General features: G+C 41.1%; 5 protein-coding genes and 1 long non-coding RNA gene across 10 annotated transcripts in view; 3 read left to right on the top strand and 3 right to left on the bottom strand.

Annotated features, from left to right (window-relative positions):
• Positions 1 to 3202: 3202 nt before the first annotated feature.
• On the top strand, positions 3203 to 18548 carry atl2 (atlastin GTPase 2). The gene is made up of 14 exons (XM_071480201.1): positions 3203 to 3361; positions 8561 to 8727; positions 9698 to 9910; positions 12379 to 12513; positions 12728 to 12832; positions 12934 to 12984; positions 13064 to 13120; positions 13491 to 13583; positions 13880 to 14018; positions 14116 to 14243; positions 14593 to 14649; positions 14784 to 14855; positions 15176 to 15607; positions 17997 to 18548. Exons 1-14 carry the CDS (start codon positions 3289 to 3291, stop codon positions 18114 to 18116), a joined length of 1842 nt encoding a protein of 613 aa, XP_071336302.1. The 5' UTR covers positions 3203 to 3288; the 3' UTR covers positions 18117 to 18548.
• Positions 18549 to 18842: 294 nt separating this feature from the next.
• On the top strand, positions 18843 to 24028 carry LOC139622696 (uncharacterized). Its single transcript, XR_011691363.1, has 2 exons — positions 18843 to 21207; positions 21717 to 24028. It is a non-coding gene; the product is annotated as an uncharacterized lncRNA (long non-coding RNA).
• On the bottom strand, positions 22817 to 60581 carry LOC139622695 (equilibrative nucleoside transporter 1-like). 3 transcript variants are annotated; one of them, XM_071480204.1, is made up of 13 exons: positions 60477 to 60581; positions 35511 to 35601; positions 35224 to 35305; positions 33985 to 34166; positions 32852 to 32991; positions 31527 to 31661; positions 30407 to 30504; positions 30042 to 30123; positions 29292 to 29377; positions 28911 to 29019; positions 27982 to 28067; positions 25388 to 25587; positions 22817 to 24701 (listed from the first exon to the last, which is right to left on the bottom strand). In XM_071480204.1, exons 2-13 carry the CDS (start codon positions 35537 to 35539, stop codon positions 24590 to 24592), a joined length of 1341 nt encoding a protein of 446 aa, XP_071336305.1. In that variant the 5' UTR covers positions 35540 to 35601; positions 60477 to 60581; the 3' UTR covers positions 22817 to 24589. The 3 variants fall into 3 exon arrangements, with proteins under 3 accessions (XP_071336305.1, XP_071336303.1, XP_071336304.1); XM_071480202.1 differs by lacking the exon at positions 60477 to 60581 and adding an exon at positions 45676 to 45817; XM_071480203.1 differs by lacking the exon at positions 60477 to 60581 and adding an exon at positions 36161 to 36260.
• A 6947-nt stretch (positions 60582 to 67528) lies between these two features.
• LOC139622692 (zinc finger protein 3 homolog) lies at positions 67529 to 71204 on the bottom strand. Its single transcript, XM_071480199.1, has 2 exons — positions 70635 to 71204; positions 67529 to 69413 (listed from the first exon to the last, which is right to left on the bottom strand). Exons 1-2 carry the CDS (start codon positions 70813 to 70815, stop codon positions 68398 to 68400), a joined length of 1197 nt encoding a protein of 398 aa, XP_071336300.1. The 5' UTR covers positions 70816 to 71204; the 3' UTR covers positions 67529 to 68397.
• A 3091-nt stretch (positions 71205 to 74295) lies between these two features.
• adss2 (adenylosuccinate synthase 2) lies at positions 74296 to 99074 on the top strand. Its single transcript, XM_071480198.1, has 13 exons — positions 74296 to 74614; positions 84397 to 84499; positions 86652 to 86720; positions 86821 to 86871; positions 87042 to 87108; positions 90025 to 90132; positions 91563 to 91644; positions 91722 to 91848; positions 93461 to 93615; positions 94396 to 94520; positions 94960 to 95057; positions 95450 to 95599; positions 96434 to 99074. The coding sequence occupies exons 1-13, from the start codon at positions 74426 to 74428 to the stop codon at positions 96484 to 96486; spliced, it is 1377 nt and encodes a 458-aa protein (XP_071336299.1). The 5' UTR covers positions 74296 to 74425; the 3' UTR covers positions 96487 to 99074.
• An 18352-nt stretch (positions 99075 to 117426) lies between these two features.
• Positions 117427 to 121896, bottom strand: part of zbtb18 (zinc finger and BTB domain containing 18) — an 11101-nt gene continuing 6631 nt past the window's right edge. For all 3 annotated transcript variants that reach the window (XM_071480196.1, XM_071480197.1, XM_071480195.1), the window contains one exon: positions 117427 to 121896. This exon is cut by the window's right edge and continues 782 nt beyond it. In XM_071480196.1, the coding sequence (XP_071336297.1) occupies positions 120964 to 121896 (933 nt within the window). In that variant the 3' untranslated portion in view covers positions 117427 to 120963.

Below are 121896 nucleotides of genomic sequence, written 5' to 3'. Positions count from 1 at the left end.
CTGGATGAGTATTTACATTAGCTGAATGCCAATGCAAACACACCTTACTGCCGCAGCTAACGCCAACAGACAAAACCAAGGCTACAAGCTAAAACACACAAGCTGAAGATAAATAATTTAATCAACTACCTGCCACAAGTATCTGTATCACATGATCATCCTCGGCAGATGGAGTTTGCTCAGCTGTCACTGAAGTGTAGATGTTCAAGTTTACTGTACATTTTTCTGAGCACTTTCAGGACTTCAGCAGGGTTGTTTCCTCTGTTTATTATTGCATTTACCACTACACTTTAATGAGAAATACGTTACATAAGGGTACCCATAGACATGAAAAACAGAAACATACCAAAACCACCACATCATATTTTGCCACCATTCATATTGTAAAGCATTTTTTAAAATATATTTTAGCATATTTTTTGTTGTTGTGACCAACAGATAAAGGAGCTATTGTGATAGGAGACACGAGATATGGATTTGTTAGTATATATCTGAGAGTATTCCCGCCTGTTCCTCAGTCTTGTACTCTGCAGACACAAACTCAGGTCTTTTATCTTTTATGATCTATAAACTTGGACTCTCTTCTCCAGGTGTTTTTCACCTCAATTGATTTCAGACCCACATCCTCCAAACCAATAAAGGCCTCCCCAGCCAGGTGGAATTTCACATAGGATTACACGGCCTGAAGAGAAGCTGCCTTCCTATTTATGCATCTGTGTCAGCAGATAGTCTCTCCGCAATGTCCCTACATAATGCCGGGCGTGAACAGCTGGGTAAACACAGGACACTAGTGTGTCCATTGAAGTGAAGAGGTTTCATGACTTTTTGTTTAGCAGTCATCACCAAGAGCAGTTAAAACACCATAAAGTTGGTAAGTGGGGAACAACATATCTCTACTGCATCACAGATATCTGGCTAAACACAGGAGATAGGTCTTATCTTTATTGTGGGCAGGCAGCCTGTGAAAGCAAAATTAACCTTCATCAAGGTGGTAAGTACACAGAGGAATGAAGTGTGGTTCAGTGTACAGACACTACACTATGGCTGCCAGTGGGGTTGGATTAACAGTGAATACATCAATGACATCACACATTTAAAGAAACCTACAGTCTATGGCCACACCAGCAGCCCTGTGAGCAGGGTTTTGAGCTAAATGCTAACTCAGCATATTTGATGATTAGCAGATATAATGCTTATCTTGTTAACCATTGTAGTTTAATGTGGTAGCATTAGCTGTGCATGATGAAAATGTCATTAGTTCTGCAGGTATTTGATATTATACCAAAGTATTGGACCAATTAAAAATTTGGATCCGGTGTTCATCCTAAGGGTTCACCAATGTCTGAACCACATTTCATGACAGTCCCTCCAATAGTTGTTGCGACAGCTCAGTCTGGACCAAGTCACAGTGCTAGCATGGCTAAAAAAAAAGATAAGACGTGTTTTTGTTTTTAAACACTTCAGATTTTATCTTACCTGACATCTCAGAAAGCCAAAGCAATTCAGTGGAGCCCAAACATGAAAGCATGCCATATTTTAAGTATTTATTACCCCTTCTTCAAGGAGTATTTATATAAAAATTCCTTGTTTTCTTTGATCATCACTGCATCTCTGCATGTTGCAAGAGAAGAGAAGAGAAGGGAAATATCCAATTTCCTCCAAGATTTCTATCTCACATTCTTGGGATGGAAAATGATCTTGTTGTTGAGGATAATATTTGTTTGATGGGGAGGACAGAATAAACATGACCACAAGGCCCAGTAGTATTAAAAGCAGGGAAAAATGGTGACGGTGATGCTGTGGTAATAAAAGTGAAGTTGCAGCCTCAAATGTGTCACCCTCTCTGTGAATGAATATGTGGTGGCCAGTTATCTTTTAACACTGGGATAATGTATTAGCGTTATCATTTACCGAAACCAAAATTACTGATCTAAACAAAAAATAATGAAATACTCACTATTCTACAAATGAGATTTCTGTATTTTACTGTTTTCTTTGTATTTGTCTCGAATCAGTTGTTTGAAGGGGATGGGCTCTGGTTGGAAAAGGTGATATAAGTTATTTCCATGCAACAAACAGGATTACACAATTAAATAAATAATCAATAAACAAACATCAGAATACAATAACAGTCACACCGTTTGCTTATGTTGTTTGTGTTGCCAGGGAGATGAAAGTGTCACTGAAATCAGAATAAAACACACCCAGACTGCTCAGACGGTGACACAGGTTAGCCGAGTTTTTCACCACACGATTAAACAAAAAACATGCTTACATATTGTCTTTGTCCGCATTTCATTGAAGATTAAGTTTATGTTGAGAAAGGTTTACACTGTGAAAAATCAAGTACGCCAAATTATCTGTTAACCACACCACTAAATGTACTGGCAACTATCACTGAATTACTGTTAGTGTGGAAATCTTAAGGACCTAATCATTCTGGCTGCACAGTGTCGATACTTTTAAAAGCAAACTTAAGACTTACCTTTTTAATTTGGCTTTTAACTAGATCTTAGTCTATTTTTGTGAATATTATTTATTTATATATTTATTTATAATTTATTTTTATCTTCAATTACTTTTATTACTCATTTTGTCTTATTGCAATGTATTTAATCTAACTTTCTGCCTGTGTTTTATTTATTTTATTTATCTTAAGCTGAATTTAACATTTTTCATTATGATGTCTTGATGGTGTTTCCTCTATTTGTCTGCTTCCAGTCTTTATTAACCCATTGTGTAAGGCTGGGAGGGGGGGGGTTCTTTTGCTTCTGTTTATTATTCAACATCTATGTAAAGCACTTTGTGCTACAGTTTATTGTATGAAAAGTGCTATACAAATAAAGTTTGATTGATTGATTGATTGATTGATTCTCAGGAAAGTTCTGAATTCCTGCCTCAGTAGTCTCTATTATCTTGTGATTATGACAGTAAGACGTTAAAAGAAACATCTGCAATACATTTCCCTTTACTAAAACTCCCACATTTCCAAAAACAATGCACATGACCTTGGTTCCCCGTCCAGGGCAATATTCTTGCAGGGGTGCAGAATTCTTTGTTACGCCCCTGAAATCAGGCCTCAAAAAGTAATTTTACAGTTATGTCATGGTTGCATTTTTAAAATAATATGTGCGTTTGAAAACATGGAAACAGATGTTGTGAAATAAAATAAATAAATAAAAATAGCTGACATGCTTGTGCTGCGGCAGCCTCGGGGCAGCATGAACTCCAGCGTCAGAAGAAAGAATCTACTCTGACGTCAGCCGCGTTAGATTTCAGTTGTCCAAGATGGCGGAGGTGAGCGGGCTGAGGAGCAGAAATCACTTCGAGCCCAGCCGCAAAAGCCGTGTCGTTGACGAAGGTAAACCAGCTGTTGATTTTTTATCGAGTAGTGTGTGTGAGAGAGAGCCGATAAGGAGTGCGGAGCTGAGGGGAGCGGGGTTAAAATGTCAAGTGTTTTTTTGTTTCTGCCGTCTTTGTCTTCGGCAAACTCTCGCTTTTCCGTTAGCCAGTGTTGTGTTGTCAGTTGGGGAGCCGCGGTGTCCTGCCGAACGTGGTACCCCTGCTACAACATGCCTGCTCTAAATCCGTGATAAAAGCCACAACACACAGCCCAAAGTGGATAAGAAACAGCTAGACGGGGATACGTTTTGTCAGCCTGCGCTTTCCCTGCTTGGAAACCTGTTTTTACCTTCGGGAACTCGGGCTGAAAGCTGATTCTGACCAGGATACAGAATTCAAACGCGACACCTGTCGGCTCATTTGTCCGGGCCGTCACTTTCACCTGGCCCGCAGAGGACCGGCGGCTTGTCGGTGGTTTCTTGTCTCTGGATCTGTGTTGCCTGTAGTTGCACAGTCACCGTGAATTGGCTTCAACGGCACCGTTTCTGAACTAAAAGAGTCAGCTTTGCACCAGTTTCCTGTAACGGGTTTTTCACATACGTTAATCTTCTCATCCCACTAATGACTCGGATATTTTTAAATGTCCTATTATTAGTCTGTTCAGTTTGCCAGAAGACTTATCCACATAATTGCAAGGCTAATTTTGTCCCCTGAATATAATTAGATATGTTAGTGTGTAGTATTTTAATGTGAAAAGACATGTAGTTGTTCAAAGAGAAGTTCACAGTTTTATAAGTCTGTCTTAAAAATACTAGTCAGGTGCCCATATGCTCACTGAAACAGGTTTTATTTGCTCCTGTCCTGCTGAAAGATTCCCCTCTATTTCACTTTCAATGTCAGTGGGGGACAACCTCCTACCTAAAACCAATGTAAGGAATTATCAGTCTGGGTATACCTGATTTCTGGTGCAACAAGTAGTCAAGTAATAGATTAGGCCATTAACATAAAATTTATTGGATTATCATTTTAGTCTTTTTTTTTTTAAAGCAACAAATGTCAGATATTTGCTTCTCAACTATGAGGAAGTGTTCTTTTCTTTATTGCATATGATAATGAAACTGAATTATGGGGATATTTTTTCGCTGTTGGTCACATAAAAAGACATTTGAAGATGTTACCTCAATCAGGGAGAAATTATTATAAGCACAGCTTGACTAGCTCAAACTTGAGTATACATTTGTGCTCAGATTGAGGACTGTTGATTTTGCCCCCATTATTTGTTCACAAATGGGAAACTGACTTGAATAACCCTTTAATGACTACAAATGAACATGCCACTACTGATGCTGGCTTTTCTTGCATTGGGGTATGTGCACTTCGGTGTGGTGTCTAACTCAGTATAATACTGAATATCATGATGGATCTAACTTAGTTACAAATGTGGATATGATTAATTTTTGTTTTCCCAAGCTTTCCAAAGTAAATGTAATAACTATCTCTTTGACAAGTGTTCTTAAGCTTAAATTTAAGGTTGTTTTTTAATATAAGGATCAAGGTTTTAATTTGGAAACCACCAAATAAACACTATATGTTTGGATCCATTTCTCCTTGAATAGGATTTAAACATTGCAAAGCACATTGTAGAACCAAACGATTTGATTAATCAATTAGTCAACTGACAAAATTAATTGGCAAGTACTTTGATAATTTATAACTTCTTTGTTATATTCATGCAAAAATGCTTAAAAATAAGCTACTTCCTGGTGGTTTGGGATATTGGGAAGGGCAAATCTGAAGATGTCACCTTGGCCATTTTTTGGGGGTTTTTACAGTTCTCTGACATTTGATTGGCCAAAAAATTAAAATTAATCACCAGAATAATTTGCAGATTAAGCAATAAAGTAAATAATTGTCAGTTGTAGCCCAGATTGTGTTTTATTATGTTTTGAGAGGAAAAAATCCTCTTTCCCTGCCTTTATGTCAGAGGTATAGAAATGGTGAAAAGAAATACACTCCTGCACACTCTCTGCTTTAGTCTGTTATTGTCACCATTATCTGAGCCTTGTCAAGTCTGGTAAGCAAATAGTAAATAATTTCTCTCCAAGGCTCATCACTGACATATGGAGTCCCTTATCATGATAACCCTTATGTCTACTTTCATACCGGTCAGCTGACTCTGTGGCAACAGCATTCACTAACTGCTGCTGCTCTTAATCTTGACTTTGTCCTCAGACTCCTGATTGGCCTGCTTGCTGCAACTGAACATTTGCCCTCCTTGACTCGTATCCAGAGAGGCCGAGTCAGGTTCTCTTTTGGTGCTGGTGTGCAGGGATGTTAGTGTACCTGCATCTCAATAAGCTACAGTCGATCTCTCGCTCTCTTTCATAAACTCAGTCTCTGCACTCTTGTTTTCTTGACATTGAATAAACAAATGAAGTCTCGTCACTGAAATGCTTTTTTCCAAATTATTTAAGATGCGTAGCCAGGGTGTCACAAGGCTAGAGGAGCATGTTGAAACCCTGCTTGAGAAGCTCTGGCAGTAATGATCAGTGTTGCAACAGTAGAGAGGAGATTTTTGCATAAATTGTGCCTGCTTTCCAAACACTTAAAGTACCAGAGTTCTCTCTTACAATCCAAATGACAATGTGAAATGTCGTAACTAACAGGGAATCAGCAAATATTTTACTTAATCTTGCTTGCTGAAAATTTCTGATTTACTTGCTGTAACATTTCTTCGTTTGATGCCACTTTACTCCCAAAGGATTATTAATTTCCTAAATGTTACACTAAATCACTTGAAAAGCCAGGGAAATCTTTTTTTTAAGTGTGAAACCTCCCATATTTAGACAGCTGCTGAAGATAAGTGGACCAAGGCCTTATCAAAGTCTGCCTCAGGTATAGTGCAGGAGTCCAGGGAAGGGAGAACTGATTTGGGACGCAGTGCTGAGATGTAGGGTAGCTTGCATTGACACACTAATCTTGCCATGCATAGTTAAAGATAGATGCCCATCAGAACTGGAAGGGGTGTGTGAGTGCACAAACTTATCCCATCCTTTGGTAACTTTATGTGTGGAGTGTATGGACAGGAAAACATGTAGGCCAGTTAACATCTGCTCAGTGCCCCCATAAGATAAAAAATAAGGTGGCTAATTTTAGTTCTGCCCCCATTTTCTGCAAGCTGAGGAGTAGGACAGTGCATCAGCCACTTTATGATGAAGTGTGAGTGTAATAGTGAGTGCACATATCAGCAAAGCTAATGGTTTTTCACGGGCTGTTATGCTTCCTTGCAAGCTTATTGTGTTTTTTTCCTCTCACACACATTCTGCTGCAATACAGACTCCTCGCAGTCCAGGCAGAATAGTGTCTTTGTGTGGGTCTCCTTTATGGCTGCAGTCTGTGCCACTTCATCCTGCTGAGTGCTGCTCTTGGTTTGATGGGAACCTGCACTGCCACAGATTGAGGAAACATGCAGGGCTAATTTGTGTGCTGAGCAGATTACTGTAACTGCCCAGTGCTTACAGCAGCTCTTCAAACAGCAGCACAGCATTGCTGCTGCCCTTTGGGAATTTGCAGCACCTCAATGTTGTTCTTTTAATGTCCATTTTTAAAATTGTCCCCTGGAGCAAAAATATCAGTTATTTTACTTTTTTTTCTGAAAGATTAAGATTAGATGATGACCACACATTCTTTAGTCCCACCTGTATGAATTTTCTGCTTTTCTTTTTCTCTGGTAGGAGTAAAATGAACATCTTTGGAGTTTAAGCTGCAGGTTGGACAAACAAGCTATTTGAAGGTGCTTTAGAGAATTGCGGAATAATCAGCCGGTCATCACTAATGACGGTTATCATCGGTGTTTGCTCACACATGACCTTTTTAGTACTATCTGAAAGTGTCAGTGGCAGGTGGTGCATACTGTACGTTGTCTTGATGTGCCATCAGAATTTGTTTATACAGGTGTTTGTTCAAGTTTTTTTACTGTACTCCGTTTCATTTTACATACTGTTGGCACTGTATCCAAGGTATCCAAGGTATGACACAGTAACAGGAGCTCTGGTTTCTTCAGATGGGTAATTTTACCAAATATTTGGTCTTTCTGTGGACTTTGTTTCCTTTGTTTATCAAGGATGGCAACTAAATAGGAAGACATGATTCCTGCTGATTTGCTGAAACCTAATTTGAATGTGGTGGTGCCACAACTTTGTACAGATGAATAAGTAATCACTTAAGTATTTAAATAAGCAATGTGTAATACATGTTGTCCTACCTGTTCAGTAGACTCTGTGGCAGTAAATGGCCCAGTGATTGCCACTTCAGAGAGTGCCATCTTTATCTGCACCACTGGGTTCTTTAGTTGTGAAGGAAGTGAAAAAATGATTTCCTTGTGTACAGAAAGCAGGGAACAAGGGCAAAAAGTGATCATCTTAAATGACAAAACAGCATTTTTTCCAGTGACTTAGTGTGTGAATAATGAAAGATGTAGAATGATGTAGACCTGCATCACTAGTCAAGCAACAGAAAATTAAGCAACAGAAGCAACAGAAAATTAAGTTGCAAATTGAGGGAAATTGAGACTGACAGTTAGGGTCTTTTACAGACCAAACGATTAATCAATAAAATAATCAGCACATTGATCAAAAATAATCGTTAGTTGCAGCCCTAAACCTAATGCTACCAAGACAAGCACCTCATCTGTATCTATTTTAGGTTGTGTATCAGCACACTCGCTTATGTTGCTGCTGTGGCACGGTGACAGTTTGTGCCTTAGATGTACGGGAAAGACCTTCAAAGAAACATCAGAATGACAGAAGAAAAATATGAAAACGCTGCTTCCTTTACTTGTGTCCTTTTTGCTGGCCCTTTGTGATTTTCAGTGCAAGGCTATTTTCAAGCTTGACCTAGATGGATAGACCAGAGTGGATAACAGTATTTAGCACAGCACAGTATGCTGGAAAAATTCCTGTCCACAATTTGACCCATATAGGGCATTACCCTTTCTCTTTAACCCAAAACAATAGTCTGTCTCTCACGTAACCAAACTTATTACAATGAAACTCGGTCCTTAGAAGAATGGTTTTGGGTCTTACCACATAACCCTGGCTCCACATTCTTCTCCTCCCTCTCACTTTACACTGATCATGTGTACACTAACACGCAGCATGGAGTTGTCTAACCAGTGTAATTTTATCTTTCTTCCTCCACTTTGTCTTTTTATCCAAAGGCTTGAGTGGCGTGGAAGATGTTCCCATTTTTCGGCATAAACAGAAGCCTCCTTTAGCCAAGTCTGAAGACCTGGATGATGACTTTCTTCCCAGCACCATGGCCTCCAACTCTGGCAAAAATACCAGCCTCACTCCCTCACCAGATGAAGGGATTCATGAAGAGGAGGTGAAGTGTTAATGTGTTTCCTGCCACATTCTTATCTACTGACAAGCATGTATATCATATTTAATTGAGATCTTATGTAAATGTAACTTAGAGTCCCTGTTTTTCTTTCTCTATATTTAATATAGAAGAACAATATTTTTACACATAGATTAGGATCTGAAATGTTGTTTAAAGACCAAAGCTATGTGGAGCAAGAAAGAAGAATTATCAGTTTTTTCATTTGTGAGTACTAACTATACATTTTAAGCAAAGAGGAGATGGTCCAAATAAATGTTCTCCATTTACAATCTGTTAAAGGCAATTGGTGTTGCAACTAATGGTTAATTCAAGCTTGACCTAGTAATTATTTTTTGGATTGCTCATGTAGGTGTTTGATCTGTAAAACACCAGAAAAGAGCATTATTTCTCAGCCTAGTGATTTCTTCAAATAGCTTTTTTTTTTTTTTTTTTTTTTTTTGACCCATGGTCCAAAACTCAAAGATACTCGGCTTACTGTAGTAAAGACATCGAGGAGAGGCTGAAACTATCAAACCTTGACAATTTTGCTTGGAAAAATAGCAGTTCAGCTCTAAATAAATCCTGAAGACAGACTGGAAAAAGAAATGAGAACAAAAATGATGAAATCTGTACAAACAAACATCTGTTGGAAATATTGCATTTATGCAATAAATTTGCTGGTGTTCCCAGCAGAGAAAAGAAAGTTCCTATGGGCATTTATATTCTCGGGGGAAAAATGCAATTATTCTGCAATTCTACCTGTGAAAATCCTGGAATTCTAGCTGTGTCATTGCTCTATGTCAGACTGTTCTTTTTGACTCATTTTCTCTGTTGCTTTGTCAACTGATCTCAGTGCTGTAATTTTCAGTTCCCTGTCTCCTCCATGAAACTTGCTTTGTCAGCACAGTGTTATCACATGAAACACTCTGAGTGCATTGGAAAGCTCTGATTCAGTGCAAACTACTGTCTTCAGGCAGTGATAGAGGAAGAAAAGGCCAGACCCATCCAGATTGTCCTGGCCAACGAAGATGAGCACAGCTTTGAGCTGGACGCCTCAGCACTGGAGAAGATTCTGCTTCAAGATCACGTGAAGGACCTGAATGTGGTGGTTGTGTCTGTGGCCGGGGCCTTCCGCAAGGGCAAATCCTTCCTGCTGGACTTCATGCTGCGATACATGCACAATCAGGTGAGATGATGTGTGATTTTCATACAGTTTCTGGACATACAAAGATGCATATTCCTACTTGGGACACATTCAGTTAAGTACAAAACATAATGTCAATTGTTCCAGTACAGTCAGGGCAAAATAATATCCATTAAGAATTTCACACTGTGGTGGCACTGATACTGCTGTCAGATTTATTTATTTACATACTTACTTACTTACTTACTTACTGGGATGGTGATGTGATTGGATATTAGTTTGTTAAAGAGGTTGCAATGTTGATATTTATCATGTAAAACTGGGTCACAAAATAGTGAAACTTTACCTAATATCAGGTGACTGATAATTACATGGTTATTTTTAAAGACATATGAAACTGCCTTGCAACTGGAACTAATAATTTTTTCATTGATGATTAATCTGATAGTTTTCTTGAGTAAATAATCCACCACAATTTTCACAATAAATTGTTAAAACTCCAAAAAATATATTTAATTTATAATTGTAGAAGACAAACGAAACCAGAAAGTGTTCACATTAGAGAAGCTGCAACACCAATTGATTATTAAAATAGCTGCTTTATTAATTTTCTGTCAATGAACTAATCAATTAATTGACTGATCCTGATAATATAGATGTGACATTTACTTTGGAGCAGCTTTTTCAAAATGTTTTAAAATTGATATAAAAAAAAGAGCTAATCTGATCTGTTTAAGAACACAGAAGTTTTTATGAAGGTACAGACATTTAGATATTGGCTATCAATGCTAAATAGGCCAATGATGGTCTAACTTATTGTGGCAGTGAGAGCCCAATGTACTGCAATTTAAGAAAACGCATGCAAATAGACAAAAAACAAACAAATTCAGAAAACATCTTCATCAGTTTGAAAACACATGTGCTGCAAGTACTCACAACACAACCAAATACACAAACGTGCTGCAAATATTCACAACGCATCAGTTAACTTGATGTCAGGGTAGTTGTGTTATATTGCATTGGATTTAACAGCTTCAGAGCATTTACTCCCATTTGTACCAATTGTGAAAATCTCCTCCTGGAGGTGTGTTTATGTGCTTGTCCCTCCTATGGGGCTTAATATTTTGTAACATTCGCAGTCCCTTGAGATTGTGAAAACAGGTGGGCTAGATGTGCAGCAGATGAGATTACAGCTAGTACTAGCATGTGTACCAGACAAGTGACAAGCAAAGACAAGTGCCTCCTGTTGGGTCGCATACTGAGATACTTACTCAGCCAGGTGAGTAAGATGTGCAGCAACGTATTTGAATAAAACAGGGCGGTTTAACTGGTCTCCACCTCTTGGGTAGGTCAGTCTTGACTATTCTTTATTGTTTAGAGTAATGATGTTGTCAAATAACTTTTAAGAGTTTCAGTTTATTTCAAGCACACGTTTATACATGCACACATTCTTGTGCAGGTCCATCTAACAATGTGTGCGACACAAATATGAACAACTAGTCCCTTCAGCCTTTCTAGCAACAGCCTTCCACACAGAGGCAGCCAGGATCACCTTACACTCACTCACTTACATACACACACACACAGCAAAGACTGAAGAATGTAATGATCCTTTCTCACAGCTGTTGGGCAGCATGAACATGGGCATTCATGCAAGTCTGACCAGATCTGCACGTGTTCACATTTTTCCAAACACTGAGGCTATTTATTCAGCCTGTGTGTCTTTACATGCAGTTATATACAGCAGTTGGTGTTACAAATCGTGTTTACAGACATATATTTATATGGAGTATTTGGACTGCAGGTATTTGTTTTCATCAGATGACAAACTATCGTCTTGCTCGGTCATAAGTTTGTGGTCAGTTATGTAAGAGACATACTTAATGACTATAATGTTGCTGTAACCAGGAATCAGTGTTCATGCTTTGACTTGCAAATCAGGTATTTGCTTTTGAGGCTTGTTTATGTATTTCCTGTCTGTGGTCAGTGGTGCTCCACTTGTCAGCCAGAAATACAGACAAGGTCACAATGTGTTCCTTTTGGTTTAAGCTTTTTTTGTCTGTTTTTTAGGAGGAGTGACATAAAATGGTCACCAAGTTGACAATATGACAAAAAAAACAAAAAAACATTTAAATAATTTTCTGGATCAGTCTCTTGTTACTGTGTAGAGGACAGGGTAGTTATATAAGGGTTGTTGAAGTATGGTCTGATGGTGATGTTTGTTTAAAGATTTCAGTGTCACCAAAATCAATATTTTTTTCTGTTATGTGGTATGTGCAGATAAAATTTCACACTGGGTTTGGAAACACTGTGGTCTCTTTTTTTCACTCCTCCTTCTCCTTATCTCTCCACCACCTCTCCACAATCTGTCTCTTCTGCCTGTTGCCCCTCATCTGTCCTCTCAATCCCTGTGCATTTTCATTCTTTTGCTCCTTCACCCAATCCTATCTCTTCCTCTTTTTTTCTCTCATCTTATACCCTCCCTGTCTCCTCCTTCTTTCCCTCTGTAGGAGAGTGGGTCATGGATTGGAGGCGATGATGAGCCCCTGACAGGGTTCACCTGGAGAGGAGGCTGTGAGAGGGAGACCACAGGAATTCAGATCTGGAGTGAAGTGTTCGTGGTCGACAAGCCGGATGGCAGCAAGGTAAGACAGTTCACAAACAAACAACATAGTCCTGAAATAAACTTCATGTGAAAATGCTGTAAATGCTTTGAAGCATGTTTAAAATGTGTATTTGGGAGAACCTGGTAAATATAATATATATATGTATATAGATTTGTATTCTCATTGTGATGTTGACATGTATAAAAATTTAACATAGACAGCATATTACATTTGTTGTACCTTGTCCCAACAGGTAGCTGTACTCCTCGTTGACACTCAGGGAGCGTTTGACAGCCAGTCCACCATAAAGGACTGTGCTACTGTGTTTGCCCTCAGCACAATGACCAGCTCTGTACAGGTGGGTCTTAAAGCATGTTTTGTTTGGAAAATATGCTGTTCCTTTTTTCTCATAAATATCTACATTTATTTCTCATGTTGTGTTTATATCTTTGTTTTCAGGTGTACAATCTCTCCCAGAACATACAGGAGGATGACCTACAGCATTTGCAGGTTGGTTTAATTTAAGCACCAAAGTGTATTACAATGTCCTCTGTTTTCTGATTGTAATTTGTTTTTCTCTCATGTGTAGCTCTTCACAGAATATGGTCGGCTGGCAATGGAAGAGATCTACCTGAAACCTTTCCAGGTTCGGGCTGCTTCTGTTGACTATGTGTACATGCAAGTTGTGGGGACGTTTGTATAGTCCTAATTAATGAATGCCACTTACCACTGAACAGGCAGCCAGTCCAAGAAATTTAACTGTTCATTTAAATAAGTGGCTGCACAGAAAATCATTTATGTTTAATGAATATTGAGGGATTAATAAATATCAGTAGAATGAGAAATGTAATTTCAATTAGAATGGACCCTATAACTGAAAAGGTGTGGACAAGTACATTTAAAAAAAAAAAAACTTTTGTTCCTTTAAAACAGAAATCACATAATTTGATCAGATCTTAGCTGTAATTTTTCCTTAAATAATGTGTCTGGTGTCTGCGCTGTTACTTGTGTTTCAGTCTTTGATGTTCCTGATTCGGGATTGGAGTTATCCTTATGAACATAACTATGGCCTGGAAGGAGGCAACAGCTTCCTGGAGAGAAGACTACAGGTGAGATTTTTTTTTTTTGGGGGGGGGAATGTACAGTTTTTTTTTATATACAAGCTGTTCTATTCTGGTACTTCTACACATTACTGAAGATATTTATGCAGCAGGTCACATCCTCACTGTTCCTGTCAGACACACCACACCTCTTTATGAAAAGTACAAACAGACTTAATGATATTGTCTGTCTGGGTGTGCTCAAATTTGCTCAGAGCAACACGTGTGTACACATTCACATCAGTCAATGACACAGACAAGCATACACTTTCACTGTGAGAGTATATTGTTGTCTGCTGACACAGGTGAAACAGAATCAACATGAAGAGTTGCAAAATGTGAGGAAGCACATCCACTCCTGCTTCTCCAACATCGGCTGCTTCCTGCTGCCACATCCTGGCCTCAAGGTGGCCACCAACCCTTACTTTGATGGCAGGCTGAAAGGTGAGAAAACAGGAACATACACGTGTACTAATGAATAAATACTGAAGAATGGTGGCTAAAGCCTGCTTGACTGAAATGTCATACTTGTGTGTTTCAGACATTGATGGTGATTTTAAGAGGGAGCTGGCCAAGCTGGTGCCTCTCCTCCTGGCCCCAGAGCGACTGGTAGAGAAGGAGATCGGAGGCAATAAAGTCACCTGCAGAGATCTTCTCGAGTACTTCAAGGTTCTGCAGGATCCTACTAAAGTCTAGTGCTTTCCACACTAATAGAATTAGTACAAATTAATTAATAATTTCAAATTATGCACTCTGCTGCCTAGTCTGCTAAAACAGGATTACTCATTTACAGAAAAAAACAAAAAACAAAAGCTTCAGGGTTAATAAATGATAGAAAGATTATACATTGATAGTGGCTTAAAAAACCTGGTTTTAAAATTTTTTGTTTCAGTGTTTGTCACTATTACAAAAGCCTTGTGCCTTAAGTACTTACCCGGTTGTTACTGTGTTATCTGCCAGACTATAAAATTGTACAGGCAACACTGGTGTGATAATCTATTATTGTATATTCCTGCAGGCTTACATAAAGATCTACCAAGGGGAGGAGCTGCCTCACCCAAAGTCCATGCTGCAGGTTAGTTTCAGTCTCAAAACTGAGGGATCTTATAAAGTATGGAGTATGAAGTATCACATTTTTTAGGTCTTAAATCTCATCATCTGTGTTCGTTAAAGATATCTTGTATCTCACTATCTTTTCCTGTTTCCTAGGCAACAGCAGAAGCCAACAACTTGACTGCTGTGGCAGGAGCCAAAGACATGTATGGCAAGAACATGGAGCTGGTAGGGACATGTCTGTCTTACACAATCCTCAAGAGTAACAGTATCAGTTCAATAACCCAAACGTAGCTGAAGTCCAGGGACCAGCAGGTGTTATTTGGAGGACAGCAGGGTGTAGTCATGGTCTACTTTTAAGTATTGTTTACAGGAAGCTTGCAGTACACTATCAGAATAGTTCAAATCAAACTGCAAAATGAGCCCTGGTGAATTTCTTATTTGCATGCTACTGCAAAGTTTGAAACCATCTTTGTCTTTGTCTTTAGTCTTCATCTCTTCTGCCAGTCACACTCTCTTCCTCTTACTGACATGTCTGTCCCTCTCAGGTCTGTGGTGGGGACAAGCCATACATCGCCCCAGCTGACCTGGAGCGTTGCCATGAGGAGTTTCGCGAGCACTCAGTGCGTTACTTCCGCTCCGTGAAGAAAATGGGTGGCGAGGAGTTCTGCCAGCGCTACCAGAACCAGCTGGAGTCCGAGCTGGACCTGGCCTACACCAACTTCTCCAAACACAACGACGGCAAAAACATCTTCTATGCAGCACGCACACCCGCCACGCTGTTTGCAGTCATGTTTGTCACCTACGTGGTGTCTGGGGTGACAGGCTTCATCGGTCTCAGCACCTTAGCGGCGCTAGCTAATCTGGTCATGGGAGTGGCGCTGCTGTCACTCTGCGCCTGGGCGTATGTGAAGTATTCTGGAGAGTTTCGGGAGGTGGGAACGATGATAGATCTGGTGGCTGAGACGCTCTGGGAACAGGTGGGTAGTCGATGTGAGAGTGTTTGTATTGTTGTTCTCCCGCCGCTAAGTTTGTATTATTTAGTTAACTCTGTGGGCTCCAGGCTGTTAGCATACAAAACACATCTGGTGCAAGGCGGATGAACTACAAACTCGGCGGATGAACTACAAACTCAGCAGCTGGAAACTGAAAAATTCTCCGTCTGTGTGTGACGGACTTTTACTAGACGTTTTTGAGAGATCACTCGTGTTTCAGCCCTTTAGTTCTCTCTGCTAAAGCCACTAAGAGCAGACAACTTTTATGTAGCAAAAACAAAAAGGAAATCTATTTTCTTAATTTCTGAAGTACCGAAAGCAGACCCAGTAACGTCTGAGCTACTACGGTCTTTAATAATTTAGCCGGGGGGACTGTTTAATAGCGGGTTTCGATACCCATCTCTATGTTGATGATGTTGTCATTGGTTTCTACTGTACATTTCTGTAAGTTTGATTTTACTTGAAAACCCCTCCCATCAGTTTTCCCTTCGGCTGCATCCCATCATCCATCTCACTCTCAAGTCCAAAGAACCATTGTTTCATTTCAGCGCTCCCTCCACACTGACACTCTGTCAGCACCTACTGTCATTTTTCTCTCACTCTCTTCATTCCTGGTTCAGTTTTGGACCACAAAGTGTGTGAATAGTGTTTGTGTTTCTTATCTTTCTGGAGTTTTATCAGTGTCTGGGACCACAAATTCAGCCCTCATGTCTCCTCTGACTTTTCCCTCCTTCCTCTGCTTTTGTCTCTCTTCCCACCTCCCCTGCTTTACAGAAGACAGTTAGAAAGGTGAGAGGTGCTGGTTCCCGTTTCTCTGCTGTTTTCAACATCCTGCCTGATTTCCTGCATTTCCTTTCTCTTTACTCTCTCTTCCCCTCCACCTCCTGCAGTCAGCAGTCTTGCTTGTACAGTTCGAGATCAGACCCCCTGTCCTCACTCTGTGTCAACATTAAGGCGTTTAAATTTTAAAACACCATTTTTGTGCAGAAAAATATTCCATATTAGCATTTCCAGCTCATTTTTGTTAAGACCTCTGTCCACAGAGAAATACCTGAACAACATGAAAATAGCAAAAATCTCTTACCTAAAAAACCTCTTACCTACTTAATCTCTTACATACGTGACCATTTATGTACTCTGAGCATGCATGAGTCAGTGTAAACAGGAATCAGATTGTGTACTCGTTGCAGAAAACACTATGAACAAGGAACAGCAAAGGCCGTTGAAGCGTTATAATGCAGAATTTAACATCACAACAGCTGCTTGCAAAAACAACAAGGTTGTAATACAATTCTTGTATTTTGTTATCCATGTTGCTTTCACCACTGGTATTCAAGGCAGATGAGACCTGATCAGGGAGCAACTGTGCCTGTTTACGTCATCATTTCAAACTAAAACGGGGCCAGCAGTGTTTCCACAGTCTCCATTTTAGGCACTCGAAATCTCGTGTGGTATGGATGGCAGGAGAAAATGTAGCAAAAGTGATAACGCTTTAAAACTAAAATGTAGTAGTGCGGACGTAGCCTGAGAAAATCATTATTTCATGGGCAGGACATGGTCTGATGAAACCAGCATAAATATAGGTTAATGACAACAGCTGCACTGCGTTGTACTCTTTACTCCTTTCTTTCTGTATTTTTGCATCCTTTTTCCTCTCCCTGAACTTGTGCATCTGTCTCATCTTTTTGTCCTCTCTCTGCTCCAGTGTCTGTCTGTCAGTCTTGTTCCTTATTTAACTCGCCCGTTCCTTCCTGCTGTCCTCTCAGGTGCTTTCCAAACTTTTGGAGCCTGTCGCGAGCCGCCTGGCGTGGCCCGCCTCTCTCCTCCCTTCATTCCCTTCAGGAGTGACACTGGGACTCAGAGCGCTGACTCCTCTCAACAACAACTACAAGAAGACTAACTAGCTGCTGGCGGATTTATAGACGAAACTTGCTTCTCATATTGAAACTTCTGCAGTTTGCTGGCTTCCTTATTGTTAATTTTCAGTCCAATGGTGCTGGATTCTTACTCTTTAACCTCTGGGTGTGGACACAGATATCCTCTGAACACTGACGGGCCAGGATCTCGAGGACATGGAATCTGCCCAAACGGTTTTTTATTATCTTATTCTGAATGAATGTGGAAAGGATAGTGGCGTTCCTTTTTTAATGGTCTTTTCAGTTAAGGAGGTTTTGTTCAGTTGTGTTAGCTTGTGTGTTTATGGTCAGCATGTTGGTCTACATCCTGTTTTCGTTACATTTATTTTACCTTAAACGTTTTTCTTCCCTAACCTACTTTCTTTCAGTTTCTGTGTCCCCTTTTTAGCCAAGTTAACTTAATTTGTTCTCACACAAAATCCTCTTTGTCTCCTTTTGTCCTCTTTCCTCTGCTGCAGGTTTTGAAGCCCCTAAGTGAACATTATATGGAAGACAACGTCAGACAGACGGTGGTTAACTCTATCAGAGCCAGCTTGACAGAACAGGGCTCGCAGCACACCAAGTTAAAGACTCACTGACAATCTTTCTCTTCCTCCTCCTCCTGATCTCCCCCGTCACGTTCATCACCCTGCCCTCGCCCACTCGCTCAATGTGTTCAGTCCTAGAACTGTGGAACTAGTTCAACACCAAAGCTGACCCTCCTTTTCCCCCCCACAAACAAACACTCATTATGACATCACTGACCCGTTTTTACATGAGCTGTATGGACCTGTACGCCCGCTGTCTGTCCTGCTCTTCATCGCCCCCCAGTGCCTCAGAGCAGAAACTGCACATTCATGAGAGGACCGAGCAGAGAAGCTGGCAGTGTTGTCTCTTGCCAAAACAGGACCCGAAGGAAGGTCATCTTCTCCTGTGTGCCACGCTGTGATAGATGCTGTAATGCACACTGTAGGCACACACACACACACACACACACACACACACACACACACACACACACACACACACACACACACACACACACACACACACACACACACACACACACACACACACACACACACACACAGGTTTGCTGGTAGCGGACTGCACTCGCTTCAGGATTGTTTGCTGTAATTCAGGGAAAACTGACACCGCTGTGGGCAGCTGTTATCAACAATGGATGCAAACTGAAACACTTTTGTGTGCATTTAATCGTTTTGTCTTGCAGGCTGGACAGTTCGGAGCTCAGCTCATATTCTCTTCAGCCTGTTAAGTAACGATTCCTACAAGCACAAATGATGAATCAACTGAGAAAACTAAGAATGAGGTGATTTTTTTTTTTTCTTGTTAAGTGAAATCAGGTAGTGGATTTCATTGATTCTACTGAATTAAAAGTAAATTAACAGTTCTTGTCATGGACAAGCTGGAGAGGCTATTTTAACTGTTAAATTTCTGACCTGTCTCGATCTGGTAAATTGATCTGTCTCCTTCAAATCTGAAATGAACAGATGAGTGCAAGAACTTAAGTCAAAGTCTATTGTTTTTCTTCTGACAAACCAATAGTTCATTTGCCTGCCTCCATTTTATTCAGTTTTCTCACACTAAACTTTGAAGGTGTGTCAACCAGGTAACATTTGTATAATCAAACTGGGCTCAGGTTGCTTCTAGACAGAACATCTGTGCACATCTGTCTGTCCCTTTACATATACTTTGTGATTGTAACACTGAAGAGAACTGTAGGAAGCCACGGGCCTCTCAGCTGAATTTTTTGGTCTGTCTTTATTTTAGAACTGACGTGTTTTATCAGGCCTTTAGTGTCTCATAGCAGACCTGCCAGTGTTTGGCCCTCTGCATGGTGTTAAGAGCTGCTGTGCTGTAGCATTAAGCTAGCTAAGAGCTTTTAGAGCCCAGCTATAGTTAGGTAACCAGAGGGTTGTCATTTTGAACCATTTTCTCTTCCACTGCCTTTCATTAAATCCACACTAGCTCTGGCTGCTTCCCTTTGCATTTTTAGGACCTGTAGGCTGTAAGTTTAATTTTAGTTTTTGGGGGATATAGATGGTTTTCTTTTGCTGAATCTCCTTAAATTAAGGAATAATTTGACACTTTGGAAAATTTTTATTTGCTTTCCTTGTGAGAGTGAAAAAAAATAAGATTGATACCACTCATGTCTGTGGATGAATACGAGCTACATCCATGCTAAGCTAAGATAAGCTAAGCTAACCGGCTGCAGCTTTGTATTTAATTGACAGACATGAGTCATATTAGTCTCATCTCACTCTAAACAAGAAAGAGAATAAGCATATTTCTCAAAACATTGAACTGTTCCTTTAACTGACAACAGATCACCTGACTCTTGAAACTGAATTATACAGTCAGCCAGTTCTCCGTCAGAGCTGCGGCTCCCAAAAGCAGCTTGATTAAAAAGTGATTTCCACAACAGGAATCTGACTTCATGAAGAAACCTCCCTCTTTTTTAATTTAGTGAACACTAACAGCTGCATCACATCTGTCTGAGCTCTGTTGCATCGATTCCATCCACAGTATTTCTCACCTCAAGCGCCAGTCTTGTACTGTACAGTCTCTCTTTTTCTGTGTTCACATATTACAGACAGGACATGTATGTTGGATTAAATATTTAAATAAACTTTGTATACATTTTTATAGTGAATCAGTTGACAGTGGCTTTTTTTTTTCCCTCTCTTGATCGACTTAACAGTCTGTGGTTTGTTAGAGAATGATAAGTTGCTGCTGTAGGGTTTACATTAGTTTTCTCCTTTTCATGAGGATGGACGTTAATAGAAACACGTGTGAATATTTGGATTCTGGTAGGACACAGTTTTGATTGTGGCGAGTGGGTTGGAGACAATGTCTGTCTGCCTTTTAAAGATATCTCTGGTAATTTATTTTTGAATAAAATGTTTACCTTGTGAATAAATCAATACTATTCTTTTGGCTCCTTTTTGTTTGTTCTTTTAGGAGATCATTCCTTTGAAGAGACACAAGAAGCAGTTTATCAGGACAATTCTCAAAAGTCATTCCTCTTGTTCTCTAAAACTAATTTGAACAACGCTGAACATGTTTCATGCATCACACTTTGACTGCAAGAATCAAAAGCGCAGCACATTATGTTTCTCAGCATAGTTATTTACATGTCTTCTGCAGGAAAACAATAATTGAACTGCTTATCGTGCTTTCCATAATAACGGGAATATAACAGTATTTATTTTGGTCTAATGACCATCTTTTTAGGAGAATATTGACTGTAAATAAAATTAATGCCTGAAAATGGGTGTTGGCAGAATCATATTTCACCCTTGAGTAATGTCTGCAGGTAAGTTCACAAGTAGCTTAGAATTGTGTGCAAATGTTTGGGCACCCTTTGGCAAATTACATATTTTGTTGGGTAAATGAAACTGCTGGGTTTTTTTTTTTTTAAAGTTCAGGAAATAAAACTCTTGAGGGGTTCATTTTTAATGTCAGTTCACTGTGGAGGCTGATTTCACTTCTTTTTCAGTATGAAGGCAGCACAACATGGTAACATACCAGATTTTCTGCAGCCTGGACAACTGGTGTGCTGCCATGACCACAGCCACCATGAACGCCAGGAGATACAGGAGCCCAGTGTTGTACTAGAAGAAGGGCCACTGGAGCAGACTGAGCGATCTGAGCTCAGCCTAGCACCAGGTAAGCACGGCGTGTCGTGTGTCATGTGACAGTAATTGACCCTGGCTGATGGTAGCAGATCATTCTAAGTGTGTGTTAAGGTTGTGGTATTTTTGTTGCAGTTGGTATCTTGTGGTTTAATTAGTATATTTTTGTAAGTTTAAGCAATGGAGAAAAACTGTAATGGGAAATTTTATGTTTGTCTTGGCAACACTTTATATATGTGATGTAGTATTTACAAACAGTATAATAACATGTAATAAATGGTTTGTAACACACTATAATGCAGTTATAAATAGATGTTTTTTTAAATGTACTAAACAACTGTAAGTCTTTCTGTGGAAACCCATGAATGGAGGCTGTGGTATAAACCGTTCATGGATGATAACTTTCATTAACTCATTTAAAAATGTCCTCATAGCTGCTCATAATTACATGAGTCTGTTATAAACCATTTATTACATGTTTGTAAATTGTTAGCCTTGTTTGGTTTGAGTGCCTGTTTCAGTGTTAAACTCTTACATTGACAGTGCTGACAGTGAGAAGTCGACCTCTCTCTGAGCAGAGCTGGCCTTGTGTCATAAAGGTCAGTGTGAGGTCACTGAGGAAGAGGAGGGAAGGCTGCGTTGTTCTGTCTCTAACACAGAAGCATTTCCATGTTAACAGTTGATTTCATTACTCAGTCACATGCAGAGGCAGCACAAGGAAAGAATCAGCGGAGGATCGCAGCTGAAATAAGCAGCGCTGGAATGTAACTTAAGTGTTGTGTTGAAGTACAAATCTGAGATACTTGTACTTTTCTAGCCACTGTATACATCAACTCTCACTACATTTCAGAGGGAAATATTGTACTTTTTACTACAACCTGGTACTGGTTACTTACAAATTAAGATGTTACGTATAAAACATATGAGGAGTTTATAAAATCTAATGCTTTATTATAGATTAAAATACCCAGCAGTTTATACAAGTAGAGCTGGAACAATGTCTTAATTCATTTAACAACAGATAATTAATTGGAAACTATTGTTTAAATCATTTCTGATGCAGACAATATCAAACATTTCCTGGTTCCAGCTTCTCAGATGTGAGAATTTGCTGCATTTTCCTTGTAACTGTTTTAATAATTTTGTTACTATTTTAAAAAGTGAGATTAAACAAAATAAGACATTAGAAGGCGTCACTTTGTGTAACCATCATGTGCATTTCTCACTATTTCAAATTTAAGAAACCAATTAAGAAAATAATCAAATGAATCCATAATGAATAGACAGTAGCTGCAGCTTTATATAAAATAGTTAAAAACTAAATAGAAGAGTAAAATGTTGATGCGTGAATAATAATTTAATGTTGATACAAGTCTCCTGCTGGGGCATTTTCCTGCTTTGATATTTTTAATGCTTTTTCCAATGATTCTGATTTTATGGGGAAGTAAACATACTGGTGTGAGTGACTTTTACTTCTCCACCACTGGACTTAAGTGAAGAGCTGTTTGTAACAGCAGAGTGACCCGTTCACCTGATAAAACCACCGTGTCCAGATTTTTCATGTCACATACGCAAAGGTCTTCATTACCAGATCATCTTCATCAGCTGTGTGTTTCCAGAAATGACCAACAGGAGGAGCCAGATTCTTAAAAATACACAGTTTTATTTTATCATAGAAGTGTTTTAAACTGCAATGTCAGTAACATTTTAATGGCAATTGCCCCACCCACCATACAAACCTAAACATGGAGCGTGTATGAACAGACCAATTGTGTCGTTTTAAAAAAAAAAACAAAAAAAACAACAACAAACTGTTAGGATGTAAGCAGGTTGTGTTATGAATAATATTGTGTACAACTAAAGCAGACTTTACAAAAAAAAAAGCATCAAAATGTCACAAAAATGCAGAGAGACAAAAAACCCTGACAGACAGATGGCCTTTTATCCCGTCTCATTCATAAAAACAAAACTAACTCAGCAAGAGTTTGAAAATCTAAATACTAAAATCTACTTCTGGTATAAAACTAATCTTCCACGAGAACATGTTTGATGGGAAATGGCACAGACTTACAAAAAAAAAAAAAACAGTGAAATTACACTCAAAGTGGCACATTTTGTGTCAGGTAAAATCTCCTGTGTATTTTATCAGGAAAACACAGCAACAGTAGAAACTTCACATGTAGGCTAAAAATCTAGACAAACAATGTAACCTCTGTTTCCATTTGGTGAATGAAGTCAAACTGAAGCTACAGAGGATGTTTTCAGTTAAAAACACGCAGAGCGTAAAACTTCATCTAAAACTACAGCTGAGACGAATTTCACAAACGCTCGCTAAGACTGAATGAATGCTCAGCGGTAAGGTTTCCACACGGTCGGTGGCCCAGATTAAAACCTCGAGTTCAGGATTTAGTCCATCCTTACATTCATTGAGAATTTACTGGTTTGTTATGAGTGCACTTACAAACACAACTGACCCGAGTTAACACTGAAGTAGACGGAGGGAGCGAAGCGGTTTATGGGTCATGAGCTCCCTTCAAAGTTCATCATTTTCCCACGTTGTCTTTGTATATTTGGCTTGATCAGAGTTCAAAGCTGCAACAGTCCAGAGTGACGAACTGCTCGTATTTCGCTGATGTGCAAAAAGTCACACTGAGGATCACAGTTTACAAACTGATGAGATAAATTTACAGTCAGACGAGCTGAAACACCAGGATCTCAGAGCCTCATGTATAAAAATGTGTTAAGACTTTATTTACACACCATCATATCTTCATGTGAATTCTAAGAATGTGATTGTTACAACAAAAAATTTGAACTTCATTAATGCTATCTAAAATTTCATGTTTTTTTTTAAATTTTTTTATTTTGTGCAAAAGAACGTTTTATAACTGAGGCTCTGGGATTGAACGTGTACAAGCCGTCATTGCTTCACTGCCTGAGATCTGCCTGTTTTCTGATATCTGGGAAAATTTAAAACACCCTGAAGAATTTCTGCTCTCTTCTACATGATGAGTTTACTACAACTGATTTTTTTTCTCTTACACTTTTGGTTTTGATTGGCTTGTTGAGCTGGACTCTGAACTCTAACTTGTCAGAGAAACAGCCTCTTTTGATCAGTGGCATCGATTGGAAAATATCACCCAGAAACAGGAGGAGCTGGAAGAAATAAAAATAATATTCGGTAACATATTTCAGCTCATATTGTCGCCACGATGGCTGGATGAAACAAATCTCTGCTGTAAACTTCAGAAGACCGAGGCTCTCTGGTCTTCTGAGCTGTCTCCACTCAGGAGATTGGTGTAGAGGCAGCGAGTCCAGTTAAAAGGCTCTTTTAACCCATTAAGGGTCATGACAGGGACAGCTGTTGGAGGGCGGGGTGGTCTACTCTACGTCTACTGAAGGTTCTAGTCAAGGTTTTAGATCATGGCCCTGAAAGCAAACGAAACTGCAGCGCCCAGTGCCAAGCCGAGGGACAAGAAGAAGGCCATGATGGCCCCCGCCGTCTCTGCCTCATGCTGCGGCACCTTCCTGTACAGAGACAACAGATGGACAAAATTCATCAGAATGAGTGGTTTACAATTAAACACAATGGTGTTTATGTTAAAGCATAGCTATAACTCTGTATCACTTAAAGGAATGGTTCAACATTATGGGAAATACACACTTTTCTTTCCAAGAGTTAGATGTGAAGAGGCTGTTTATGTGAGCCCGTGTGTGTGTACTACATATTTCATTTTATTATGTTTTATGTTGAAGCTTCTGTGGGATCTGAGTATTACCAGCTGTGTTCTTCCACAGGAGAGGTTGAAGTTAAAACTTGACCACTCTCATACCGGTATGTTAAGTTTACCACTGCAGCCTGGAGCCAGTTAGCCTAGCTTAAAGGGAAAAAAACCTTCCTACCAACACCTCTGCAGCTCAGTATTTACATGTTTTATCCCTTTTGTTTAATTCAGAAATAACTCCCTCGCAACCACAAACTCTTAACATTTCTGTTGGTGCACGGAGTATTTCTGAGCTTTTATGTTCCCCCCTGCTTCCAGTCTTTATGCTAAGCTAGGCTAAACTACTCCAGGCTCCAGCCCAATACTTCAAAGAGTACTTCCAACTCCTTGTCAAAACCTGGCTCCTATATTACCCACAATCCAACACGGTTTCCAACAGTTTGGTCAGAGATTTGTATGTGTGAGTGTGCATATGTGTGTAGCCCTTACTTGGGTCCAAAGCACATGCAGAGACTGGCCAAGTATCCGTTGGAGAAGGAGAAGAGGATCATGAAGATGATGTACCAGGCGTCGTGTGCAAACAGCACAGGGAGGTAGTAACGAGGCTGAACGTTACACAGCATGAAGAGAGGGATGAAGACGACCCGCAGAACCACCAGGACAGGAAGCCAGATGCTGTCTTTACCCGGCTGAAGAGAGAAACACAGCTACATCACCACAGGGACGGACAACAACTCATAACATCTCTTCATAACAACACCTTAACATGTTTTTGGGTCTTTTTATTTTCTCTGTGTGCGTGTACACGGATTACTATGGATGCTTTGATGTATGTAAATATATATATATATATATATATATAAACAGTCAAGTAATTTGAAGGCATCACCTTGGTTTCTGGAAATCTGTGATGCATATCTGATCTGTTGTAGACTAAATTAATTTGCCAAAAAATAATGCTAGATTAATCAATAATGAAAATAATCATTGGTGGCTGCATTTAATACAACATGGTTATATGGTAGGTTCAACTGTGGATATACTCCTGCTAACAAATATAAATAAATATATAGAAATGTATTCGTTGGAAACTTCTCGTATCTCATATGTTACTTAGGAGTAAGACAGTGAAAGATGTGACTGACCAAAGGACCTGGAGTCACAAAGCACCTCATCAGGATCATGATCAGTGTTGTCCGGTAAATAAACTCACATGGTCCTGGAGCAGCTGACTGTTATGTGCACTAATACCAAGAGGCTGCATTTTAGTGCAGGTCAGACCATGTCAGCTAACTCTACTCAGTTTGTACAGAATGACTTGATTCAATTTGATTATTTCCTCTGGATTGCAGGAAATTAGACCTGTTTGTTAATTTGTTGATTTATGGACAAAGTTTGACAAGAGTTGAACTTATGCTGAGCCCAGAAAGACAAAAGGAGAGAACATTAGATTGCTGTGTTAGTACAAGGAAAACTGCCTGACACACTCAGTTCTGTGACTATACAATAATTTGAAGGTTTAGATAATTAAATCTGAAGGAGGTAAATGCAAGGATCTGATAGAGGCATCTGACTGAGAAGATCCTCAGTATCCTAACCTTGGAGGAGTCACAGCGAGGCCAAATGGGACATGGGTAACGGTTAAGATAAAGCTGAAAATATTCAACATATAACGAACACTTCGACTGATACTGGCTTTTTTCAGCGGGCATATCTTTAAAAGTGGCTAAAACATGTTTTTGTGTCCACAGCAGCACATCACTCAGCTTCTCCAAACTGGTAGAGCACTGATCTGAATCTCCTGCAGGTCATACACTGGCTACAGAGAAGTACCTCATGCAATGCTACATCAAATAACCCGAACTATCCCTTTAAAGTTTGCAGAAGAATTGAAAAAAAAAAACAGAAATGTGTTCAGATGTGTAGCAGGGCTGAGACTCAATAACCTCTGAGCTGCCATCACTCATCCACATGTGAATCTATGAAAAGAAAGAAAAAAACCTAAAACATCACCACTGTCATTCAACTGTGCAAAACCACTTCCTTTACCCAGCCAGCCAGCCAGCCAGCCAGCCAGCCAGCCACACACACACACACTTGTACTTCTATCTTTGTGAAGACACTCATTGACATAATGCATTCCCTAGCCCCTTACCCTAACCTTAACCATCACAACTGAGTGCTTAACCCTAACCCTGACCCTAACCTTAACCTAAACCTAATTCTAACCATAACTCTAAAACCAAGTCTTAACCCTCAAAATGTGATTTGAAGGTGTCTCAAAAAGTGAGGACGGGCCAAAATGTCCTCACTTTCCCAAAATGTCCTCACTCTGTTAGTAAAATACTTTTTTTGGTCCTTACTATGTAGCAAGTACAAGTACACACACACACACACACACACACACACACACACACACACACACACACACACACACACACACACACACACACAAGCTTCTCTCCTAAACAAACCTCCGATCTAGGCAACAGAACCCATCTCCTTTATTTTCAGCCTAAACTCTGACGTCGTTCCACTAATGACTCAGTGATCTATTCATGTCTAAACATTTTAAGCAGCCAAAAGTCTGTGTCAACAGTGGGTCTGTTGTCCGTAGTGCCATACGCCAGCCAGACAACAGCAGATCGCACTAAATATTTTGATGTGGTGATTTTAAATGGACTCTATGAGGCAAAAGTGTTTATCAACAAGAGCTGTCACGAGACGGATTTGTTTATCAGGCTGCAGGCGGTTGTGAAGTTGAAGCACTGGTTACTGTCATTGCTACATATTCTGAAAGATGCTCCACTAGTATCGTAGGGCTCTCGCCAGTCAAGCTTGCCAGCATCCACAAAGAGTTGAGAGCCTGTGAAACTAAAAGCTCGCTCTGAATAAAAAACAGAGGAAGCCCGAACCTTCAGTCTGTTTCATGAAGCCTGATCAGTGAGCCAACTGGCTGACTCTGGCTTCCATCCAGGCTTTTTGGTCATGATGTCAGCTCACCTGTGCTGCACTGCTAATCTCCAGAGCTGCTGAGGAAGAAAGAGCGTGTTGGTAAAACCTCTAGCTTGTGTTTGACTGACCCACATACAGACGGCCGTCAGACTCCTGCCAGCCCAGTCCATCACATTGAAGAGGAGGAAACATGACACAGGGATGAAGTAAGTGTCTGAAAAACAAGCAAAACAAACAAGTGTCTGTAGCAACAATAACAAAACCAAGAGTGCGGATGCTGGAAGGAAAACTACACTTAAATACCCAACCTCTGTGGGCATAACAGGTGGAGCTCAAAGTTTGCAGCTTTGTCCTTGGTGGAGGATGGCAGCTGCTGTCAGTTTGGATTCACAGCTGTTACTGAGGACTCCAGTTGTGAGAGTCACAGCACTAAAAGTATCAAAACATCCTGAGGAACTACACAAACTACTCTGTCGTTTTGATACTTTTTGTTGCTGTGACTCCAGGTCGTGTGAATCCAAGCTGACAACAGCTTCTTTGTGAGCCAACAGAGAGAGGATGGTTTCGTAAATAAATTTCAGTTTTCCTCTAAGGAGATCCTGTATGTGCTTAAAGGATTAAAACTAATTCAGTATCTTAATTGGCTTCCTTCATACTCATAAATTAAGCCTTGTCGATGGCATTTGTGCGAAAAGGTCAAATAAGCAGCCAACAAAGAACAAAGTACAGTCCATACAACTGTAGAGATGAAACTTTCCAACACCTTTGTGCCTCATACATTCATCACTGCCCGCTGGAGACAGTTTTCAGTCTTTAATGATAAATAGTAGTAGAAGCAGAAGCTGAAACTTTTTGATTTTCTCGCAACTCGTTTTCCTTTCTTTCCTTAAACCTTTTCCCAGCCTACAATCTTCTCACTGGGAAACAAAAACAAGGTTTATTCGTTCATGAGTTTGGGAATAAATGTTTGAAAAGGGGCCAAAAACGTGGCAATCGTCCTTCTCAAATGCCAGCTTATCAAAGTTACTGGCTCACTAGGGAAGAAATGGAGACTCACTCCAGGCGCCTCCATCTGCTACTGTGGACTTGACCTCGACGGTCACGGCTGGGAAGGTTCCGATGGTGACGGTGAAGATGAAGCACACTGACAGAGCCATCACCCAGATCTGATGAGAGAACAGGAGGAACATTATCAATATATGCAGGTAGAAGGTGGAGGATGCATTTGAAGGAATGAGAGGAGCCGGTTATGGGATGTTTTACATGACAGGATGGGAGGTTGTGCATCTACGGTTAGAACTGGTTGATTGAATAGCAAAAGGTGAAGTTTGGCTGCTTTAACATCTGTCTATATTTATAAAATATCCCAAACGGTTTGGACAGTAACAAAACCAGAACTTGATAGCCACGAATGTGTGTGAGGAAGTCGTCATTTCACCTGTTTGAAGATGCTGAACACAGACACGCTGGGCTTGGCCTCGTCCTCCACCAGACTCATCACCGGCCGCTTCTCTGCTGAACTTTCTGAGAAACAAACAAACAGCTCTCTGTCATTTAATTGGTCAAGGCACACACTGAGTTAAGACCATCACAACCAGGTTTCAGTGGGGGTTTGCAACAAGATTTTAATTGTTATATAACGCAGGGTTCCTCACACACTAGAAAAGAACGCCTGACTGGTCGCACCCAACTGTTGAACTGTCACAAAAACACAAGCTGAACCAGAAACACTTTGAGGCGGTTTGGCTTCCACAGGGGATTAAAAATAATCCAGATGGCACACCTAACACAAACTGACTGGTTTGTGAATGTATAATATTATTTATTACATATTACACTGCATTATATTTCCATGTAGTTTTTCTACACATCCCATTTATTTCCTGCAAAGACAATGTCAGCTGAGAAATTATTAAACTGATGGCCATAACATATAAACCTAAAGTATTAAAAAAAAAGACCTGCGGCACCAGGGCGACAATGATTTTACAACTTCTCATACTTCAAATATAATTCAAAAGCTCAGAGATTTTTTTTAAGACATGATTTTTTTTTTTTTTTTTGGGATGTCAAAACCACAGCTTGGATGTCTGCTGTCCACAGCTTCAACTTCCATAATTACTGATTTTGTGGAAACTGGAACCGGAACTGGAATATCTGAGCAGACCTGTCAGCATACTGAATGTACCTTTTTTGAGTAAGTCCATCTTGTTCTCCTCATCAGCAGAGGGTCTGGACCCAGTACTCTCCATGTGGTACTGGAAAAACTCCTGTTGACAAAGACAACAACGATATCTGAGCCAAGCCCACAGAGTCAGTAGAGCAAAGATAAAGAAAGCTTGTGTTTTTTTGAAATGCTGCTAATTCCCACTATCAGATGTGTTTTCTATCTGTAGAGGCACACAGCACTTATCTCAAGTTTACAAAGTGCTGTCCAACAAGTTAATGAGAGCAAGATGGGAACACATTTCAAAATGGTTCTTTTAACAAATACTGATAATCCTGATAAAAACACCAGAAACAAGTCAACTCATTCAGAGAATATGGTCTCACCATCCGGGGGAGAGCAATGTAGGACATTATGGCCAAGAGAATAACAACACAGGCTGTGATGAAGTAACCAAAAGCACTGTCCTGCAGGGCCGATCCAGCTGCAGACAAAGACAAGACACATAGAACCATTAGCAGTTTTTCTTAAGGGCCACAGATTCAGGCAAACATCCGATCAAGTTCCTTTCAGCAAGTATTCCTCTTCTAAAAATACATTTTTAAATTCCAGTTGTTGGGTTATATAATTTTAGTAGTGCTGACACTAAACACTAATTTCATTATCAATTAATCTACCAATTACATTCTTGATTCATTGTGTTCAAATTCCTTGTTTTCCCCAAACAACATGTCAAAACTAATTATACGTTGTTTACTATTGAATAAGTCAAAGAAAAAAGACAAATATGCAAAAATGCTCTAAATTTTGCTGTCTGAGACTCAACCACCAGCAACTCAGGCACCAACATGGACTCAAAGACCTCAAGGTATATATTGCTCATCAATACTCAAGCTACAGCCGCAAAAATACCAGCAGTATGCTGAAGAGCTTTGTGATTACATTTGTGTGTATACATTTATTCATACTCTAGAGTAAACAACTCACATTGCTTTAAAAGTATAAGACTGAAGATTATCCTAATTCACACTCAGAACCTCATCAGCTAATGTTAGCAGTCCCATGGACTGAGAAGCGGTGATGTGTCATATCCAGTGTAGCCTGCTCAGTGTAATAGCTCACAGAGAAAGCCAAATCTGACAGAAAAAAATCTCAAGTGCCAAACCACTTCTGTTTTCTTCATGATTCTGACTCAGAGGCCAAATTCAAAAAGCAGCCAGCAAATTTTATTGTCAATCCCTTAACGTTTGGCTGGCAGTTCACCAAAATAGACTCTATCACTCAACACATTGAGCAATGTTTGTGGGAGTACGTGTTTTAAACTTTCATTTAACAGTGGAAATAAACACATTAGCTACAAAGTTAAACTCCCCGTCACTTTGCATTCTATTAGTAGTTGAAATTACAAATTGTGAAAGAATTCTAGAAATAGCAGTACAGTAGACAGTTGAACATGCAATACTGACGATAGAGGAGGTGTACTGGTGTGTTGTGTGTGTGACATACTGGCCAGCGCGCAGATCATGGCGAAAGCGGCGAAGGTGCCGGCCAGCCCTTGTCCACTCATGATGGGAGCGGTGTAGGAGGCGGGAAGCATCCCTGCCAGCCCAAACAGGCTGCTCTGAAGAATTGCCCCGAATGCTGGGCAGGGACAAAGAAAACAAGACAAGGATGTTTAAGAATTAGCACATTTTAAACAGTAACTGTGAAACAGAAAAAACAAACACTTAGTCCCACAGCATCAGAAAGAGAGGCCCATAAAAAATAACTGGTGTCACAAACAGGGGGAGGTGACACACTTTCTAAGAGCAACATGGAGCACAGTAAATGTTTTACATAACTGTTACATAATCAATATTTTCCATATCTCACTTTACACAAAGCCAACAAACTTGCATAACAGTGGATTACAGCATTTTATAAAGCAAGTTTGGAACTTAATTAGATGCAGAAATCTTGTAACACTGGAAGGAATGTGCCAATGTCGATATCAAAGCTTCAAGGTCACGACGTCCTCCCCTCTGAATCAAACAACATCCTTCTGAGGATCTGGGGGTCAGGACCCTCCCAACAGGGATGAGGAGGGGGGTGAGCTTATCCCTGCTGCTCACAGAGTCATTATAAATAAACAAACACAGTGACATTAAAGACTGTGTTCTGAAGCTCAGTGTGGTACAGCAGCATGTGTGTGCATCCATATGACAGAGATTTTCCCAAACACAGTGGATGCAGATGATTTTGATCAAAGAGGGAGAAGACACATGGAAATAATCAATTGCACGAGTTCAACATGGTTATTAGGTAAAAGCAAATTCCTGATGCACTGCAATGCAAGAGTCCTGGAACAGATGCTATCTTCATGAAGGTTGCAATGTTTCATTTTGTGTGTTTTTTTAAAGGTTTTGTAACAACTTTATGGTTGCTGTGAACTTCACTGCATTAAACAGAGTGAAAACAAGAGAGGCATCTAATTCTACCTATTCACCCTGGTTAGAGAAACAACACTGACTAATCAGAGCAGCCACTACCACAACTTCTGTGTCAACTGAAAAAGACATCTGTGGGATGGATATTCAATTGCTATTGATTAGACAGAACAAAACTAAAGAAAATAATCAGCTAAAAAGTGAAACAAATGGGAATTTACTCTGATCATTCAGCTCGATATTTCCTTGTACGTGTTTGTGGTGTTAAGTAGACTAGTACAGATTATTATGTCTCTGCTCTGTTTGCTAAATATGTTGGAGCTTTCTTTTCAGTAGGCAGCGACTTTCCCTGCAGTGACTACTGAAGGATCATACAATCATTTACTCATGTATTTAGAAACTCACAGTTGATGCAGACAATCTTGATCATAGTGAGGGTGAAGAAGGGCAGTGGAGCCATGTCCACCTTGACGAGCACAGCTGTCAGCAGGAAAACCACCAGGATGACTGTCAGGCTGCCAGAGATCCGCAGCTTCTGAGGAATCCTGAGACAGACAGACAGACAGACAGACAGGGTGAAAACAAGAGAGAGAAATGAAACTTAAATATCGACAACTACACAACCAACCTAAATCACTAAGGAAGAACATTAGCGTACCAATTTTAGGATGCTGTAGGAGATCATTCTTAAAATTCAGGTTGGGAAAAGTCCCCTCATAAAAGATGTAAAATGTTGAAATTAAATTTTAACATAAATTTGAGGTAAACAAATAACCGACTACTTGTATTCATTATATAATAAAGATGTATTCAAAGAAAGAACAAAATAAGGATATGTTTTAAAATGAGACAGGAGAAATCAGAGAGGAATGTGGAAAAGAGGGCTATGATTCACAGTTAAACAGAGGTCAAAGATTCAGAAATAGTTTCTGAGAAGTTAAAGTCATTCTGTCAGAAAGTGCAAGAAAATGAAAAATAGAGAAGTTGTGTCAGTTCCAAAGATGAGTTCTCTGTTCGTGACAAAAAGAAGTCAGGAAAAAGGAGAGTAAACTGCGGAAGGGAGGGACAGCACAAGAAAAAGAACAGAGACTTAAGTTTGCAAGAGAAGCAGGGAGGGGGTGAAGAAGAAGTTGGGGTGTAGTAGAGAACATTCCTGGGTATGTTTGTGGAGGAGAAGAGTCCGCCGTGGTCGGGGTCTACCCCAGATCTCGCAAAATCCGATTCTAATTAAAGCAAACATACTGGAGGCGTACAGACATACATTCACATAACAGGATCATGTTGCTTATAGAAGCATGGGGTGACCAACAGATAAGCCGGACGGTAGCAGAAAGAGCGAGAAAATAAAGGTGTAGAACAGTGGCCAGTCATCTTGCAGTAAAGCATATTCTGGCCTTTAGGTTTTAGCTCATTGCTCCCTGTAGGTGGAGAAGTGCAAATGCTACACACAAGAATTCAAGTTACATAAATCTAGGTGGTCTTTTTTTTTTTTTTTTCTTCCTTGGTGTGGACATGTCAGTATGCAGCAGGGTGGATACCTCTGGTGTAAGAAGGAGTTGAGGCAGGTGAAAATGAGCAGAGGCACCATGGCGCACAGCGTCATCACGTTGTTGAACTTTGACTCCAGCACACTGCGAGTATCTACCCCCTCCATAGTCTCATTAGCCGTCTGATTAGAGGAGAGGTCAGTGGGTGGGTCCTTCAGCCGACTGGTGAAGTACTGGGGAGAAATGACGGGGGAATGTACATATGGTTATCAGCTCCTGCAACTTAACAGCAACAGTTGCGGTGAACGATAATTCAATGAAAACGGAGTAACAAGTTTGTGTCATGTGAATGTAATATGCAGACGTGTAAGAGGCCTGTAGTTTGTTTCACAACCTTGAACTATAGTTTTTTGTAACGTTTTAGGAAGATAAGCCATCTAACAACTTTAGTTTCCCAAGAGACCAATACTGAGTTTCTAATATTTGTTCAGACCATTCAATATTACAAACATCTCTAGACGTAACGCAATTCAAGTACACCACAAATTTTCCCTAAAACTGTTTTAATGACAATTTAGCTTTCATGAAGGACTGCTGCATTAGTTTAAACTAGGTGTTCCTAATAAACTGCCAACTGAGTATATTTTTTAAAAAATCATGGGTTACATGGATGAAGCATCTCAAAAACTTCAATGATGCACAGATAAAACACACTTTTAAATTAGAGAACACAAAAACAGCTGAAATCCCATCTTACAAATGTAAATGTGATGAATTTCAAGCTGGCATCCAAGTCTTACTTGGAGACATACAGCCATGGTATAGCTGCTGTGTATTTATTGAAGTGGCTTGCCAACTTTCCTTTTTCAAAACAAATAAATGCTCTGAGCTATTTGAGCTTCCACAAAAATCCCCCCTCAGGGTGGGTTCAAATTAACTCCCCCAGGAAAATTAAACAGAAATTCCACGTTGTAAGAAGTTAACCCTTTAAGGATCCAAAAGAATGGTTGGGGATTATAGAGGCTTTACCACTACCATTAAAATCCACCTGGTTGGAGGTCAACCATCCTGAGTGAAACCAGGTGGCTTTGGAAGGGAAATAAATAAACAAGTAAAGTCACCTTCCTGTATGTGGACCCCAACCTTTTAATTAACTAGTCAATAACCACAAGACCACCAACAGGGCTCTTCCTTTCACTTCCATCTGTCGTTCCATGATTAGCTGCATTTACCTGAAAATATTCTCACTTTCAGAAGATTACAACTGTCCTAAAATACTGCAGAACTTACCATTGTTGCCGTCATGAAGAAATTCCATGGTAAGAGGGTTCCCAGACCTAGGATGAAGAAGATGATCCATACTGCATTGTATCTGGGAAAGACACAAAAGAAAGTTCACATGAAAGTGCATCAGTGAAGTCATTCAACTTATTATCAACAAACAATTAAGAACAACTTGTTCCCTGGGTCTTGTCCAAATCTTATTTTGCTGAAACAGAAAATGATAACAACATATTGAGGTCCTTAGTCCAGTCCACGAGACCACTAGACTAGAACTTTTAAAGAGTTTCTCTTACTTGTCCCGAGGTGCGTTGATGGCCGTCATGATTGTTGTTAGTGAGGTGGAGGCACGGGTTCAGTCAGAGTTGTATCAGGGTCGCACCACGTCTGAAATGCACAGATAACAGACATGTTTTCAGAGCTCAAAGTATCTAGACTCTGCCTGCCAACATTCATCCTCGGCAGCCGTCTGTCTCTCCTTTCTATCATTTTGATTGGATCTTAAAATGCCACTTAATGTATGGACCAACACAGCTATTTGATAATGGACTGCATAACAAACAGTAAACTAATTCAGTTCAAACTGTCATCCGCTCCAGATTCGCTGGCTGCATGCAAGCAGCAGTGGTAGAAAACTGCAAACTTTACAACACAGACTCAGCAACAACCCAGTTTCTTCATTTTTGTGCTGTGTCTTAGTCATTACAGAAAAACTAGCCACAAGCGGTTGAACGCTCCAAACATACAATGTGATTCAAGGAAATCTTGCTTGTTGCTGTAAAGTTGCACAACAGTTCTGAAACTCACAAGAAAAATTTCACAAAGTATAAATCAAATGGGGAAAGCAGTTTTTTTTTGCTCCCATTAACCCCAAGTAAAACACTTTAAGTAAAATCCCATTGAGTAAAATCACACTCACACACACGCTTTCTCTAAACTTACTTACGAGAGATTCGATCAATGAAAGAAGATTCCTCTTTCCTCTGGTCAGATGCCCAACTAACGCACAGACCAAACAACTCTGCATACTTCATTTTATACCATACAGAGGTTGAGTAGGTGGACACCCCACTGTCTGCTGCACATTGGACCTGCCCCCTCTTTGCATTTCAGTGTTCACCCCTCCTTCTTCCCTTTACCTCAAAACACCCTGTTCTCCTCCACCCAATCCTCCCTACATATTTTCACATTTACATTCCAACGTCAACGGGTTTCTGTCATTTCAAGCAAATGGTAAGTAGTGTAGGGGTCAGACCCTTCCTTGAAAAGATTCCTATGAGAGTAGAACAATCATGTGAGAAGCTTGAAAAAGAAGCAGCTAAGCAGACAATGTGAAGGGTTGTTTTTCAAATTATATTAGTCCACGACGTTCTTGAGCTCTTGGCTTTACATCGTCATCTGTTCTGCTCTCTGCGTGATCTCATTTATCAATCTGTATACCCAGCTCTTCTTAATTTCACCCTCCATTTCCCCCTATGTTTCCTACTGTCTACTAATTTCTCACCTCATTTCATCCAGTTTCTCCTCAGCACTTTTTTTTTTTAAAATTACTTTCATGCTTGTGCCTTTCTCATATGATCTCATATCATCTATCACCTCCCATCCCACATTTTTTTGTATTTTATTCTGTTCTCTTCTCCACCTTTAATTTATACAACACTATTTATGCTCTCACTCCTCACTTCTCTAAACAGAATTACTTTCCTTCAAGACACTTCTTCCCTCAAAAACACAGACCCCTTTGACACCAAATCACATTAAACAACACAAGTGTAAGTCGAGGCTGCCTCAGAAATACATGGATCACGAGAGCCTAAATGCAGCAGCTCGAAATAATGTTTTTAATCATGTTATTCATTATGGATTACGCTATTGATCTAGGTTTTTATGAGTGGGTCTTTGTATTGTTTGCTCTCATGCATGAGTACACGCACTGGCGGCTTGATACACTTTCCTGCCAGTGGCTTCACACAGGGAGGGAAGAAGACTGCTAGTAAGTAAACATGGACAAATGCAAGTTTCAGACATTTAAGAAAAATCTGCTTTACAAATATTTTATGTGCAAGGAAATGCATTCAATGCGTTTGTTATTGAGTTCAAGTATACAAAGTATACAATGCATTTTGGTGGGTTACGTAGAAAATAAACATGATTTATTTGTTTACACGAAAACCCTACAGGACCGCTTTCAACAAAAAAATCAAGACACTGGACAGCTACAAATTTCCACATCTGCAAGGCAGTTTTTTCTTCTAAACGCATCGTTCTAACATCCAATCACACTGTAAAGCTATGGATATTGACAACAGAAAACTTGATGCATCCATTAATTGTATTATTAGACTGGTATGTGTGATTTTATTTAATTTATTCTCAGATGAATAGACTGTGGTTGGCAGCAATTCCGAAGCACGTTGTCTAGTTTCTTTTTGCTGATAGACCTGATGAATCCAGTGGTTGATCTGGCTGGTCATGAGTATACCCTCAGCAAGGACAGAGACTGCTCTATATGAAGGGACACGGACACACACACACACACACACACTATAGCCCATTAAGTATCATGCATCTAAACTACACCGGACTGACCGAGCAGAGTCTAACTCTGAGAAACCACTGTCTATGAGAAAGGTCTGTATGGCATGTGAGATGGGACAAAAGTCCAACAGACAGGAGACTGTAGGTCACACAACAACAACAACAACTCCATATGTTCGTGCTTCCACAGAAATTTACCACGAGACCAAGCATATGCTGTGTGAAAGAAAACTAGAACCCGAAAGATGCAGTACATCGTTTATCCACCAGAGAGCCCTGATAAGTCTATTTCTCAACTGTCAAGAGTCACGCTTAGTGCATGTGTTGGCCACAATTCTTAAAAAAAATACCTCTCACACACACACACATGCACAATTTATGTTAAAAAATAAGTCTCTGCCAATATAAATCGTTATCAGATTTTTTCAAATGTCAGTCTGAATATTTGTCTGATATAGGAAAAACCCAAATGATGGACAGATGTTCGTTACACAACTATTTCCGTCACTTTTTGTGCAATCATGTTAAATCCTTCCAGGAGAGACTGTCTGAAAGCGGGCCCCATTATCACCACGTCTAACAATTACTGTGTCCCCAGCCCCCTTTAGGGCGGATGGCTTTTCACTCCACACTTCGAGTGAAGCTGTGCAGAAAAACTATAAGCACCTTCCACAGTATACAGACAACACATCGTATGAAGCTTAAACCAGCCCTGAACCCCAAAGTAGCTGTCAGTATTCAACTCGCCCTGTGTGCCTCCTGTATACTTTTGCCTTGTTTTGAATGGCCTTCTAAGAAACCCATGTGCAGATTAGTATTTTACACTCTTCTTTTTCCCTCTCTTCCATTGGACCAGTCAGGCAAAACTTTAAAATGGTATTACAGACACTGCTACGACTCACAGTTTAAAGCACACTGGCTTAGTCATGTCCCAGATTCCTGTAGAGTATCCCTCTCTCAACCTAATATGTCACTGAACGAGCCAGCTGGCATGAGTTACCTGGCGTTGACATGGTGCCCACCACACACACACACACACACACACACACACACACACACGGGCACTTTGTAGTCTGTAGAGTGGTACAAAACTCCAGTTTGGCATTGGTCTGACACTTTAACTGACTGACCTCTTGGCGACGTCCAACTCCAACAATCAGCACTCCACAGTAATTTATTGTTTCCTCCTATAATGTCAAGGTAAAAAAAAAATATGGCGCAAATCCTGCCAAATGGGGGCAGTTCAGACTAGTGTGCTCACAATTGTGCCCGAAATTTTAACTATGCAACTTGAAAAACCTGGACTAGTCACAGCACACTGATTTCTGTTCTTTTATTTTTCTAAATTTCATAGTGTTATGATTAGCTAAGTTTAAATTTCCGATTTTTTTTGTATTCATTTTTTGAAAGCTCCATCCTGGGGAGGAGTTAGGGGAGGAGGAGTGTTTTGTCTCTTTAAAAAGAAAAGTGTGACCTGGATGCACAGGGTGGCACTAAGCTAAAACTCCCACTCTTGCTCTTTCTACTACACGACCGACTGGCTGGTCAGAGTGTCTGTACAGTGTGGGGTCGGACTGGGGGGCAGGTGGTGTGAGCCTCCAGCACCTCACACTCTCCCAGTGAAGCTCATTGCTGGCAGATGAAAAAAGGTGGCTGGTAACACCATGTGTCATGTCCGTCTGCCGACCTGCCCCGGCCAACAGTCGGGACGGCAGTGACAGGGGAAATCAGGGCATAGGGAAGTGGACGAAGAAAAAACTGGGATAAGTGTGACCTATATCCTGGAGATGGGGAAAATCTTAATAGAAAAGGACAGGAGTACATTTTCCTTGTTTCAGTAGCATACCTCTCTCACAGGCTCGCCTTTATTCCCGGGCTGACACACGCAATAGTTTGATGCTGGTCATATGATGAAGGTAAGGAAACGAACCTCCTTTCCTCGAGGTCATTTCCCAGTGCTTAAGGAAGGCAAGCTCTCAAAGTCATAATATTTTCAGTGTTAGACTGAAATGCCATTCTAGGAAATAAACAGAGTAAAAGAATAACAGGGCGTTATTTCTTTTTACACCATTAGTGGTGACATATCTGATATTAATCTGGAAATTTGCTACAAGCATGCCAAGGTCACACCAAGAGTTTCTGTGTAATCTGGCAAACCATGCAAATTTAGACAAATATTCACAAGTTCTAAATGAACCCAGCACCACCCAAACTATCACCAAAGCCAGAGTTTCTCAACCTCGGTGTTTAAGATTCAAAGACCTGCTGGTCTCCATTCCAGAAACTGAATTATTTCACAAATGGGATACAACCTAAACACAATTAACTAGCTTTTACCCCAGAAAACCAGCTGTTAACTGAGATCAAGGAACAGTAAATCCAAGTGCTCACATTAGTAGTTAGCAGGTACTATCTGCATTTTCTAAGGCCCTTCTGCAAGTAAATCTTGTTTCCACTGTTTAAAGAAAGAAAAAAAAAAAAGATACTAAAGGGTCTCATAAAAATATACTTAGCCATCTCTTTAGTGTCTGTGTTATACAAAAGGAACAGCACAAACAACATAACGCAATAATGGAATTAGGGTCAGGAACCGAAACTTCAAATTAGAACGGAATCAAAAAAATAATAATAATTTCAGTTCTGCTTATCAATTCCTTAACTCTTTATTATTTCAAACAAAGGCTAAATATATGCAGAGACGTATCCACCAGTAATTTCATTCCTGCCCTTCAATACCCCTACCCCTGCTAACTGATTAAGTCTGGGGGCTTTTCCTGCCCCCCAGCTAAGTTGATCCCTGTGGATCTCACTTTAATGTCAGTGAATGCAAACACCCTTTTCTTACTTTATTTTAATCCCAACTGTAATTGCATCCTGTCCCATCAGTCACAATGCCTGTATCCACTCATCACAACTGTATTTACACACAGGTGATCACCACCCCTTTTGCTCAACTGTATAACTGTCCCCCTGCCCTTCAATCCGGGTCAGTCTATTGCCTCAGATCCACTCTGTGTGAGTGGGCTCAGTGTATTCAGGAATACTAATAATAATAATAATAATAATAATAATAATAATAATAATAATAATAATCAGTCTGTGGATACTGGACTTGAATGACAAACAAGCTATCAGGGACCTAGATGAGAATTTTCCCGACTCTACTCCGTATCTTCTAAATGCCATCAGACATCAAATCTTCAAAAGCATTGTGTCAACGTCACACTATTTTAAAAAGTCTCTTATGCACATCTCGTAAAAGTGTACAGTGATGGTTCATATGCCATTCACATCTGTGCCTGACAATCAAGTTTCCAATTTTACATCCTTCCTAGAATGACCAACACACACACACACAGAGGGTTCAAATGCAGCTTGCTCAATAGCCCAGTCCGGGGACACCCAGTACACTGCAGGTACGTTGCAGTACATTGACTTTTACAGCCTTGATTTCTATTTCACACTGTGCTTCATCCTGGTCCTCTTTCAAGGACAGTATTACTGACTAATTATGTCCTCAGCCTGCCTGAAGAGAAAAGGAAAAAAATGGAGGAGCATGTGGATGACTGTTGCCTCGTCTTTCTTGTCTGTGAAACTATCTTCTCTCAAGATCTCTGGTCTTTGTTTGAATAATGAAAAAGAATAATGAACAACATGATTGAAAACCTCAATAATATAATAATTTATATTTCAAAGAATTTAACCTGCTGGGTTTCCGTCTGTGTATTCCAAGCCTGGTGCCCCACCGGGCGTAAGCTCTTCAGGTACTTTGGGGCGGCTCGATTGGAAACCTAGATATTATGGTTAGAAAGCTCATCAGAGACATCTGCATTGACCTCCCCCCAGCCTTCAGCTAACGAAGCACAGCTGGCTGGCCACCCATCCTCAGTAACACTGTTAGAACAAGATCAGCCACAGTTGGAATAGCTATCGGACATAACAGGACAAATCCCAGTGGGCCAACGTATTGGTCAAAAAAACAAAACAAACAAAATCCATAAAGGTTTTACCCTTTGTGCCCGGTGGATGGGAGCATTGTTATTCTTTTCCTCCACTCATTTGTCAGGTTCTTCCTTTAATTTGTGACCCGTCTTTAAGTAGGCCATGAATTGTTGATCTAACTTTTGCTGGTATCCAATCACCCTGACAGCAAATGCAACGCTGCTGAAACATTTCACAACTTTCCACACAGTGTGAAGCTGATCTCGCATCAGTCTGTCCCTTCAAACAGTTTGTCCACACAAGCCTTTCATGTCAGCTGCTGGCTTTATACTAGTGGCCAGATGATATCCAAGTGACAGAAAAAAATAAATAAATAAAACAGATTAAATGACTGTTCAGTCTCAACCAAAGCTTATTTCAGGGAAAGAAGGGTATGAAAAGGAGGACCCTGACAGGTGGCCAAATACACAGTGACCTCATCACTTCCACATGGACATAAAGGCCACGTGGGTATTCAGTGTCAAGCAAGCAGACCCAGCAGGCCTAGGCAACACTGTGTGGCTCCTAATGATCTAACAGACAAAAAGACATAGAATCCGTTAAATTTAACTCAAACAAACCTCTAACAACACTGACTGCACCTCTATTTTCTATAAAGTTTGTGTCAGAAATCCAGTCAAAACACAAAATTTAGCTTGGCACATGTTGCGTGTCTCAAGCAGGACTTTACAAGATCACAAAGAGATGAGGCTGCACTGATATTTCACCAGTTTCCAACCCCTCATTTTTCAGAAAATTGAAACACTAAAGCTTTTTCTCTTAGGGGAAAAGTGGAAATTACACGACCTGCGTACATCAGGGTGGCGAGCTAGAGTGTTATCTAATGAATTATCTTCTTTACTGTCCACACAATTTCATCAACAGAGAGTAATCAAATGAAATCTGTACCTAGAGTTTGTGCTATCTGTGAGTTACCCGGTGCTATAAGTGAGTGTATTAGACAGGATTTCTGCAGGGTTCACCAACCTAAACTTTCTGAGACCTTTTGAAAAGCAACACAGAATGCAATTTAATACCTGTTTCACAATCATACTGTTCAAAGTATAAAGAAAAACCAGTAGAGACAATATAGCCAAGAATTGTTTATTATTGCTTTATCACATTTTTTCTGTACTTTCCAGCAGTATAATTCCTGATGATATAGTTAATTACATCAATGCAACCTGGACCCAGATAAGCGGCAGAAAATGGATGGGTGGACTAACCAATTAAAATTATGAATTAATTTATGCTCATTTTAGTGTTTCTTGCTCAGTACGAGACAATGAGTTTCCTCGCTTCTGTAGCTTGCAGTAGTGACAGAGTTTGGATGGTGCTGACTAAAACTCCACCAAAAAAAAACAAATAAAATAAATAAAATAAAATCGTCTGAACAGCCTCCTGTAGCCCAATCCTAGTTTAGAGAAACAAACACAAACATTTTATTACCTATGACAGACAAGAGAACGTTTTTAAGACATTTAAACTGAGGACTTTTTGATATTTTCTGAGGCCTTCTTTGAGGATATTTTGAGGACTTTTCAAGCCCTGCAGATTTATGTGATTTGCGCAACTTCCATCCAGACACAGGTCTGTGCCACAGAGATTGCGATGCTTTGTGAAACAGGAATGTAATCAGGGTAATACCAATAAGAGCAGGAAACAATGGCACAGAAACAGGAAAAGACACTTTCATGAAATACTAATGGGAGAGGGATGAAGATAAATCCTGGGAGAAAACTCCAGAAAGAAAGAAAACAAACCAAAGAAAAGAGGAAGGGAGCATACAAAACCATTGTCTTCACCCTGACCTGCTCCCTTTATGCCCTAAATAATTTCCCGCCACTCAGAGACAGCAGGAACAAAGCCTGTCTCCAGCTGCCTGTCTTTTCAGTTTGTTCAAGTGGTCTGGATGAACGGCTGACTGATGAACTGGCGGGAGCAACTCCACTTATAGACATGACTACACTACTCAGCACTGATGGGTTTAAATGAGTAAGACAGGGGGCAGGCATGGTTTGCATATGCCCTTTGATGAGTCAGTTTATCCTGATCTTCACACGAGGAGTTGCCACCAGACAAAAATAATAAATGCTTCATTCAGCCAGCATGGACACTAATGAATGAAATCTGTTTGCCTGCTTTGAGCATAGCACCGGTCAGCTCAGCAACTCAACAGGTGGGAAAACTTAACTCCCACTCCTATAAAACAGATGTTCATGTGCACCCAGTGGTGGGCTGAGGTTGCCGTCCCATCAGCTGTTTTGTGGAAAACAAAGCCACCATTCTTGTATGCTCATCTCCTTGCTTTGGGGTTAGGAGAGTCGCAAATAGCACCAACAACGTGTGACTTGGAGGCGAGCCAGGAAACACTCGCTCACAGCACGAAAGATCCCTTGTCATTCAGAGGAGTAACATTAATCCTTGCGATACATTTTAGAGGAACACTACAAAAGTATCCCCAATACTACTCATAGAAGACTGTGCCACAGCAAATCCTACATAAAATTAAGTAACATAACGCATCGAAATTCAGGGACAAAAAGAATATTAGTGACTTATGTTAGTGGTCTACATGAGAACAGATTTGATGCACAATGCAGCAGAAAAGGCTGTGCTTGCTATTATAACCACACTTCCTCTTAAGTCATCACTCGAATGTTTATAAAGCTTTTCAACTGACTCTTAATGTTTTTTCTACTGTCAGGTCCCGTGATACAGTATCTAACCATGTGCTACCACTGAAAATTTCATTAAAGCTGCCAGTCACGCATGTGCTTCCCCCGCAGGCACCAAAAGTCATGTGCCTCATGATTTACCACCAAGGTCTGTTGAGGCTGAAGAGCTTGCTGTTAAAATTCAAGATCATCTCCATCACATTTATGCCGGCAACCATTCGTGAAGAGCCTCATTCGACAGGCAGATTCTCCTCCCAAAATTAAGCGAGAAGGACAACATCTGAGACTCCACTTTTCCACAGACTCGGCGTGACTGAATCACGGTTTGAACCATCAGCTGCAAGCCTCTGTGAAACAAGTTACAGAACATCACAACCGAAGCAGTCGATTAAATGAATCGTCAGCTATTTATGGTTATTTTTCAAGCAAATATACCAAACACTACCCAGTTTAAGCTTGTCCAAGAGAAGATTTGTTGCTGCTCTCCAATTGTTGATGAATGTAAAGTGAAAGGTTTCTAGTTTTGGACTGTTTGGACTTGCAAAACATGCCATCTGAATGCCTCACATTTGACTTCAGGAAGCTTCAACATGCATTTTCCCTACCTACTTCCTTACAACTCACAGACCAAATGATTAACCATTAGTCGATGAAATAATCAGCAGATAGCAATCACAAAGGATATCATTTGTTGTTTTCTGCAGGTAGAAAACGTTAAAAAAATCAAACAAATGAAACAATACATTCAAGGCATTTGTTTGCTAGTGGCAATAAAGCTTACAAACAGTATTTTGTGTTTCTATTAGGCAGCTTTCTTGCCCACGGCGGTGTAACTAAACCCCCCCAGCCCCAGCAGAGTAGCCGGCCGGGCTAATGTTAGGCTACACATCCCGGCCGGACAGACCACGCTTGTTGGCGCTAAATTTAATTCCCCGGCAGCAGTCAACAAAGAAGACACGCTGCAACCCGGCATCAAAACACCAGTGCCCTTGTCTTCATTTTTGTCTCTCAGGAACAGTGAAATACACCAAGACGGAAACGTAAAATGAACAAAACCCCCTCACAACAGTCGAGAGAAATAGGAGGGGGGCGGTTTGCCAACTGAAACAAGTAACCGTTAACGTTGTTTTAGACGTAAATTCGCCAAATTCGGGGTCGGTTTTGAATTGAAAACAGGTTAAAGCAGAGATAATGGTCTCGGTCACCTTTGTTTCAACAAGGCTGTTTTGATTTTTTTTAATTAGCACACAATGAGGTGTCCTACCTTATCATCCCAGTGAGTGAAGCCTGGCCGCCTCTGATCCAGTGAGAGTCTTCTGAGCGCCGGGGAGCCGCTCAACGCCGCGATCCTGTGACACGTTCACGTACCCCTCGGAAATTTGTCGCTCCAGCGTTACGCTATACAAAGTCATTCAAATTAGTCCCACCTTAACATGCTGCAAGATTAAAGTAATGAATTACACATTGGTTTATCAATAATCCTAATTCAGTTGTATAATATACATTAGTTTGAGCCATTCTGCATACATTTTGCACTTTAAGTATGTTTTCATGCTAATACTTTTATACTTTCTCCTCCACTGTATACACAGCTAAAACTAATGCGGTCACATAGACCATTCCTGCGACCACCTTCATTAAGATAATACTGTTCAGTTTTGATTGAAATTGTTTTTGAGATGTGATACAGCCGTATGGTAATTTTGGAGGATGAAGTCTACGCTGTTGATTTGTCTTGCACTGTACAAAGAGGTGTTGCTGTTATTAAGCCTATGCTCATGGATATAAATATGATGAAAAAAATAACAGGAATACCAGTGTCTGTACAATGCAAGACATTTCAACAGCACCACAAACTACAGCTTCTAAAATGACCATAAAGCTGGATCAGCACCTCTCACGAACAGTTTCAACACAAACTGAACATTATAACCATCATGAACATATGACTTTTTGCAGGACTGCTGCATTAGACTGCATTGGTTTCAGCTAGATGTACTTAGTAAACTACCAACTGAGTGTATATGCAATAACTGTTCGATTTTGACTGCACTGAATTGTAATTGTATAATTTCAGATTTTCTCTGAAGGCATCATTTAATTTAAGGGGGCGCCCTCTTAGTATTTTTGATGTGGGATGACATTAAAATGGCATCTGTTACCCATTACTTTCTGAATGTGTTGCAATCTGCAAACTGTTCCACAGTTTCTGATCCTGATCTGAAGTTTGGTTAATGAATAATCTCTGTGTTGACAAATAAACAGAAATTCCCATTCATGATGTGGTAACACAAGAGGTGCATCTTACTGGAAACCCGATAGCCACTGACAGAATGATAACAAATCAGGATACTCCATCACATTAATGGAAAAGTAATATAAAAATTCAATATTGTCACAAAGCATTCCTGCTCCTTGATTTGCCTTTAATGCCCATATATATTCAATGATATTAAAGAGATAGATATCACAGTGTAATGATAAGGCAAAATATCTGATGGTAGACAACTTTGTGTTATTTCATGGTATATAACATATTGTCAAATCCACTGCAGTGATAATTATCCTCACTGATTGTTTTGAGTTTCAGTTGGCCTTCAGTCGGCCTTCCATTTAAAAATTCCTTTCAGCCTGACCCCTTGTACTTGACCCTTTGTACAGCCTGTTTGGATTTTCGGCCAGTTGTTCCCGCATACATGTTCTAATTCTGCTGTCATTTCAGGCTGTGACACCCCCCACCTGCCTGTCTTCCCTGTCAGTATAATCACCTGATCTGCTCCCCGTCCCCATGCACTCACCAGCTCACCTGTTCCGCATTCCCAGCTCCTTAGTATATATACCAGCTCACTGCATGATTGTTTTTGTGCCGTGTGTCTTCGCTTTCCAGCGTTCTCGCCTCTTGGCATACTGCCTGTTTTTGTCCTGATTGTTGTTTTGTTTGTTTTTTTTTACCTTGCCTGTTTTTTTTTTTTTGTTTTGTTTTGTTTTTTTGCCTCAGCTTGACTGCACCACAGTAGTATGACACAGTATGTGACGTTTAAACATGCAGGCATGGAGGGGAGTTGTTTTCAAACTGCACCATGAATCCTATAATTTCTGCATTATCCACGTTTATTCACTGTGTTTTTGCAAATGCAGCACCTGAATTCCTGCTTAAGGTCAATGCTGACTGTGCTTAACAGTCGCAGGCATAAAGTCAAGGACAAAACAACACAAGTAAAGGATAAGAAAGACATAGTTTGCCGGAGGGGCCCTGTGCTCATGTAACTGTGGTAAAACTGATGAGAGAGTGGGGGTTTTCCACATGCCAAAAGCTATTGCAATAGCTTTATCAAATTCTTGAGTTGTAAATGAGATGGAACGAATGGTTTCCTTAAGGAAAATGTCAATCAGTTCATGCTATTTTGCAACACAGTGTCCTGCTGTAAATCTGGCTGAAAATAATTATATTGCAATCACATTGCAATCCTCTGGTTTTAGAGCACAGCCTGTTTTCTTAAGTGTCTGTGAGAACTGACACCAATGTATAATTTCATCATAACACGTGGGCCTGTCTGAACCACCGCGCTGAGGCGTTGTTTATAGCGAGTTTTCGTGCTGCGTACGAGTCTGGAAACACTAAGTGTTGGTCTCCAGTGTTTGCTCATATAGTCGTGGTAGGTACACAGTCATCCACACCCTGTCTCCCCCGTCTAAAAAAAGCTTGCTGTGGTTTGGGAAACAAATCATCTTTGAAGGAGCACTAGTCTGTTTGCTTCCTCGCTAACCCAAACCCCACGAGGAGCAGCTGGAGCCACACAGGACTGAGGGACTACTGTGTCTCTCTGCTGGTGTAAAGACACAAAACTACACTTCATTTCCATCTTTATTTCCGTCTTTATTTTCTGAGGTTAAACATGTCTCTCTGCTACTGCTCTCCTCCTGCTCTCTGTGTTTCTCTGAGCCACAGGCTTGTTTACTGTCCTGTGTAGCCAAAGCCAGCCTAGTGGGTCAAGACACAGCCTTGACTTGGTTTTTCCATGGGGAGAGACAGAGAGGAAGGAAAGGAAACATGAGAAAAGGAGGGAAACGGCGAAGCAGAAACAAGAAAAAAGTGAGAGGATGGTTTCTACGAAATATCTCCTTCTTCAGAACATCTGAGTAGAAATGTGAAATTTGTGACAGCCAACTGCAGATGAAAGAAGAAAGCAGAAAACCAACTGCCGACACTGAACTGTAGCTCAACAGGTGCTTGTGTGAGTGAAGTCTTTGCCAACTGATTTGGCACCTGTGTGGGTGCATCTGCGGTTTCAGTGGGGCCGTTTGTCTAGTCTGCAAAAGCTGAACATGCACTCAAACCAACCTGTGCCAAATCCATATTTCCCTCCATAGTAGCATGTAACAACACTGTGAAGAGGAACCTGGGGGAACGTTCAGTTGCCTCCTTTTTGTTGCACAGCTGTATAGGCTTTCCTATTGTCAGCGCAAAATCTCATGTCATCAAGTCCTTCACTTCCCGCTGACTCTAAACAGTTCCCTCTTATGCCATTTTTAGAACACAGGTTTTTATGAGCAAATAAACATCATACATGTCTAATTCGAGCATATCCTGTGAAGTCTGTGGCATAAGAGGGGATCTCAGGGAAAGGTGGAGGGCATGACATGAATGGGCTGGAAGTGGCTTTCTGACCACATACTGAGATTTAAGAGGACAGCAGGAGGAAAAGGAATTCCAATGGATGGCCTCTTCAACCCCTAAATGGCTCAGGAGACACAGAATGAGCGAACTAAATCCCATTTGGGATTTGGAATATCGGGACCTGGCTCTGTTTTGGAGGCTTAAGGGTTGGGCTGAAGCAAAGAAGACAGGCAAACAAAGAAAAAACTCCTCAGGGAGGCGTGTGAGAGTGAAAGGCCTCCTCATCTTTACCTTTGGAGCCCCTTAACATTGCCAGCAGAGTGTGAGTGGTCTGCAGGGGTCACACACTAGTACGAAATCCCCGTCACGTTGGTCGATCCACAAATCTCCTGCTGCACAGACAATGAATTCCTCTCAATCCATTTAGCCACATTTGAAGCGGTCCATTATGGGATTCACCTCTTTAGTCCAGCACCTTCACAACTGGCATTAGTCCTGAAATTCTGAACTTGCAGTGGGTTGTTGCTCACACTCTTCTCTGTGCCCATGGAAAATCCTCAAAAACATCAAACTTTTATTTGTTTGATTCATTCCATTCCTTTTATCTCTAGTCCTCATTTATCAGTAATTTGATATGTGGTATATGTTGACAGAGGCTTACATTTTGGATGCAAACTAATCTAAAAAATGAAGCAACCTTGCCAAATATATAAATATATTGCAGGTTTAGTAACCTGTAGCTGAAAGGTTTATGGCTCCATGACTTTCAGATGCATTCCTCGCTGTACTGTATTTCAGGTCCTTGCTTGGTTAAAAAAAAAAAAAAAAAAAGAGGTCAGTAACATCTATTGTGTTTTATCAGTAACCTCAAGGACCAAGAAGTGTGATCATTCATGTGAGGAACTGAAAACATGCCAGGGAGCCAAGTGGGGGTTCACGTCAATAATTTTGTCCAACAGTGAGTTCTTCATCTTTTTCCAATGAATGCTCATAAAATTGAGGAATTATACAACACTGACAGTCCAAAATCTGTTCTGCATATGAGGAGGAGGATTGTGTGAGCGTACATTCCTCTCATTTCTACATTCCCATGCTGTTAAGCCTGAATTTAATGTGTAGTAACAGTGCTGTCCTGATGACAGGGTCAAAGCCACAGAGAGTTGGTGCCGAATCCACATTTAACTTGCACAGGTAGGAAACCGCTGCAGTCTAAAGGGGCTGAATCTGCGCCACACCCCTGTCAGTGATGTCACAAAATGTATTTCATCATTAATTAAGATGTTCTGTTAATTTCACTTCTGTTCATGCATACCCTAGTGGCGATCATCCATCTCCCTATTCATTTGGTTATGCACGTGTGACTACCGATAAATTGCTAATGATTTTGCTGGATCCTGTATTTAAATGTTTAGTGAACCAAAGTTTTTTCACTTATCATCCCAGAAATGTATTTGGAAGACTTAACAATACCTCTTTATCGCAGCAGGTATGAAGCGGATCTACTGACACATCCTCAGTCTGTATTATCATTATTCATATGAGACATCACTAACCTTATCTTGTCACTGTTAGCAGAGATAGCGCTCTGCACCATAGCCATATAAGCTCAAGGATTTCACAGGATTACAGTTAAAAATGTCCAAATAAAGTTAAGTCTCACTTCTCCCTGTCTGTCCACACGAACACTTTATCCCTGGCTTAAGCACGAGTGATTGCTGTCTATCTCTCTCTCTCTCTCTCTCTCTCTCTCTCTCTTTTCACAGAGTTGGTTAAATGAAATATTATTACATAAATTGTTTCCTAACAGAGATGCTTGGTCACCAACATAAGGCGGCATCCAGCTCTGGTCAGGAGGAGGGTTGTGATCATCAGCGTACATGATGCTGTTGGTTGATGTGTTTCAAATGTTTGCTGTGAATTTCATACATCTTCAAGTTGAAAGTTTATTTATTTAGGTTCAGGCTTTTGTTACAGACTCAAATGAGCAGCTATTTGAACAGAGTATGATACACTGATTAAATATGGGTTTTGAAAGTGAACCTCTACTTTCAACTAAACCAAGACAGAGCCTTTATTGCATAGTGTTGTGGTTAACTACAAAGAAAAGCAGCTGCACTTTGTGATTGTATGGTTATTTCTACAGTTTTCGCAATAACATGTTATACAAACGGGCCATAAATTACATCACAGATTTTCAGACACGGTGCTGTCAAATATTTTCATGCAGACCGTGGAATGCAATTTTCAGCCCTTTTTCAAAGCTTGTATAATCCTTGCAGCCTTAACTTGTGAGCAAAATGGTTTAGAAGAATCGTATTTCATTTATTTCTTTGGTGGTTAAACATTCAGTAGCAATTTTTAGTGGTTGCTATGCTGTTGTTAGTGCAGTCTGTACCAGCGTATATGCATGTGAGGTGTGCAGGGGTTTCATGTGTGTCGGCTCATTGCTCTTTGCTGCACACAGAATGTGCACACAACATGTCAGATTTAGCATACAGCTGAAATGTGTGTGAGTGCGCACATGTGTTAATGTGTTTACTTGAATGTACGTTGTGTACTATGTGTGTTTGCATGCAATCAGATATGTTTTCTCCGAGCAGGCATGTCCCCACATACATAACACCACCTGTTGAATCAATTCAGGAAATCTGAATTCCCCGCTGACAGTCTCAGCTGTTAAAATACTTTTGCTCCTGTGTAAATTTTGCTGTCATCTCATGGCCATCTACAGATCTACTCTTCTTCTCATTGATTTTTTGGTCTTTTTGTCATTCTTTTTAAAAGATCATCTTGACCAGTCCCCATCCTGGCCCATCTCTTTATCTTATCAAAGGCTCTCAGCCATCCTGTTTTCCTGTCTTCATATGGAAAATAATTAAACAGAAGCAACTGAGGGCAAGGCCATTTGGAGTGCTGCCGTTACCATGTTTTCTTTGGCATGGTTATATCCATTTAACATCGTGTTTGCCCATTTCAAACCCATTACTCAATTGTTCTCTCTATGGCTGCGTGCTACGGCACCAGTTGTATTTTCCAGTTCTACTGATACCAGCCCATTGCATCACGCTCCACCTGTTTACTTGACTCTCTCAAGCCCAGAGGCCATCTGTTCAAGCCATTATTGTTATTATTGTTTTTGACACAGTTGGAAACTGCCAGAGTTGAGACTAATTTTCTAGTTTAAAATATGACATCAAGTCTTCAGTAAGTCTCCAGAAAAGAGTTTTTGGCCTTCAACTCTCTGCAGCCTTGTTAGGGGTCAATTAGTCTGTGGGAGGCAGCCGTGATGAATAACTGGTGACTATCAGCAACTTTTATATGGTCTACACTTTGCTAGCGCCAATTAAAACTGTTGACAATGTGCCCTGTGGATTTTCCAGAGGGGGGGACGCTGTTTGTGGAAGAACTGTGGAAGAAATTCTATTCATTTCCATTGTATAGGGGTGGAAGTAGACATCTCAAGAAACATTTCAACACCTAGGCAAAATACCTAGATATCACTAGAGGTAGGACACTAGAGGTTTTTGTAGTTTGGGTGAACCAGAGTAACTCAAGAGCAATGCAGCAAGGTGAGAAGTTAAGCAAAAAAAAAAAACCAAAAAGACTCTCAGCAGCTGTTGCTAAACAGAGCTTTATAGTCAGTTTCATCTCATTGTTTGGCTGCCCGGCTTGTGGCTTTAAAGTTTAACTCTCACAACTCAATCACTCAACACTGTCTGTCCTGCACTAAATAGCAGACAGTCACAATAAGCCACTAGCTGATGAACAAAAAAGGGGATTTAGCAGCTAAAAATCCAGATATTCCCCTCAGCAATTAGTTAAGATCAATTACAAGGCAAAAGGAGCATCCATATTGGACTAAGATTTGCTGGTGGTTAGAAACACAACACCATAAGAATGATAAAGTTGCTCTGTAACTTAAAAGGTGTGTCAGTGTTCTTGAATCAGCCTGATGAGCTACACCTAGACCGGTGTGCTCAGCTATTTAAAGACCTTCCCCATCCTGCAGCCTAGGTGTGTTGCTGTCTGTCAGACCTTCCCCATCCTGCAGCCTAGGTGTGTTGCTGTCTGTCAGCATCTTCATCGCTCTCTCGCTCCTGGGAGGCCAGATGGCGGCTCTGGCCTTTCTTTTGCTTATTGTTACATTTGTTATTGGTCGACCTAAACCTTATTTGCTTGTGTTGTTTCCCCTAATCTTATCAGGCTGTGACAGTGGGTTTAAAGGCACAATTTGTAGAAACTGAATATTTCCAATTTTCCAATTTCCAAATTTCCGTCCTCTGTCCCCAAGGATCCAACATGGCTGAAGAATGAATGGGCTGAAAGAAACACATCAACTGCATTCATTTTCACTGGGACTGCGTATTTGTGGTGAAAACATGGTCACCAGCTCTGAGAGCATCTCTGAGTTGATGCATTTCAGCTTGAAATCTTTCCGTCCTTACATGACACTGGTGTTGCAGCCTAAGAGGTGCAACAAAACTCAAAGGAAAGTGACAGAGATGTCAGTCAAGTTCAGCCTGTGCACACACACACAGCCCTGAGAAGAGCTCCAATCAGCCAATATAAAGCATCTGCATGGTTGTAGCAAGGCTGTTCAGGGCTTTTAAACTTGTTCTCTTTCGTGCTGCAAAACAGCTCTGAATGAAAAGAGCACATTTATTGTCTGTGTGGCCTCATTCTGTTCCTAGGATTTGCTGGGTTTTTTTTTTTTTTTGTTTTGTTTTTTTGTTTTTTTTTTCAGACCGTGGTAAAATGATTTCAGAGGCTGTCACCAGATCCCTCAGCTGTGTGCGGACCACATGCTAGCGTGATAGCCCTATGATTAAGAGATGCATCTGCCACATGTCGGGTCAACGACTGCGTGTGGGACGTGCCGCAGGCCACAAACCCCCGGAGAGCGTCACTGCTCTGAACTGAAGGATGAGGGGTTCAAATCAACATTTCTACTGTGCAAGATCCAATAGTTACATTTTAAGGTCACTATGAAAGATGTTTTGCATTTAATTACTTTTGAATCCTCATACAAAGAAGTTCTCCAGTCGATCCAAAGTCAGGTGACTGCGTTTCAGACACAGCTTTATTGTTTTCACTGTGCTGTTTTTAGTTGTGTACTGTGTCCCTGCATGGCTCCGGGGTCATTATATGACACAATGAAAGGTGAAGCCTCAGTTTACACATGGAAACCTGACAGTGGCTGGTTACAGATAACAATAAACAGAATAGCAAAGTAGCCTAACGTGAGGCAACAGGATGTCTCTTAAATCTATTTTTGTAAATTAGCTGATAAGTGCTGTTTAGTTTGTTTTGTTTACATAACACTTCTTTGAGTGAGGTCTGTCACTTTAGATTCAAGTTTCACTGACACTTTGACCCCCAGTGGCGCTGCTGAGCAAACGCACCATGTTTGGGCGTGATGCGATGCACGGCACAGGGTGTTAACATAGAGTATATTAACGGTTAAAGGCAGCAATGTGCAGTGAAAAGTAGAAATCCAGTAAAGGAAGAAAGAGGACATTGTCCTGATTTAACAATGTGTTAAAAAAGGAATCGAAGAAGTTTTAGGAGGAAGGAAATTAAATGTTTGTAAGGCCTTAAAGGAGAACTCCACTGTCACGGAGAGTTCTCAGCCCAGTTTTGTAATGTTGTCTTAACAGAAGCCCTGTGTTTGACCCGTCAGTAAATTGAATATACATTAAATATGATACAGGTAAAAGAAAACTAGACTAGAATCTGGATAACAGCAAAAAAAGACCTTGTAGCATCATTTAGACGGTGTGAAGAATAGGCTTAAAAAAACTGCTGATTATAGACAGACTGTATTTGTAATAATTTAGTCTGAACGTGGGAGTGACTGTCCAGCCTCCAGCGGCACAGGAGCAGGCAGGAATGACCGAATGACCTGACTATGTGTCATCAACAAAACTACAAACCTCAAAAAAGTGTGTGAATGTCTGTTTATGAATTTGTGTTCCTCAAAAATGTGTCTATACTTAGTCTTTATCTGACAAGGAGTGCAGCAGCATTATCCTTATGGTTTCTGTGCCTTGGCTGTGCAGACTCGAAAATAAAGTTTATGAAATCAGTGGAGCTTTCTCTAGATCTACATCTGTTAACTTTTGAGACTGTCCTGTAACAAGGCTTGGCTAAAACCTAGTAGGTTATTTGGCTGGACTGTGTGTGGTCAGGGATTGAGGATGTAGTTGAAAACTGTTGTGGAACCACTGTAAACAACTGAGGCCATTCTGTCGTATTCGCATTCTGCCTGATGTCAGCTGGTTTCAGCCTTTTATCTCTTGGCTTCTCTCCTACTCTCTGTGCACACTGTATTATTATCATCATTAGTACTGAAACTAAAGACTATGGCAATGTTGTGATTCCATTTATTTCACTTTTGACTTGTAGCTTTACTTATAATATGATCACTCAGAGAGAAAGTTAGTAGTGACAGAAAATCCTTTTTTATTTCATTTCTCACACAGCGCTCAGCTGTGAGTCTGGGTAACAAGACTCTCTGCCTCTCACTGGACAGAGTAGACACAGAGAGCGGTGCGCCTCTCGCTCACGGGGCAGTACTGACGACTCTCTTCGATGGAAAATAGCTAACGTTTGTCCAAAAAAGTCTCTAGATTTGTCACTGGGATCTTTTTTTGAAAAGAAGTCACCAAAGGGGTTTTAAAAGTTGGTAAATCTAGAGACAAATGTGCTAAGTTGCTAAAATTAAGGCTGTAAACCCGCACCCCTGCCACTGATAGAAACTGTTTGCGCCAATTCATACTGTAACTTCATGACTCAGTCACACAGCATAACCAATCGTGTACCTTGACCAGTCAGTCAGTCAGTCAGTCAGTCAGTCACGGACATTTGTGTTGACAGTGAAGGTCTGGTACGCTCCTATCTGAGGGTAGAGACAAATGACCAAAATGTCTTTCAGGGTTTATTGTAACTTTTGCATTTGGTTGGCCTGTAGACAGTTTATTTCAACCCAGATGAGAGAAAATGTGTTTGATTTTTAATACCACTGAATACAGACAATATTGGCATCGCATCCAAATCAACTTAAAATATTGTGCTTGCAATCCTTTGAGTTTCAGAACACTCAGCTCACTCTGTGTGTGGTCTTGGCCCTTTCTCACACAACACAAATCCCCCAAATACATCTCACTATTAAAAGCAACTGTGACCCTTGTTTGGTTTTTGGAAAACCTCTCCAGCAAAGGCTTAGTCAGCAGCACATAGTCTGACCTGGCCAAAAGCCTGAGGTGCTGGCGTAATTAATGTCATTCTTGTGAGCTGTCACAATGGTTTTTACTCCATTATTCTCAACAGCAAACTTCTGCAGTGCACACACACGCCAGACAAAGCCACACGCAAACAATATCTTTGCAGCACAACTAATGACACCGAACAAGACAAGCTCGGCAACAAAATAAACAATCACCGACACTTGTACCAAAAATATGACCACAGCCTCAGCTATGGGAATTACATTCATTATTCATGTCAAATGCCAATGTTCAGTGTCAGTGCAGGAAATAGTGCGACCTTTATGAGGTGGGGCAGAAATTAACAGTGGAGGTCAGAGCGATGGATGAGTGGGCATGTAGCACGTCTGACTTTCCAGCAGGACGCCAGACTTATATATGTATATATCAACCAAAACCACAATTAGTTCCCTACGCTTAACTATACTGAAGCTCCCAGATATTATAACAGTATATCATTGTCTATCCTCCTAGGACCTGGCGTCCACATGTGTGGACATCACATTTTGGGTTGTCTAGACCACAACACTACATTTTGCTCTACAAGGGCCTGGTGTCCACTTCATGCAGTGTTCATGCAATGTTCAGAAATTTAAATGAACAGTAACAATACAAAATGTTTATGTTTTTTACTTTATGTCTTTGTGCGACTGTTGAAGCAGCACTTCAAATGAGCCATATTGTTCAAAGGGGCACAATTGTTGTTTCTACTTTTGTTTTGCACTCAGGAAAAATGCTGCTGTGTTCAGGCACAAAATAAAAGTTTTGCACATCATTACTTAATTGTGACTTCATTGTGTTCTATCGAAATCTAAAACTAAAGTCCTCATATGTGGACATCATTTTCCCAGAAACTACATCATGTAAAAAGATAATTCTTTGTTTTTACACTCATCAGGTTCCAATCAGCCCAAATAGCAAAGAGAAATTCAAAATGCATGCCATGCAAGAGTTCGGGTCTTAGGAGGTTAAAGCAGACTTCTGAAACATATCAAATCAAAATGATAAAATTCTCTTAAAATTCTGAAGTCATTAAGTATCTCAGTGACAAGAAGTATCCAGGACCCCAAACAGAACATCAGGCTGAAAACATTGGCACCTAAAAAAAAAGAGAAAGTCAATGAAAGAATTTCCTGAATCGTCCAGCATCAACATTCTTGTCTGTCAATGTTTCTAGCTCTTTATATGGGTGAGCCAAGACCCAAAGCCAACATATTCTCACACAAGGCTCAACAGACAGACAGTTATATTGTTGCATGCCTTCTTCAAAATACACGCACAGCTCTCCATTATCAGTGTATTATAAGTGCATAAAGCGTTCCCCCTGAATCTGAGGTTCAACTATCGGTCAGACTCTTTGGTGCGGTCACTCAGGATTAGCAGTGCAACTGATTTAGGTTATTTTTTGAATATTGTGCTCACGCTCTGCTGAAGTGTTCAAAAAGCTCTTCACTTTGTAGACAGTATGTGAACAGCAACCAGCACAGTTAACATTACTGGCAAACATGACGACGGTCCAATTTTATTTTGAAGTTTAAGATGGCAAACATATGTTCCTTATTATTCCTAGGCGTTTCCCTGAACAAACATGGGGAAGTTATGTAATCGCTTCCCTTTCAGCAGAAACCTTATTTCACAGTCTTTTATTTGAAATATACTGTATTAGTTTCAGTTGTGTAAAGATTATAAATCCATTGCTGATAAAAGTCAAACTGACCCCAATTCACCTCCTCTAAACACAACAAACTCTTATGTCTCCGTGCGACTGCCTGTGTGTGAGTGTATAAGATGTTTTGTTCAGGATGTAAAAACAAACCTAAGCTATTCATTCATGGAAAGTTAATGAGACCACATTCCAGTGTGTTTAAACTAAACTGATCTGTAACAAGACTTATTTTCTGAAGAAATATGCGCAAAGTATTTTACCGTAAGGATTTTTTAAATCAGCATTTTCTTTAAGCTATAAGAGCTCAACCATCTCTTCCTCCTGATCCTTCCCTCCACCTTTTAGGCCTGAGGTCGGTTTATATATGATGAAGAATCAAACTGCAAACAAACTAAACATCTGGACAGACCAGATGCACACACATGAAATTGAAAAAATTCTAAATATCAGTGCTGAAACGAAGTCACTATCAGACGTCGAAGTCACTATCAGACGTCATTTTGTGCCAATCTAATAGATGTTGAGAGATTTTACTGGATAATTGAAATCTCGTTTGATCGCTAAAGTCATTAGGATGCGTCCACTGGGCACCATGAATGCTGGTTCAAAACTTCATATCCATCCATCCAATATCTGTTGAGATATTTTACTCTGGGCCAAAGTGGTGAAATGAGTGACCAGCTGACATTACCATCCACAGAGCCACGATGCTAACATAGTTAAAAAACCCAAACACTGGCTTGTTCCAGTCTCTAAAATGTGAGGATTATCTGCATTTGTCTGTTATCACGTGATGATGAAGCGTGATACATTCACTTGAGAAAAAAAAATTGCAGTTTTTCTGAATTAATGAGATTATTTTCAAAATTCTGAGATATGATCTTGTTCATTCAGAAAAAGTGAGTGTTTAGTACGGACGTGTAATGCAATTAACAAAAATGAAAAAAAAAAAAAAAATAGATTAGTGTGGCCCTCCAAACAATATTGTCTGCCCTCGTCTACTTCCCTGCTCTCGCTGTGCACCTCAGTACATCTGCTTGATTCATCAGTATTCATGACCTTGTGTGCCAAAGGGCATCTGGTTATACACACAATGACGCTTTTGATGATCCAGTCTTGGTCACCTGGTTTCCCTCTGCTGTATCATATTACCCGGCTACATGCTGCCGCCCCTGTCTGGTTTTCAGATAGAACTTTCTAATTATAGTCGTCTAGTTGTCTCAGGACACAAGATCCTGGGAGGAGATGGGGCGTTTGAGAAAGACGCAATAAGGGACGGAGCAACTGTGTGAAGATTAAGGCATCGCTGAAGCCTTAATTACAAGGCTACAGTGTGTTGCTCAAAGGTACTTACACACGGCACCTCCGATCTCTCACCTGAGCTGTCAGTTACAGGACTTCTCTGCACTCGTGCTGCTTGAGAAGAACTAGGTGCCATTAACTAATTGATTAATCTATCATTTTATATATGTAATGTCTTCATGCATCTGGAGGACCATCGTCAAATCTGAGAAGATAACCCCCCCTTGATGTAATAATGACGGCCATCTGTTATTCTTCTCATGATCAATTATTTGATCATTGGCAAGTGTTTCAGCTCTTGCAAGTTTAGCCTCTTGAACCTGAGCTGAGCATCTTGGCCTTTCTCCTGTTTGTTTGCAAGAGAAATACTGCATCGCTGCAGGTGAAAACTGACATCAACAGAGCAGCTTATCACTGTGAGAATAGCAGCTTTCTCAAAGCCGCAGCACCGCAGCTTCAGAAGTTATCAAACACACTCGACCAACATTGCATCAAGCACACTGTGTGTGTGTGTGTGTGTGTGTCTGTATGATACAGTAGTGGTTTTTCACTCAGTGGGGGTCTATTCTCGGAGCTCTTTCATGCTGTCCCCTGCTGTGTGAGTGTGAGTGGGAGAGTGTGTGAGGAGGGATTTATATTCTCACACTGTCACCTGCTGTGATGCCTCATCTCAAAACCAACACAAGTCTCATCAGTCTCTGGCCTCCAAGGCAATCCTGAGTCCAAGGAGAGGTCAGCTTTCCACTTCCTCTGCAGCTATCACAACACAGCATGCTGGATCACTGACAGAGATATATTCCAAGAGGAGACCATGAAGGCAGCAACATACGTGCATTTGTCTGATGTTACATATCAGGTATAGATATCAGCTAATGCCCGTGGTCACACATCAGCTGGCACACTTTCAGCACCGTGATGGTCCAGCCACCTCCAAGCTGCGCACTGCGACTTACTATTTGACCATTTGACCTTGTCATCGTTTCTGCTGAGGCTCCACCAGCTCAAATCCGCTAAAAAACAAAAACAAACCAAAAAAAAAAAACAAACATCTGCATTATTTGAGTTCCTAACAGAGAATAACAACGCGCACTTTGCGGACAACCCATCAACTCCCCCCGCCTCCCCCGCCAGCTTCGTATTTTTGGCAGGCTGTGTCAGCAGCCTGAGCAGCGTCCTTTAGTTCCTATCGCCGACGCAGGAGAAAACAGACTTACCCTCATACAAGCGGCCTGCGACGCCCTCTCATTTGAGCTGTACGTGGAGGTTCATGCATGCATCCCTCTGTTTTTCTGTTCTCTCATTCAGCAGCAAAACTCAACTCAACGCTGCGCATTCGTGCAGTTTGCGCAGAGGGACTGACGGGGGTGGGGGGTGGGGGGGGGGGGGGGGGGGGGGTCCTCTGACTGGTCCAGATTTCGACAAATAGCAGGCCATCTGATTATTCTGGATTTTTACAAATAAAGCACCAGATTATAATCCTTTTCAAACTTACGTCAGCGTCCTGAGCCAGATATTGGGTCAGAGAGAGAGGACGTAGTTATTCTAGTCAAAAGGTTGTTCCCCCCCCCCACATATTAAATCACTCACTGGCTCTGTAACACCACTACTAGACGACAGTCAGTTCAGGAGAGCGGGGATATGGGCTGACTTTTTCTGATTTTACAAAGTGCTACGTTTTCCACAGCATAGGAGTGGTATGGACGTGGTCAGGGTGGGTGGTGGTCACACAGAGCTGAGCACTTATACAGCTGACCGGGGTCTGCATCCTGCAAAAGAAAAGCACTGGTTAATGTCAGGGAAACATGTCATGTGGTGTCAGTTAAATATTAGTAAAGTTAACACGCCCTCCCCTCATCCTTCAGGTTACTGTTGACTTTTCAGTGGCAAACCAAGCCCACCATCATTGCTGTGAATGCTTACACACAACCGTTTAAAAAGGTTTGTCGTGCTTTATTTTCTATGAGCAGATACTGTAAGAAGGGAAACGAATAAACTGACAAGTAGCACATGTAAGTTTGAGTAAACAGGGTTGGTCAGACAGTGCCTTAACCATCAGACCAAAAGCACATTAAAACAAGACTCAATTTGTGGAAGGCTTCACTAATAATAACTTGTGCAGCCTTGCTTTTTCAACAGCGGTCCAAGAAATGATACTGAGTGAGATGCATATCGATATTTACTGTGAATTTGTGATAACTGAAAAAGGCTTTGGCAATCAAAACATAACATCTTCATCGCCGGCCAATAAAGATAAAGGAGTCGGATCCTCTTCCTTTTGAACACCAGTGAGGTCGGGTGGCAACAGGACAGCAGGTGGATGATTGGATCTCATCTTCGTCATAAGATCTGCGGACAATCTGATCCTTGTGGTAATGAAAGAGGAAGTGAGTTATGCAATGCATTCAGAAAAAATTAGGAAGTGGAGAGTTTCTTTATTGATTTTTCTCTTGCAGTAAATGTGACTCTTCTTTTCCTTTTAAAACAGCTACAAGCTTTTGCAACCCATTCCTCATTCATGTTCCTGGCTGAAATCATTTGTTAAGCCACAATGTATAAATAAAGCAACAGATGACATGAGCTAGAAATCAGATCCCTAAATGACAAGTGTGCGGGGGTACACGAGGAAACAACTGTGATGGATGCCAAAACTGCAGCAGCAGTGTCACTCATTCTCACTGCTTTTAATAGCTGAGCTCCTCCCTGAGTGAAAGGTCCAGCATGAGATTTATATGTACTGGGATTAGCAATAGAAAGTAAACAATGAGGCAGATGTAATATATCTGGCCTTCCTCGAGGTTTTCCACCAAATAAACTGTCTTTGAGTTTACACCATGGATCTAGAATAAACTGCAGGAATGTGATTGGATGGGCAGCAAAATAAAGTGTGTTTGAGTGTCTCTCCAATAAACGCAACAATATTTATCACTTTCATATTCCTGTCGGACAATGTGTCCCCCTACATTTAACCAGATGTGTGAAATCAATGACAACAATATGAAAATGAGTGTAATAATACTCTGCTTGTCCAAAACCTCATTTTCAGTCTCCAAACCCAGCTTGCTGGTGTGTTTGTGTTCCTATGTTTCAGCTTCTAGAGGATGTCTACCAGATGTTTGCCTCCCTCCTCCACACCAAACCCAACCCATGAGGATGATCCGTTCAGATCGCCTCCTCAAGTCATCTCCTTTGCGCCAGAAACTCCTCTTCTGGATTACCTCCATCCACACCCGACTATACATTTGGATTCTCTTCAAATACATCAAGCTGGCTCAGTCCTGTGCAGAAACTTCACTGGTTGGGTTTGTCAGTAACTCAATGACCCAGTTATGCAACCGAGGGCTAGTGGAATTCCTGATGATTTGCTGGGTGCCAGTGAAATTCTTTGTAACAGCTTCTGTGTGCAGAATGTCACTTTTCACATACACGCATACATGCAGAAAAACTGCCAATGTAACCCCTCTTCTCCTGTGTTAATCTGTGAGACACAGTCTGACCCACATAAAGAAAATCCCTCCAGTTCTCTTGAGTAGGTTTCACATAATTTAACTCCTCAGAAGATTAACCTCTTGCCCCCCCCCTTTTTTTTCTTTTTTTTTTCAGAAAAGTGTGGTGGAGTTTGCTCAAATTTCTATAGTCTGGGTCAAATAGCTCAGGACAGTATATAGTCTATAATTTAGATGTGATACCTGCAGGTCAGGCCAGCTAAGGATCTTGTAAACAAATTATCTGATTAGATTTCAGTCATTGAATCCTCATTAAGGCTAGACATGAGCTGACATGTGGGAAACTCTGCCCAAAGATCCAGGGATGTTTGCTGGTGATCCTTTGTCTTTAGGGGAGGTTGCATAACCAGATTAGGGTAGTTGGTTTTAGGTTTGAGGGTCACTGAGGCCCGATTAGCTCTTTAGCTTTACAATCTAAAATCTAAATCGCCTGAAGCAGCTTCCCAAACACAGAGATTCCTGAATGAGCTCCTGTTCTGTGTGAGACTTTGAGGCCGCCTGGGAGTGATCCAAGTTGAGCTTTTTAGGCCTTCGTGGTCCTTTGATTAGACCACAAAGTCATAGTGGGATGGCTCAAAAAGTAGTTGTGTGAATGTAATTTTGCGGCTGATATTCTACTATATTGAGAAGTAATTAACAGCAGAAATAAAGTCACAACAATGTGTCAAAGCTGGTGTAAACAGAGTAATAAAACACAGGGGAAGGATCCAAATACAGATGCCAAAGTAAAGCAAAAGTAGTCTGCTGATTTATTTAATATAGTAAACAAAGGCTTACAAGTTAAGGCAGGCCAGGGTAAAAAAAACAGCAAAGGTAGTCCAAAGTAGGCAAACAAACCCAGGATTTACTGGCCTCTGTCCAAATGGGCCACTATCCACAGGGACCAGTGGACAGGGAGCTGAAGAGTGGAACTGAGGATCTCAGGAGAATAGTCCAAGAGCTGGGCAGAGATGGTGCTGGCAGATGGCATGGAGCAGAACAAAGGTAGAACAGGAAACCTGGGGCGGACGGCCTGGTGAATGGAGAGCCGATGAGCAGGACACCTCAGGCAGATGAGTCAGAGGCTGAACCGACTGGCGAAGCCGCTCTGGCAGGACCTCTCCAGAGGGTGTTGGTGAGGGCAGGGTTGAACTGTAACTGTAAATGATTACAGCATGATTGCAGCAACATGGTCGGTCTGCTTGTGGTGCAGCAGTGTTCCACATTTTAACTCCTGTGCTGTTAACATTTGGGATGATGCTCTGTTTTTGTTAGGGCAATGTCGCTTTTGGTGGGTAAGGGGTGTGATGGGTCAGTAGTTGCCGCTGGCGGACCTTGATGTTGCTCCTACCCCTTACTACGTCCCACCTTACTATAGGTGAAGTGACACTGAAGTTGGAATAAACTGCATTAAGTGATATTATTTACATGCATTTATTAATCTGATAGATTTTGTTTTATTTTTTATTTGTGTTCTTATGTGATCTCCTTTTGATTTGATACTTTCACTTCTGCTTTGACATATACTTCTTTGATTGAATGATGGGGTAATTTTCCTGATTTTGAGTGAACTCAAAGGGGGAAATAGTGGTGGAAAAATATTGTGATTAGCAGTGTTGAGAAATTATGTTCTTGTTTATACCATATATGGAGTTATTTTTCTAATAAGTGAAAGAAAAGATAGCATAATTGTTGGCAAGAAACATGCTGCATCTGTTTCCTGTTTATCCATATAAACCAAGCTTAAGATATGAGGAACTTGCCCTAACCCTAACACAGTCTGTGTTGACTGTGAAGGGTTGGGTACACAAGATTGGCGTGACTGGTGGAGCAACTCTGGAGGATGACCTGGAGATTGATGACATAGGCGCTGGAGTGAGGAGGAGGCCAGCTAGAGATCTGTCTGGGTGTTAGTAAAGATAGCTGAGCAATGATCTGGGAGGTCAGACAGGGTGTCAGCAGGAACTTTCGACAGGAGATCTGGTGCTGGTGTCAGCTGGACTGCCAACAGAAGGACTGAGGCTAATGTTGGCCATACTGCACTTGCTTCCTTCTGGGGGCTCTGACCTCTAAATGTCTTGGGACAATAGCCAGACGAGTCCTGAAGAAAGGGGACTGCTGGAGGTCTTCAGGGTCAGGACCCAACAGATAGCTGGTTGACTCCGGAGCAGGAACATGCAGGTGTCAGCTCAGGAACAGGAGCACGACCAGGCAGGATGCTAGTTGACTGGGATGCAGACTGGTGGAAAGCAGGCTTGGAAGCTGGCTGGAAGCTCGCAAGCTGTGAGCTAGCTGACTTAGATGGAGACTGGAGGATACCAAGTTGGATGGACCCTCGTGGTTAGTGCATTGGGAGACTGGCAGGGTATCAGGTTAATAAAGTTCTTCAGCCACCAAGGCAAAAAAAAAAGAAATTTTTTTTTTTTTTTTTACCTTGGCTTTGTACTCAGCTTTGTACTCCCTACGAGAGTCTAATTTGAACTGCCCACAAATGTGCATATGGGCATAAACCAAATCACAACGTTCATCTTTCAACAAAGCAAATGCTGGGTCCATAGTGGCCCGAACGTACTGTCGAAGTTAATGCAAGCAGGGTAACAAAACACAGGTGAAAGACCCAAATGCAGAGTCTAAAGCACCACAGACGTAGTCCAAAAGCAATCCAAAGTGGTGGTGGTGACAAGAATCCAAAACCCAGGAAACAGCTAAAATGGGAGAGTAAACACAAGGAGTCATGAAGCATGCAGTAACTGAACATAACTTCTGCCAACTGAAAACCACAAGACTATATATAAGACTAATTAACTAATGAGACACAAGTGGAAAAAACACAAAGACAGAAAATGAAATGACAAATGAGACATAAAGAAAATAATTCCAAAATAAAACGGATCATGACACAGAGCACCTGAGAGTATTGGTCAAAACATGGAGCCTTTGGTAAAAATCCTCATAGGTGCAGCTCCTTCAAAATGAAAAGTTTGACATGCAACAATCTTCATCTTGGCTGCCCTTGAACCAAATTTTCAACACGATTTGCAAGATGTACAAAATGTTACTGTTAGTTGATTTGCTGGATGGATGCATAGAGGCTCCTGCAGTGCCACCTACTGGTGAACTATATACCTCTCAGATTAGAACTGAGAGGAGGATTTAAAAGAATCACTTTTTTGTTGTGGCACCTTTCCTACAGGTTAGTGTAGCTCAAAGTGCCTCACAAATGGCTGACAAGCTATAATAAACAGCCCAAATGTGTACAGTGAAACATTTTGAGACTAATGCATACAAGAAATAAAGCTGATCAAAAAGTAATTATAAAATGAATAAAAAAGATTTAAGAAATAATAATCAATTAAAAACACATTAAGCCAGGCTGAAAGGATAGATTTTAAGTTTGCTTTTAAAGTTTTTCAGCAAGTGTTAATTTATGTATTTGGCAATAACTATAATTACTCCTGTGGTCACCCATAAATATGCTGTACAAACAGATAATGACTGACAATAGTAAAACAAATTCGTGATAATATATATCGTTAGAATTGCTCACTAACAATATTATTTATACCAATTTAAACTTATAACTACAGTACTTACAGATGTGAACGAACCAGCTGCAGATTTATACTCACCTTTGCTTTAGTGCTTCAGTCTGGTCAGTTTCTTCTGTATGATGTAAATGGAGAGGGCGTGTTTCCAAGTATCTGTTAGTCTAAAAATGAATGTTTTTTGAATTACTTTGTCTCAGTTGGACAGATCATTGTGTAATTCCGTTGGACCACAAGCTCAGATGACCATCAGACTTTGGGAATGAATAAATGATGCCAAACTTTTTTTGGTTTTCAGTACTTAGGATCACAGCTTTGGTTTTGGACCTTCCTGCTACTTTTAAATTCTCTAAAAACATGACATTTTTCCCCAAAAATTCACAAGAGCAAATGATGGTGCCTTGTTTTCAAAATCCTTTGGAGCATTGGAGGTCAGCTGGACCGGGGTCATAAAATGCCAGTAAACATGTTTGATTGTTTCTAGCAATACTATAAACAGATTATCCTCTTTCTAGTGTGCGTGCAGCTGCTCAATAACAAACTGCCATAATCAAGATGATTTTCTGATGTCAAACAGCTCTCTTACCATGTGTTACCCAAAATAAACGAAACACAGCTGTCACAGTAACCTCTGGTGAATATTAAAAATCTATTAAATAATGTTAAAGGAAGGTTCTTAGTGACAAACTCACAGAAAATTGCAACTAGCTTGTGAAGAAAGTGAAACATAGCAGCTCAAGAACCTGATATTCCCCTCAGGAGATGGTGGAAACAAAAACAGAAGTAAAAGGAGAGTGAAAATTGGACCTAAAACCATCAGATGACCCCAAATCAATGCTAAGGCTTGCTGGATGTGTCAATGTTTTCCAAAACATTCACCAAATCAATTTTATGAGGCAAAAAAAAAAAAGTTTTGTTTCTTTTTTCCCACCAAGAGAGAACAACGCATCTTGAAATACTCTGATCAGCTAAATAGTTTAGTGCAACCTCAGGAGTCATCTTCTCACTACAGAGCCGATAAGGCCGAGATACAACTCAACATATATGAAGAATAAAATTTCGTATATATATTTATGGGCACTGAATGATCGATGAAGCAGGCGCTCACCTGCTGCATCAAACTTCAGTTCAACGAGCTTTTTTTGTTCCTGGTTCACTTCTGTATTCAGCAAGTCTGAGTAAAACCTATGAAACAACTCACAGACTTACCATCATTCAAGTTATGGCATATAAAGGGAATAATGACAAAGACACTGTTTATTCTCTTGATGTTAAGGGCGGTGTTATTACTCAAAATTGAGACAAAGCACAGTCCTGTTAGATGTTAATCAATAATGATTTCCCATCAGAAGGTTGTGTCAACAATGAAGTGGAACAAATTTTAAACCTCAGGGCCTGTATTTATCAAACCGCCAACAGTGAGAGATAAAAAATACTTCTCTTTCACTCCCACTCACAAACATAAGAGTAAACGCTGTTTAAAGTAGAATTATTATACCAAGAGCTCTGCAGGTGTTTAAAATTGGTTCAGAATAGAACCCAGATGACTGCGGAGCAGAAAAAATGGTGAGCGCACATCTTCCAAGATGTTTTGAGTTGGGCAGTTTTAGCCTGCTAATTGCATTGGATGGGAGGTTACACCACTTTTTCTTCTTCTTCACTTAAAGCCGGTATTGGTTTTCATGCCTCTTCATCATTTGCACTTGTCAGTTTGTCCTTACGATATTGAATGATGAAAACCAGCTGCAGGAATTTGTTTCCTGCTCGAGTTTGGTTCTCTTTTTATTAGCATTTCAGTCATTTTAAGAGATATTAAGGTTTTTACACAAATTTCTCTTAAAAAAAAAAAATACAAGCATCTCTCTCAGTAAAAGGATTTCTAAGAATAATGAGGAATATGGCAGATGTTGGGTAAATTGTTGTCTCCCATTGGCTATTCCTGCTCTGAGCAGACTCATGTGATCACTTAAGAGTTGCTCTTAATTGTTAGTTAGTAAGTCACTTAGTGCTCACACTCAGCCAAGTTGGCTCTTTGGAACAGTTTTTGTGTAAATCTTATAAGTTTGATAAATTTGAGCCCTGGCGGATGAAAAAAAAAAAAAAGAAAATCAATATTTCTGAGTGTGAGTCCCTAAGTGGTATTTTAGGTGTGTGCTCTGTAGAAATCCTTTGCCGCAGACATCACAGCGGTGCGGTCGCTCTCCTGTGTGGCTTCTCATGTGCTTCCTCAGGTGTCCGCTGTGGGTGAAACTTTTACAACAGTAAGAGCAGCAGAAAGGCTTCTCGCCGGTGTGAATCCTCATATGTATCTTTAAGTCTCCTTTGCGGCTGCACTCTTTCCCACAGACATGGCAGCGATGCAGTTTCACCCCGGTGTGGCTGGTCATGTGTTCAGTCAGAGCCGTGGTGCTGCTGCAGTTTTTACCACACACGTGACAACATCTCGAGCCCTTGTGCGATTTGAGGTGCACGTTAAGACTTTCGGTGGACTCTAATGTCTTCCCACACACAGCGCAGAGGTAACCTGTGTCATTTGAGTGCATGCGGAAAGCATGGTTTATCAAGTGGTGGCTGAGGGAAAAAGATTTATTACACAAATAGCAATGATGGCCAGGTGCAACTGAATTCAAAGGAGATAACTCAGTGGATTTTCTGGAGCTGATAACTGAACTCTGGTTTTGTTCTGTGTCTGTTTGGTTTGACATGAAACTTGCAGCAAGTCTTTCACTTTCTCTTCCATCTTGGATCCTCTCACTTTGGATCTGTGTTTGTGAAGACGGAGATGAGGCGAAAGGGAGCATGAACTCTACGGTTTTAGTTTCTCGCACATCCATCAACTGCTCCTCACATTCACTGTTTTGAGTCTGAGGTTGCAAAGACGGTTTTGGGTCCTCCTGCTCATGTTTCTCCCAGACAGATGATTGAGGTAGGTATAAGACATTAGCGTCCTTGAAGCCTTGAAACTGTTCTCCTTCTTGTTGCTGACTGGTCCACAGCTCCTGATCTTCCTCTTTAATGTGTCGAGGCTCTCGGTTCCTCTGATCGGCGCTGAAGCTCAGCTCCTGCTCACAGTGGTGCTGCTCAGGTGGAGTTTCCTCTTTACAGATGGACGGCTGTGAGAGGTCTAGAAAAAAAAAAAAAAAAAGACCTTAAAACTCATGCATCTTTCATTTTCTTATGACTTTATCAGTTTTATCACAAAAATAGTGATTAAGTTGTGGATGCTGCCAAAGTTAGCTATAATAACAGTATCTTAATTATTGATTATTTTAATTATCAATTAATCTTCTTGATTCACTGATTCATTGTCCCAAAGATATTCAGTGTACTGTCATGTTTACATTTGAGGAGCTGGAAACAACAAGTGTTTAACATTGCTGCTTTAAAAAAAAAGAAAAGGTATTTTTTGATTATCAAAATAGTAACCAATCGACCTTCTGTCATTCGACTAACAGATTTATCAATTAATTGTTGCAGCTGTAATTGAAATATTAATAGAAATCTGATGGTAAAATGTTGAACACTCATTCATTCATTTAACTGAGACAGTTTATTGATGGTTTAACTACAGGAAAACCAAAAAGATAAAACAAATTTATTTATACACACAGAAGCTCAGTTTTTTACCAGGAACATCCTGTTAAAATTAATACAGTCTGGCACAACAGTCCTGCGATAACTCCTACCTTCATAATAATTTCAATGTTCAGTTTTTGTTGAAACGGTGTTAAAGAAGTTGTGATTCACCTCTATGATCATTTTGGAGGGTGTAGTTTGTGGTGCTGCTGAACTGTATTGCATTATGTTGACAGGCGTTGTTATTATTTTGTCACCCCATACAAATCAATGAGGGCAGGTTTAACAATAGCGACTCTCTGTGTAATGCTGACCGCATTAGTTTTAGCCAGGGGTTCCTGATAAACTGACAACTGAATGTGCATGCTTTCAATTCAGTCATTTCTGATCACCATGAAACTTTTGTCATGATAGATTAGATGGAAATAAAATACAAAAAATACAAAAAAAAAAAAAAAAAAAAAACTTCTCTTTTGATCCAATGAGGCAAAAGAAAGTGTCTCTGCTCTAAAGATGAGGGGTAAAAACAGTCTGTGTTCAAATTGAAAAATGAAAGTATTTAGCAGACAGGCCTGTCACAGAGGTGGTATATATCATCTTCTTAGATGTCATGAAGTGGGGAGAGGATGAGAAGTAGCCTGATGTTACACAAAATAAACACACATAATGTAGAGATGACAAACCTTTAACTTTATATAATTATTCTAGGCCACTCAGACAATAACAGTGATGATGATGATGATGATGGTGATGATGATGATAAACAGACCTTGTTTGTGGTTTGACACAAACTCCAGCAGCAGACCTCTGAGCCGCTCAATCTCCTGTTTAGAGCTGGAAGCTTCCTCTTCGTATTTTTCTATTGTTTTCTCAAACACCTGAAATATTTCCTCGGCAGCGGCTGTCAGTCGCTCCTTGACGAAAGCCCTGAGAAGCAGCGGGGCGGACATCTTTAGTCTCGCTGCTCTGTGGACGTGAATAGCACCGACAGGAGGTTTCTTCAGGAGCCGCTTCTCTGTGGGGTTAGCTGACAGGCTACGGAAGTAACCGTGACACCGCAGTGCGCATGTCAGGTGCGCGCCGCCCCCTGCAGGAGAACAGCGGCCGTGGACCACTGCTCATAATTAAACGCACCAGTACGGTAAATGTGCTTAAATACAGATTTGAGGTTCCTAACCGAGTCTTCTCTTTTCATTCAACTACTCCACTCTCAGAGAGAAGCCTTGCACCTTTTATTTACCTGCCTCTATCTGAGAGCTGCAGTTATATGAAGATCTTAGAGAATATGATGCTTTGTTGTAGGTTAATCTGCCAAAGAGAAGAGCTGAAGAAATTAGTCAATTAGCAGAAAATTAATTAAAACTAAATTACTGTGATAATTGGTTTAAGTCCTTTTTCATGTAAAAAGTCTATTTCATGGTTCCAGCTTCTTAAATGATACAATTTGGACGATTGGTTGTAAAGAAAACAAGAAAACGAGCTTTGTCAAGGTCTCATCTTGGGCTCTGGGTGGTTGTGACAGCTTTTCTCACTGTTTTCTAATTCTTTTTTTTTTTTACAAACTATATATATATATATAAATACTACAAATCAATCAATAATCATAGATGAAAATAATCACAATGAAAATAGTCATTGGTTGCAATTCTATAGCCTACAAAAGTGTAAATTAGCTCCATGAATACTAAAAACATCATGATATAATATATGACAGTATAATACCCACAGCCAGTTTTCTGCTTTGAGTACTTTTAATTTTTATACATCAAATACATTTAAGCAAAAGGTCGGAATACTTCCTCCACCTTGATACAGTGTTTTTTTAAAAGAGCGTCCTAAATGAAACTGGAAAATCTGGGGCAAAGAACGAATCACAGCTGTCAGACAACAACAAATAACACAAGCTCACAATCAAACAATAAGAAAAATGACACAGGCAGTTGGCAGGCCTGACAAACAACCTGAGCAAACAATAAAGGGATTTACCAGATGGAATGAGAACATAACAGTGATGCAAAACAAACGGTAAATTCCCATAGTCCCGTTTCCTTTGACAATTCTGTGAAAACCAGCTGAGCTGTAAAGGTTCAGTGCACTGCTGGCCTGTTGCCTGGTTAAACACAGACCTGAGTAAACAGGTACATTCCCAACCAACCTCTCACATGAAATCGATGTTGCTTAAATATTGTATGACCTTAACCTTGACCTAGAGCACTCCTCCAGTCGGCACACACAGATAGAGACGTTAGATAGAGACATTTGTCTGACCAAATAACACAGGTGTGAAAAGCCTGTAAGAGTGACAGCAGTTTGTTAATAAAAGGCCCTTTTTAAGATTAGCTTGAGTCGTGACCTGTGCCCAGTGCTCCCTGCTCTCTCTCCTGTCCACCCACTTGACCATCTGTCCCATGCTGAGCTCAAAGGAGATGAAAGGGCAGTCGTGATGTGAGCTGTACCCGGCACTGTGCAGCTCCATGTGCAGGAGGTACATAAAGGCACAAACGAAAACAAGTCTGCAAAAAAGAAAACAACTTGTACTGACTGAGAATTAATGGATCATCAGCATTTACTTTCTGCTTAAACAAGCCACAATTTGTATTCTGCACTCAGAAAATTTAAAGATAAGAGTTTATGTTGCTTTTCGCTTCACATTACCTCTCAGTATGGAGCCGTTGTTGAAGAAAGGGGGAAACCATATTAAACTCATGTTAAAGTTTAGGTGCAGCACATTTTGACCGCAATGTGAGCAATGAGGCGCATGCATTCATTTTTAAACACCACCAGAGGGAGCCAAATAACTCAAGATGCAACACATCTAAAATGATTTCCAATTCAGAGCTTCAATAAGTGTTTTTAAATCAAATAGGCTGCCCGCTGCCCGCTGCCCGCTGAGGGGAAACAAGAAGTCTGTTGTGTGGTTAATAATATAAAATCTACTGTGGTTTATGTTGTGACATGGACTTGGACTTCAGGGAATAATGATGGGCAAACTTTCACCATTCTCACACATTTTACCTCTTAACAATCATTGATGGTTCTCCAGTTCTTCCAGTTCTCCCATGATGCAATAATCTTCCTTTGCTGGAGGTATTCCTCTTGACAGAAAGAAAAAAAAAGGAAACCAGATTTGATAAAGCAACAAATCAGCACAATATGACTTAAACTATAAACTATATAAACTAAAACAATAAATGTCTTTAAGACAGACTTTAACACTTTAAAATAGCAGGGCTATGAGATGGAGGATGGAGAGACTGCCATAGCTGATATTGGTGCAAATTAATAAAAAAAAATAATAATAATAAGTAAATAGAAAAAGACTTGGATAATCAAATTATGCAGATCAAAACAATTTGCAGTAAACCTGGGACTTTTGGGGCCCAGTCATTGGCTGTAACACACCTCCAGAGTGGTGGGAGTGTCTTCAGAGATTGTAGAAGAGATCAAGATGATTCACCTGCTCGTTCCAGAAACCTACGTGGGGCACACGAAATTATTTTTTAATTATTTATTATTTATGATTTATCATTTAATCTCATTCTAACTAAGACTGCAGTTGGACTGAGGTGTAAAGCTGCAGCTGCTCAGGTCTCCGCTCATGTTTGGGGACAGTATTTTCAGACACTTGTGCGCATGTGCGAGGTGTGTTACTTCCTCGCGTCTAACGTTGCCTTGGAGTGAGCGCCTTCAACGAGTCTGAAGTTAGTTTGCGGTTCGACAGTTAAAGGGACCATTAAGAGAAACTTAAATTACACCACAGCGACAGTAAAACAAAGGCGATTTCACTGTGTCCTCTCCATCCAGACCACTAACATAAACCTCACTGATCTAAACTGCCTCTCTGTGTTAATCAGGTCCAGGTTTGATAAGTTTATGTATAGTGGTTATTGATCTGGGCCTGAGCTGATAGGCCTACAGTCTGGCTAAGGGGAAAAGGTTTGTTTTCACAGATAAAATAAAGGTGTCAAGGTTTAAACTTTAAAACAAGTCTTTAGTTGTTAGAAATAAATGTCTCACAAAAACAGTAGCCTATTTGCTCCCTCCCTTGTTAACCTAGTCCTGGGAAGTCTACTGCATGTATGGGTGTTTTTGCTCTGGACCTGGCACAGTGTGATCTGGACTGGGGAAAAACAAACTGTGAAATTGTACTTTTATGTTTTCACTAACAAAATAAAACATTTTTTGCACCCTCCCTGTTTTTTTTGTTTTTTTTTTTAATACTGTCCTAATTTGACAAGTCTAAATAGGCTATGTTGGTTTGTTTTAACCTGGATGTGGAGAGCACAATGTTATGTTTTTTTTTATTTTATTTTTTTAACTTTCATAAATAAAAGTTTTGGCAGATCTGAAGGTGGGTTTTCAACATGTGTGACGCCCCTTCACAACCAGAGGCGGGTCAGAGACGGAGAAGCGGTCGCTCCGTGTTGCCATTGAAGTTTCCCTTAAACCGGTCGAACCACAACCTAACTTCGGCGCCGCCTCGGTCCTCTCAGCCATCGTTGGTGCAGCAGCGCAGCACCAAAGGGCGCACAAGTGTAGTCATCCAGGGACCCAGCTGAAATGTCGGAAAGTGGGAGTCAGGAAGCCGCGGTGGCCCCGGACGGCAGCGACAGCCCGACGAAACGGGCGCCTCGACCGGACGTCGGCAACAGAGTGACCGTGGTCCTCGGTGCTCAATGGGGCGACGAGGGAAAAGGAAAAGTTGTGGATCTGCTGGCACAAGACGCGGAGATGGTTTGCAGATGTCAGGTTGGTTAGCCCCCCCATGCTGCGTTCACTTGTTATGCGTCCGTTCCCGGTTAAGCTAGTTACCGGAAATCCTGCAGGTAACAGCTCTGCAAAAAAAATAAAAATAAAAAAATAAAAAAAAAACGCCGCGTCTCTCCGGTGTGAAGTTAGATGTTAGACCCGGAGAGCTAACAACAAGTCTGCTAGCTAACCAAAACCCACAGTCGGTGTGTTGTTCCCAGTGTTTTGCTAATGTCACCTTGAATTCCTGCTAGCTGCTTAGCTCCTCACACCTTAAAAAGCAGCGACGAATCGTTTCCCGTCGTTCGCACATGACGAGGTCCCTGAAGGCACCTTTCTCCAGGTGAGGCGACCCGGTGCATCACCTCAGCCCGGGCTCCTCTGGCCACCGTCGGTGCGTTACAGCGGTTAACCCCGCTAGCAAAAAAAAAAAAAAAAAAAATGGACTCTACTTGTGTTGGCAGCAGGTTGGGTTTCTTTATTAATTCTGGCTGCACAGTTCATGATAAGTTTAATTAATCACTGTCTTATTGATATTATTATTATTGTGGTTATTGCAGCACCGAGGAGCATTAGCTCCACTACAGAGTGCCACTGTCTGATGAGGCACCATTTGTTAAAGGGTTTGGCAATCTGCAATTAATGCTTAATAAATTATTTACTAAAGCATTTTATTTATTACTACAACTTGGCAACCCAAAAGTTATTCTCATCAATGTAACTGGTTAATAAAGCATAAAAAAATCCCATTCTGATGTTTGAATAAAGACTGACCCTGTGCCCTGTTTTAAAAAAAACCTGGTTGTGTGTTTGTATTTAGTAATAATGCAGTTATAAATGTTGGTTAATTGCTAATAAGGGTTTCATACTTTCTAATGAGTCATCAGGTTTGCAGTGATAAATGTTTGCATGGTTTTGGGGTTTTCAGTTTCTAATCTAACCATTTAGCAGAAGTTAGTCAGTCACCTCCTTGAGGAGGCGTAAATGTTGTAAATGATAATAAGATGTTTATAAATGAATTGGTCCAGATGTCCTGCAGCCCTTTAAATGGTCAGACATACCACTGGAGGGGTCCCCCTCGTGAATTAAAGAGCTATGAAGAAAAAAACAAAGTGTTGTGCTGAAGGAGGATTTTCCACAACCTGGCAACCCAAGAGTTGCTCTGGCTTATAACTCATCTATAAAGCCTTCATAAATGGTGCCTTATCAGAGAGTTGTACGCATTAAATAAAGTTTGAACTATAATGTAGCTGAGTTCAATAACCAGTTAACGCCTGTACTTGTCCTCTACATCTACATCAATAAGTACTATTATTTGTCAGCGGCGTCCAAGACTACATTATTCAAATATTACTCCAAAATATCACCACTTTGGGGTAATGTATTGTCAAATTTGAGTTTATCGTCAACCACTTCTGTTCAGTTCAGCCAATTATTGACCTGTGTGCGCACTCAGATGTTTTTATATAAAATAGTGTTCCCTGATCCTGCAGGCTGCACTTGGACGTCCCCGTACATATATAGCCTACACAATGATCTGCTTTGGGGGGCCCATACATACACCACCTTATCATTTCGAACAGGCTGGGAGGGGGCATCGTGCAAAACAAGACAACTGAGAGCATACAGAACATGTGTCAATAACATATACTTTACCAAGTCAGAGTGTACACACAGTTGTTGCTTCTTGTCAAAGTCAGTCTAACACCAGGAAGTGAGGGGTGTGGACTTATGACACATGCAGCGTGTATGAAGAGATGTCAGGTGATTGTCCATCTGATGGCGAGTTTTCATTCAACTTAAATGTTTCAGCACCCAGGATGATTTTATCATATCAAGCTGTAATGTTAGTAGTATAATTTATACATGTGACCCCTCCACGAACTCTTTATCTGGCCTTGGCTCAGTGGTTCCACATCTGGCGCTTCGTGTTGCAAGCACTCTGGTTTCCTCAAGATAAAACGGATGGACTTTCTCTGGCTCTCTCTACCCTCTTCCCACTGTGTACTGGGAAGATTCCTGTCCCTGATCTCCCTGAACAGGAGTAGGTGAGACAGTGAGTGGAAGCAGTAGCGGGTTGGACTGCCTAAAATGTTTAAAATGCGTCTGCTGTGTTGGGCTAGAGCCACATACTCAAACCACATCTACTCCAAGAAAGCTGAAGTCCAGCCAGCTTGTAGGAGACTGGTCATATTTGGTCTCTGATGTGAAACTGTTTACTATCTATTCAGTCAGCCTGTCTGGAATTAAAATGATGGTAACCTCGTGTTTTCGCAGTTGCTAATGTCTGGACAACAAAACATTTGTGAACAACTCAGCTGAGATCAGTGTGGCTGCGTGTTAGTACAGCGGTGTGGAGTACTTCCTGTTTTTGTTGCCTAGACTTCAGCTCTGTGGCTCTCAGTTATTTCTACTGACACTGTACATGTACTGTAGTGACAGACTCTTCTGACTGGGGAGACAAACTGGTCTGTGCTAAAGCAAAGCAGGCGACTGCAATGTTTTTGCAACCTCTATACCACAAATTAGGTTGTGGATACTTAATGTTACAGCATTCACAGCTCGGTTTGGATCAGTAGAAAAGCGCTGGTTCACATCCAGCAGTTACAGAGAAATATTATGATTCATTTGGAGTCATGTTTTTGATCACCGGATGAATGTAAGCCTGATATTTTCTCTCCTTTTTTAGCTCTATTTTGGTCTCTACCGACTCCTAAGGGAAGTATTTGGCTCTTTAGCTGCTTAATGCTCCACTATGTTCGCCAGCTGGTCTCTGCCTGTGTCTATGATGAATACAGCTGCCTGCTGTGGCCAAAAACGACTCTGAGAGCAGTGATTTCGAACCAAAACAGAAAAGTTGTGGTTCATTGTAGATGATTCTCTGTATGTCATTTAATACATTGTTATTGTAAATTATTGGTTATAGCTGCTCTAAAGGTTTGAAACTTGCATGAGGGATGGGATCTGTCACAGTTTATTTCATTCATTTTATGTTTTTATCAGAGTAACGTTGGAGTTGTGAGAAAGATCAGATTGATGTGTTGCTAATTTGCCTTTGATCAGAATAATATCATTTATCAGGTTGATTGATCTTTGTAATATACATGCCTTGACCAGCTGTGCAAAACAAAAAGATAATCCATTTACAGTCACAGAAGAATTAGAAAACAGTGAATATTCACATTTAAGGAGCAGGAACCAGAGAAAATGTTGGCAATTTTCTTGAAATCTGACTAAAAATGATTAATAGATCAAAATATTTGGGGACTAATGTAATCGCTGCAGGTTTGTAAATCTCTGCTGTGCAGCACAGCCTCACAGAACCGAACATGACTGTAGACCTTTAGACTTCATTTAACAAAAATACCAAACTTCTCAAATATCTAATTTCTGTTTGTATCGTGCCTAATTAAATTACTGCCTAGATTTATTATGTGAATGAGAAGCTCTTTGATCAAAGAGGTAAAGAAATGAAGGAATCAAAGTGAGGCCATCGCCAAACAGTTTCAAACATCTGTGCTATGAGCACATTTTGCTCTGTAGCAAAAAGGTTGAGCACTTGAGCTGGAACAATGAGCGACTCTATGTGACTATAAATGAAATATCTTTTTTATATCCTTTAAGTTTTTATATGTTTAGATGTTGGTCACAAAAACGAGCAATTAGAAGCTGACACTTTGTGATGATCATTTATTACTTATTTTTGATGTTTTTTTACACCAGATTGGTTAATCAAGAAGATAATCAGGAGATTGATCAATAATGAAAGTTACTGTTAGTTGCTACCCTCCTTGACACCACCTTCATTAGCCTCCTTAATAATATATCCATAATAATACATCTTTCTAATCTTTCGCCTGCTCATGCTCACTCTGTGGAGTTCAGAGGATTATCAGTTCTCTCTGTTGATAATAAGTTGACATAACAGAAATATTCCTGAGCCACAGAGCCTCGTTTCCAGAGTCTTGCCGAGGCAGGAGACATGTAAAAATACTCTGCTTACTGGCAGTGATCCTGCACGGCGTCCCCTCCATACATTAGTGTGTGTGTGTGTGTGTGCACGTTAGTTGGGGGCTTGTTGCTGTGTGAGTGAATGGTGAAGTGCTGATAGTGTTGATCTTTTTATAAAATAGGCTTTGCCAGCAGTCTCGCTCGGTGTTCCTTACTGTCCAGACCTCTAAGATCCTAGAAGTCACAGCTGGGGTTGAGGTGGAAAGAGGGGTGTGTAGCTGCACACACATCTCGGGAGAATGACGGCAGGATAGTCAGTGGTCATTATTGAGAAATATCATATATCCATATCATGCTTCATCACGTTCAAAAAAAGAATAAAAAAAAACTTAAAAGGGAGATGGTATGTGAAAACTAAACAAGGAGACAGAATGGAGAAATTACACATTTCTGAATTTCTATCTATTGTCAATAATTTATTGTTTTAAATCTATTTAAATGTATTCTTTAAATCTATTGCATTGAAAAAGTATCATAGTTGAGTACAGGAGTCTCTACTAGTGATGAATGATGATGAACTGATGAATTTCTAAGCAAAAATTCTCAGGCTCTTGCTTCTTTTAATGGTCATACGTATGGTAGTAAATTAAATATTTTTTGTGTTGGTTGGGTAGAAAAAGCAATTTCGAAGATGTTGCCTTCAGCTGTGGAAGAGTATAATGGGTATTTTTTAATATCCTCTGACATTTTAGAGTCAAAAAAATAAATAAATAAATTAAAAAATAATCAGTTTTGCTGAACAGGCTATGTAATGGAGATGGTTTCTAAATTATCTTTGGCATTTGGCATTTGGGGTGGAAATGTCAGTGTGTCTGTCGGCCCCCGTGATGTGGTGCGTGGGCTAATGTGGTGTCTCCTCTCATCGAGAAATACTTAAAAGTTAAAATTGTTTCTGTTAATGCTGCAGAGACCCTGCAAGAAGCACAGCTAAAGTAGACGGGAAGGCTGTGAAACAAGCTCATCAAGTTAATTCTTGCCCGTAGGAGTAGCTGACCGAGGAGCCCTGTCGTGTTTACATGTGTGGGTTTAGTCAGTGTTTTGTATTTGTCTGCCAGGAGACACTAGTGCACGTGTCATAATGATATCTGGTTTCTTGGAGGCACCTCTGCCACACATGGACTCAGGACGCTGGATTTGGGTTACTACGGAGATGTTTGCTAAAACCGAGGCTAGGTTGTTTCAGTGTCAGCCTTCTCACCGGACATTTTGGTAAAATGAGACAGTGTGCACAAGATCTTTTGAGACTTAATGGTGATTTCAATAGATTTCAATATTTGAGTCAAAAAAATCTGATAAAGATATATTTGCTGTTATTTATTTTTTTAGAAACACATGATCAGAAGTTACCAATAGCATTAATTCTGGGGGGTAGAGTGAATTCTGGAAATCAACTGCACTGACTGTAACTGAGTTTTGGATATATTTACCATTAAGTCATTTAGGCAGTATGAGCATAATGCAGTAATGTTAATGGCTCATTAGCTATAAAATCTGCTGGTGGTCTCAGAACTAGCTTCCCTACCATCAGCAGCAGAGCTCCTAGCATCCTCTGCGCTGCCGCCAGATTGTTTTAAAAAAAGCAGATATTTTGACCAGACTTTCAGATGTTTGGGGTCGATGTCTGTCCATCTTTGGTTTTAGAGGATCTTGATGGAAAGATTTTACTGCACTTTTTACGTTAGGAGCTGTCAACCTGTCTCTCCTCTGCTCTGCTTCGGGTGTGTGGGGAGAGGCTAAGAGACGCACACACAAGTGCTTATAAAATAGGTAAATAATGTATATAAAATAACCAAAGCAGTGGGAGGGCAAACACTATGTTATATATCATGTACAGAAGTCGGACCTGCCTTGCAGAAACACCTTCATACGTACAGATCAACCTGCCGGAAAGAACTGACCGAAGTAGCTTCAGTTTCTTTTAACATAATATTTAAAGAGGTGCTGGTTGCCAACATCAAGGCTTGAACTTGAGACCTTGAACCTATTCAGGAGGCGGTTTCTGTTTTCACCATGGCACCCTGCTGCTCAGAGACACAGTGTTATATACACACCACATGTGTTTGATACAGGATAAGGAACAGACATCCAGTCTGGTCGTCTTTGACACAGTAAAAGTCTGAAATTAATTGTAGCAGGAAAGTTCATCCGACTTTATAGAGATCTGCTTGGTGAATAGAGCTGCGCCGATTAGTTGATTAATTTTTTTTTTCTTTTAAGCAAAAATGCCAAACATTTGCTTCATCCAGCATTCAGCATCTCACATTTGAGGAATTGATCCTTTTCTTTGTGATACGCTAATTTCAAGATCAAGATCAGGAGATCCAATTAATAGTATATATAATTATTTTCTAATTCTAAAAATAATTCGTTTCCCTCTAGTTTCACTTTTGTATGCAGACGTATTATATCAAGATAAAATCCAGTTTTCCCAAAGGTCCCAAAACAAATACCCACAAGAACAAACTGAAAAAAAACAATACAGAACACAAGACAACAGAGAACACACAAGACAACCTACTCAATATTGAAAAACAAAGAAGAGTTAAAACACTTAAAAGAAATTAACATTAAAAAGATCAAAGCACAGAGTAACAGTCACTAATAGTATTACTGAAAACATAAAAAACGATTTGTTGTAAGATAAAAGACTGAAATGGATATGCACATGTAAATTATTCCAATCTGAAGGAGCCCTGAATATAAAAGCTTTTTTATTTATTTTTTTTTTTTTTAACCAGTTTGCTAATAATAAATATGAAGTTGTGTCATTTTACCTAGATCCAACTGAACTACAATAAAGTAATCACCGTTATTTAACCACAGGTCACTAAAGTAATCCCAGTACACCCAGTTCTCAAACTGCCTGTGGCTGCAACTAACAATTGGTTTATCACTTCTAAATCGAGTTATTAACTGTGTTATTAGATTCTTTAAATAAACATCAGCGCTCACTGGTCATCACATTTTGACTGGTCATATCAGGAGAAGCACAGGTGTTGCTAATGACATTAACAAGGCCTCGTTCTATTCTAGTGCTGCGGCGACAGTGTGACGACGAGCCGGCACGTCCCGTACCAAGAGCTGCCATCCTTCATCTTATTATTGACACCTGTGCTTCTCCTACTGTGACATGTCTAAATGTCTAGTGTCTGTTTTTTGTATGATAATCAATAAGCACCAAGGCGCGAATTTTATTTTATTTTTTCTGCCACTCAGGTGCAGCGGAAACAATCTGCAATCACAACTTCTGACATCTCATCGCCTTACAAAGCTGGTGTGGTGAATTATTTCGCAAACAGTTGCCTATTTACAGCGTTATCCTTCACCTCGTGTTTCTGGCCACCTGGCGGATGTTAGTCCTGTAGTTTCTCCCCTTTCCTCTCTGTTTTGGTTTCCAGTAACAGCTGAGGGAAATTTCTGTCTCCTTTAGCTGCTGTTTCACCTGCTAGTTGCTAACTGTGTCTGTCTGCTGTTTGGTCCTGGGCAGGTTTATGGAGCTATTTGGCTCAAATGCTTGAGAGGTGTGAGAGGGAACCGGAGCAGTGAAGTGAGGAGCTGTGAAACCAAAACAATGTGCTGAAAGTTGCAATAAAGCTCCACTGAGCTGAGGGTTTATTAATAATTACTAATTATTTTTTTACTAATTAGTTAACTTATTCCAGTGACTGAGATATTTTCAGCCATACCCTTTCATACTAAAGCTGGGAATCGTCACGTCCATGTTAATCCCTGGACAGGAGGAGGGTCACAGGTCCAGATCGGGTAGCATGTCTTGATCTTTTAAAGACGTACTAGATAAACTTTCATCAGCCTGTCTTTCAGTTTTCATACCAGACCCTTCTGTGATGTATTTTTGCCCACTGTGGACCACCTCATATTACAATCCCATCTACGTAGTGGGTAGTCATTGCTGCCATAGCAGTGCACAAAGAGCAGGCGAGTGAGTATCAGAAGTTCAGTTTCTCGTGATGGGAACAAGAGGCCGATCATGGGACTGTATGAGAACTGGAGTAAGGTTCTGTGGGGGATGGGATGGATCGTAAAAGTATCTAAAAAGGAGAGGCATTTGCCACCCTACACACACACACACACACACACACATATCCCCTCCCCCATCTGTACCCTCCCTCTCCACCTTCAGGGTACTGCTGTGTCCAGGAATAACCCCTTGTGGTCGAAGCACATGCTGGGCATGATTTATATCCACAGGCTACAGCATTAGGAACGTATCCTTGTCACGGGACAGACTTGTTGAATTGGCACCTCAGGTAGTGAGCAGTGACGCAAGCTGCAGATCTGCAGCTGCGTTATCATCATAGCAAAAAGTAATACCTCAAATACTTTCCTTCACTCACCCGTCTCTTCCTGTCTCACTTTAGTTTTTTATGCTTTGCTTGTGTTATATCATCCTCGTTTTTTGTTTTTTTTTTTCCATCTGTATGTTTTTAAGTTCATGAGCTGCAGAGTGTAACCTCTGTGACTCTGAAACGTGGAGCAGGGCGTCAATGATTAGCAAAGCAGGTCGGGTGTGAGCTCTCTGTTCCCTTTCAAGGCTCCACTTTTGCATTTTTATCTCCACTGTCAGCTGTGCTAGATCATGCGCAGGCCCGTATGCAGCAAACACATATTGTCACAGTTAAATACAGTCTGTAGTCTTCGCCTGTCTGTCAACGGGCGTCATGTTCTCCTGTTGAAACTAAATCAATGTAAAGCCATGGTGCAGTGCTGTTGGTTGGCTGGTTATTACACAGAAATGATATTTCTTTGACTCCTTCAAACTTTGAGCTTTGATTAACTAATCCATTAATTGTTTCATCTATTCTTTAAACTTGAAAAAGGCCTGTTATAATTTTCCCAGCTCAAGGCTACGTCTTCAGATGTCTAGTTTTGCTCAACCAACAAAGAGATTCGGTTTATTATCACCTGTGACAAAGAAAAGCTTCAGATCCTCAGGTTTAAGAATGTGGAACCAGTTCGGCAGATAGTTGCAGATTATTTTTCTCTGAATTGACTAATTGATTATTGAGTATTTGTTGCATAATTATACATAACAGAACTAGTAGGGTAAATCATATTAAATGTCTCTTGTTGTTTTTAGGTGAATAAAAAGTAATCGTGTAATTTGAGGCTTTATCTGATAATAGATTCGAGTTAATAATGCCTGTCTCATATTAAAATGAAAAATGTTTTAAATTCTCACCTCTCACCCAGTTGGAGCAGCTTGTTAAGGTGGTAACACGTTTTTCCTCCAGCTACACATCCTTTGTTGGAACATGATGACGGCTGAAGTTTAAGACATTAACTGATGTTGAAGTTCAGTCAGTCCTAGATTTTTTAGTTTGTTTTTTTATGTCTGTGATTGGAGCAGAAATTCTTGACAGGGCATGTCCTTGGCTTTGTGTGTAGGGAGTGGAAGGATTATTCACATCATGTTCACACATTATGTTTAATCCTCTGTACCTACTCTCCGTCTGACTTTTCCTTTGCTGACAACATTTGTCGGTTAGTTTACACTAGGCGCGAGACCCTTACTGGAGATCTGAGTGCATTGTGAGCAGGAGTCTCTAAGCAACAGCACAGAGTAGCAGACAGAGACGACTAACAGACAGTAGCCAGTGGTTTGTATATTTGCTTGTTGCTACTCGCCAAACTATTCAGCCTGCCGTGCAGCTCCGCCAAACAAAGTAGCAGAGCCCACATCGGTCCCATTCCTCCCTGCGTTTCTGCCTGTGTTTGTCTCTCCTCATCGCTCTCTCGTCTCCTGTCTGCAGGGCGGCAACAACGCAGGACACACAGTGGTGGTCGACTCGGTGGAGTACGACTTTCACCTCCTCCCCAGCGGCATCATCAACCCCAAGGTCACTGCCTTCATTGGTGTGTAATGCTCACAGATGCAAGCACGCAGAAACACTTACGTTCACTCTCACATTTGTGCGATCTACACACACACACACACACAGTTACACACAGTTACACACAGTTCCAAGGCCACCTTTCCTTGCTATTTTCCTGATGAACTGATCGAGGCTCCTTTTAGCTTGGCGCTCGTCGTCGCTCTTACAGCCTCCATTTTGGCGACTGCTACAGTGAGTGTGATCAGCTTGACTCGGAGCCAGACTGCAGGCTACGCCACATCCACTCATCTGCAGTAACTTCATTAGCTAATGGTGTCTTACTCTTTCTTTCTGGCTTCTATCCCTCCGCACATCTGCATGCACTCAATAGCTGTATGAGCTGTCGATACTTAATCATGTTTCTGCCTTTTCCTCTTTGAGATATGCAGCATCAATGTTCTCCTGCAGGCTCAAACGCTCCGAGACTTACAGCAGAGTGCATCAAATATGACATGCACTCAGGTCGATGGTGTTTCAGTGTGTTGCACGTTTCCCATGCATTATTATTTTCATAGTTTTAGTTTTATTAATTAATCTGTTTATGTTGAATATTTGAAAGAGAAATAGGACAAAAACACTTTATTAAACTGCAGCACATCAAAGACTAGTTGCTTGTCAAGATGGCCGCACACTAAGCTCCAGTGTTTTTATTATCAACACTTCAACTGCAAGTGCAAGTGTCAAATGCACTCTTGTATATATAAACGGTACATCCCACAGCTGGTGGTAATCCACTGTGGGGTGTGATTTTAGTGTGTAATCGTCTTGTATTTAGCATCAGCATGTTAACATTGCGTCTGTGTGAACTGGTTAGTTTGCTGATGTGAGCCTTTAGCTCAAAGCACTGCTGGGCCAACGAATCCTCTCAAGTCAGTGCAGTGGTTCCAGACTCAGTATTTACTTTGAGTCTGAGCAGTTTCTTGCTAATATGAACAACGAAGACCACAAAATAATAGGAAGTTGACACAATGCAAAGCTTTTACTGCTCATACCTTGATCTCTCTCAATTATTTTGACATCTAGTTTCCTTTTGCAAAGAGAGATTGCACTTGCAGCAACACATAAGCATTTAGTGTAATTCACATTACTTGGTAGGGTCTATAGATAAATATATTTTCAATAAGTGAAGCAGAAGAACAGACAAACATTGATCATTTGTGTTCATAATGTTATTATACTTAATTTATTGAGGGGAAACATGTTTCTGTCTATTACACCGTCGCTCTTCTCCCCCTGTGTAAAAGTGCATCCTTGACCCCCATCACTGTGCTCCGCTCTTCCCTGTTCTTTTCCACATTTCTTACATTTAATTTGGTCTAAGTAATTACTCCTCCACTTAATGCAGCCCAATTAAAAAGATAATTAAAGCTCTTGTGAGCAGGCATCTTCTGCTCGTTTGTCTGCTAACAAAGAACAGAAGCCTTTTTTTTTTTTTGTCACATACAGATGACATCTCACTGTTACGTTACTAAAGAGTCATGACTTGGCAGCACAGTCTCCTGTAGTTTTATTATGAACTTTTTTTGTGCACTTTTGTGGTTGAGCCTTTAGTCTGTGACACATCAAAAAAGCTTTGAGCAGAGCCACAGGTGACATCTTAAAATGCCTTGTTTTCTTTAAACAAATAACCCAAAAGTGTTAAATTTACAATGACATTTGGCAAGAAAAGAAGCAAGTCCTCTCATTTGAGAGAATATTTTGCATTTTTTAACTATTTGTTTGAGAAACAATTGAGAATTGAAACAATTCAGCGCTTATCAAAATAGTTGCCAGTTATTTTTATGTTGTAATCAGTTGATTGGTAAATGGTCTCAGCTCCAATAATTTTGACAAAAAATTGGACAAGAATATACACTCAGCTGCCAACTAAAACTACATTTATCTGACAGCCATAGTTACTAATACCTTTAAGATTTTATATACAAATGATCAATCTCTAAAATATGGTTATTAGATGAAGACTGATGGGCCCAACAGTATATAAAGAATATTAAAAACGTATTTTTACTGTTTGGTCTTTGGTGGAACTGTTCACAGCTCACAAGTAGATGTTCTCACAAGTAGATGTTGCTTTGTTTTACGGGGTAGTGTATTTTATTTATTATCAGTGTTTTATTTATTTCTGACCTCAGGCAATGGTGTCGTGATCCACCTTCCAGGCCTGTTTGAAGAGGCAGAGAAGAATGAACGCAAAGGAAAAAGTGAGTGATGTATAGTTTTTTAAACGCACACAGCATATAACAACACATCACTGTGCTTTCATGTGGAGTAGGGAGGCTCAAAGTGTATTTGTGTGTGTAGGTCTGAAGGGCTGGGAGAAAAGGTTGATCATCTCAGACAGAGCACATATTGGTAAGTCCACCCAGGCCCCACCCCTGGACTCTGTTTTTTCTAGGTGTGAATGTTTGAATGCAGGCATGCAAAAATGTGTGTGTGTTTGTGTGTGTGTGTGTGTGGATGTGTGAGCCCTGCCTTCTCTGAGGTGTGTGAGAGTGTGTGTTCCCTCTCTCCCTCCTCCGCAGTGTTTGACTTCCACCAAGCGGTTGATGGCGTTCAGGAACAGCAGAGACAAGAGCAAGCAGGCAAGAAGTAAGAAACCTGTTGCTTTAGAAATGGCTGCAACACACACACACACACACACACACACACAGATCAGATCAGATGTTGCAACTCTGGGGAAAAAGTTGAGGCATTTTCCTGGATCTTGACTCTTGTGAGTCACTGCCAACACCCTGTTCAACATCCAGCGATGTGCAAACACCTTTTGATCAACGATAGTTTAGTGTGGGTTTGTAAACAAAACTCCAACGAGTAAAGCAGGTTGTGGATTTTAAAAAAAATAGATCACTTGTGTTGCTCAGCTTTGATTGTTTGCATTTTTAAAGCATTCATGTATGTAGTCATTCAAGGACAGACACAGTTGGAAACCAGCTGGTGAACAAAGTGGAGAGTTTAGCAGCTAAATATCCAGATATTTATCTCAGGAGTTGGTAGAGACCAAAATCAGAGGTAAAAGGAGACTCTCATTCACCATGTGGACAGAAAGATGACTCCAAATGAATGATGATGTTGCTCTGTAACTGCTGGGAGTGTTAATAAACAACTGTTGCTAAAAAGTTCACCATGTCAACATTAAAGTTAATAATATGTCACTGTTGTTTCATCAGCCTCCAGCTATTGCAGGTTAAAAAAGGCTAATTCAGTTTAGTTATGCACCTTTTCCACTTTATGATACAATCATTGGTTCAAAACAAATCCAAATCCAACAATGCTCTGCCTGGAGGCATCATCAGAGAGGTCAGAGGGCAAACAGACACAGAGTGTATCAGCCATCGAGCAGAATAAACCAGTAGGCTCCTGTTCAGGGTCCGGTTTTTAGACTCTGTACAAAGACACAAGTATTTCCTGTAGTAAATCCAGGTATTGAGGATCATGTTTTATTCCACACCATTTTAAAACAATTTTGTTCCAGTACATTGTTCGGCCAGGCAGTGAACCGTACTGACGTATGTGAGGAATGTTAAGCCGAGTCTGAGGAGCGTTCAGAATATTAAGCTCAAGAGAGACCGAGTGTATCCCTGTTCAAAGCTGGGTTGTCTTTACCAGCTCAGCAACCAAAGCCCCAAACACCCGGCCAGCTACTGCGTACGTGTGTGTGTGTGTGTGTGTGTCAGTGTGTGTGTGTGTGTTAGAGTGAGAGAATGCATTTTCACCAGGGTACCTTAATGGCACAGTCATTATGAGCTTTCAGCAGATTGCTAGACAGGCTGGTGGACTGGCAGATCTGCTGCTGGAAGTCAGAGCAGAGTACAGTCACACTGGAGTCCAGATTTATGGATTTATTATATCGCTGCTTGAAAATGTAGTTTTGTACCAGTGATCTTCGTTTTGTAAACTTGCACATTAAAGTTTGTACCTGTTCACTCTGTACCGTTCAGTTTCTGCCTGCAAACGCTATTTTACAAGTTTGTGTATGGAGTTCCAACTTGAAGGTTTGATTTTTATCTGATTCACAGAAGATTATAGAAGATTAAAGATGATCATTTACCTAAGAACGCTTTAATATGTAATGTAAATATGATCCTAGAACAGGTGGGTTTAAAGGTGGATGGAAGGTGAAAACCTGAAAACATATAAATTCAGAGTTTACATATTTTGAAAGGATAATTTTGCAAGCACACGTCTTTGAATAATGTAATTTCCTTATAGATTAAACAGAATTTAGTCTGAACTCAGGTTTCTCAAGACTGGAAAGACAGGTCTGTAGTTTCCTAGCAGCTGTTCAAACGTAATTGTTCACACTTAAAGAACAATTAAAATCAAGACAGGACAGGACACAGTGGCTTTAGTTCATTCAGATCTCATCCTACTGTACAATATCAGTGTCACATCTGCTAGGAAAACATGTATGTTCATTTTAAAGACACTATATTGTATATTATATTTCATTCTGCATGTGTCTGTGGATCATTTCTTTCTGTGATACAGTGTAGTGGTATTTTTTAATTATGTTGCCATATTTTGAATTTGAAATGTATTGTGTAGAGTTTATTTTTGGACTATTTCATACTTCTGTTCCACTACATTTTTATTTATCTGACAGCTGTAGTTATTTTTCAAATTAAGAGTTCACATAAAAACACATGCAGAGCATAATACAAAAGTGAGTTCCCTTAACTCAGGTTTCAGTGTGTGTGAGCTGTTAGCAGTGCTACCAAAGAATCATTAGACCTCTCAGACAGTTTCATTTAAATAACTGTTTTCAAGAGGTCAAATTAGCCAATATTTTCTGATATACTAGAGAAAAAATCCTTATCCTTATCCTTATTATCCTTTTCCCTTTACTTTAAACTGAAGTCAACTTCTGAATGCAGGATTTTTACCTCTAACTTGTATTGGTTCTTGTACTTAAGTGAAAGATCTGAGTACTTCCTCCAGTCTTAAAAGTGCGTTGACTTTTCCTTTATGCACTGAGCACACACGGTGACTGGATTTCACTGTGCCAGATGTTAATGGTTAACTACTCTAACATGTTATTTGAGTAGTCCTCTGTTACATAAAGGGACCATACTGTGTCCATAAAAAGTCTGCTGGGTTTCAAATCATATATCAGTCAGAAGATATTTAGTGTCAGGACCATAGTGTTCAGTATCAGTTTCTCTGTTACTTGTTTGCACACAATGCTCAGGTAACAGCTCTGCCTGATTTACCAGTCTATCATTTACTCTAATTTGCAGTAAACACTGTTTTGGTGATGTGAGAAGATAAATCTAATGTCCACTGTACTCTGCATGTTTTGGTTGGCTCTGTAAGACTCTGTGGTTGTCCTTCAAGTTAAAACTACTGGGTAATTACTGGGTCTGGAGGTGTTAAGAGTTTCACAGTAATTAGGTGGATGATGTGATGAACCTTGAAACTGTAAAAAGACAAGTTGTCGATTGAGATCACATGCTAATGCTACATCTATTTTTATTTTTCCCTCCCTCCTCTCTTGGCCCTGCCCAGTCTCGGGACAACGAAGAAGGGGATTGGTCCGGTGTACTCGGCCAAGGCAGCACGTAGCGGTCTCAGGATATGTGACCTGCTGGCTGACTTCACTCAGTTCTCTGAAAGGTTTGTTCCTATATTACAGGATTATATCTCTGGGGTTCTAATGAAATCTGTATTTAAATAAGTTTGGACCACTGATTACTTTAAGTCTTACCATGCCCCCTTCCATCTGTGAAACTTTTCCTTGAACTGAGGAACCCCGAAACTTTACCTGCTTTTTGACCTCACATACGTAGCTCAATTTTTATTGCCTGTTCCACTCACGGGAACTTTTCCTGGAACCTTTACAGAACTCAGGAACTTTACCTGCATTTTGACCAGAAGAACTCAGCTGTAAGGTGTTCAGACCGAAAACAGCCCTACGAAGACGTTCCAGTTTGAGTAACAGATAACATGATGTTGCAGTCCTGTGTTTTTTTTAATTTGTTTTGCCCGAGCCGTCTGCTCTGGAACCGCTGCTGCATCGCCAGACTGGCCTCATACAAATGAATGTCGGCTGTTAATTATCCTACTATTTAGGGCCGTTTGATTTGAAACAGGTGAATCACCAGAGGCATCCGGTCAGAGATGAGATTTGAATAAATTATGGTTCATTGAATTTGCCAATGAAATGCCACCAATCAGCATATTCTCCTGGTTCTAAAGCAAACAACAGAAAAGATAAAGGAATTACATTTACTTTGTGTGCTATAATCGCTTTTTATTCCAGTAATAAAACTACTCCTTATGTGTGAAATTAGTTACAGACTTAAAAGGATGATGCCTTCAACACACACTAACACACTTCAGCCTAAATGACATGATTCATCTCATAAGAACAACTTGGATTGGAACAACTGTCATGTGATGAGAGGAGGCACGTGTGTTTCAGTGGAAATGAAAACAGCTGTTGCTAAACATTTTTTTACACACAGATAACAACTTTAACCAACTATGACCTGAACATATTCACAGCATGAGAAACACTCCTGTCAGACTATAATACAGAGCAAAGAAAAAGGTGCAGACATTAAGGAGGTAGCAGTGCTGGCAATACTGAAAAAAAACATCTTCATTATCTAAATAAATACACACATACACCAAAAGTGATGATAAACAATACTCAGATGCGTGCACACTACACAAAACTGCAGCCTTAATAACGTGTCTGTGCAGCTGATTTCGACTGCCAACCCAACATCGGTCTGAACGTGGCCTAAATGTGATTCTCAGGCTGTAGTTCTTGCCTTGCTTTCTGTTGGCCTAGAAAATATAAGGACGGAACTTCACTGACTGGTCAAACCAAACACCACATGCAGAATAATAAATAAGGACCATATTATTCCAGAGTTTAGTTCCTGGAACTTGTGGTTGATCTGGGTTGATCTCTAAAAAAAATGGCACGAGATGTTGTTGGTTTGCCTCCTGTGTCTATAATCTCATTACAACATGGTGTAGAATGGCCCAGCTGGTGGAGTAAATTAATCAAAACCGATCAATGCTGCCTGTTCCAGGTATAAAGTACTGGCCCAGCAGTACAAGGCTATGTACCCCACTCTGGAGATTGACATAGATGGAGAGCTGGTCAAATTAAAGGTAATAGAAATTAAACAAAAATATCCCTGCAAAGATCAAATTATTCTGTTTGCAATAACATTTGTCTGATTTTTCAGGACTACGTGGAGCGGATCAAGCCCATGGTGAGAGACGGTGTGCACTACATGTACGAGGCTCTTCACGGTCCTCCCAAGAAGATCCTGGTGGAGGGAGCCAACGCTGCGCTGCTGGACATAGACTTTGGTCAGTACATCACCACGTGTGCACGTGTGAGCGCGCATGTGCACCACAATTAAGCACGCCTTACTCTTAACTCGTTTGGTTCTGTGTATTTTCCGGTTGTCCTTCTAACACTAAGCCAACGTCTTTGTGCTAACCTTAGAATAAATGTCATCTCTACTTGCAAAGCGCTGTTCAGCGCATCTACAGTGACCCAGTGATGTTGCCCTCAAACACTTAAGCTTTCTGCTGCTCTTTACAAAAGCCTGCTCGGAGCTCAGACTAGGAACAATGGTAAGTTCACTAACTGCTACGGACGTGCTCTGGCATCCAGGCTTGACGTGCACGCTCACAAATTGATCCCACACAATGCCACCTGACAGTGCATGAGCACGAAGGCACCCTTTATCAGCAGTCAGTCAGTCAGTCAGAATTAAAGAGCAATCACTAAATCCAGAAATCTTCCCCAGTGGTTGATGTATGAAAACACGACAGTTGTGTTTTTTCCTCTCAGATAACAACACACCAGACTAAATTTACTGATCGTTTAGATGTTGTAGTGTCGCTGTAACAGACCAGAGCTGTCATTCCTGAAACAGTGACAGCACAGAGCAGATCAAATTACAGTCGGGGGTCATTGCTGGTTATTATCAAAGCAGCATGTTTGTAATAACTCTGGTGTCAGGGCACAGTGTCCTGCACACTCAGAGTAAAACAATCTCTCTTACTGACTGACTATATCTATTCTTGATTAGAAATCCTTAACTTTGTCTGTATCATCACTCTTATCAAGACTTGTTTTGAATTTGGGAGCATGTAGGGCTTCACTGTTTAGCTACAGAGCACTTTGACAGGAGACATGGCTGCTGATGGACGCGCTGGCTGCTGCAGAGATCGAACCCGTTCTTCTTTGATTACACAACAGTCTCTGCGGACACTGTGGTGATCTGCATGTGGGCAGCTTCCAGCTTCTAGGTGTGGAAACTCAGTCCTTCTTTGCTTTTATTTCGGCGGTTGGAACACACCTGTAAAGGTCATCATTTTTTGAATATCTGAGGTGGAGGAATTTAGTGTTCATGACAGCGTGTAACTGGTTATCACCTCAGGGACATCCTCAGGCTCGATGAGACAAAAGGCATACCAAAATAATCGCTTTCAACTTCTCTGAGTGTTTTGTTCTGTCAGGAGGGCAGGGTCCTTTCTCTTCAGGCTGGTCAATTATAATTTTTCTCAAGTCAAACTCAGTCGCAGATTCACAGCAAAGTATTTCACTTTGAACCAGTGAGAGCATATGAAGGAATTTATCTAATGAGGTGTATTGTCGCGTGATTGAAGGAACAAGCTGGACTAGTCGTCCAACTATTTTATGACAAGTTCTAAAACAAACATGTCCACCATGTCTGGGAATGACATGTTGTTTTTTTTTTTTTTACTTCACTGAGGGTGTAAATGTCCCATCGACATGGAGAGATCAGGGTTAGTCAGAGGGGGATTCAGGGGAGTCAGTGTGAGGCTTCGAAAACCTCTGCTCCAGACAAATCTTCCCACTTTTTTTTTTCAGTTGCATGTCTGTTCAATTGGTATCAACAGTATAGAGGAATGATGTGATCGGACTTCACTCTTCCTGTCATTGCAGGAACGTACCCATTTGTGACATCGTCCAACTGCACGGTGGGCGGGGTGTGTACGGGTCTTGGCATGCCGCCTCAGAACGTCGGCGAGGTCTACGGGGTCGTCAAGGCGTACACCACCAGAGTGGGCATAGGAGCATTCCCCTCGGAGCAGAGCAACGTAAGAGGACACACACAGTAACTTCCACCATCCATCAATGTGCAAAATAGAAAACTAAGACCTTTAAATCCTCTTTTTAAAGGGATAAAGTTCACACAGGATGTGGACTTTTTAGGTGGAATTTTCTCTTTATTAATTGATTCATTGTTTATTCTATACAATGTCAGAAAATAGTCTAAAATGACCATTAGAACTGTAACTACAACGTCTGCAGATGTCTTGTTTTGCCCAATCATCAGTCCAGAATCCAAAGATATTCAGTGAACTGTCATATATGACTCAGAAAAGTTTACAATTATCATATTTTAGAAGCAGATGTTAAAAATGTCCAAAACAATTATTTAATTATCAAAATAATTGCTGATTAACTTTCTGTCAGTTAACTCATCGACAAATCGTTGCAGCTCCAGTTGAGAAATCAAAAACATTTGCTCAGCCACAAATCACACTGTCACCACGTTCATGTGACATTCACGCTGCCCTCATGCTCGAAACATGGTGTGATGACTTGTGGAGTAGTTTTGTTTTCAAACAGCACCACTCACAGGAGGTTTTGCTTCACTGCCTCCAACAACCAGCCACAGTAAACTTCATTTGTCATGGTCAATAAATTTGTCCGTGACACCTGCTCCGGACCGAAACTGAGGCCTGAGTGCAGAGGCTGAATATTTTTGGCATCTGTTGCTGTTCAGCCTTTCAGCCGCTGAGGTCGTGTCAGATGATTTGCAGAGAACTCCTCTGGGGAACTGAAACTAATGGACAATCTTAACTTGTCTGTAGGAGATCGGAGAGCTGCTGCAGACCCGGGGGAAGGAGGTGGGCGTGACCACGGGCAGGAAGAGACGATGTGGTTGGCTAGATCTGGTGCTCATCAAATATGCACACATGATTAACGGCTTCACTGCGTGAGTTTGAAGCATTTTTATTGTTTGTATTTTTGCATTAAACACTGTAAATCTCTCTCTCTCTCTCTCTATATATATATATATATAGAGAGAGAGAGAGAGAGATATAGATAGATAGATAACCATTTCATTTTGAAAGAAAGTGTAAGTGTCATGTTATCTTTAAAATTGTGCTTTCTAATAATAATTAAACTTTATTTATCTTCTTTAAGAACAGTGTCACAAAATGCAAGAATAAAACAAATCTGCACAAAATAATAGACGATTATCACTGAATAAAATGTGAAAGAAAATAAAATAGATAAGTCGATAATAAATTGATAGCAGATGATTATTTTAATCGCAGATCAGTTTTCTGTGATTGGTCATACGCTTGAAGTTTGTTAGCAGACTGACCCACCCTTTAAGCTGTTGAAAAGCTGTCCCTGCTCTCTTCCAGGTTAGCGCTCACCAAACTTGACATACTTGACGTGTTCCCAGAGATCAGAGTGGGAGTAGGGTACAAAGTCGACAACCAAACTATACCTCACTTTCCAGGTGAGCTGATGTGTGAATGACTTCTTCTTCTTGTGTAAGTGTTAAAGCACAAAGCAGGAGAATAAATAAAAGGCAGTTTTCTTCCTTCGTATTCTCCATTTTTCTGCTCAGATCACACTGATACTGACTTTTGAAAGTAGGTCTAAACTGATATATTGACAGTAATAAAAGTGAAGCTGGTGAATCTCTACCTTTAGTGGTTATTTTCTAACCTCTCTCTGGCCTTTTCCTCTTGCTCCACACTGTGATTATTTATGGAGAGATCCATTTTAAGGCAGAAACATATTGATCTGTTGTCACAGCTGTCTGATTGCAGTCTCCTGTAAACCTAATGGTGTGGTATCACCTCCCCCCACTTCCCCCAACCCCTGTTCTTATTGATTCTTTGCCAGCCAATCAGGAGGTACTGCAGCGTGTGGAGGTCCAGTATGAGACGCTGCCCGGCTGGAACAGCGACACCTCGGCTGCTAGGAGCTTCGAGGAGCTGCCTGAGAACGCGCAGAAATATGTCCGCTTCGTTGAGGAGCACGTGGGAGTGCCTGGTACAATATTTTGATTGACTTATTATTTAATAGATTGAACTTTCTGGGCGCTCCATAGTTTGGTGCATTTTGTGTCAGTCTTGTCTAATCATGTTTAATTTCCTGTTGTCCATCCCACTTCCTTTCGGTTACCAATCTCATTCTGTGCTGTCACTTTTAATCCCAATGCAGTTTTATTCATGCGTTTGTTTGGATGATTTGTTGGTAATATTTCCTCACACTGCTTCTCAGATGGTTTATTGTTGTGATAATCTGATCAGCACGGCCTCACTCACTAGTTTTCCTTCATTTTTATTCATCTTATTGAAAGGTCAATAGGGCAGATAGAGAACGCCCTCTCTTGGACCACATAGGGAACTACTCCAAATGGTCTGTTGGGCGTGTAGACTGTACATTTTGACTTTTAACAGGTCATTACGGGATGAATATTTAATGTTTGCCATGTTAAAACAGAAGTTAAACGACTGCAGACCGCTCTGACACTCATATTTATAGTGTTTATGTCCCACTACCTCAACTGAAACAAACTCAAAGCAGCCTCTGAATAAGCTGGTTTTCACCACTGAACACTTGACTGATTGCAAACTGATCTGTCTGTTCTCTCACTGCACTGATACACACACACCAAAAAAAGAAGAATAAAAGTCTGTAACAGCATCTTCTATCATTAATGCACAAGTAGTTATATGTGGATTTGGAGTAACTAGGTTCTATAATTGTATTCTCAGATTACCTGCATTACATGTAGACACACTGATTGAGACACAGACCTGAGACCTGTGACAGCCTCTAGTGTAGAGGAATGAACTACCTCTCCTTTCTGTGTTTCCTCAGTCAAATGGATCGGCGTGGGCAAGTCTCGGGAGTCCATGATCCAGCTGTTCTAGACGGAGGGAGGAGAAACACAGGCAAGGATGCACAGCAGCGAAATCAACAGTACCCTTCCTCCCCTTAGCCCCACACACAGCCTACCTACCTGTCTCAACTCTCCGACAGAGACGCAACCATCATGTCTGTTCTTAACGCTTCACACCAGTGTGTCATCAGACTGTCCCATGTTACAGACCAGACCTTTCTGGATCAGACTCCCATCAGACTGACCTCCCTGTACGAGTGGATCCCGACGTCTCCATCTGGATTTTTAATGGTTTTAAACTTAAGGAAAACAGTTCCAAAGTCAGGTCCCTCTTCAGTTTGTCCCTGTTTATATCGTAGTTTATTTCAGACATACAACACACTCGGCAACACCAGCTGCCCTCACGTCTGAGAGAGGACATGAGGGAATGGACTCAACACACACAGAACCAGACAGGGGATCACTGCCCAGAGGAACTGTCCACAGATGTTTGGTTGGTCAAACTTTGCTCAAGTGTATTTTTGTTCATCTATGCTGTGTTTTAAATGCGCTGTGCCAGTCCGGTGTAAATCAGTTAATAAGGTGAAATAAGTTTTAACCTTGGCACTTTAGATGCTTTGGACTATATCTGCTTTATGTTTTATTTTGCCAGGTCAACACATCCTGACTTGATAAAGGGATCCTTTAATATTTTAAATGTGTCTTTTTGTGTTTGTTTTTTCGTCATCAGACAAATGTTAAAGACTTCTCATATTGCCTTGTCATTCAACCCAAAAATTAGCTTTGAAGTTTCTTGTAGCTAGCGATTACTACCACCGAACGCTGTTTTTGAAATGTTGCCGTACATCTTCCTGTGCTGCGAAAAAGGCCCCTGTTCTTCAGTTTAATTTAACAGGTGAGTTTTCAATGAACCAGAACAATAACAGTCACTTTTTCAAATGAAAATCAAATCACTAGGCCGGCATCTGTGATTGTTTATCTTATAATCACCATTGATTACTTTGCACCTTTCAGTACTGTTTTCTGTTGAAGTGTACAAAATGAAGAGAAGTGTAAATATGGTTTGATAAATGCTAAATGAGACAGTTGGTCATCTTTCAACTTTTTTTTGTTTGTTTTTTTTGTTTGTTTGTTTTTTGTTTTTTTGCCAAGTGAGAAAAGCTGCCAGAAATTCCTGATATCTCAAAACTGAAGCAACAGAAGCGAAGATATCCTGAGTTTTACTCTCAATCATGGGGTCAAGCTCCTCAAACGCTGGATCCTACATTTCCCATAATGCAGCTCAATGGCATCTTTCATTATGCCATTATAACACCATATGGGATGGATGGTAGAGCGCTCACATGATCCGATAAATGATGATGGTTGTGTGGTTGCAGAATTCACCACACGAGAGTGAAAAAAAGACTGTCATTGATAATATAACACTACATTGATTAAATCTTGGTTTAATTACGTTAACAGTGGACTTAGTCTGACGTGAATTGTCCATGTTTGGTTTGAAGCACTTCCCTTTTAAAAAGTTGGAAACAAATGCTGTCAGAAGAGTCCCAGTTTCCCCAGTAGCAATCAACACCGGGATGTTCACGTGAACGTTGTTTACAAGGTGTAAACTCGTGATTGCTGTCACTTTTAAATGACATGAATGGACCCACTACAGTGTCTTCATTTCTTAACTCAGAAGGAGACATAAGACTTAAGATAAGATAAGATAGCCTTTATCAGTCCCACAGTGGGGAAATTCACAAGTTACATATTTCAGGGGTTTTATTGCACAATAAACATTTAAGTATAAGCACGATTTCATGAACGGGTTTTGCTGGGAAGCATTTAGTCAAATGATCAGTGTGTACATTTGAATAATTAAAACTCGTTTGTCAAAGTCCATTATTTAAAATTGTATGTAATCCATCTCTTCCTTGATGACCTGAACATGGTACTCACAGTGTGAACCACTTCTCTCAGGACATTCATTTTTGTAGGCATAGTCTCAACAACTTAAATTAACTTAACAACTTAACCCAAATTTAAATTTGTGTTTCTTTTTCTCAATTCCTGCAAAGCAAATCTGCTCCCATGGATAAGCAAAGTAAATCTTTCACGTAGCTGTACTTACCGCTTCACCGACACGCTGTTGCCCCTGTCAGTCCCCTAGTGGCGGTTCAGAGGGATGAAAACAGCGAGCCAAGATCATTCACTCATCTCTGTCTGCTTTTCTGAACAGTGTATGTTTGCTGTCTGTGTCACCGTATCTCCCGTTTCCTAACACTGTGTTTATTTTCTCCTGCTGTGTTACTTGCACATTTATCCCTTTACTTGCTCACACTGCCAACTTTCACTCAACCTCCTTTCACAGACTTATACCTTGGCATCTGGTTAAGACTTAATGAATGTTTTAGGCTACATACGCACAAGATACTCACAAAAAACACTCAAAGCATTTCGTGCTATCTCTTTTGTTCTTTTTTTTTTAACCCATTTACATGCAGTTTCCCTCATTTTCTGTAATTTTCAGGTTGGAAAAATCATCACATTTACCCTGATATGATATTTTGGTGTCTTTGGAAACTTTTGGATCTCCACTAGAATTTAAAATAAAGTTCTGTGGGTTTGAACAACGTTTGGCTGCAGAGCATGAGTTTGTAATATCACTGCGGTTTTGAGATGCATAAAATAGACACAACTCACACAACGCACAGTTTACTTACCACACTTTGCCTCCATACACCTGAATGTACCGTAAAGCAACATTTGAAAAATCTTGCACTTAAACAACCATTTAGCATTGGATCTGTTGAATCTGTTGAACATTTATTTTGGAGAGACTTTCAGGAGAAGGATGCTGAATTTCTGTATGACAACCTGTTTCTGGTTGTCGTACAGAAATTCAGCAAGTCTCTCCAAAATAAATGTTCAACAGATCCAATGCTATTTGTGCAAAATCTATATTGACGTGTTTATGTAGGAACTCATTACAGGTGTACAGTATATCTCAAGTAGGATAGGTTTGGGTGAAAATGTAATCCCATGGTTCTCTAATACCTTTCCTCACTAGTAGAGCTGGATGTAGTTCTGCATCCTAAATGATTTGCTTACAATTCTTGTGAATGAATTTTTAGGTATCTTTTATTAGAGGTGGTAGTACAGCTGCAATCCTTGAATGAGTCAAATAGTCTTTCACAAGATTAATTACAGCAGTAGAAACAGAGGTGAACTGTGTAATTGATCAGCTCAGATCATAAATCTTGAAATGAAATTGTCATGTTCTAAAAAAAGCAGCAACACCATCCACCAAGTGAAGAATACACCAGGTGCCCTTTTGTTTCCACTCATTTTTGTACAAATCCTCACCATTCTTAATGATAAACCAGTTGCTCCAAATCAGATGTTTATAAATAAGTTTCAAAAGCTTTTTTTTTTTTTACTGTAGAGAATATTTTAATGAGTCAGCCCATCAAAGTAGGATTGCAACTCGATTCTTATGGTCAATAAATATATTTGTGTACCTCCAGGAAAAGACAAGTTCTAATTTCAGTGTTTTCTGAGAAAGTGTTAAGGGTTATTCATCATTTGCAAAATAGTTTTGACATTTTATGACTGTAATTACTTCCCATGATGCTGTCGCAACTGGCCTTGATACCACACAGCACCTTTGTGCCTTTGACAATCGGCCTTTTCCACAGAAGCCATTTCCACTTGTCACTGCAGGACAAGCACAGGTGTTACTGATAAGATTAACAGCCTTGTTGTATGCCAGTGATGCAGTGAGCCGTCACAGTGTCATTATATCATTATATCATTACATCATTACATCAGTGGAACAATGAGAGGGCTAAGATGTGAAGATGAGACGGGAGGTGTGAAAGCATCGCAGACAACCAGGAACACATCTGACAGATGTGTTTCTGAAATGGGCTCATTTGTTTGTCAAATATGAGGATGGATTATTTCCATCTGGCTCACAAACAAAATCTGTGGTCAATGCTGTGTTCGAAGCTAAAGAGTGTATGTTTGGCTGTCTCAATAACTCAAATTAAAGAAAACAATCTAATAGTAACGGCTACAATTAAAGGAATGTATATTTTACCAATACAAGAAATATATTCTGTAGTAAGGAGTGTTACTTAGATTAAAAAAAAGATAATACAACTGCATAAAGGAGCTATTATTTCCTTTTACATCCTGTTCATAAAGGCAAAGGAGTCATGGTTTCTTCATAAAGTTGGGTAATTACTACAAATTACTACAATTTTTTGCAGAGGTATTTCAAAGACAGCACTGTTGCATTTGATGTTTTGCTTTCCACAAACACCACAAAATTAGATCTCGCAGGTTCAGAAGAAATCGGTCCAGCTCACATCTACAGTCCAGTTCGAGTACAGAAGGAATGAACGCCACACAGCCTCAGTGGTGGTACACCAAATATTCTGCCAGGACCTGTATGAAGTTTTAAAAGTCTTACACAGGTTATACAGTTTGTGTTTATTAAAACGCAAAAAGATTCTGTAGTCACAGCCCAGAAGAGACATATAACCCTCTGATGACTATTACACAGCATTGTGTTTAAAGCAGGTTTAACGCTCTTATCTCATAATTATTACCTTAACAATATTAAATTAGCCTTTAATTAGAATTTGTATTTACTGGATGCTGTGGTTTTGCCTTTTTGTGAATGTATTGATTGCAATGAATAAATAGTCAAAGGGATATTTTCTGTCTGAATTTGTTACAGTGCTGGATTATTTTGAGAGCCAAGTCAATCCTCAGATATTCTCCGATATGAATGTGGAGAATAGTTTTCTTTATGAGCACTAGAGGGAGGCATGTGACTGCAAATGACTGCGACTGTAAACACTTGTTAATGAACTGCCCTCATGAGAGGTTGGTTGTTCTCTCCTCGAAAGACATCATGAAGTACAACTGGTTTTTATAGATTCTTCAACTGTAAGCTGATCAAAGCATACACAGCTAAAATTAGGCACAAGAGCATTTCCATCAGTCTCTCTCCTCGCTGTGTGTGTGTGTGTTTACAACCAATACTCTCGTTTGGCTTTGACCACAGCCTCACCTGCAGCTCATTTCCCTGCCTTCACCAAGCTTCCTCTCCCTATTTGACTACATCTGAATGCGCCAACAACCTCTAAAAACCCACAAACACTCACATATGCAGAATTCACCCAGATGCGTCCGGCTTTCAGAGCAGGACAAGTACAAAAACATCTTGCCTTTTTTTTTTTTTTTTTTTTTTTTTTCATAAACTGTCTCATGTACCAAACTCCACAGCTGTCTCGATTGAGGTCGTCTTGTTGAATAAATAGTGTCACCTTGAAGCACACACACAGAAAAAGCACACACACACACACACACACTCTCACTGGAATTTGGCATGAAGCCTAGCCTTCCAAAGTATTGTGTGACTATGTTGATGAGAGGCTGGACGCCGTCACAGCAGGCCAGAGGGCACCACTGCCCCATGATTTGAGGTCCGAGCTGCGCTAATTTTGTGACCAGACGCCCCTCCCTCCTCTTTACCCCTCATCATCTATCACCTCCTCCTCCCCTTCTTGTACATCTCATTCAAACCTCTCCACCCTCCAAACTTAACCTACGTACCCCACCAACAACCGCTTCATCCTTTCTATGCGCTGCTGCCCCCCCCCACCTCCTTCTTCCCTCCTTCATTTGAATCCCACAGTGAGGCCTCTTTGTGCAGTGGCTGCTGCTGCATTGTGCTGCAAAGGGAAGCAGAGTAAATGGACAAGCAAATGAGTTTTCTCCTTCACCCAACTGTGGTGTTAGGGCACATATGCTCTGATGCGCTCACCTAACGTACACAAACACAAACACACTCGTTTAGTCACATGCATCAGAGTGTTTTCTGCCTCTTTAAAATTTTATTTTCTACTAAACTTCATTTCCTTGTGATTCCATGACCTTTGACCTGGAAACAAAGGCCCCTGTGAGAAAGTGAAACACCATGACATACAGAAGAGTGCACATGCCTATCATGCAACTTCTGAGTTCTTCTCTTAGCATTTCATGGTGATCCTGCACATTTAAAACTACATTATTTGTTTGTTTGCTTTTTGGGGGGGGCTAATGGTTGCAAAACACTGAACTATAAATGCAAGTTTGAGATATTATCACTTTACAAAGTTAATATGGCTATTGTGGTAGCAAACAAGACAATAACAGACATGGAGCAACATTAGCCTTCTTTGAGGGTCATATTTCTGGCCTCATGATGAATGTAAAGTCTCGTGTTTACTCTTGTCTACCATTTGTTGCTAAGCAGGTAGTGTACAATAAAGGTTGTGTGAGCTTTTGTTGTGTGAGCGTTGATAATTCTTCGTGGGTTTGTCTCGACAAGTGACTTGTATCACATTACACATTGTCATTTGATCTTTTGTTAATATAAAAATATTGATTAGTGCAGCTGTAACCCTTGTGGAACAAATCAGAACTACCACAAACAGATGAGAATCATATAAGAGATCCTAGTGTGGCATCTTAAAGACAATCTAACAGTAGTTTAAAACCACCAATTACGATAAATAAGACCAATTTAAAACACAAAACAGAACTAGGCTCTAGTCCACCCCCAAAACATCAGCAGCCAGAAGACAGAGCAAACAATTTCTGCAGTGTTTTGAATTTGATGTTTTAAATCTAGTTGTTTTGTTAGCTGTTAGCTAAGCACTAATACTTACAAGCTTTCTCAGCACATGTATGGTGTGTTTAAAGGAATTGTTCAATATTTTTGGAAACTAGGCTTATTCATTTATTGCAGAAGGTTAGATGAGAATATTGATACTGGTCTTGTGTCTGTACGCTGAATATGAAGCTACAGCTGGTAACAGGGGGAAACCACTAACCTGAGCTCCAGGAAGCTACTGTCCTCAGCCCAGACATATAAATGCCCTATAAAACCACAACTTGTCACTTTTTCACTTCAATTTTTCTACAAATGAAATTTAGCATGTTAATTAGGGAGCCTTTTTTGTCACCGTTGAACAGAGCCAGGCTGCTCTCTTCTCCTCGTTTCCAGCTGTTTTGTTGAGCTAAGCTCTTCGGAGTTGTATCCATCCTCTCCAACATGTCAGACTGCTCCTTTAAGTAGCAGATGTTACTCCTTTCATGCTGTCTTTGGTTTAAGGTGGAAATATGCACTTGTGTTACAAGTTTATCCCCAGCTCACGTTACCTTCTCTCCGTCTCTCTGTTAAGGTGGTCTGACTCGTGAGCAGAGGTCAACAACTCGTTGCACATCTGCCACATTTTCCTACACTCTCACATTTAAAAGGGACATTCCACAAAAAAGCACAGCGAAAATAAAAGTCTAACATCTTGAAATATTATTTTTGTTTTTACTGGAGCTCGGAACGTTTTACTCCTTTGCTCGAGGCCTTGACCCCTCGTGGCACTCGAGCCTCGAAAAACTCCAGAAAGAAGATTAAAGGTCAGGTCAAAGTCAAGCAACTAATAGTTTTTTTTTATGAAATACAGCACACTATCCGTCATTTACCATGTTTCATCAAGTGCTACCAGTACCATGGTTCAAACCTAGTTATTATTCATGCGAGTGATTTAAGGCAGCCCTGCACCACTTCTACAGTGCTCTTGAGCAACCCAGTGAAGCTCCACCAAATCTACTCCGCCACCGACCCCTGACCCTAACCTCTCTGTGGAATGTGTGGCTGTAAAAGCCCACAACGTTGTCTTTACTCGCTATCTCACTTGACCCTCCTTCACCTGCTTCAGTTCCTCTCTCCTCCTCTTTCCAGCCCCTCCCTCCTCTCCCCCTCCCCTCCTCAGCCCCTGAACTGTGGCCACTCTGTAAAAGAGCCCATAGGCAGCAGATGTGTGACGGTCGACACTGTTAACAGCTGTCAGCTCTTATATCAGCTCCTGGTAGGTCTCCAACCCCGCACGCCAACCTGAATGTCCTCCTAACAACAATCACCAACAGTTGCAGCACAAACTTCAAGGGTGAAATCCAGCCTGCCAGTTGGCAACGTCAGAAGAAAGAAAAATCAGATTACAGCAATAAATACTTCAACAATCAATATCTCTGATATCAGTGGCTGTACACATATTCAGCCATTTGCTGCAGTGTTTAGCTGAAATACTGAATTTAGTCAAAATTTTGTCCCAAAACAAGGGAGGAAAGAAACACAACAGCTGTTAATTGATTTGAATATTATTCAAGTCAAAGTTTGCTTGTTGAAAGTTTGCTTGTTTTGAATATTACTCAGGTAGGAGTGCAACTTCTTCAAAGACATGCCTGTGAGCAATGAGAAAAGACAAGAGCTTCGACTTGACCATATTGTGAATATACTTTGCCAACCACTTTAGCACTGTGTAATGTTGTTTAGAGGAAATCCCAGAAGAAGAGAGGTTCAGGGAATTTTAAAGGAATATACTCCTGGGTGGAGTACTTTGTTATTCAAGCTTTACTAAAAATAGTTCAGTACAACAATTCATCTGTATTGATTTATCCCCAGCTTTTTGTTACATGTTGTATTTGTTGATGTTTCAATATATTTGGATCCTGGGAACTTTGAATTGTATTGTCCAGGTGTACTTGCATGACTAATCGCAGATGTGCTCTATTAGTTGATGTCATTATCACTTCTGGGATTCCTGTTTATTTACCATTTGTCCTGATGAAGTTTTACAACTAAACACCTGCGTTCGCCCCGAGTGTGCAGATCCTTCTTCTCTCAGCATTTGATGTGTTCACCCTTCTTGCACCTCAGCATTGTGTCATAAGTGCGGTGGTCTCCCCAGAGTTTGTTTGCGCGCATATAATTCTCTGTTTTCTGTTTGAAAGCATCAGAATGCTTAAAATGAAGTGCACCTTACCCCCAAAACCTTTCAATGTTGGATTTTGGGGTTGAGACAACATTTTTTGTGACTTTCAGTAACTTCAGGCAGTGATTGGCAAGTTGTGTGAACGTAGGCAGGATCTGAACTTCTGTCACTGCCACAATACCCCGAACACATTTGAGGAGAGACTATCAACGAAAGTAATTTGTGCTTCATTGCATCTCCTCCACTTTTGCCTTTAAAACATGTTTAGATGACACTTCATATACTACTTTGTTTCAAACATACCCCGACCTCTGACTCTACTTTCCGTTTCTTTCTGGCATCCACACCCTGCTCTGCATCTGGACGCCGTCCAAAGCCTCGCTGCCCATCTCTGGCAGCTCCATTCCTAGCCTGTCACCCCTGCTGCCTCCCTTCCCTCTGCTGAAAACTCACTCATGTCTGGCTTTTACAGCCGCTCAAAACCCCAGCCTCAACCATGCTCCCGGCCCGAGCCTGTAAGCTTCGACCCCCCCAGCCCCGACCTCGACTCCAACCCCGGGGTCCCAGCCTCTGGCCCTGAGCTTTTACCTTCTCCCCAACCCAGCTGCTGTCACCTTCCCAGCCGTCCAGCCCAGCATGAGAAGCCTAGCAGCTGTTGATCAATGGGCAGCCGGAGCCAACGCCTGCCTGTCCCCTCCCCTGACCTCCTACCCTTACACATACATACACACACACACACACACACACAGATGCACACACACACTCCCCAGGGAGGCAACAGATGGGGGTCAGCCAGAGGAAAGGGGTGTGGTGGGCTCCAAAGGGCTGGGTTAGGTGTATGTCCTGGTCTGTATTTGTGAGTCTTTATGTGTGTGTTTGTCACATATCTTATTCCACAATGAGATAGATAGATTAATGCATGTTTGTGTGTGTGTTTGGTCTTGTGTGTGTGTGTGTGTGTGTGTGTGAGGGGGCTGTGGCTGGACATTTGCTAGCCGCGTGTCTCCAGTATGGACAGGTGTTGGTGTCAGCAGTGTCCAGACTCATTTCAGCAGCTGCTGCCACCCCTCTTCTCCCCTAGTTCTCTCCTCTCATGCCCCCCGCCCCCACCTCCCTCTCCCCCCTGACAGATGTAGCCACACCACACCACCACCTCTCAGCTTTTTATGGGCCCAGCCTGTTTTGACTTTAAATATTTGCCCAGGAGGCGCTTGTTCTGTTTAGAAGAGGAGGGTCTGTAGAAGGACGGGGGAGGGGCTCACAATCTCACGCACACACATACACACATACACACATACACGTAAACATAAACATTATCTCTGTGTATGAATATGAACGCCTATGTCCCCCCCACCCCCATCTCAAAGAAACGTCACCTGTAGGAACCACAAACTTTGATTAAGTTACTGCCAAACAGCAGGGACACATTAAACAGAGACACCAACGCTGTGAACAATGTTTTGTAGTTTTCAGTGATGGTTTATTTACAAGTAGTTTTAATCACTATTGTTAAAGCTGCACTTATCAAAATTTTTTTAATGACAATATATCAAACAACTATATGTAATGTGCGAAGAGTAACCCATGACGAACCCAGAGAATTATCACTTGACCCTGTAGTTTCCCTCAGCTCTATGGAGCATTTTAGAGTCTTTTAACTAATTGTTTTGTTTTTTTGGCAACTTTCATGTTTTGCTTCACTCTCGCCGCTTTCATCTGCCTCATTTCCACAGATCTTTGATAAAGTGACGGTTCACTACCTGCTCAGCGCCAAACAAGTGACAGACAGAGCCAGCGACTATAGCTGGTGAACACAGTGTAGCATTTAGCAGCTGCAGAGCCATATATTTCCCTCAGGAGCTGGTGGAGAGAAAAACAGAGCTAAAGAAGAGTGAATATTGCACTTTAATTCAGTCATGAGGCTGGAAACATGGCTCTGAATGAATGGTGATATTGCTCTGTGAAACGTGTGTCATGTCAATTTTATAGGGTGATTTTATATCAATGTTATGTTTACAGCTACTTCGGCTGGATCAGGTAGCTAAAGTGAAGTATATTTATTTATTTTTACCATAGAAAATAATCAAATACATGTAGAAATCTATTTCCTGATTTGACAAATTTAACTGAAGCTTTCAACAGCACCTGACTGGCTTCATCTGTGAGTGGAGTCGGCTCAGTTATAATCAAAAATTGAACTTTGGACATATGGAACTTCCTGATTCTCTGTCATACTATACTATATAAAGAGTGCAATGGTATATCAGCTTATGTTGTGCATTTTTACCCTTTCTACATCCAGTCAGAGTAAATTTATGGTTCCTTCTGATTCTGCACAGTAGTTTTTCCAAATAATTCCTCCTAGGTTTGAAGCAAGTGCACAGCAGTGGTGCAGAAAATGGCTCCAAAAAAGAGGAGTCAATTAATAGCTACACCTGTAGTCCTCATTTTCATATGCTACAGAGAAACAACAGCAGAAACACCAACAGCCTAAAACTATGCATCAACAAACACTAATCTCAAGGTGACACATGCACAGTGAAGTGTCGTGTTTTTCAAAAAAATCTCCATTGAGCGACTGAAGCTTCTGCTTGTGATCCATCAGAGAGGGAGAGAGAAAGAAGTTAGAGAGGAATGTGGATATGAAAGAAAGATATACAGTTGGGGTTTGGAGTTGAAAGATAATTAGAACAGCAGTGAAGGATTCTGCCGCTGATCCCAGAAAAAACACCTCCACCAGCTGGGTTCAAAGTCCAGGAGGGAGGAGAGACAAGAAGGAGAGAAGACAGAGAGAGAAAGAGAGAGGGCCACAGGAAGGGAGAGATTTGGGGATCTAGCAGAAGAGTGGTGGAGCGCACCTTGTTGTGCCATCTGGGCCGACTCCCCCACCACAAACACACACATCTCTCCTTCCCCTTTTGCCTCCTCCTCCTCCCAGCCCATTAGGACTGAGGATTAAGGTGGTGGCAATTACAAGACGCAACCAACAGGAGCGTACCTGGCAATACATTTAACTGTCCAGGGGAGGGAAATGGGAGGGTGAGAGAGGGGAGGAGAGGCAGGCAGATCGAGAAGGAGGCAGCAAAGGAGAAGTAATAAATGAGATGGGCGGGAAAGGGGAGATAATTAGAAAGAAAGACAACACAAACACGCGTCAGGATTGTTGTGATAGCAGCAAAAAGAAACTTTCCTCATTGCCAGCTCGACCGACTCGTCTTCAAAAATGGCAGAGTGAGCAAGTGAGTGCCAAACAGATGCTGGTACAATTGCTGCCATGCCCCCCCCCCCCCCCCCCCCCCCCCAACCCCCCACCCATCCCAACACCAACAACTCTACGCCTCACCCCCTCCCCTCCACCCACCCAGCCAGCCAGGGGGGGCTACAGCTATGGATGGCGCCCATATGGCCGCAGCTGATGGGGGTGATTGTCGGTATTGTTCACTTTGTCAGCGATCCTGGGGATGCGGGAGAGAGCTAATGATAATGCAGAGTGCAGATGTGCTCTGGAGCAGCCCAGTCGTTAAGCAACAACAGCTTGTGTTTTGTGTGTGTGTGTGTGTGTGTGTGTGCGTGCGTGTATGAGTGTGAGAGGGAGAGAGAGTGCTCGTGCATGTGTGGGTTCCTAGGTTTGTGTGTGTGTGTGTGTGTGTGTGTGTGTGCATGAAAGAGAGAGGGAGAGTTACAACCACAGCTGCTTGCCAGCCTGTCTGTCTTCTTGAGAAGACCTTCTGGAAGACCCACTATATGCACACACACAAACTCACAACCATACATGTCACATGCATACACACACAGCTGTTGGGTTCTTTAATGTGGGACTGCACATTTATTCATCCAAAGTGATGCCTTTGCTTGATGTACACAGCGTAAACTCTGCATTTTCAGGTTTAGGTGAATAAAAGCTTTCTCAGAGACATTTTCTGACTTAGAGTAAAAGTGTTTCGAACGGCTTGGTGGCTGACCGCTGAGCTCTGTCCACTCACAGAAAAAATTCTAGGGATGCATCTATCAGATACACTGGAAAGGTATTGGTACAGGTTTCATCCCACCTCTCACTCGTGCATGTGTGTGTGCTCGGAAATGCTCTAAGCCCTGCGCCTGATACTGTAAGTAAATGGACTGAATGAAAGCTTTTCTTTCATCAGCAGTACTGAAGATTTCTTTCACCAGTCAATGCCCTCATTCATTACAACCCTGTTTCCAAAAAAGTTGGGACACATGTAAATGATAACATAATCTAATGATGTGCAAATGATGTAAACCCATGTTTAACTGAAAATAGAACAAAGACATATCAAATTTTGAAACTGAGAAATTTTTATTGTTTTATGAAAAAACTGATCAACAGTTCGGGGGTCTCCTTTGTTGTATTATTCATTTCATGATGTGCCAAATGTTTTCAATGGGTGACAGGTCTGGACTGCAGACAGGTCAGTTTAGCATCTGGACTCTTCTACTATGGAGCCATGCTGTTGTAATACGTGCAGAATGTAGTTTGGCATTGTCTTGCTGAAATATGCAAGGCCTTCTGAAAAAGGCGTTGTCTGGATGGTAGCATATGTTGCTCCAAAACGTGTATATATGCTGAATGGTATATATATAAATACCATTCAGCATTAATGGAGCTTTCCCAGATGTGCAAGCTACCCAAGCCATGGGCACTAATGCACCCCCATACCATCATGGATGCTGGCTTTTGAAATGTGCACTGATAACAAGCCGTATGGTCCCTCTCCTCTTTAGCCCAGAGGACGCAGCGTCCATGATTTAAAAAAACTATTTGAAATTTTGATTCACCAGACCACATTATAGTTGTCCATTTCACCTCAGACCATCTTAAATGAACTCGGGCCCAGAGAAGTCGGTGACGTGAATCATAAAACAATGAAATTTCAGCTTTTCAACATTTGAAATGTTGCCTTTGCAAGTCACAACTTTTTTGGGAAACAGAGTTGTATCATTGCTTAGATGTAAGAGGAAAGAAAATGTGTCATCAAGACAATTCCTTGGGTTAAGTAAAATAATCTTCTCATAATTTAACTGATGTACATTTCTAACCTCAAGTCACCTAACACACAGGAGAATGATCCTCAGATCGTAGTTGAAAAAGAAAAAAGGGAACTGGTGTCAGACCTGAATTCTGTACTGGCCACTGAGTCATGAGTTTAAGTATTGGAACTGGTATCTGAGGAGAAAAAGGCAGATCAGTGTGCGTTTTGTAGTGACCCTGACCTCAGACCTTCCTGTGTGAGAATTTCCCCACAGACTCACATGTATCACATTTAATCGTGTTTACTGATTGCATTACTGATAGCAGTCGTTATACAATGCACATGTTGATGAGTTGTGGGCAGTTTAGCCAAACAGGACTCTCACATTTCAGATTGCTTCATTTGAACAGTTTTTCAAGGCCTAAAGAGATCAAAGTGTTCCAGTATTTTACAAGAAATAAGACTAAGAGACTACAGCCACATGCTGGCAGCTAGGCGAGGCTATGCTTGGGCACAGTGGTGTGTTTGAGTTATAGCCCTTTCGCACTTGACTCGGCTTTACGTGCCTTTTTTGATTTCCAAAGTTGTGGACAGCGCCTGGGGCCTGGTACTTTTTGGTACACCCGTTGGTATCTGAGGAGATACCAACGGGTGTGAGAATCGTCACTACTGCGTCATCATGGTGCGAAATGGGATGTTCTGAACAAACCCACCAATCTTAATCAGTTATTGTTCTATTCTTCCGAACCTGTGTGTGTGTTTTAGATGCTAACGTCAGCTAACATGTAATATCAATGCTAATGTTTACCATGTTTGGCGTGTTTTCAGTGTGCTAACGTTTGATGATTTGCTGATAAGGACTAAAGACATTACTTTTGCAAGCGTTCATTCATAAACTAAAGTATTGGACCATTCTGACCTGATGATGCGCTTGATGAAAAGTAAAGCAATCGCCGAAATCCATCCTTTTCGGGGCATGAATGAAACCAAAGTCAGGATACACAGGGTGATGGTCCGTGAACCATGAATGTCTGCAACATACTGTGCCAATCCATCCAATAAATGTTGAGCTGTTTCACTGGATAAGTGAAAAATTTGATGTCATGTTGATGCTACAGCAAAAGTCAGAGCATTATCAAAGACAGCAGTTTTCATCCTCTAGAAACCATGAATGTCTGTACCAAATGTCATGGCAGCAAAGAAAAGAGATGTGCCAGAAAAAAATATATAGTTTAGTGTAGGAGAACTATGTTTCTACCTCTTTGCTATCCTGTTCCTTTCTTCCTATCCCATGTTACTGTTTAGAGGAGTCTTGACCCTCTGTTTGGAAACCACTGTCCCACAAGAAAGGAGCAGACCTGACAACAACGTATTCATGGTGATGAAACTGTGAGTGGTCATTCATTCCTGTTGAATTTATTCGCCCAGGAAGAAAGAAAGGAAAAAAAATGAAAGATGCAAAAAGAAAGAAAAGGAGCATATTTTTTTGACGACTCACTTTCGCTCTTTTGGTCTGTCTCTCCTCTCCTCTTCTCCCCTCTCCTCCTTCTCAACTTCTTCCCCACCACCATACAGATGGTCCCAAGCTGCCTTCAATAATCCAATGCACAGCCATGCCAGTACACCCCGGGCTACACCCCTGATGCTACACTACTCACACACACACATACAGAGACAGTGCCAGTTCCCTAGGCAGGACCCCTGTCTCTCTAGCCCAGATTGGATCAGTTTGGTTCAGCATGGAGCAGTAACACTGGGCCTTAGGGCTCTACATGGGCCTGCAGGGTCCCAAGTTGGCCTCAAGTAGCTGGGGTTACAATGGAAAAAAGCTCTGGGGCTTGATTGTGTTATCTTTTGATGATGACTATTAGTATTATGACACAAGCTGCAGTGGCCAGATGTTTTCATTTTCATTAATCCAAGCCTGGTCATCTAGAGGCACACAAGAGCTGAAACAGACGACAAAAGCACAGAGAGAGAGGCGGAAGAAAAGCAGTGAAAGGGAGATGAGCGAGCACTGCAAGGAACTTTCTTAAGAGCTAAAACAGGAAGAGACGGAAAACAGAGAACGAGGAGTTTTCAGGAGGGAGCGAGGGAGAGGGTGGATGGAGGGTGACGGAGTCAGAGGAAGATGGAGGGACGGGGGCAGATAGAGAAACAGGAGGGACGGAAAAGAAGGATGGGTGCGCAGAGGGAGGGATGGACAGAGCGTGGCGGATGGGGGAGGGATGGAAGAAGGGATGGAAGGAGGAATGTGACAGATGGGTCGTGCCTGGCCAGAGCTGGGAGGGAGCGGAGAGGTTGGCATCACAGGGTGAGAGAACACACACACACACACACACACACACACAATAACTGCACCGCATAGATGCATGTGCGCCAGTTAACTCCTCTCGTGCACATTCTCTGCTGTCAGGAGTGTTTTCGATGTCTTTCCTTGTGTCAAGAAAACGTCGACCATATGATAAATAGTCAAATAAATGGCGCAATGGACATGTTTTGACATATTGTTTGCATAAATTTATTTTCTGCTCCTGCAATCAATTTCTCCATTGGCAGGCTAAGATGATACTTCAACATGCTGAGTCTAATTAAAATCGGTTTGACTGGATGAAAAGCAAACTGTAATGATCTTCGTCTGAGTAGCCAAAAGAATGAACTTCTTGCCTTGCCTCAGTCATTATTCTATTGTAATGCACTGAATTGCGCCATATTGTGTTGTACCTCATTATAATATTATATCTGTGCTGTACTACAAAAAGTAGGATCCGCAAACTGCTCTTTGCCTCTGCAATAATTCACTGTTACTGTGTTTGTTGGTGCTGCCACATGTAATGGCACTGTACAGAATTGTACCATATCACATTGTATCATATCATCATTTTAAATGGTATTGGATTGCACTGTTTTGTAACACACTGTACTGTGCTGAACTACATAAAATACACTAAGCAAAGTCTAGTAATCTTCATCTAAGTAGAGGTCAAAGTTTACTGTTGTATCATAAAGTTATGTGATGTTTTTTATTCTATCATATCTTTTATGTAATTTATATTGGTATATCATTATATTATACACGTATTGTATCATATAATATATCATAATATGATAGTCCTACTGTATTTTACCATTTTATATGGTACGGTTTTATACTGCACTATTTTAAGTTTTAGTTTTGTTCATTTATTTAACATTGATCAACAGAGAAAAGGAGCTGTGGCCTAAATGAGGCTCATTTTCATCTGTTGTCTCTATCCAGATGTTTAAGAGGCAGCCTAAACTTTCATATCTCATAAAATTTATCATGCACAACGTAATTAATTTGCACAGACCAACGTAGTACACCTCCTTCAGTCAAACAATGACACTAATTGCACCATATCGTGTCTCACTGTGCCATATCATTCACATCATATTGATACTGCTGTTTTCATCTCTACGTCTCATTGTTTTTGTAAACTTCTCTAAAAGGGGTTACTCTAATGTTTCATTTAAAAGTTTCAAATCTTAAAATCTCTATCAAGTTAAAGGTTTTTTATAAAATGAAAATTGGATTGTATGTATACTGCTATGTGTATTTGCTGATTTGGAAATGTATTGCAGCTTGACAGAGCAGTGACACAGCAAATGCAGCTGTGAATTTCATGTTTTGTTTCACTCCCCATAGTAAGATACAGCACACAGCAACAGGGATATGAGCTATTACCCACAATACTGTGTGTGTGTGTGTGTGTGTGTGTGTGTGCACGTGCACGTGTGTGTGTACATGTGTGTCTTTCATCACTTCTCCACTGTGTTTCAGCAAGAGGAAAGACATGACAGCAAGAATGAACTTCACTCTTCCACAACATTGCAGCTGGCTGCTGCTTGCTTGTGCTCTGTGTGTGTGTGTGTGTGTGTGTGTGTGTGTGTGTGTGTGTGTGTGTGTGTGTGTGCTGCTTACACATGTGTACAACTCAGCAGGCAGGTGCAGCAGATGTCCGGCACACACATCACACACACACACACACACACACACACATACAGTAACGCAGTTAACGTCCACACAGCAGACAACAGCAGCAGCGCGGCAGGTTGAGTTAGTGACACTAAAGGACCCCTCCCTGCATGACCCTGTCAGGTCACCATGGTGATGATAAAGTGCTGAGTTGTGCGTATGTGTCCCGGTGCCAGCAGTTTCCAACAACACCCCGAACACGCCCTGGTAATGCCCCTTATCTGGCAGACACACACACAGCTGGGAGAGGATGGCAGACGTGTAGATGGCAGAGGAGGTTTTGGTTTGAGGTTTTCAGTTTCATTGTTGCTTTAACCTTAAATCCAGTTCATTTGGCCGTTCATCCCGGACACATCTTCTTCAAATGAATCCTTCTGATTGAAAGATCGGCCCTTCCATCCCTTTCTCCCCTCCTCTTTTTCCTTTCTCTGGTTTTTCTCTCACGTATGTGGAGAGTTCGTGGCTGCTCTCCTTCCATACAAGAATCACACAAAGGACAAGTACTGTTCAATCCCATCGTAGCCCAGCCCTAAAGACAGAGCAGCTGGAGGCCTTTGTGTTTGTGTGTGTGTGTGTGTGTGCATGTGCTAGATCACAGGTTATATAAACCTGTGTTCCTCATGTGTGTGTGTGTGTGTGTAACAACAGTGCATGCTCTTGCAACTGTGTGACTTGCTGCTGAATGACATCCTCATCTGAGTTTATATGTAGACATAAGTAGATACATATATTTGTGTGTATGTGAAGGGCCGGGGGGGGGGGGGGTTATGGGTAAGTAGTATTTGGGGGGGGCCCCCTCTCACAGAGACGCACAGATATTCAAGTTCGAGTTGTGTTGCCTTTTGTTTTCAGGGAGGGGGGAGGAGGGTGCGGTGGGTGGCTGGATGGATGGATGGCTTGCTGGGACACTGTGCCTCCCGATTTTCCCAAAAAAAAAAAAAATCCCCCCCTTTGCCTCGCCACCCCACCCCACCCCTCACCCCTCCCACCCCTCACCCCTCCCTCCCCAGCCAGTGTAGTGCCACTGTATTGTCTGCTTGCAGGCGGGCCGCTTGTTGCTTGCCTTCTGTCCTGCTGTGCTGAGTGCCTGACAAAGGGGCTCTTTTAAATATGAAGACAATCCTCGATCACTTGCTCGCACACACACACACACACACACACACACACACACACGTTTGTCCCTGCTTTCCTCTTTCTCTCTCCGTCAATTCTTCCGCAGCTAGACCTGGCCTGGGAGCGTTTCCTTTTTCACAGAGAATCAACAAGTCTCAGACATGAAAAGGATACAGGAGGCTTTTCTGCCCAATAGTGCGCTAGAAGCTTTGAATGAATGCTTTGTGGAGAGGCTGTCTTGTCAAGGCTAAAAGCTGGAATCCTGTTTTTTGAGGTCTTTGTGATGGAGCTTTGTTCTTACTGTACGTTTAACCAGCTTCATTTTTTTAACATACAGGAAAATCCAGTTGGAAAAAAAAACAAAACAAAAAAAAAAAGGTATTTTTGGGTGTGACATAAAGCAGCAATCCTCGCTGTGTGGATTTTTGTCACACATCATACACAATTACACCGTCACAAGAAGTTAAATACATAAACATGTCTGCTGTTCTTTTAAAACCCAGCTTTTCTTTGGAAACATCTGTCTTGAGCCGATTTTGGAAGCTGCAACAAAGTTGTGGCGAACGCTTTCTCAGCCAAACCTGCAGATGTCAGTTTAGAGAGACGAGCTGGGAGCTGCTTTGAAAATAAGACACAACAGTCAAACATCAGGACGCTTCGAGTCCACACGACACTTTTCTCTTTATCTCCTACCCCCTCCCCTGGTACGAGAGCCCTCCATGGCAGCTTGGCAGAGGCCGCTCCCTCACGCGAAGCAGCAGCGTGCAGGGGCCCGGGCCCCAGACAGGAGCCCAAGCTGGTCTCAGCCTCCCAACATGTTGAGCTGGCCCGCCTTGGGCACAGCCAAATGGTTCTGCAGCTGCCCCTTTGTCCCCCTTCCTTAAGTAAACAAAGGACAGAAACAAATTAATGACCTACATTCACAGCAAACCTCGCACGGCCTCCTCGCAGAGAGCGAGGGAGAGAGGGAGAGAGGGAGAGAGAGAGAGAGAGAGAGAGAGAGCAGTTGTCTACAAGCAGATGTTCACTTACAACACTGCAGATTGCAATTAATGATCACCAGGCAGTGCATAACCAAAGGAGAGGGTTGCTGCATCTTCTACAGCAGTTAGCATAATGTCTGTTGTCTGTCTGAAATGACGGCTGAAAGCAGTGGTGAGAGCAGCTACTTTGAACAGAATCTCCCAAAACTCTGTTTAATAATAAGATAACTATATTTCAAATGTAACATAAACCTCATCCAATTAAATATTACTACGGTTAATGGCTTAATATTTGCAAAAATGTTTGAACTCTGCCTGCAGCAGACACCAAGCTGAAATCTTTTCAGTGTTTCTAAGTTTCTTGAGCCAATATTAGGCATTCATCAGACAGAGGACAATGTCATAAAGATTAGGAGTGAGCTTATCGCGTGAGTGTGCGTTGGGGGCTTACTGAAGAGACCATCTGTGGCCTAATGAGCGCTGCTCCTTGGCCTCTGAGTGCAGGGGCTTTTAATGCATCTGTAAGAGCAGGTTTACTGAGCAGCAAGACATTAGCTAAAGCTGATTTCTTTACTGGAAAACTGCACTTGAGGAGCTTTGGAAGGAGCGAGTGTGTGTGTGTGTGTGTGTGTGCGTGTGTTGCTGGGGTTTTGAATCCCTACAAGCTGCTGCACATTTTCTTCTCAAATGCAGCCCACACCTCAGCCGCTGCAGCTGATATACCAGGAGTTGTGCAGTAAGAATACAGTGAAACCACACACACACAAACGCACACACTGCAAACGTACAGGCCATCATGCCGTGTCCAAGCATGGCTCGCTGTACAGCTTGTCACACATACACACAAACATGTACGCACGTGCGCACACACTTCCATCTTCAACCCACATCACAAGTCACAGAGAAGAAACAGGATGCTAAGACCTGCCGCACCGCAACCTGTAACTACGTGTGTGTGTGTGTGTTGTAAATAAGACGAGGTCACACGATAAATGACTGAAGTGGTGCAAGATATTAAATTTGAATATTCAGATAGTAAAGAAACTGTAAAGGAAACAGAATTTCACACACAGGTTGAATTTCAAGATTCTTATAATTTATTGCAGTTTGCACACAATTTAAAAATGTCAACAACAGCACACCAAAAAATTACAAAACTAAACACAATTAGAATTTACTCCCCTTGAGAAAAAACAAAACAAAAAAAAAAAACCAACCCAACTATGATTGTCAAAGCTAAAAATGACTAAATCTGAAAAAGGAAAATAAAAGAAAAAGCAAAGAAATTTTTTTAATCTCAATGGGGAGCAAGTATATCTCAATCAAAATCTGCTTTTTTTCCCAGACAGTGATTGTCCTTTTTCAAAACAGAATCAGTCATTTCATGCCCCCCACCCACCACCCCCCCATCTGTCTTTCCATAAACTGTCTATGACATTTGAACATCTTATTTTTATACCTTGATTAAAAAAACAAACAAACAAACAAACAAACAAAAAAAACTCTCCCCTTTGTTTTCAAGTAAGCACAGCAAAAGATGAAGATGTCTCATCAGGGTGGTTACTTCACAGCGTCGTGAGTGGTTGACATCACTCCCACAACTCCACCCTACACTCACACATTAGAAAATAAAATTTGAAAAACAAAAACAGCCCGGACTACAGCAGTTTAAGGCGGTCAAGTACAACCAGAGGAACAGAACGGAACAAAAAAAAAATGAAACAAAAAAAAAAAAACAGCAGTAATGATGAAAACAACAGCAGGATGGAGTGAGCCCATATGCAGAGATGCTGCCAGTGAAGAAATAACGTTGCGAGGGGAAAAAAAAAAAAAAAAAAATGAGATGATGCGGTGCAAACTGCCGCAATGTCACCCACACTGTTGCACTGGCAAAGCCTGTAGGTGCCACCAGATGACAGGGCGGCACATACAACCACCTCACCCACCACATGCATATCAGTGGGGGCATGCACACACACACACACACACACACACACACACACACACACACACACACACACACACACACACACACACACACACACACACACACACACACACACACACACACACACACACGTACACACACTCTTGCACACACACACACAGATGTCTGAGTGAGGGGAAATGTGGAGCTTTCACTTTTCAGTATCTCTACGTTGAATGTGTTTGGATTGTTTAAACGCTCGACCATTATTTTGAAATTTATAACAAAAAATTTCAGATAGAGGTTTAAAAAAAGAAAAAAAAAAAGAAAAAATTATTAAACCGATGTAGCCCCACCCCAAACACAACATTCACATACAAAAAGGTTTTCCAATCACATGAGCAAAATATAATAAGACATCATTTTCTGATAAATTCAATAAATTCCTTGAATTTATACGTTTTTAAACAACTATTTCTCAATGCTCTACAGTATCAAATACTTCCATAGCGTCAGAAATGTTTTTTTTAATAAAGGCATCTTTTCAGCAAAAATCTGATTTCACGTCTTTTTAGCTTAAAAAGGTGCATTCAGGCATGCCAATTCTCTCCATCTATCTCAAAGTAAGGATTATGTTTGAAGTGGAAAACACACACACACACACACACACACAAATATCACCTCGCATTCACGCCACTGCGTCTGATGTGAGATGTGCTGCACTGAGCTGGGTGGGTTACTGTACTGAATCAGCACGGCCTCGCTCAGCTCAGCTCAGCACAGCACAGCACAGCACAGCTCAGCTCAACGTGATGCAACAGTGTGACAAAGATATCTGACCCTTCAACTTTCAGCAGGACAGCTCAGTTACAGCGTCTCTCCTTCCTGTCTCACTCTGTATCCTTCACACTTTAGCCAAGCCAGAGCCACAAAACTGCACCCAGCAGACCTGAAATAAGTGCCCAGTGAGCAGATATAATTAAGAAATGGCTTGACCACGTCTAGAGCTGGAGAGGACGGAGACGTGAGAGATGGAAAACAAACATGCAGCAGTGGAGAAATGTAACGCCTGAGGAGGAGCAGGGAGGAGGAGGAGGAGGAGGAGGAGGAGGAGGAGGAAGTGCTGGGTGGACGTAGGTCTTCAGTAGGTTAAATTGACTGGTAATAACCAAGTCACACGCTCATAAACACACACACACACACAGGCACACGCACACAGCAGAGAGATCAGTGCATATAGACACAGGCTTCAAATGCTTCATTGTATCGCTTCAACATCCGACGGAAACACATTCGGTAACATTCTTCTCGGAGCCCAGCAACAGACCTACAACGAGTAGAGAAAAATCCAACTTTTCACTGTCAAAAGTGTAACGTTCAAACATTTCCCCCCTGATGCAAAAACCACAACTTAAAGGTTTAAGACAAAATCAAATTTTCATGCATTTTTTTCCATAGTCGCGAGAATAATATTCAATTTTTCAACAGACCGCACCCTGGAGTAGTATTCACAAAGAAAAGAAAAGGAAAGCCCATTGTCAAATATTTGATCAATTACAATGTGTACAGTAATACAGCAAATTCACATTTTATTTTAAAATATACAGGTTTGGACGTCATGCAACAACAGCAGGTCCCATTACAAAAAAAGTAACAAAATAATAATAATAATAATAATAATAATAATCATTAATTTAAAAAAACTGGTAAAGGATTAAAGTTTTAAAACTATAGCAGAACAATATACAACAACCTTAAATTAAATACCTTTTCAACAAGAGATGTTTTAAAGACTGCCAGCTAGATTTAAGAAAAAATTCTATTAATAACAATAATAATAATAATAATTATAATAATTTGTAAAGGTCTTTTCATTTTTAGAAAATACTTCAAATTGATTGGAAGTGAAAAAAGGAGGCTGTGCATTGCATGAGTGCCATCAGTTTGTCTGTCAGTCAGTCAGCTTTCCCCTGAACACACAACACCAAAGAGCTTAACAAGAGAAGCGGGGAGCGCTTCGCCAACGACACCTCCATGCCAGTAGAAAATAAAATTAATACACACAAAACTCACTCATACACACTCACGCACGTCAGGTGAAATTTTTGCCAGAGTAGTGCAGTATTGCACGCACGCACACACACGCACGCACACACACACTTCTTCAGACTGTGTGTGTGTGGTGGTATCGACTTGTGGTGATCACAGTACCCGTTTAGTGTATTGTAATGCTTTTTCACTTCAGTGTGTTCGACCTGAACTCCTGCAGTGGTGTTTGCTGTCTGTGGGACTGGGACCGATACGCTGGCCAGCGCCGGAGTGTTGTGTCTGGGATGAAACACAAACGGAGTGAAAACTCTTCAGAAAGGCAAGACATTCTCACTGGGACCCATGTCCTTAGACGCAATGAAAACCACCAAACAGAACTTACGCCAAATAAAAACAAGAGTTCAGAATAAACTAGAATAAAACAAAATTACCCCAAACAGCAACAACAAAAAACTCAGTAGTAACATTTTCATGTGCTATTAAAGTGCAATTGAATGAGATTTTGCGACACACAAGAACATGACTCACTTAAACCCCGAATATCAGACTTTGCCACCTCCCTTCACCTCCCCATGCCTCTCTTCCTTCCTTTCACTCTACATTTCTTCCCCTTTATCAAACCCAGCAGTCTGTTTCTACTTCCACAGTTCCTGGGAGCTGTCCTCAATCGCCCAATCCCTGACATTGGGCAGCGCCAGCGGTTCGCTCTTCACTGACAGCGAGTTGACCAGTTCACAATGGAACTTGCGGATGTGTCGGTAGAGGTCCCCGGACTGCGTGAAGCGCCGTTCGCACCACTTGCAAGCATGCGGCTTCTCACGCGTGTGCACCACTGCGTGGCGGCTGAGGTTGTGTGAGTACTGGAAGCTCTTGCCGCATGTGGTGCAGGTGTAGGGTTTCTCACCAGAGTGTGTCCGCTCGTGGCGCTTCAGCGTGTACATGCAGGAGAAGGTCTTGCTGCAGATGGTGCAGGTGGGCACGTTGACGTCTCCGGCAGGCTTAGAGCGGATGCCCTCCTGCTCCCTGAAGTGGGAGCTGAGGTGAAGCTGGAGGATGTGCGGGGAGGGGAAAACCTTGTTACACAGCGGGCACATGAAGATCTGGGTGTGTTGAGCTGACAGCATGTTGGAGACATAGGGCAGCAGGGAGTTATCCATGCTGGCCGCCTCGGCCTGGGCGCGCTCATTTTCACCACCCAGTATGTCCTCGTCGTCTGCTGTGGCTGGAGGCTTCTCGTCCCGTTCCAGCTCAGAGGCCAGAGAGGCCTCTCGCAGAGCGGACAGGTGCGCTTCCAGGCCAAGCCGCCGCTGGGCTGACAGAGGCCCTCCGACCCCGTGGTGGGTCAGGCCTCCGTTGGCGCTGGGAACCGTTGCCTTGGTGATGCCACTGTGCTCCATGTCATAGTCCCCACCTCCCAGTTCCTCTTCCTCGTCGGAAGCCACACCCCTCTCCACCTTCACCCTCACAGCCAATGGGCTTTGGAGGCTGTCTGGTGTAGCTGCTCCGCTGAAATAGGACTGGTGGTGGTTACTGTGGTTGCTACCGGCAATCGGCTTGACTGACAGGTC

The sequence above is a fragment of the Trachinotus anak genome, unplaced genomic scaffold (genome assembly GCF_046630095.1).
Source record: "Trachinotus anak isolate AG129_WGS33_773 ecotype Australia unplaced genomic scaffold, CSIRO_AGI_Tana_v1 ptg000007l, whole genome shotgun sequence".
NCBI lineage: Eukaryota > Metazoa > Chordata > Actinopteri > Carangiformes > Carangidae > Trachinotus > Trachinotus anak.
Note: the sequence above shows the minus strand (reverse complement) of the source record. Positions and strands in the feature narration are given on the sequence as shown.

Excerpts from the sequence above, each read along its gene's own strand:
- LOC139622692 (XM_071480199.1), bottom strand. The coding sequence starts at position 70,815 with ATGTCCGCCCCGCTGCTTCTCAGGGCTTTCGTCAAGGAGCGACTGACA. Across the intron at positions 69,414-70,634 it reads TGTGTCAAACCACAAACAAG|ACCTCTCACAGCCGTCCATC; the intron begins GTCTGTTTATCA and ends TTTTTTTTCTAG.
- atl2 (XM_071480201.1), top strand. The coding sequence starts at position 3,289 with ATGGCGGAGGTGAGCGGGCTGAGGAGCAGAAATCACTTCGAGCCCAGC. Across the intron at positions 3,362-8,560 it reads AAGCCGTGTCGTTGACGAAG|GCTTGAGTGGCGTGGAAGAT; the intron begins GTAAACCAGCTG and ends TTTTATCCAAAG. Across the intron at positions 14,650-14,783 it reads ACCCAAAGTCCATGCTGCAG|GCAACAGCAGAAGCCAACAA; the intron begins GTTAGTTTCAGT and ends CCTGTTTCCTAG.
- adss2 (XM_071480198.1), top strand. The coding sequence starts at position 74,426 with ATGTCGGAAAGTGGGAGTCAGGAAGCCGCGGTGGCCCCGGACGGCAGC. Across the intron at positions 84,500-86,651 it reads CAAGGTCACTGCCTTCATTG|GCAATGGTGTCGTGATCCAC; the intron begins GTGTGTAATGCT and ends TTCTGACCTCAG. Across the intron at positions 93,616-94,395 it reads TCCCCTCGGAGCAGAGCAAC|GAGATCGGAGAGCTGCTGCA; the intron begins GTAAGAGGACAC and ends ACTTGTCTGTAG.
- LOC139622695 (XM_071480204.1), bottom strand. The coding sequence starts at position 35,539 with ATGACGGCCATCAACGCACCTCGGGACAA. Across the intron at positions 35,306-35,510 it reads ATCAACGCACCTCGGGACAA|ATACAATGCAGTATGGATCA; the intron begins GTAAGAGAAACT and ends TGTCTTTCCCAG. Across the intron at positions 24,702-25,387 it reads TGCATGTGCTTTGGACCCAA|GAAGGTGCCGCAGCATGAGG; the intron begins GTAAGGGCTACA and ends GTCTCTGTACAG.